We start from the raw sequence: 114814 nt of genomic DNA, 5'->3' as shown, positions 1-114814 counted from the left end.
TATATATATATATATATATATATATATATATATATATATATATAGGGACTCTGCCCCACCTGCCCTTATGGATGAGTCGCCAGTGTCTAAGGTACGAGACATTACATCAGTATTTGAAACAACAGTGGTTGCATGAATGCAGATCTGTTTCAAGAGGAAAGAACCAGTTGTTCTCTGATACCTGTTTCCCTTAGCGAGAACATTGGAGGACACAGGCAGAGGCCAAAACAAACAACACAATAAACTCTTGTCCAATTTTCCCACTCAAACCTCTAGGGGTCAGTATGTGTTTGTTCAAATCATAACCATCAGGAAACTGAAAAGTAATTTTCGACATGTTTTAGAGAGGTTCGATATCATGTTCGCACATTTAAGTTTATTATGTATGTTTGTTATACAAAGTAATGTCTAATGTAAAATGTCAATATTCTTGGTTAGTACACTGTAAAACATTTCAGGTGGTTCAACATGGAAATGAAGGTTCACCTCCTGAATTAGAAATGTGAATGAACTCAACTTGAACAAAATCTTTGTTTCAACTCAAAAAGTTCGACACGTCGAGATAATGGATTCGTTTCATTTTTGAAAACTTGAGTTCAATATCCAAAACTTGTCCTGGCAACTGGAGTTGAAGAGAAGAAATAAGTTCACATGACTTCACGGGGCTATGGTGAGTTACAGTGTGCTTTTGCTTTCATTCTGCGCTGTATCTGTTGGAGAGAGAGCCAATCTGCTCCTGAGCTGTACCATGAACTTGGTGAGATTGCACAAGATTACTCAATCTCTAGTAAGCCCTAAACAAAAAGCCGGCTTCAGAGGGCTGATGAAGCCAAAGACTTCATGAGAAATAACCATAACCGCAGAGTAATAGCACAGGAGTCTGATTATTTCTAATCAAAGTGAGGGGTTTCCTGGAGTTTCTCTTTGAGTAAGTGATAAATCTGTTTGCGATTGACTCCAAGGTCAGTTTGTGTGATGTTACTCTAACAATCCTTCTTTCTCAGCCAAAGCCTTCTCGTTTACATTTTTGGCATAGTTAGTGATTTACTGCAGCCTATGGCAGCATCCCATCCCTCTTGGCACAAAATGCTGACAGCTGCATCTATTCTATCATATTCTATCCTTCTTGGATAGTCACACACATTTTTATTCAAAGTGATGATTTCTAATGAAAAGCCATTCATAGCAGGGGTCACATTTTTGTAGCTGATCTGACCCACTGCTGGAGCACTGCATACACACTATACATACTGACTATACAGAGTCGGGTCAGTTTACACCTTGATGAGCCAATTCAGGTGTTTTATACTCACTGAAACTAAATTTTTTTTATTGGACTCTGGATTGTTGGAACCTCAATTACAGCAAGCGTCACAATCTGCACATGTGTATGTGTGTATCCTGTGGACTGAACATGTGCGTTGAGTCCACACAGTGTGTTCATCTGAGCCAACGACAGCTGCAGAATGAATCTTCAGTTCCAACTCACACACACATGTTATTCTGTGGAAATTTTACTGAGTTTGTTTGGGTCCACTAGTCCCCTTAAATCACATGTCCCAAGCCTGGTCCTGGAGAACTATCTGTTCTGCCCAGCTAAGTTTTTCTTTTCCATCCAAGGGAAAGGGGTTCTTCAAGAGACAATGCAAGTTCTTCAGACTGATTACCTTTATCCTGTGATAAAACATGTCTGTCCTGATGGGAGATGACTCTACTCCATCCACAGGACATGTGAGCTCACTGATGAGGATGAATGTCAATCATATGATATGCCTTTCACAGTCACCAAAAGTCAACCCAAGTGGACACCGATGGGAGATTTTGAGACGATGTGCTAGACAGCGCTCTACACCATCATCATCATCATCATCATTATCAAAACAACAACGGAGGGAATATATTTTGCAAGACTGGTGTCCTGTAGAGATCCAGAAACATTCAGAGTCTGTGCCAAGCCTGAGTGAAACTCCTAAGGTGCCTTGTGGTGGCCCAGAATCTTACTAACACACTTTTTAGATATCTCTACGTCCGGTAGAGATAAGGTAATTAGTTTCCCTATGTGTAATCAGATTGTTTTCTTTGATAAAGTAGGAGAGGCTGTTATACTCTGGACAGCTTCCAGTGATCAGTTGTTCTACGCTGGAGAGGAGCTCAGTCTGCAATCCGTTTGATGCCGTGCTTGGAGCTGCACAGCATTGCCTCAGCAAGCTCTCAAACATCTGCCTTAGAGACCAGCGTGACAAACAAACAACGAGGGATGATGGATGGCCCACTGACAAAAGAAGGGAGAAAACATCCATGTTTCCCACACAGTCACAAACGACGAATATCATCATGCCTGGAACCGTATCAGAGCTGGAAACGGCATGGAATTGTTGGCGCAATATTACAAACAAACACTGATCTACTGCCAATCAAATGGAGGTGTTGTGAGGAGCTTCTATACCAGGCAGGGAATTCTATTGGATTCACATGGTGAAAGTTTTCAGCCATATTAACCCTCTTTTATTCTTTATCCTCTCTCATAAACGTACATGTGAAGCTTTTGTTTATGACTCAGACAGGGTGTGGAATATGATGTGCAAAGGCCTTTTTGTGTTGTTATTTCATGAGTAAGGGTTTTACAGTTGCAGTTGTCGCTTTACTGCAGCATCTGTTATGTGTTTATGTCGTAAACATCACCGAGAGTGGAGGAGTGTGCCGTCCATAGATGAAAGTGTGACGATTAGCCTTTCTATTTCCGGTTCAAATGCTAGCTGTGCCATGTGGTTCTTAACATTTTACATTCATGTCATTAGGCAGATGCCCTTCTGCAGAGCGACTAACAGGAGAGCTTTGTTGTCTCGATCAAAAACACATCCTTGTGCTGGGGACGATCAACAAAATGCTTGGTGAAAATGAAGGTCTTTAGTCTTCGTTTGAAGAACAGTCAACACGCTGTTTGGAGCACCAGGGGATATTTATTCCACCACCTGGGTACCAGGACGGAGAAGATTCTCGATTTATGTCTTCCTTGTGCCGTGCGAGATGAGAGATGGTGGGTCCATTCGAGCAGTGCTATAGGCTCAGAGGAAGTGTGGTAAGTGCTTTACGTTAGGTTGGTGCCGGGAAGTTTTTGGATTTATAGGCAAGCATCAAAACAACTGTTTTATTTCGGATGTGGACAGCTACATGAATCCACTTCAGGGAGTGTGTGAATTGCTGGAGTGGGAGAACTTGGGGTTGAAAACAATGCAGTCTTGTGGCTGCATTCTGGATATGTTGCAGGGATCAAATTGTGCACAGACTTGCAGGAGTTGGTTGCTGTACAAATGACTGAACAAGTGTCTGAACAAGCACCTGAGTGACTCTGGTGGATAGAAATGCTCAAATCCTTTTGATTTTGTGAAGGAGAAACCTTCATGACCAAGCCAGGTTATTTGTTCAGGACTACCTCCAGACTGTGGGACGTGACAGATGGTGAGATCTGAGACTAGGAGATCATGAGCTCAGTTTTGTTGAAATGTAGTTTCCGCTGATGAGCTGCCATCCATGACGAGATGTCTGTTACGCATGCTGAGATGTGTGCAGAAATATGAGTCCGAGGGAAGAAAGGAGAAGGGGACTTGATGGTCATCTTGGTGTTGCAATGGGCCACATTCTATGTGAAGAGATAAGTATGGTAGCTGTTTTGTCTTGTCATGGTTTTAAAAAAAAAATGCAGAAACCACCTGTGTGATAGTGTGGTAGTCATGTGATCATCATTCTCTTAAAGTGGTTACTCCCTGACTTCACACTCCTGAAAGAAAGTCCACATGTACACATTTTGCTGGCCAAGCACTCATCTGCTACGTCCTCAAGATAAGCCGTGTCGCCAAGTAAGATGCTGTCTCCACTCATGTCCTCTATGTGGAAAAACACTTTTTTGTGTATTTAATATTGCCCTTGAATGGCATTCCATATTTTATCTGAGTGTATTTACAACACAAAACATAAACATAAGTGCAGGGCCGCCGGAGCAATGTGGGCGAGGAGGCATTTGACCCGGCACTTTTCAAATTTCTTGGGCGGTGACCCTGCACTTCAGGCAATAACAGGCAGGTCTTCGTTGAAAAACCAATCAAAACTTCTAGTTCAGTGGGACATCTGTCCTAAAGGGGATCTCCTATGAGCGATAAACCGCGGGTTAAACGTGCTTTGGTGCTCACTGGCGCTTAATAATTGTGTGTTGAATCAGTATCGCTAGCGTTTTAAGATTTTAAGTGACACATGCGCATATCAATTCTGACTCAATTTATAGGAAGATTCTAAAAATAAAGTATACTAGCTGGAAAAGGTCAGAATTGCATTTATTTATTTATTTATTTATTTATTCAGAATTTGTTTTAAGCAAACTCCATCCTGTGCACAGCTGTCTGAGTAGCTATGTATTTACATAATAGCAATGGGTGCTATAAAAGCGCACCTATTATGGATTTGAAACGTGCCTGATTTTGTTTTAAAGGTCTCATGCGATGGATTTACCCGCACTCTTTAACGTGCTCATAATTTAAACTGCAGAATTACCTTTCATCCCCCCAGTGTCGACTCGTTAAATGATTCGTTCGAAACGATTCATTCTACACGCCTCCTTTCAGAGAGCATACTCTGTTCTGATTGGTCAGACGTCCCAGTCTGTCATGATCGGTCTACCGCTGTCAGCGAGTGGCCGATGAAGACCAGAGGTGAGGTTTATTGTTACAAACCTACGTAGGTTAGTACAGGAAGTAAAGTCTGGAATCACTGAAGACTCGTTTCAGCTGTTCAGAATCGGTTCCTTCTTTCGACAACTCCGTTTGTCGTGCGCTTCGATTTTTGAAACTTCGCAGACGTTTTACATTCACAAACAGCTACGTATACAACACACTACATTAAAAGATAATATTTGAAAAAACATAATAGGTGCACTTCAACGGCCCCATATGACTGGGCTCCTCCAACCCAGACTGATGAAGCTGATGTAGAGAGATCATTTAATCCATCCAGCAGACTTTGTTTTTTTTTTTTTAAATAAACACTGAAATCTGGCATCCTGCATAAGTATTGCTTTAGCATGAGGTAATGCATGAACCCTACCTCCTGAAGGCCACATGCAAAATATTCCGCTACCTTGCAGCTTCTCTCATATAAGTGAGTCCAGGACCCTGGATTCCTCATATATTTTAGCGTGACCGGGCTTTTAATGAAACTTTTTGTTTTTTAGATTGTGCAGGAATTCAAATTACTTAAACACAATGTGTTGGTTCATCACTCAGAGAGAGCGAGAGAGAGAGAGAGAGAGAGAGAGAGAGAGAGAGAGAGAGAGAGAGAGAGAGAGAGAGAGAAAGCTCCCAGGGGCAGTATTATTAAAGCATCTGTAAGTGCAGCTGGTCCACAGGTGTCTCTGGTGGGATTTTCAAACATCCGTGGATATCGTATGTGTAGGTGAGGTCTGTTTCGGTTAAATTAATAGTGACTGCTCTGATGAGTGGCTTTGTTTTTGTAGATCCTTTCATTGGTCCGTCTGCCACGTTGCCTGCCTCTCTCTCTCTCTCTCTCTTTCATACTCACACTCACACTCAAACACACACATGCACACACATACATGCACACCCTGCCTGATGAGTGGAAGTTATTAAAAAATTGGGACCAAGATGAAATGCTTGAACAGCTGATAAAATATGATCTGGAAAGATGGAAGGAGAAAGAACAGTGGAAAATCTTCACTTCATGCTGAACATAAGAGTGCTTTAATTAGTCAAAATGATGGCAAAAAAAATCATGGCACAACAGATTAAAATCAAACTGTGTGTAGAATTCAGTTTGAAGACATCCTTGATTTAGTCGGTCTTGGTGTTAGCTTTTACGTATATAAGCGTTGGGTGGTGATAAACGGTGCTTGACGGAGCTGGCTGCGAGGCCCGTAGCCTGTAGTGCGTTGCAGTAGTTCAGTTTTGAGATCATAAGAGTAAATTATTTGTGTTCTGATAGAGTGCTGTGAAAAAGTATTTGCCCCCAATCCTGATTTCTTCTGTTTTTGTGTATATCTCGTACTAAATCGTCTCAGAAATTAAAACAAAATCGAAGATAAAAACAAAGGCACCTGAGTAAACACAATAGAGTTTTTAACTGATAATGTTATTTATTGAAGCAAAAAAGTTATCCAAAACCAACTGGGCCTGTGTGAAAATGTATTTGCCCCCATAGTTACTAATTCCCCAAATCTATGTAACTGCATTCATTCATAATTGTGTTCAGCTGGACTAGACGCAACCAGGCCTGATTACGGCAAACCCTGTTCAATCACATCAACACTTACATAGAACTTTTTCAACAGCATGAAGTTGGTTAAAAGGTCTTACACAGTGACACACTATGCTCCGAAGTTGAAAGAAATTCCAGAAATGATGATGAAGAAGGTGATTGAAATACATCAGTCTGGGAAGTCTTATAAAGCTATTTCAAAGACTCTGGGACTCCAAAGGACCACAGCAAGAGCCATTATCTCCAAATGGAAAAACGCGGCACAGTAGTGAACCTTCCCAGAAGTGGCCGACCTTCCAAAATTCCTCCAAGAGCACAGCAACGACTCATCCAGCAAGTCACAAAAGAGCCAAGGACAACATCAAAGGACCTACAGTCCTCTCTTGCATCAATAAATGTCACCGTTCATGACTCCACTATCAGACAGACACTGAGCAGTAATGGCATCCATGGAAAAGTGGTGAGGTGAAGACCACTGCTAACCCAGAAGAACATTAACGCTCGTCTGAATTTTGGCAAAACACACCTTGATGATTCTCAAACCTTTTGGGAGAATATTCTTTGGACTTATGAGTGGAAAGTGGAACTGTTTGGAAGACAGGAGTCCCGTTACATCTGGCGTAAACCAAACACAGAATTCCACAAAAAGATCATCATACTTACGGTCAAGCATGGTGGTGAAAGTGTGATGGTGTGGGGATGCTTTACTGCTTCAGGGCCTGGACAACTTGCAGTAATTGAGGGAAACATGAATTCTGCTCTCTACCTGAAAATCCTAAAGGAGAATGTCCGGTCTTCAGGCAGGTTGCTTTTGCTTTATGTTGTATTTTGTTTAAAGAGAGACAAAATGTGGGTGAGTAAAGTATGTTAAACTGCCATTTTCCATGTTGTTTAATAGCAGCTGTCATTAGACACCCCACTGAAACATTCACCCAAATATGAATCTGAATATAATCTCACATTTAAACATATTTTTGTGATCTGTAATCATGACACTGGAGTGATCAAAGGTGGGCTTGATTAACCAAAAACAAAAAGTAGTAACATGCATTTGAATAGAGTTGAAGAAGACTTCGTTCACCAGTCAAGATTCCACCAGCTCAAATGGCAGAACTGCTTTTCTTTTGAATAAAACTGCAGTGCTTCATTTGTTTCTTTGTCTAATTTGGTCTTGTTGTTTTCCTTCTAGTTAACAATACAGTCTTTCTGTGTGCATCCATCACCCACATGGAAAAATGATTACATTTGTTGGAAATAAATGCCTTAAGAGAAAGGTGCGACTTCGTACCCAATCACAAGCTTGTAAACAAGTGTTTGAAAATAATGAGTGGATATGAGGTTTTAATAATAATGATCTGTAAAACAAATTAATTTGCGCTAATAAACACTTCATATTCCTGGCTACTAGTTGTTCTCTAAAAAAATCCTCTTTGCACATTTATTCATTTGCCAACATTTTTATTCAAATAATAATAATAATAAAAAACCCCTGAATAATTGGGTGTAAGTGTGTGTCATGGAGTTCATAAACATGGACTCACCAATTCAGTCACATGATGCCTTCCAAACAAAGCTTGGGCAGATGAAGTACAAAGCTCCACAGATAGTTCCACCACTGAGATCGTTCAACCACTGAGCTCAAAAGTAAATTAATAAACAAATAGTTCACTGAAGTGGTTTCATCACTAAATGAACCAAACAATCTGTTCAACTGGTAGGTAATTATTCAACTAATGTATGAGGTAACTGATGAGATAAACGTTGGGTTAATTGGCACCACTACTAACTAACTAACTAGCTAATTTGCTAACATATGCAATGACTAATCAGTGTCTTAATTGTGAGATTTTATGCGAGTTAGTCAGTTGGTGAGCCAATCAGTGAACCAACATTGGGGCGATGAATGATCTAAACCAGGGGTGTCCAATCTTATCCGGAAAGGGCCGGTGTGAGCGCAGGTTTTCATTCCAACCAAGCAAGAGCCACACCTGATTCCACTTGTTTAATCAGTTGATCTTGGCTTTCAGTAGACTCAGGTGTGGCTTCTGCTTGCTTGGAATGAAAACCTGCACCCACACCGGAACTTTCTGGATAAACTTGGACACACCTGATTTAAGTTATGTGTTAACTAATGTTGTTTAGCTAATTGAAAAGCTAATCAATGAGCTAATATTACAGTGTTAACCAGTTAGTAAAGTGACACACTTGCCATCCCTGCCTGATCTTCCTTGGAAGTGATTTTCATTATTCTACTCATATTTCTCTAGATTTAAAGCAGATTTTTCAATGTGTTTTCTTTTCGTTATGAAAATCATGACATGTATGTCGCTTCATGAACACGTCACTTGATAATTTAAATATATAAGTTGTCAGATGTTCCCCGCCTTGTGCCCTGAGTTCCCTGGGATAGGCTCCATGCTCCCTGTGACCCTGTGTAGGATAAGTGATACACAAAATGGATGGATGGATGGAAGAATGGATGGAAGGAAGGATGGATGGATGGATGGATGGATGGAAGGAAGGAAGGATGGATAGCTGGATGGATGGAAAGAAAGATGGAAGGAAGGATGGATGGAAGGAAGGATGGATGGATGGATGGATGGATGGAAGGAAGGAAGGAAGGAAGGAAGGAAGGATGGAAGGAAGGAAGGATGGATGGATGGAAGGAAGGAAGGAAGGATGGATGCATGGATGGATGGAAAGAAGGATGGAAGGAAGGAAGGATGGATGGATGGAAGGAAGGAAGGAAGGATGGATGTATGGAAGGAAGGAAAGATTGATGGAAGGAAGGAAGGAAGGATGGAAAGAAGGATGGATGGATGGAAGGATGGATGGATGGATGGAAAGAAGGATGGATGGATGGATGGAAAGAAGAATGGAAGGAAGGAAGGATAGATGGATGGAAGGAAGGAAGGATGGATGGATGGAAGGAAGGAAGGATGGATGGATGGAAGGATGGATGGATGGATGATGGAGGGGGGAAGGATGGAAGGATGGATGGAGGGAAGGATGGATGGATGGATGGATGATGGATGGAGGGAAGGATGGAAGGAAGGATGGATGGAAGGAAGGAAGGATGGAGGGATGGATGGATGGATGGATGATGGATGGAGGGAAGGATGGAAGGAAGGATGGATGGATGGAGGGATGGATGGATGGATGATGGATGGAGGGAAGGATGGAAGGAAGGATGGATGGATGGATGGATGGTAGGAAAGAAGGATGGAAGTAAGGATGGATGGACGGACGGAAGGAAGGAAGGAAAGAAGTTGTCAGTTATCAGGGTGACTTGGTGGAACAGCGAGTACTGTTGCTGCTTCACAGTTCCTGGGTCCCTGGTTTGATCCTGACCTCAGGATACTCTCTGTGCAGACTATGACATGTTCTTGCTGTGTTCGCATGCTCTTCCTCATGTATGTTCTCTGGGATCTCCAGTTTCCGTCAACATCCAAAATACATGGCCAGTAGGTGAATTAGTTACTATAAATTGCCCCAAAATGTTAATGATTTTATAAATGTGTGTGTTCCCTGACATGGACTGGCATCTCATCCGGGGTATATTCCCTATTACTCCCAGTGTTCCCAGTGTGTGCGTCGCATGCACTGCTACCCTGACTAGAATAAAATGGTTACCGACGATGAGTAAGTGTGGTGTATGTAGTCAGCCTACTGTCTGGGACAGAGCCAAAACAGCAATGTCCATTTAAATCAAATACTTAGAATAAGTGTTGCTAGACGTGAGAGACTGCGAGACAGTCAATAATTCTAGTGTTTATTTTCCAGTATCTGAAAAATCTATTGAACCCTTACTGTATGTTTCAAATGTAATGTTCTTCATAGTAAATAAATCCTCAAGGCTTGAAGAATGGTTCCATATGGGATGGAAAAGAAATAATAGCTGTCTATGGGGAGAAAACAGAATGTTGATAGAGAGAGAAATGATAGAGAGAGAGGGGATGTGGGTGTGTGTGTGTGTGTGAGAGAGAGAGAGAGAGAGAGAAGTCATGTCAAACTTTGACAACATGCATGACATCAGAGGTTACCTCCCCCAAGCTTGTCCACTATGAGATGGTCTGGTCACAAGCAAAACCTCTCAAAATCCTGCCATAATATGCACAGCCTTTTCCAACACACACACACACACACACACACACACACTTGTATACGCGCACTCTCAGGCACATGTGTGAACACTGAATTATAGTAAAGTGAAAGAGGGTGTGAGACACGCCTCAGAGCTGGGCAGACCTTTCCTGGAGAGGAATCCGAGCAGACGACGGTGGACAGCACTGAGCTCTACTGACCCACTGAATGAAAGGAACAGCATGTCAGTCTTCCTGCTCCTCCTCATCCTCGGTGAGGTCCTGCTCCCTAACCTCACCTGCGCATCCAGAGGTATGGAACACTCTGCTATTTACTGTTGCTCACAACTGTACTCGACTTCACAAAACAGACTAGGATTTGCAATAGCTTGAACGAACTACAGCTGAGATCAGTTTAGGATTTCTTGATCATACCCAGGACCACAGGTTAGAGGCGTAAGACTACATTCTTAGTATGCTTACGAGTAATTATAATCCATCTGCCAAAATGGATTTCAAGGTAAATCTAATCTTGCGTGTATCAGTGTGACTGCATTCAAGAATACGACTCATCGTAGCAATGTTATTTATGACTTTGTATAGATTTGAATCCAATACCTCAGATTTTGTCCATGAACTCATGTACTCTGTTCTTTTATTTGCTTTATTTGGCCCAGTTTTAGTCTCTGGTGCTCGAGTGGACTCGGCATGCTGCAGAAATATGCATGCCATTGAATAAAATGAATTTGGCTTATCAGAATGTTAATGAGCCGCTTGTTCTAAATAAAAGAGTTATGAACATTACATGTGGTTATTGTTAGCCTCCATGTGGTTATTAGTTTCTGCAAAATGGAAGTGATTTTTTTTGGATGTCACTTCAGTTCTTACCAGTGATCAATAATGGAAATAGCTATGTATTTGGAGGGAAAGTCTGTGTGTTTCTTGGGAAGAGACGTGGAGGTGTTGAAGTGTGGGGAGACTCTGGTCATCAGCTGAAAGCAAATCGGTCTGGTCTAAAACTTACACAGACAGTTTATTGTTTTGTTGGCGTTTCTGGTCGTGTAGACAAACATCTTTCTTCTGCCCTTGGAAGAACCTTGTAGACAGTGCAATTTTATATCATCCTGGTGCAATTTTGTCTGGAGTACTCCATTACCTAATCATTGTTGGATCCTGACTTTGTCGATGATACTGGCCCGAGCTTGATGGGCGAATTTCCAACCACAGATTAAGACTAGGCCTTGGCTAAATGGCACAGTTTTAGGAAATCTGAGAGACTTTAATTTATGGTCTCCTAAATAAGAAATTGTGTGTGTGTCTTAACACATAAGACGATAGGTTTCAAAATGAGTGTGATTCTTAATGAAAATCATGTGCTGATGGGAGGGGTCTTTTCCAGGATGGGAACCACAGAAGTGAAATTAATTCTGCATGATTTCTTAAGATTTGAAATAATTGAAAACACGTTGCTATTCCCCCCTCACATACACCAAATCTTAATCCAAATGATGACAACATGGATAATTCATGGAGAACTTCCATTACTTGTGTCATTGAATCTACAAGCACTGAAAATGCAGGAGGACATGCACCACAGAGCTCACCTTTCTAACCTAAGATCTTGTTTAAAGATAACATGGGCGTGGCAGAGCAAATGTTTTCCTACTAAACGTCCCAAAATGTCATTATAGCAAACGGAAGGCGATTGTGAACATGTAGCATGTCTTAGGCATGATTGGAGGTCACTGCCTGTCGTGATGTAGTGCTGAGTACGACACTGGGCCAGAAGAGCAGCTAATTTACTGTTTGTGACTCACACTCATGCCTATACACACTAAAAATGCATCCCCGCATCCCTTTGCCTGTTCGTCTATTTGAGACCACTGAGCCTTAAAGAGTTTGGTCCAGTTTGCCCACCTGATTGTAAGCGTAGTCCAGTGATCCTGAGCTCTAGCTGTCATGGAGATTTATATTCTATATGTGTGTGATGTGATCCTCACACACTTCATCTAGCTACAATTACTATAAATGTTTTATAAATTGACCTCCATTTTCGTTTTGTTTTATTGTGATAAAGCCAGCGGTCATAATTTTACAGTTGAACAGTTTATTGGTTTTCATATAATGATTTAGAAAAATTATATCCACATGTAGAGCGCATTCACACTTCCAGGGCCGGGGATTCGATTCCCGCCGCTGCACTGTGTGTGTGTGTGTGTGTGTGTGTGCGCGGAGTGTGCGTGTTCTCCCCGTGCTGCGGGGGTTTCCTCCGGGTACTCCGGTTTCCTCCCCCAGTCCAAAGACATGCATGGTAGGCTGATTGGCATGTCCAAAGTGTCCGTAGTGTATGAATGGGTGTGTGAGTGTGTATGTGATTGTGCCCTGCGATGGATTGGCACCCCATCCAGGGTGTACCCCGCCTCGTACCCCATGCTCCCTGGGATAGGCTCCAGGTTCCCCGCGACCCTGTTGGATAAACGATATAGAAGATGGATAGATATCCCTATGTCAAGGTCTTTAGGAAGTACGTACCAGTGTGTGAAATTATGTAAAGGAACCTTCTTCAAAAGGATTAGACTGAGAAAACACATGATACAAATAATATCAGTAATGATCAGAACCACTTAATATTTCATGCTCAAATTATTATACAATTTATGGAAATGACTATACAGGCATTCCATAACATTATCTTTTATGTGTAGTTAAAGGTATAAATGTGTGCAGATATCTAAAATATATTTTTAAAAAATGGACAGTTAAAAATAAGATTGTTATTTTGGCCTGTGGTGCTTGGCCTTACAAATTTCCATGGCACGTAATAAAATCCTGATCACCGTGTGTTTCACTTCACACACACAGACCCAGTCTGACTTTTCCGATTCGGCATCTCTCCAATGCACCTGCTGACAGGCTAATCCAGCCCTGACTAATACCTTATAGGAGATGCCCGGAGATGGGCAGAGCCAGCTCTGAAGTAACGAAAAGCCAATTTGCTTGTTTTGGAGCTGCCAGGAGTTTCCTTCTCTCCAACACACACAGCAACCTTTTATCCTGCAGTAACACCCACCGTTTCATCAACCGAGTAATAAAAGTTGACCACAAGGCTACGCTTCAAATCCGTTTCTAAGATGTTTGACCTTTATTTATTATTTCTGTCTTTACTGGTGTCTGTTTTATGTTTAAGAGTTGTGTTTTATAATTGTAAGTGTCTGTGGCCCAGATTCACGTGTCTGACTTATTAATGGTTGTTTTGGTGGTATCGACCGTGTGGTTGTTGGATAGAACTAAATCTGGCATTAAACTGTGGAACCGTTGATCCACAGCCGCGCTGAAAAATCTAGCAAACGGTAAAGCATTAAAATATCCAATTAAAATGACCAAATGTACTCTTGTGGGGACAATCAACTTGCTGGAATATTAGAATATTTCACTCTGTGGCAATAGCATAAAAACACATTGTTCTGTGATACTGTAAATGCCCTGCCAGAACCAAAATCAGTTAATGCTCTGTAGGTTTTTGGCTATTAAAAATCTTGATGTCATATTGAGGCGTATTCTTCCACTGAGACGGCCAATAGCTCAGTCAACAGCATAGGTCCCTTCTTTATAACTGTTATTCCTGTCCTTTTTGGTTTATATTCCATCCCCAGTGCGCAGGCAGACTACAAAGGTTCGGATCAGTGCTATAGGAGACACCATCATGCTGAAGTTCCTTCAGCCACACATGGACACTAAGCTGGAGGGCTACATCCTGGGCTACGGCAGCAACATGTTCTCCAAGCAGTTCATCCAACTCCCTGATGATGGGGAACCTTATGAAACTGAAATTGGTAAACCCGCCAAATTCTCTCTTTGGTAATCTCTCTCCGTCTCTCTCTCTCTCTCTCGCGCGTGCATGCTGTCTGACTTTCTGTTTCACTTTTTCAGACGCTGAGCCAAAATATCTAGTTGCAGTACAACCAGTCAAAGAAGAAGAGGTGAAAAAACAGTGCGCAGGTAAACTATACAACTGTGGATGCATGGAAAGCACTGGTTTCATTACGTCCATATAAATACAATGCATGTCCTGATTAATCTTTAATCTGTAGGGAAGGAGACTCTGGAGAGGCCTCTGCATCTGGTGATTGGCTCTGTGACCCCGACCTCAGTTATGCTGTCCTGGGGCACACTGCTAAATACCCTTTCCAGTGAAACCAACCTGGACGACTGCATCGAGGACGGGTAAGACCGTGTGTTTGTATTCGTGCACGTCTGCTTTCTCGATGTTAGACGAGAACATTGACACTCTGCCAGATGTTTGGTCATTCTTTTGACAGAAGACATGGAGCAATACCAGTAATAAGAAGAGCCAAAACGATCACAATAGTCTCACAGAGTCCCAGACTCTCATACTGAACAGACAGGAATACAGACATCAAAAACTTTGGAATGTGATATGTCTCTATTTTAGATATTGCAGGTGCAGAGCTTTAAAGACACATATAACACGCACACATATTCTTGTGTGCTCTTTGGTCAAACTGGTGGAAAGGTTGACGTCAGTCTGCTCTGTTTAACCAATCTAATCCTTTTGCTGCCCAGTATAACCCAGAGAGAAAGACTGTGAGTCAGTAAAAGCAGAACTTCATCCAGCTGCTTAAGCCATTTCGAATCATTGTGAATGTCAGATTTTGCACTACATCTTTATCTTTTTCGACATTTTTGCTCTACATCACAATCACAATATAAAGTACAATAAGCCCTTCACATCCAGGCGAATCATCGCCATATCAGTAGCGTGACTGAACAACAGACTAACTTTGTCTTCTCTGAATCTCTAGTCACTTCACCGTGCGCTACAGGGAGAAGGAGCCCAAGAAGAAGTGGAACTATCAGACATGCCCCACCACAGAAACAATCATTGACCGACTCAAACCAGACACGCCATATGAGTTTGGGGTCCGAGCAGAGTCTGGAAATATCAATGGAGCCTGGAGCCCTCCAATAATCCACAACACAGCTGGTACCTCACAATAACAAAGCACTAAAGTTTTAACATGCAAATCGCTTCATGAGCCTCACGTACAAATCTAACTGAGGGCAAAAGCATGGTTTTTGAACTTAACAAGAAAAATGTGTCTCTATTTTTCATCTATTCTTATCTACAAAGTAGGGATCTGACGCAATGGCTGTATCTATATCTGCATCTGTATTTGTTTAGTGCTCCAAAGATTTATTCATATATATATATATCAGCATTCAGATTTTAAACCCAAAGCCGGCATGGCCGAAGGTAGGAACGCGAGTACTGTCAGCATGCTGGGTGAATCCTGACTCTGACAGTTCCTCGACCTCAGCTACATCGTTCTAGTTCATAATCGGTCTGTGTTATTGGTGCGTTTATCATTTTTGCTTGTACCTGCCCACAATCTTTTTGACCAAATTTCCTCCAATATAAATAAAGTAGCTTAATTGAAACCATCGGCTTTCAACGTCATACCTGACCGATCTTTCATGCTCATATTAAAGTAAAAAACCTCCCACAGTGTTTGTGTTGTGCTCCATGGGATCCCAGCTGGGTCTCTAATGAGATGCCTTGTGAACCTTTCTGGGAAAAAAAACAATAATAACAACTCCTATTTGTATTTCTATGCATTTAGATTAGATTAATGTATTTTTATTTGGTTACTGTGGGTATACCTTGCACCAAAAGCCCAATCCAAAACAAAAATCATCAGAAAAACATTTTGAAATTGAATTTAGCCAGGACCAAATCAATCGCCAGACCTGATTCAGGAAAAAGTCAGTGCATGACATCTGGCAGGGTTATAACAGATATGTCCAGAAATATGGGCACACACTGTATCAGAAAGAATGTGTAGAGTGGTGGTTATTAAAAAATATACACGTTTTTATATTCATTTTTACTAGTAAAATATTTCAGTATTTTCGTTACATGTGGTAATGAATGAACAGCTATGGAACCCGAAGAACTAAAATGCCTTTAAACTCAACTTTCGCCGACCGCATTGATTCATAAAGTCAGATGAGAAAGAGTACGATTGAAATAAGATTCAGCTAATATTGTCTCATTAAAAAATTGAAACTGCCTAATGACACATTGTTCTCTTCTCTCGCTAGACGATATCGACATTCATGAACCAGTGAAGCCTGAGAACTTTCCCAGACCTACGGTAAGACTATAATATATAATAAGTTATTTTCCATCTGTCTCTATGTGTCTTTCCTTTGTTTTTTTTTCTTTTATGCTTGTCTTTATAAGTCTAGACGTCTCTCTCTTACAGAAACCCGTCACCGAAAGCCCTCAAACTTTCTCCCCCTCGATGCCTCGTAAGATGTTTTCTCCATTCGTAAAAAAGTATTAAGAGGAGCGTTTATATCTATGAAATATCTGATTCAGTGTGATCCGCTCCACTCTGCAGTTCTGTCCAGCGTGACTCAGAACAGACCAGCGTCCATCCTCAGACCCCCGTCTCCTACACAGAGGGTAACTCAAGGTAATAAAACTTACAGTGGCTGTTTTTACATCTGTGAATTTCTCATTCCTGATTTAAAAATATTTTTTATTGGTTTTTCAACAAGAACGTACAGTCCATACAGTTCATAGAACATATGGGATGTTCCCACTCATGACCCGTGAGGTGCAAATATACAATACATACCGTGGATATAGAGAGGTCTACACACAGGTTTTGGGTATGTAAAAAATAAAATCATGTCAGATCTTTTCCACCTTGAATGTGATATAGCAAACAACAAAATCCAAGTGAAAAACAAATAGGGAAGTTTTAATCAATCACATTCAAACTTATCACCGAAGTGATTCTGATTAACCCCCAAATAAAGATCAGCGGTTTCTGTAGGATTTCCTTCTTGACATCTTCTTGGTTTATTCTAACTGCTGAAGCCATGGTCCTCAAAAAGAACTTACACAGCATGTACGGGAGCTCACTGTCGAAAGGTATCGATAAGGACAGGGTTGGAACATTGTGAAGGCCATCATCAACAAGTGGAGAAAATGGTGCATCGTAGTGACATTACCAAGAACAGGATGTCCCTCCAAAACTGATGAAAGGACAGGAAGAAATCTTATCATGGAGGCTGCCTGAGTCCTACAACAACATTAAAAGAGCTGCAGGAATACTTGGCAAGTACTGTTTACTCGCTGCATGTGACAACAATGTCTCATTTTCTTCACATGTCTGGGCTGTTAGGTTGCGTGACCCGATTTTGCCAAAACCATGTGGCATAATGTGATGGTCTGATGAGATCAAGGCCGAACGTTTTGGGGATAATTCCAAAATATAGTTTGCACAAAAGCGAGACAGTTCTTCACCCAAGGAACACCATACCCATGGTGAAGCATGGTGGTGGCAGCATGATGCTATGGGGCTGCTGCTCTTCAGCTGGAACTGGGACCCTATTCAAGATAGAGCGAACCATGGATCGCTCCAAATTCCAATCTATTTTGGCATAAAAACCTACAGGCTCCACTTTAAAAAGCTGAAAATTTCATCTTCCAGCATGATAATGACCTGCATTTTATTGGTTGCAATATCACAAGATCTGACATCACCAAAAAAAAATGTTTCCACATGGGTGTGCAGATATTTTATATCCGCTGTACGTCTTCCTAAGTAGACGTAACAAATATCAAAGTCATATTACCATTCCGACAACTAGGTATGCCAACGTGAAGCAGATGTTGAGATCATCCAGCCTCTTTCTGGAGGCAGTGAACAATTTTAATTTCCGCAACAGCCTTCATCATGTTGAGAAAAAGGAAGAGTTTGGAGCCCTGGTTCCTCGTCTCTCCCATACCTTCACTCTCACTGCAGCCATGATGCGATCTTTCTCTATAGTTCTGTGTAAGCATATGATGACTGGTCATGGTGGGCAAATACTGTATAGTAGAAAGAATCTTTGACATAACAGTGACACTGATGTAGTAATAGGAAGGCATTGTGTATGTAGTGCTTGGGTGGTGTGATGCAGCTTCCTCTTTTCCACTATTGATCCAACAGAGATAATACTGGGATGTTCAATCTCTTAGGTATCATTTTTCCCCCTATTCCTAAATTCTGAAATTCTATTACCTTATTTTTCCTTAGAAATGCTCACTAGTCTTCATTTTCACTCCTTTACTTCTGACTGACAGTCTCTTCGATGATGGTTCAATTGAGGTGGTTTTGGTTTGGAAAATGGAAAATCCTCTTTCACCTGGACCTTCTGGCATACCTGGGGGTTGAATACTTTATTCAAGAAGCATTGTTCAGAACTTCTGGATCTTTCCCTTCTTTAAACGGATCCAAGATTACCCCCCCCCCCCCCCCCCCCCCGATCCAGATTGATTTCTGATGGTAAACAGATGGAGCAGGGAGACAGATTTCCCTTTTACTGGTTTCTAATTTCATAGTTTTCGACGTTAATTACTAGAAAGACAACATACTGTATGTATGTATACTGTGCAAATGTTTTAGGCACGTGCAAAGAAATGCTGTAGAGCGATGATGCCTTCAAAAATAACGAAATTAAACGTTATACATTTTATAAAATACCATAAAGAGCAGTAAACTGTAGTAAATGAAACAAAGCCAGTATTTGGTGTGATAAATTTTTTAAAATGATAATAGTAGTCTCAATTTGTGCAGGTTTATAAGGAAATGAGCTGTAAGTGTTATCGAGCATCTTACAGAACCAGACAGGGTTCTTCTTGAGATTTTGACTGTCGCGCTCGCGTCTTATTTTTGCAGCGTCAACCTTTATTGTGTTTTTTTCCCCCCGAAAAGTCTCTCTTACCACTTAATATACTGCTTTCTTTACTGACATACAAACTTTTTTCTGTAACATTTCACTTTGTGCTGGAAAACTAATGTTTGGGAATCTAAAATGTTTTTTTGTACTGACTTGACAATGTAGAAGTCATAAAATAAAAATCTATAACAAAGATTGTACTAGAAAAAAATGATGCCTAAGACTTTTGTACAGTATTGTATGTATATATATATATAGCTTGGACAGCTTGCATTCATTGACTCAACTTTCAAATCATATCAAAGAGCGCTTGAAGATAATGTGAAGCCATCTGTCCGAAAGCTGCACCCGAACCGAAAGTGGACCTTTCAACAAGATAATGATCTAAAAAAAGCAGACTAGCAAATCCAGTAAGGAACGGCGGGTTATGGAACGGCCAAGTCAAAGCCAGGATTTGATTCCCATTGAAATGTTGTGGGGGATTTGAAACAGGCAGTACATGCAAGAAAACCCTCAAACATCTTGCAACTGAAAGAATATCGCATGGACGAGTAGTCAAAAAATCTGCCTGGTGGACAATTATGCAAACCGCCTACAAGAAGTTAAGGGGGCAATGCTAGCTTCTGATGCCAAGGGTGTACTTACTTTTGATCTATTGATATTTCTGTTGAATAACTGTTTGAACAAGCTATTTTTCCATGTGGTTTTGTTCTTTACTTATTTTTTCACATGACTGTATATGTGTGTGTGTGTGTGTGTGTTGATTCATGAATTCAAATGAGCATGAATAAGATTGAAATGAGAATCAGCTAATAATAATACCATCGTTTTCTCTTTTCTCAGTAAAAGATATAAGCAATCATAAAACACTAAAGCCTGAGAACTTTCTGGGTTCTAAGGTAAGTCTGTCACACGCAGTAAGTTACTTTCCACCTCTCTCTATGTTTCTTTCTCTTGTCTTTTCTCTTTCCCTCTCGTTCCTGTTTTTCTTTATAAGTCTAGACGTCTCTCTCCTACAGAAGCCCATCACCGAAAGCCCTCAAGCTTTCTCCTCCTCGGTGCCTCGTAAGATGTTTTCTCCATTCGTAAAAAAAACATTACGAGAAACAATCATATCAATAATAAATATCCGATTCACTGCGATATGCTTCACTCTGCAGTTCTGCCCAGGGTGACTCAGAGCAGACCAGCTTCCCTCCTCAGACCCCCAGCACCCTCTCCTATACCGACGGTAACTCTGGGTAATGAAAATTACAATGCCTATTTTCATTATTGATTTCTGCATTTCTCATCGAGCACCTCATTTTAAAAACAACATGCTTTCTTGTTTATTTTAACACACCTAATCTTTTTTTTCTCCGCCTGTCTTACTTTCACATAAAAGTATGTGAGTATGTGAAATTTTTTTCTATAGTCGAGAGTCAGTCTGCCAACCACGCCCACACTGGAAGGGAGTTACACCTACAGTTAAAAGCACACAGTGTGTAATCCAGTTCCTTTAATATCCCAACAAAGCCTCTGTGCCTGATACACTAATGACCAGGGTTGAGAGGGTTAATTAAAAAAATTATTCCGTTACAGTTAGAAATGACTTCATAAAAAATGTCATCAGTAACGTAATCCAAGTATCACAATACGAAAGTTATGTGATCTGATTACTTTGGGACTGCTTCGACGTCATGTGCGTAAATAAAGTCGAGAGAAACGCAATAAGATCTAAAATACTTTATGTTTACCAATATGTTTGGATTTGTTTGAAGAGAATAAAGGAATAAATAAATGAAAACATCACTGTCCCTGACGCAGGTAACGTTACATCACAATAGTTAGGGTGACCGTATTCTGGTGTTCCAAAAAGAGGACCACTTTTTTTTTTCTTCTTCTGGGGTCTTAATAGCGTTTAAAACAGTGTTACTATGAATGCAGACTTCGATACACTGAAAAAGACACACTATTAATTAGCGTCACATATACAATATATATATAAATAAAATGGGTTTCACTCTGCCCACGTTCTTTTGCACGTCCATGGAATAAAATAAAATATCAGATGCCATCAGATGAGACTGGAGAAATCATTAGAAGTCGCATTTTCAGTTGAATTTGGCGAAACCACTCGAAGCGTTCGTCGTGTCGAACCATTTCGATCGCTTTTGTTTGATTTGTTCAGTACAACCGACTGAAAGTCGGGGTTTGCGACGGGGGTCGGATCATTTCGATTGCGACTGTAGATTCGCGAACAAGGAAGCTCTGGTTGTTGAAAATAAAATCCACACATTATCTATCGTTCTAACTGCGTTACTCTTCTAATCTTCTAATTATACCAACTTTAAAAGCCACTCTACGGGAATAACTGCACATGAAGTAGTGGCTTTGTCAACGTTTTCCAATGCGTTCCTAAGTTCTGCATCCGAACTGTCAATATCAAACGCCGAGCCGACTTTATGGAGGTCAGCCCACGTCCTGCATCTGCACCAAAATGCTAGTTTGATGCTCATCTAACCTCACGATTATTTCACATAGTCCTAGATTCAAATTTCTAACATGAACTGTTTCCTTACAGCACTGCTTTATTGCACCAGGACTCCATCGTGACTCAAACACACATATAGAAACTCCCTAATGACACAACTTATCAGCTTATTCTCTTTTCTCACCTATAGACATTCATAAACCACTGAAGCCTGAGATCTTTCTGAAGCCTGAGGTAAGTCTATCCTATACAGAAAACAATTTTCCATCTCTGTCTCTTTGTTTCTTTCTCTTGTCTTTTCTCTTTCTCTCGCCTTGCTGTTTTTCTTTGTAAGTCTAGACTTCTTTCTCCCACAGAAGCCCATCACCGAAAGCCCATCTGCTTTCTCCGCCTCGGTGCCTTGTAAGATTTTTTCTCCATTCATAAATATATATATAAGGAAACCTTAATATTTAGCAAATATCTGATTCACTGTGATACACTCCACTCTCCAGTTCTGTCCAGTGAGACTCAGAGCAGTCTGATCTCTGACCTCAGAAACCCAGCACCCCGTCCTACACAGAGGGTAGTTCAAGGTAATGAGATTTAAAAGACTGTTTGTATTACTGATTTCTTGAACATCTGTGAATTTCTCATAGACCACCTGCTTTTAAGAGAAACATGGGTCTTTTAAACCTGGAGCCTATCCCAGGAAGCATGAGGCACAAGGTGGGGTACACCCTGGACAGGATGCCAGTCCATCACAGGGCACAATCACATACACACACCCATTCATATACTACAGACACTTTGGACATTCCAATCAGCCTACCATGCATGTCTTTGGACTGGAGGAAACCGGAGTACCCGGAGGAAACCCCCGCAGCACGGGGAGAACATGCACACACACACAGGGCCACGGGGGAATCGAACCCCCGACCCTGGAGGTGTGAGGCGAACGTACTAACCACTAAGCCACCGTGCGCCCAAGTAAGGATACCGTGCTTTAAAAATCACAACAACACTGGTGTACCTGATATACTAATGGTCCACTATTTCCATATCCTGCTCTTCTGTAGCCCTATGGTAGTTCCTTTCCATTTTGATGGGTGGGGTGGATGAGAGCTGATAAATGCATATTGTGCTCTTACTTTATTACTGTGTCATTGTTTTCGTAGTGACCTGGGTGAACCTTTCACATGGTGAAACTTTGATATTTTCTGCTATATATAGTTCTGAAAACTACTCAATATTCTACTCAAAATTTCTGCTATATATAGTTCTGAAAACTACAAGTTTTCAGAAATCCTAGGCAAGAATATAAATTGAATAAAAATATTTCCATGTTCAAATTTTTTATTTTTTTTTAAAAGTAGGTGTCAAAGTATGTTCTATTTTTTTTAAAAAACCCAACAATTTAGGTCAAAACCCGATTTTTCATCTTCCCACCCAACATCCAATGGGTTTTTCTCAGACTACGTCACGATTGTATGCTTACAAAGTACTCTTACAGTGTACGGTAGGTGTTCCTGAGAAAATACCCAATAAGGGTGGCTAATATACTAATCAATCCCTCCATGGAGTTTGCAATTTTGCGATGGCAGAAATGAACGCCAAATCACACAACCTCCACAATGTTCGGAGGAGCTTGCAATTTTTTTTTTTTAAATTACTGTAGATTTTCCACAGATTTGGGTAAAGATACGTCATGCGACAGCATCACAACGCGCATGCAGCAAAAGCCCTCTTCAGTTCACGTGTGTCGAACGTGAGTACGGCTAAAAAGGTCTCATTTACCAAACAAACATCACTGCGAAATACCGTGCCAAACAATTTAAAAAAAATTAAAAATGCATAAAAAAAAACACAAATTGCATGACAGTTTTTGAAAAACGATGCAGAAAAATCAAGCATTTTTGGCCGTGACAATGAGAAAAAAACTCCTGTAGGGACTGTCTAATAAATTATCCATGGAGTATATCCAGTACTCCTTACTATACAGGAGAAATACCCCAGACTTGCCGGAGCTTTCTCTCTTTCTCCAAATGTTTTCTCAGATCCATACTCCATTCACTGTAAACACATGGAACAAGGAGACAAATTCCCCTTTTACTAGTTTACAGTGCACAGTTTTCCGGTCTGTTTAGTACTAAATTGCATAATATTAAGGACAAATGTATATATTCATGACAGAACAAAAACAGAAAATACAAATGCGGTAGTATTTTGACACTGGCTCCACACCAGAAGACATATTGAACGCATCATATGAGTGCCCTGTCACAGCAGGGGCGTAGGAATTCATTTTGAGGATGGGGTCGTGTACTTTGAGTACATGCCAGACAGTTGTAGGAACAATAATGGCATGAGCTTGGTATGCAGTAATTTATCTTGTCATATTTATAACTTTGTCATGAAATACTGTTTGAACGGTTTATGAAAATGTCCTTATGCATGACAAAAAAAAACATCCAGAACCCAACGCACTAAATGTCTTGTTATAAATTACATTTTGTTTGTCTTATTAGGTCTGTTCGAAGAGTACAAAAAAAAAACAAAAACGTTTGCACTTGATTGTAGCTGGCTGCATTGCTTCTTTAAATGAGAACGTTCTCCTTTTTCAGTTACAGACATTCATAAACCACTGAAGCCTGAGAGCGTTTTGAGACCAAAGGTAAGTCTATCATATCCAGTGTTATTTTCCACTTCTCTCAATATTTCTTTCCCTTTCTTTCTCGTTCCTGTTTTTCTTTATAAGTCTAGACGTCTCTCTCCTACAGAAACCCGTCACCGAAAGCCCTCAAACTTTCTCCCCTTCGGTGCCTCGTAAGATGTTTTCTCCATTCGTAAAAAACCTTAAGAGAAGCGTTTATATCTATGAAATATCTGATTCAGTGTGATACGCTCCACTCTGCAGTTCTGCCCAGGGTGACTCAGAGCAGACCAGCTTCCCTCCTCAGACCCCCAGCACCCTCTCCTATACCAAGGGTAACTCTGGGTAATGAAAATTACAATGCCTGTTTCTATTATTGATTTCTTGAATTTCTCACAGCCCAAATGATTAAAAATACTCTACTGTATTCTTACACTTGTCTTAATTTTTCTCCACCTATCTTACTTTCACACAAAAAGAAATCCAGGAATACTTTTTCCAATGTGATTTTTTTTTTAATGATTTGCAATGGAACACTTTCTAAAACACTCCTTTGCATGCTATTATGTTTATCAATGTATTGTAGAAGTATGTACTCTTGGTTTTGCTTGTCAAAAGAGCTCGGCGTTCTATTGACCAGTTAAATGATCAGTCTACAGTTGTTGATCATGTAACTGCAAAGGAAATCTCTGTTACTTTTTATAACCAAGACGATACTAATGAAATACTGCACATTTTATGAGTATGTGGGAGTATGTATAATAGTATACACTCGGTGGCCATGTTATTAGGTATACATGCCTTGTGCCTACAGTCACTGATCATTTTGCCAGGTGTGACTACCAAATAGTTTACTCACTGGATCTCATGTGCTGATAGGAACATTTATCAGAACCTCTCCATAACTGGAAAGAGACCACCAATGGTGGCCAGATATTATTTAGGTAATGGACCATTCTCAGCATAGCAGTGACACTGGTGCTGTAGTGTGTGTTGTACAAGTGTAAGAAGCAAGCAGTAATGAAGGGTTTTTTAAATACCTTAATATGACAGCTGGGTTGAGAGTCGGTCTGCCAACCAAGCTCACAATGGAAGAGTGATCTATTGTGAATTATTGTCTTTAACTTTACACCTACAGTTAAGATCAGAGTGTGTATTCCTAACTGTACCAGTATAGATTCAGTGCTTAAAATCCCAGCAATGCCACTGTGTCTGATATACTAATCATCCACAGTTCTCAGAGGTAAAATTCTTGAGAAAATAGCCAATAAGGGTAGCTAAAAGGTATGTGCACCTAATAAAGTGTCCACTGTGTATATTTAATACTCCTTACTATACATCTAAAATTCACAAGCCATGCTGGATCTTTTTCTGCTTGATCTTGATCCAAGAATTTTTTTCCTCAGGTCCACGTTCCTTCTCAGCTCTCACTCCTGTGGAACCGGGAGACAAAGTTCCACTTTACTAGTGGAGTTTTAGTGCATAGTTTTCTAGTCAGTTTAGCTCTGAATTGCATAATGCAAATTTAAAGACTAATGATAGAACAGAAACCAAAAACACCAGACCAATATATATATATATATATATATATATATATATATATATATATATATATATATATATATATATATATATATATATATATATATAGTGGGCTCTGCACCCAGTTCCCCAGTTCCATATCAGAAGATATTGATTGTGTTAAATGCATTGTCAAAGAAAGTCGTCTACGTGATGTAGTAAGAGTGCTTTGAAGTATAAAAGGCAACTTCAGCTCCCTTAAGAAGTGGGAATTTGTCTCCCAACTACAGACTCAAAGCGGAACATTCCCAAAGCCATTACAAGCATACTGTCTATCAAGATCTGCAAACAAACACACACACACGCACACACACACACTCTCTATAAGGCACTGTCATATCTTTTCTTTGAACAGGAACAGCAAGCGATGGCATAAGAACTCCACGTCCTTCTGAAGATTCAGTGTCCTTGCCCCAGACCCTCAACTCAACTCACACAACAAAGAGCAATTTAAAAACCAATAATATTCTTCAAACTCACAATTCTACTATATCATCTCTTTCGAGTACCTCCCAACAACCACTTCACGCAACCCATTCCCAACTGACCACAAGTAAACCTCTATTCAACACACCCAAAACACAGACCAACACAACCACAACGGTATCTAGCACAGTCAAAGCTCAACTCAATTTAACCCAAAAGAAAAGGACCCAACTCCACAACGCAATTCATCCCCAACTCGAATCCAGCACATCCACATTCCAACTTAGAATGACCCAGTTCCAACAACATACAACCAAATACCCTCTTAAAACACCCCAACTCTATACAGTTCACCCTCAAACTAGTATAAACCAGTCCCAACACAGCACAGCCAAAGGCCTATACAAAACAACCCAAAACATGTTTACAACACTTGAACCCATCACAACTCAATCCCAACCCCACGCAACTCAACCCCAGTCTGTTACAAGCCAATCCCAGCCGCACACAGTTTATCCCCAATCCAACAAAAAACAGTCTCATACTCATGCAACTCAACCCAAACCCAGTGCAACCCAATCTTCACCCCACACAACCCAACCCCAATCCATTGCAACCCAATCTCAACCCCACACAACTCAATTCCAAACTAGCACAGTAAAATACTACCCAAGAACAGCCCAACCCCAACCCTCCACAACCCAATCTCAACCCCACACATCCCAACCCATTACAATACAATCTCAACCCCACACAGCTCAATTCCAAACTAGCACAGTAATACATCACCCAAGAACAGCCCAACCCCAACCCTCCACAACCCAGTCTCATCCCCACACAGCCCAACCCCAACCCATGACAATACAATCTCAACCCCACACATCCCAACCCCAACCCATTACAATACAATCTCAACCCCACACAACTCAATTACAAACTAGCACAATAAAATACCACCCAAGAACAGCCCAACCCCAACCCTCCACAACCCAGTCTCAACCCCACACATCCCAACCCCAACACATTACAATACAATCTCAACCCCACACAACTCAATTCCAAGCTAGCACAGTAAAATACCACCCAAGAACAGCCCAACCCCAACCCTCCACAACAAGATCTCCTCCCCACACATCCCAAACCATTACAATACAATCTCAACCCCACACATCCCAACCCCAACCCATTACAATACAATCTCAACCCCACACATCCCAACCCCAACCCATTACAATACAATCTCAACCCCACACAACTCAATTCCAAAGTAGCACAGTAAAATACCACCCAAGAACAGACCAACCCCAACCCTCCACAACCCAGTCTCAACCCCACACATCCCAACCCATTACAATAGAATCTCAACCCCACAGAACTCAGTTCCAAAATAGCACAGTAAAACATCACCCAGGAACAACCAAAACTCAACCCACCACAACACGATCTCAACCCCAACCCATTAAAACCCAATCCAATCCAAACAAACACACAGAAAAATCCCAACCAAAAACAGTGCAACCCAAATTGACCACAACCAAATCCAAACCCAGAAAAAACAAACAGAAGACCAGAGTACCCCAATCCAGCACAGTACAACCCCAACCAACCACAAACCAATCCAGTACAGCAAAATACCATCCTACCGTCAGGTCTCATAAACAGCCTGTCACAAATCAACATCACAAAAATATAATCAAGCCAAAATTTACACATGAACCCAATACTTACTACCAATTCAGCACAACATTTGAGGGGTTAAGCACTACTGAATTCCAACAAAAACCTGATCATCACCCATCACGTGCTACAATAAAACATTCTAACACCAACACACGGCAAAATGGTAAAACTGAACATACCGTCACGAGTAAGCCAAAGCAACCTGTACAAACACCTTTAGAACAATCGAACACACAAAACTCACCTTGGCGTGAAAAGAAGCTGGTCAACAAGACGCTCCCAGTCAGCAAAATGGGTAAATTCTCCTGTTGCTTACTTATCACTTATGTTAATGTATTAAAAAAAGTACAAGCACAGTGCTTATCATCCATGATATATTACTTCTGAGATTATAGTGCCTGGAATACATTATGCAGAAACTTGCCTGGGCCATGTAGAAAACAAATGTTTCTAGCTGACTAAATATTACCAAAACATCTTATCAAGAATTCCCCTGAAAGTCCCACTAAATTCAGGCCAAACACTTTTATAGACCCATAATCCAAAGGCAGGGATATAACCCAGACTGTAGTAAGACTCATAAGAACAACATATTAGAGTTTTTCGAATTGCAATATAAACATTATCCTTATGAGACAGCTTCTTCATGTCACACAGCTCCGAGCCAATCACTGGATGGACATCTAACAAAGCCTGCTCTTGTCAGTGGGGCAACGAATAGGAACCAGGGTAATGATATCAATATGTGTTGAGGCTCCAGCATTATTGGTCCTAACCACTGTCTTTCACATGCCATGCAATTGTGACTTCACATCGCATAACAGCACAGAAATTGAGCTAAAATGACACTGCTACCAAGCATCACCTATGCCATCAACTGCATTATTTTATTATTTTTCCACAAATGCCTACAATGCCATCACTTCACTTGTGCTATAACTACTGTATTACACCCACTCAGTGTTCTTTAAACCTCATTGTCACCCAGCCACCAAACTCTGCACTATGCTGCCACATCATGCTCATCCCTCATGTAAAGGAATACTTAGAAATCAGTCTACGACATGGACCAGTTAAATGGTACCTGCAGCATTAATTCATTATTAGCAATGTTTAAAAAAACTTTTTTAACAGCACCACCTCTTGAGGAATTCTCGCATCTAATCTGTCATCACCACTGTACTCATTCAGGACTGCACTGTCTGTCTGCGTCAATGCTTTCACTGTCTGTCTCCACAGGACTGTCAGACACTTAATCACATCCTTACTTACAGAGTAAAAGCAGCTTGTTGTCTGTCTTCACTTCGCCAGCACCGTCCTCTTCCTAATCCAACAAGAACTACCATTTCTCACTACCATGAAATTGCTAATTATGTTTATGTCTATCTAGGCCAAGACATGCCTTCACCTTCTGCTTCTGTGGCAAGAACTTCAGCACCTACAGTAACCAAGCGTGTCTCTCCAGTCACAGTTCTTAATCCAATAAGTTTGCCTCCTACCTACTCAAACACCTCTGTCAGGACTGCACCGGGTAACAAAGCATTCCAGTTTTCTAGCGATAAACCATCTGTCTACTGTATGTTTTGATGTTTACTCGTCTGTAATCGGCGGTGTCAGAATAGGCTCCTCGTCTGCTCCATGAAACAGATTTTCAAATATCACACGAGCAAGAGTACTGGTAAACCGAATATATCAACACGACTGTGATTCAGCCATAGGCACAAAGCAGTCGTGGTTCTATAAACAGGAAATTATTATTGAGTAGGTGACATTTTGGACACTATATGGACAAATGTTCTGTTTGGTTTTACTCCACTAGTGGAAATAGATCCCGATGAAGCCACGTTCTCTTCATAGCATGTCGCCTAGCTGGCTAGCTAGCTCACATTGATTTGAATTACATTCGTGTTAAAGGTGCTTCTGGTGAAATTGTCATCCCGTCTTCCTTTCCATCTTCATCTGACGAGCTTTCATATTTTCAAGTGAAACGTTTAAGTAAGAAAGTCCAGGCATGGTTAGGAATGACAAAGAAAAACAAAAAATGAAACAAAAGCCTAAAATAGCGACATCAGATTGAAATGTTGAAATAATCTCGAGAACAGACGTTCCTACATTCAAGCTTAATATGTTTTTGTTTTAAAAATGTTTTTTTTCAATGTTTCTGTCTGTTTTTTTTTTTGTTGTTGTTGTTGTTGTCATGAAGTGTGTTTCGACTTGACTTGTATGGTAGTAACAAGCTTTCTTCTTCCCACAGCATCCCATAATGAGAAGCATAAGGGGAAGTTATGGGACAAACCTATCAAGAGACCTAGAAAAGAGCCTGGTAACTTAAAAACCACTTTAACAGAGTCCTACTAATACTCATAAACTGATAAGGAGATGTTTATCATTATAGATGTCACTGAATGTTAAATGAACGTGGCGTTATACTTTGTGTATAAGAGATGTACTCGTAAAAGTATGAGAGTTTATTGGCTTTACATGAAAGAACAAGTGAGAAAGCTTTCTGCTTTGATTTGAGTTATTTAAAAGTTTAATATGTGAAGTTTTTTCTCTATAACAGCCTCAGACATAATGTTGGAATTCTCTCCCCGGGTGTAATATACATGGTGAAATGTTATATTGACAAGGCTTTGCTCTGTGCTGCTCCAATTCAGTTAACAGTTAGCATACCGCACTAACAAGCATGCCTCCAGTGAGAGACTGCATCTTGCACAACTGACTTTCACGCCAAAGAAAATGTTTATGCGCCAGTCCAGAAAGGATTTCCAGTGTCATAAAACTATGACAGATAGTTCACAGATGAAACATGTCCAATTGCTCATGCAACGCTAAACTCTCGCTTTATCTTACTGTTTCTTTATGCTCTTCTCATTAGAGGAAATACTTTAATTGACTAATGAAGACAGATTTTTAATTCTTACTTATCCTCTGTTAGTGGCATTGATATAATCATGCCCAAAACCCTGAACTAGCCTATATACAGTAGACAGGAAAATCATGAAGAACTGTAACATAGCTGTCCACTCCTCCACAGACCTTTCCATTCCGTAACAAACAAAACAGAAACCAACAAGCCCGCCATGGCCAATGCTTATCAATCACAACCAATCTGATGACAGGATTGTTTTGATTAACCGTTTACTTTGGAAACCGTACTTTCCCATGCTCATGGACTGGTCACTGACCACAAAACCTTGACTTTTGAAGACAGTACCCTGATAGCATGGAGCTAGAAACCTACAGCTACAGACCATCCGCTAATTATTTCCCAGAACACCTCATTTTTGGCAAAAACACACCTTCTGAAATTTTTTCACACATGCTTCTGCAGATACTCTTGGCTATTTCTGTTTCACTGTAAAGGTAATGTGAGGAATTGTAGCCTAAGTAACTTATAATGGTGCAGTTTGTCATTCTTAGACTTGCAATTGCTATGTCTATGTTGAAGTGAACAGAAATAATATTACGATTATTATTGGTCTAGAACCAGCTCTAAATTTTATAAAATTTGCCTGTAGGTTGTGTTTGTTTTAAGCACTCCTTCCTGCTTTGTTTGGTTCTTTTTTTGATTCTTCTGATGTTTTGGACCTGCTGCTGTTCACCTTTATTGCTGTCCAGAGTTTCCACTCTGTAGTTTCTGTAATAAATGCTTAACCACAGATCTTGTTTTTCCAGATTTAAATGAAATCAAGAAGCAGAAAAACAAGGTGCCCAAAAATGGGGGTAAAGGTAAAACTCACGGTGTGTTTAGTTATAAATCTAAACCTTTAAAGGTGACCATATCTCTTAAGTTTGCAGGTGCAAATAATAGCTTTGTGACGTTTGACTGATAACAAATGTTCTTTTTTCTTCTTCCTTCTTTATGATGCATCAGATAAAGTAGTTGATCTGAAGGTGGTGGATGCACTACCGTTTCAGAAACCTTCAGATGCTCCTCCTACCACAGAACTCTATCAAAAGCCAACACCAGCAACCACACCATTTTTTGCGGTTAACGGTATGAAGCGAAAATAGCTCAGTAGTCTTTTCATTCATTTTTAAACTGTCATGGTGATGACGACAGAGTGGAGAGTGCTGGTGTTTGAAAAACACATGAGTGTTTTTTATTTTTTTCCAAAAAAGAAAAAAGCTGAAAAACATACCCTACGATGTACTTAAGAACAGAATCCTGTCACAATCGGACGTTTTGAGTTCTGAGTTTTTCTTCTCGTTATCTTTCTTCTTGTGGCTGATAATTCACAGGTAGCAGGTATTACATGGGGGACAACTCATCTGTATTCAGTTCTGTTCCTGTCTCAGAGGTGGACCCGATGGGAAAGAAACGCTTTGTAGGTGAGACAATGTAGCACGTTTATTACACGTACTTGAATAGTCAAGAAAATAAAATAAACATTTTGAAACATTTTCAAACATAGTCCTTTCCTCTTGATTATGTGTTTTATTTATGTTTATCCTGGAATGGAACTAAGTATACGTTTGCAATGCGTAAAAACTATTACCTGTGTCCTAATCTGAGTGGAGTATATATCTTCAGCCTAACCATACTCTTCAAAGATGTCTGTAGTAGGCGGATCTGATCTCTGACCCTCTGTGTCTACAGCACCTCATGTGATCTATCAGATAGACAAGCCTCCAGAGCAGCCATGTTCCGTCACGCACTCTCTCAGCTTCTTCCCTGATGAGGAGAATGGTGTAGCAAACATCTCAGGCCCACCCAAGACCCCGCCCACCAACGTCACTGTCGTTACTGTGGAGGGATGTCCCTCATTCGTCATAGTCGATTGGGAGAAAACAGACAACGAGACGACAGGTAACCTGGGCATTTATTTAAAACGTGTTTCATTTGTCCTGCATATACAATTAGCTATTAATAGCAAGTTAACAATTTGAACACTTAAGAGCAGTACTGAGGTTTTTAAAAAAAAAAATTATTTGACATTTTATGTTAAGGTATATGAAACTAATATTAATTAATGCACTGCACTGCTTAACGCTAACAAACATAAACCAAGAATAACTTATAATTCATGTTAATAAAGTAACAAAGTAAATTGACTTCTATATTAACTGATGTTTGTTTAAATGGCAAATAAGTGCACAATATGTTTATTTCAATTCGGACTAAAAAGAAGTCACATAAAGTACTGTTGCATCAAATAAATTACGGTTTTATGTTACTAAATGTTGACGAGGTCAGTAGCTGTAAATATAGAAAGACGCATTAATTTGGCCAACTACCCACCAGAAACAGATAAATCATTCAACAAGTCATACAACAATCATGTGGTGTTGTAGACTTTGTATTAGTTTGTTGAGGGAAAGAGTTTGTTAAAAGAATCAAGGAGTTAAGGAATGACTGAAGAGTCAGAAGAGTCAGAAATTAGCCGGGGGGGGGCTTGGATAAGTTAATGAGTTTATTAACAGTAGTATATTTTTTATTTCACTTTATGCTACATAGACCTAGTTACAGGTGTATAAAAAGCTTCATCCGTACATAGCAAACTGTTTTTTTGTTTTTTTTTCACAAATACAGTAACTGCACCATTACACTACTACAAGGGAAAGTCTGGACACAATACTAATTCTTGACATACATGATTTGATTCACAGAATATGAAGTCACTTCCTCTGTTATAAATCCAAATGGACAAGTCGTATCTGTTGTAAAAACCAATCAGACACACGCAGCTGTGGAGAACCTGAAACCCGAGAGCAGGTACACACACTGAACACTCTGAAACTCATAGAGTCTTGCACTATACATCAGAGATTCTTCATCTTCTTCGTGATTTTCATGTTTTGTTTTTTTTTAGTTACGAGTTCACCGTGACGCCTAAGAATGAGCTCGGTTCAGGACCTTCCAGTGAGCCGGTATCCTTCAGCACCGAGTCGGGTACGAAGAGGAGCCTGGAGCCCTCACAACGTCATCTATTATCCATACTCTAGTTTAGTACAGGTCCCGAGGCCAAATCCTCACTCTCCAAGTTGAACCACAAAACCGCACTGAGGTTTATGAAATCGCTACAAATCCTTCAAGGCAAAATATTTGATTGCAAGGTTGATTGCACCAGATGTGTTTCTATTCAACATGCCATACTCCACTGCAATCCAGGTTCAAGTTATGTGTTTATTTTAACACCATCCGGCGCTGGATGTTCTGATTTAGCGGTGACCAATCGACTGTCAGCCAAGACTTCTGTTTAAATCTTATGACAAAACAAAAACCAAGCGGATAGAAAACAAGACGGAAACTCAGAGAAAGACTGTACTTTTCTGAGCTTGTGCCACATCAAAGTATTTATTGTTGCGATGAGTTTTTATACACTTATTCAGTAGGTGAATGATTTCATCCAAAACGATTTGCAAGTGATGCAGAATCTAATCCAGGCACAGACCCAAGCATCTGAGGGTTCCTAAGAATAGCTCTTTGTCTCACAACTTTCTGAACACTACAAGAGAACCTTTGTAGAACAGCTTTCAAGAGCTATGGGACTCTGTAAAGAGGTCTTTCTACACAGTAAATAGACCAGCAATACTCATTTCAAATTAATTTAGCACAGTGGGGAAAAAAACAACAATAATGAGATGTGTAACAACCAACAGGGTGACGTAGCATGTATTTGATATTAGCATGTAATTCTATTAATATTTTTAGTTTGGTCGAACTGTGTCCAGTTTCCTTAGAAAACAATAATAATAATAAAAAAACAACTAAAGAAAACCTATAAACAGTTGCTGTAATACAGGCATGCTCATTAGGGATTAAAATCTATATATGGATTTCTGTAAAGCTTTTGTGACACTGTCTATTGTTAAAAGTTCTAGATAAACAAAACTAAATTGAAAAGAGTTAAACCGAGTTGTCAGTGATACTCACTTGACACTCTGTTGACACTCCCCTGTAATTAACTTTAATTGGCTTTTTATACAAAAGTAGTGTGCTTGTTTTTGTTAAATTAACCAATTATCTTTGCCCAAGCTGAAACGCATGTAATTAGCCCAGTGTTTTTGGCTCTTTTTATTTACCCTGCTGCTTAGATCCAGAGGATCTGTCCAAGCGCCAGCAGCTAACAGAAAACACATGACTCCACTGATAAATTACGAGGCTATGGCCTTTATTGAAAAACAGAACATGGCTCACAGTACGGAGAGGAAGTCCAGTCTTAGCATACGTGAAGCATTTATGTAGTGAAATGTCATGATAACAAGGCTGTGAGATTTCAAGTGGAAGTGTGAGCAAATGCAGGCAGATTGGACTGCAAACATGATGTAGTTTACTGTAGCTCTATTTATTTAATGAAGGAGAGTGATGATTCTTTGAAGATATGTATCTGTACCTGAAAAAAAACAACCCAACATATTTTGATGAGAAAGGAAAAAAGAAAAGAAGGGGAAAAGACCATGTGTCATGCACAATTCGTTCAAGTGTGGCAGGTTATTTTATCCAGACGGTGATGTAATACCTACGGTATGGAAATAATATTTTATTATGTAACACTTCTGGCATTAATGTTCGTTTTATTCTCTTGCAGCGGACCCTCGGGTGAGAGAAGTCCAAACTGGTAAATACCATAATCATTCTAAACATTCAATCACTGGCCAAAAGAAAGAGGAAGAAATGTATTTATTTATTTATTTTTCTTTTTTTTTGTGGGACAGGATTAATGCACAGTCTTCACAAAGATTAAATAGATTTTTTATTTTTTACAATTGCATTTTACAAACTATATAAACCTATTGCATGACAGTGTTGGACTTTTGGCATATACAGTATCAAACTTAAATTTATAGCTATTTGTTAATAAATTATATACAGTAAATAAATATGTGCCATACTATTTATGTTTATTTACAAATCTAGATATTGATTGCAAAAGAACAACAACCTGGATTACCTGAATTGTGGATCTATTGTAATTCCACCACTACAATGTTGGGTTCCGACTGACATTTTCTCTGGAAATAACAAGCACTGGTGTTTTAATTGTTCAGATTAAAATGAGTTTTTAATGCTTTTAGAGCATGAAATGAATAGTTGTACTGAGCTGTATATACCCTCACTGAGCACTTTATTAGGAACAGTATATTAATACGGGGTAGTCCCGGTCCCTTTGCTCTATAAACAGACTCGATTCTTCATGGCATGGATTTCACAAGATGTTGGAAACCTTCCTTTGAGGTTCTGGTCCATGTCGACATGATTGCATCACGCAATTCTTGCAGGTTTTTCAGATGCACTTTCATGCTCCCGTTCTACCACATCCCAAAGGTGATCTACTGGATTCAGATCCGGTGACTGGGAAGATGACTGAAGATCACTGAACTCATTGTCATGTTCGTGAAACCAGTTTGAGACGAGTTTTGCTTTGTGACATGGTGCAGTATCATACTGGAATGATCATAACCATTAGAAGATGGTAAATTGTGGTGATGAAGGGATGCACATATTCAGGAACAATACTCAGATAGGGCGTGGCATTCAAGCCATGATTAATGGGTATTAATGGGCTCAAAGTGTTTGAAGAAAGCATTCCCCACACCATTACACCACCTCCACCAGCCTGGGCTGTTAACACAAGGCAGGTTGGGTCCATGGATTCATGCTGTTGGTGCCAAATTCTGACTCTAACATCTGTGTTCCTCAGCAGAAATCGAGATCCATCAGACCAGGCTATGTTTCTCCAGTCTTCACCTGTGCAGTTTTGGTGAACCTGTGCTCACTGCAGCCTCAGCTTTCTGTTCTTGGCTGACAGAAGAGGAACCCGACGTGGTTTTCTACTGTTGTAGACTATCCACCTCAAGGATCAACATATTCTCCATTCTGAGATGCTTTTCCACTCACCACAGTTGTATCTGAGTTACTGTAACCTTTCTGTGAGCTCGAACCAGTCTGGCTATTCTCCACTGATCTCTCTCATCAACAAGGAGTTTCTGTCTGCAGAACTGCTACTCACTGGATGTTTTTTCTTTTTTGCACCATTTTAAGTAAACTCTAGAGACGGTTGTGTGAAAATCCCAGGAAATCATCAGTTATAGAAATACTCAAACCAGCATGTCTGGCACCAACAATCATGCCACGGTTAAAATCACTGAGATTTATTCCCCATTCTGATGGCTGATGTGAATATTACCCAAAGCTGCTGTCTTGTATCTGGTTCATATCTGCATGATTTTATGCACTGCACTGCTGCCACATGATTGGCTGATTAGATAAGTGCATGAATGAGTAGGTGTACAGGTGTTCCTAATAATTTGCTCAGTGAGTGTATATTCAGAGTGATGTATGAAGAATTATCTTTCAAACATTCATTCGGTATCTCACTGTCGGATCCTCTCATGGAGCTGCTGCTGAACTGTTCACTCGGTAAGCCATTTTCAGGCTCATCTGTCCATGGGAGTATTCACTGGCGAGTGAATTCTTTCTAGTTTCTTCTTTCCTTTTTATTTTGGGAACCAGTTCTTCAAGGTGGGTTCTCACTTCATATCTTGAGATATCACAGCTCTTTTTTTTAATCTCCTGGTGTTTACATCTATGTCATGGTGACTGCAAGCCCTTCCAGTAACACAGCGAAGGGAAAAAGATCCCTCTTGCCTATGTGTGTGCTGGTCTATGATTTCTTCCAAGTACTCTCACCCCCTGTGTATCGCCTGTCTAGGAGTTAGATATGCACAGGCTATTCTAACTAATCCAGAGTGCTGCAACAATGTTCTCCATTCTTGTTAAGGGTATTAGAGTGCCGAGTGTGAGTCACAGCCGTGACTAAAGGGGCCCTGAGTTTTTCTGGGCCACCCATGGAGAAAGACAAGGCTGTTCAATGGTACAGCTAGGGTCAATGTTTAGGAGTTAATGGGTGAAATCTCTCCTAAAAACACCCCCCCCCCCCCCCCCCCCCCCAACTCTTTGAATCAGACTCTTTGGCAGGGGGAAAATTATATGATATGAGGATGAAGATTATGAGACGATTGCTCGTCTTTTGGAAGAGGATGTGGAGGAAGATGAAGAGAACGCAATCCTCCCTTATAATCTTTCTTCCAGACCCAACTGTGTGATGAGTGATTCCCCTTCCCCCATGGGACTTGGATCTTATAAAAATGTGTATTAGAGCGACTGCTAAACTCTACATTGACTGGCCAGGACAATAGGTAGGCCACTGAGAGAGATTTATATGATGGGAAGAGGCAGCCGTTGCGCACTTCCCCAGTCAAACAGCAGATTCCAGCCCTCCTAGCATGTGTTGCAGAGATGCTGCACTTCTGGGACAAACCTTCCTCCCCTAGAATGCCTGCTAAAGGTTTCTCTAGGCTGGATGTCCATAATATGGAGGAGTTGGGGATGACCGACCCCCATTCCACTGATTGAATTGTCAATGGCAAATCACCTCCACCCCAATTGCCATGCGGTGTTATCCTCCACCTCTCTTTCTCTGCTAGGATGGACAGAGTGGCTTTCCGAGTCTCAGTTCCAGAAAATTTATCACTCCTCTGCTTTGGCTGTCAGGGCCTTGAATGCCACTTCAAAGTGTATCAAGCTGAGCTCATAGAGGAGATGGTGGCAGATTGGTGCTGGGTTGCCTGATTTGGCATTGTAGAAGAGATCTGTGTCATTGCAGACCTCAGATTTGTTCATACAGTGGAGCAGTGCAGAGCTGTGGCCACAGCATGGGCTTGGCTGTGGTGGGGGAAAGAGCCCTGTGGTTGGGATTGTCAGGCCTGTCTGAAAAGAAAGCCTTGTTTGCAGCAGCAGTAGCTAAGCATTGCCCAGCCAACCCTCAAGGGGGCAGGAAGAGGTGGGCAACCTAACCAGTGGTCTGTTTTGGAACCTAACAAGGGTCTACAGCACTCACAGAGTCTCTGTAGCACCCCTCTCCACAACCCAGGAGTCTTGTCCCCCTCCCCCCTCGCAAAGAAGTGTTGGGGTTTGATTCAGGCGAGATGTTCAAAGAGTTCTCATGTTGGAGTGTTGGCACCAGTTCAACCAGTGCCCCTCTTGTTGTATCTTCCCTCTCCACCAACGGGGTTATGCAAAGGGAGGAGAGGAGTTTGCACAAAAATTTGTGTGTGAAAGAAATAAAAATGATAACGGATGTGTCGCTCACAGGGTGGGGTGCCATGTGCGAGGGCAGAATAGCGAAAGGTAAATGGCCCGTCTTGCTACAGAACACATACATAAACTTCCTAGGACAGTTAACAGTGTTTCTGGCATTGAAACATTTTGTGCAGTTTCTGCAGAACCACCCCATTTTGATCAGATCAGACAACACAATGGCATATATAAATTGCCAGGGAGGCACATACTCTCGTCAGCTTCACAGTCTAGCACTGAAACTGATTGTGTGGAGCATGCAGCACTTTCATTCATTATGGGCAATTCATGTCCCGGAAATAATGAATGTGGGGGCGGATTTCGTGTCCAGATGGAATCCTCTGTATGGAGAATGGACTCTCCACTCCCAGGTAGTGAGCCAGTTGTGGAAGAGGTTCGGCCAAGCTGCCATAGATCTCTTCGCATCACACGGAAATTGAGTTATAATAGCATGGGATTTAGTCCTACAGACGGGCCGAGGGCTCATTCTACCAGAAGGCGTTTGAATTCAGGACATATGTGCAGTGGTGAGTTTTGCTTCGCCTCACTCTTTTATCTGATTATATAGGTTGGATGTTACAGAGATATCATTTACTTCTTCCATCCTGAGAGTGTAAAAAACTAAATAAAACAATCAAACAAACAAAAAAAAAAACAGCTCTCACAAACTAGGTGTTTTTTGTTTTTTCCCCACAAATGCTCCTGTTTTATTCATGGAATAATTTGAGTTTTTGTGTTTAAGTTACATACATCACTAAGTTGGTTATCATGCATGCTTCGGACAGCATGCAATACAGGAGTTGTCTTTATCCTATAGTGAGATACTGAACAAATATTTGAAAGAGAACTTTAGGTTACTTGTATAACCCTGGTTCTTTGATAACAGGAGTGAGGTATCTCACCAATCTTCCTTCCTTGCAGTTGCACGAAGATATATGCGGGGAATGAGGTAGGGACCGTCAGCAGTCATACAGTTGCAATCAAAATTATTCAACCCCCACTGCAAATCAAGTTTATTGTCAAAATTTACAGACTTACAGCCGTTTGCAACGAACAAATGCGACTGAAAAAGTTTAACAAAATGAATGCTTTAAGTGGTTTCCCCAAATTCAACAGAAAATGCAACTTATAATGATTTCCCCAGTCTCAAAATTATTCAACCCCTTCATGGCAAGCATCTTTAGTACTTACTAGAGCACCCTTTGCTGTTATGACCTGCTGCAAACAAGATGCATACCTTCTGGTAGCATTCCTGAGGAATCTTATTCCATTCCTCATGAACAACAGCCTCCAGTTCAGTAATAGTCTTGGGTTTGCGTGCTGCAGCCGCCTTCTTCAAATCCCACCAGAGATTTTCTATGGGGTTCAAGTCAGGTGACTGAAGAATCTTCCAGGACTTCTTGTAACCAAGCCTTGGTGGAATTTGAGGTATGCTTGGGATAATTGTCCTGTTGGGAGGTCCAATGACGTCAAAGCTTCAGCTTCCTCACAGACAGAATGACGTTTTCTCCTAGGATTTCCTGATACGTCAATGAATCCATCTCGTCTTCCACGCACTGCAGGTTTCCAGTGCCAGAGGATGCAAAGCAGCTGCAGGGCATCACCGAGCCACCACCATGCTCGACTGTGGACAGAGTGTTCTTTCTTCATTCTTCTTCCTCCAGACATACCGCCGATCCATCGAGCCGAAAAGTTCCAGTTTTGTTTCATCGCTCCACAGAACAGAATCCCAAAACTTCTGTGGATTATTTATATGATTTTTAGCGACTTTTCTTGTGCTTTTGCGTCAGTAGTGGTGAACGTCTTGGAGTTCTGGCATGGAAACCTTCTGTGTTTAATATGTGCCTTACTGTGCTCACTGAAACCTCAGTGCCTGTTACCACCAATCTTGCTGCAGGTCTTTTGCAGTCACTCGAGGGTTTTTCACAACCTGCCTTCTCAGAAATCTGCTTACAGCCATCGATAGCTTCCTTTTTCTGCCCCGTTCAGGTATTTCATATATTTTGTTTGCCCCTAACCAGTTCAGGTATTTCATATGTTCCAGCTCAAGCACACCTGGTGCCACTAACAAAGCCCTTGATGCTTGTACATCACCTGTTTTGCATATTTCTGCTGTTGTAAGATATTCTATTCAGGGGGTTAAATAATTTTGAAACTGGAGAAATCATTATAAGTTGCATTTTCAGTTGAATTTGGTGAAACCACTTGAAGCATTCGCCGTGTTGGACTATTTCAACTGCTTTTGTTTGATTTGTTCATCACAAACAGCTGACAGTCTGTAAATTTTGACCATAAGCCTGATTTGCAATGGCAGTTGAATAATTTTGATTGCAACTGTTTATATTAGGAAGGCGGGACTCCCTGACGTGTTTGGTCTGTCAACCGACAGACGTGGTGTTATTGGTGCCTCCAGGATCGGTCACGCCTGAGGCGTTTCCCATAGTGAGATACTTCACTCCTGTTATCAGAGACCGGGGGTTACCCAAGTACCCTAAAGTTTTGTAAAAGTTAACTTGGTTTTTTTAAAAGTTGCAATAGAAAAAAAAAAGTGACAAAATGTTTCCAGTTGCTAAGAAGCTAAATTTCTTAGCCATGCAGTTGTCTGTATTATCTCTCTCCTACAGGTAAAAATGCCATCTGGTCTTCATTCTCATTCGACGCAGACTCCTATTCTGAGTGCACTGGAACCCAATATGTGAAACGTACATGGTATCGCAAGTTTGTGGGAATTCAGCTGTGCAACTCACTCAGATACAAGATCTACCTAAGTGATTCACTAAAAGGTCAGAACCTTGTTTGTCTCCCTGGGCATTAGGGCAGAATTTTGTCTAGCCATGAACAAAACCTTGCACTGATGCTGTTACCATTCTGAGTCATTAAACATAGAGCAGTACTTCAAATGAATAGACCAATGTATAGTTTTGAAGACTTTAAACTAATGATGGAGTTCATTAGTTGTTCATGACTGCTATCAAAGTTATCTTTTCTGTTTCTTTCTGCGCTTCAAGTACAACCAACTACCATTTTAACCTTCAAGTGCAACCAACCATAATTCTCTTCTCACACTGTTAACCTGACTCTATCATGCAGGTTTTTCCTTTACACTATCAGGGTGATCCAGTCATTTCTCTCAACAGAGGCCATCCAGGTGCTGGTTCAGTCTCTTGTCATCTAGGAAATTAACTACTGCAACTCTCTTCTGTCAGGTCTGCCCCTTCATACCAACTTCACCATTGATGTGTTTTCACTACTGGCCTCCTGTAACTGTCAAATTTAAATTCTGACACTCACCTACAAAGCCAAAAATGGACCCCACCCTACCTGAAGGAACATATCAAACTCCACTCTGCACCACCTTCCCTTTATGACTCAACTCGACTCCCTTCCCTTCAAGATAGAAGAAAGACACACATTAAGACTCTTCTTAATGTGTGTGGAATGAACTTCCCCTGGCTGTGCAAACAGCTTAGTCACTGGCTATCTTCAAAATAGACTGAAAGTCTAAGACAAATGTCATCTTTTCTATTTTATGTTGTAACAGTTTACAGACTCCTCTCTCACAGTCTTTTAGCTCGATAGTAAGTACAAGGAAGTTTTGACCACTAATGGAGATTCTGAGGAAGGAGCACTTTGTGGAACTCCTTTACCCAGTGGACATGCCATCCTTTGGCAGAGTCAGAAATCCCTGGCATTTTGGAGTTCCGTCTCTGTGGCTGAGGTTACAATAATGGTTGGGGTGATTGACATACAACTATAAATGTTGAAGTCTTTGGACAGGGTTGGGGTGGTGTGGTTAACACACCTCTTCAATGTTGCATGGAGATCGGGGGGGGGGGGGGGGTGCTAGGTTTCCTCCCCCTTTCCAGGTGACGTTCTCTTGGCACTAGTAATACATTTTGTTGCTGTGTGACACAGCTGGGATGAAAATCAGTACCCCCAAGTCCAAGGCCATGGTTCTCTACTAGAAAAGAGTGGGATGCTCACTTCACATGAGCGGAGAGACCTTGCCTGTGGTGTAGAATTTCAGTATCTTGGGATCTTATTCATGAGTAACACAAGATGAGAGCATAAATTTAGATTAAGTGTAGCTGCTGCTCCTCCAAAATTTAGAGGAGCCAGTTGTGGTTGTTTGAGTACCTTATGAAGGAATGCCACTCAATGTTGGCTCCTAGAGCTCTATCTAGCATGTCCCACTGGACAGTGAACCAAGGTCAGACCTAGAACCAACTGGAGTGTTTATATCTCGGTTGGTTTAGGAGGATCTGGGGATCCCCCAGGAGGAACTAGAATATAAGTCTGGGATGACCTTCTCTGCCTTCCATCACAAAAGGAAAAGTGAAAGAAATATGTATGAATGGATGTATGTATAAATAAAAGTATTTTTAAGACCCTGACCTGTTTGTACTAGCAAAAGAATATGTTCTTGATGGAGACTATTAAGCACTTGGAGACTATCTTGCAATGGGTGAGGACATCTAACAAATGATGTAAATGTCCATGTGTATCTGTAGGGAAGTTTTATAACATTGGGGATGAGACTGGATACGGAGAGGATCATTGTCAGTTTGTTGATTCCTTCCTGGATGGACGGACAGGAAGCCTGCTGCCACCACACCAACTACCACTCAAACAAGGTGCAGCATTTTGTGCAGTCATTCTCTCACATACTTGACCCAGGCCCATCTGGCAACTATTAGTTTTACAATGCTAGGTAGTAATGTGAGTAATTTCTGTTATAATTTCCAGCACTTGTATTTATTTTATTTTATTTTTTCTTTTAACCCTGCACAAATGTCTCGACGCTATCTTTTTTTTCCAGGTTATTTCCGGTCCATACGCCAGGAACCTGTGAAGTTTGGAAAGATTGGTGGTAGAACCCAGATTAACTATGTATCCTGGTACGAGTGTGGAGTCCCCATTCCCGGGTCATGGTAGGACCCCTGAAGCTGTCCGAGGACGTGCCCGATTAGAATATATACTGTGCGAGAGATGACCAAGCAGACAGTGTATAAAGATGTACAGAAAGGTAGGGGAAAAAGTGAAAGAAAAAGGTTCTATCGAGTGCTATCTGCAGTATCTAACGGCACATATAATGCTTCATACTATTTATATGCAAAAAAAATTATCAGACATTTAGTGAAATCGCAGAGTTTATGAAAGTACGGGGTAGCAGGCTCCCTGAATGTTTAAAACGTGTATATTATTTATCAAGAGGCTGGGGATAACATGCAGTAACTTCCTGGCGATTGGCAAAACAGATGGCATAAGCATCGAGAGGAAATGGGTCATACTGTGCAGCTGTTTAATATACAAACTAAAGCATGGGCACCTGAGATGGAATTTTACACATTAGGTCTAATACATGTAATTTTCCAGAATCAAGCGAGTTAGAAAATAGTTTCAATAAAGTTTTGCACAATGCAAGTGTAGCTCATTTGGCAAATACAGGTATATATGTGTATATATGGCAACGGTGACTTAAGCACTCATTAGTATTGTGTTTTGTAGCTTTTGAGATGAATTATTACAAGGTGTTAACACAAAGATAATGTATGTTGATTTATATCTGATCAGTTGGAGATTTACAATCCAAGTTTATTGCAACGTTAACGCGATATTTTTTTTTTTAGCGAACGCTACGAAATGTATTACTTTTATTGCAGAATATTTTGCAGTTTCTATGTGAAGATGCACAAGGAAATAAATATTTTTCTCTGGATCTTTAAACCAGTTGCATTAATCACACAGAGTGCACCCTCGCGAACGCAACCCATTTAAGAGAGGGTTTGAATTGCGTCGCTTCACCTTTTAAGCATGCGGAATCTAACAGACGTTGCAGGAAATGTGTGGAACATCCCCGTTGCTATTTCACCCAAACAGAAAAAAAAAAATCTAAACGTTTGATCTTTAGTTTTAAAGTCTTTATTCACCTCCAGAAAACAAATGTTACAGTTTATACAGAATGACTTGGGCCACCGTACAGGGCCAGTCAGGTATTAGTAAAAACTAGGAGAGGGGGAATGATGAAAAGGAGAGAATGAAGGGGGGGTGGGGGGGAAAGAGAATTAAACTATGTAATTTCCTTCAGCTGTGATTATATCTAGTGTTTCAACAGAAAGCAGACGTATGATTTAACACACAATAACACCAACGAGTAGACAAGTGTTAAAATAAAACTCGTACGCACTCCAAAACAAACCAAAACACACATGCACAGGTTGTTCTCACTCCAAAAACACACACAGCTCTCAACTCCTACGCCGTTTGGTCTCATCTGTGCAACCACACACAAATTCAATTTATCACATTCACTCACACACACACACACACACACACACACACACACACACACACAACGCGTTGGGGTTTGATCTGTTGTACTCTAGTGCTGCAGCTGGTTTTTACCGGTAGCCGGGGCCGGGCTGAGTGTAGCCCTGGCCGTAAGGGGGCCGGTTGCGGGCATAGGGATTGGAGCCCCCAGGGGGCGGGGTCACACCTGGGGGCGGGGTGTATGCAGGACGAGTCTGATACCCCGGGGCTGGCTGGGAGGTGGGCGGCAGGCTGTAGTTGGCTGGCTGCTGAGAGGCCTGGGAAGTGTAGGTCTGAGAAGGAAACTGAGGTGGTGGATACTGGCTTGTACCCTGAGCCTGGGGAGGGGGCTGAGCCTGTGACTGGGCACTAAATCCAGGAGCGGAGCCAGGAGCAGCAGCCTGAGATGTAGGGGTGGGGTAATTCTGGAACTGTTGCTGAGATGGAGGGGCTTGAGGGCCACCAGGCTGAGTAGTATAACCCGCTGAAGATGAGAAACACAGACATAAAACTCATATCTTACACTCTAGCTAAACGTCATTTATTTATAATAAATAAATAAACCCTAACATCATTAAAATAAATAAAAGACTGCGGGAGGTATGTTACGACTAGCTAGCTGTCCAAAGAGCCACTCGGAGGTCTTACAGCACAGAACTCAACACGCTGCATCTGAACATTAGAACCCGAGTTATAACAGGTCAATGCAGTGCTGAGGAAGAGGAACTTTACCAGGGTACTGCATGCCATACTGCTGCTGAGGAGCGGCCGCCTGCTGAGGAGGATAGCCACCTGGAGCTTGATACTGCTGATACATCTGACCTGAGAAACAGATCAGGGCAATATGAGCTTTCGAACAAAACCTGGGCTTGGAATAACACTAAATATACACATTTTACTCAGAAGATAAACCGGTCCACAAAAAGAAATCAAAACACACACACACACACACACACACATATTGTGCAGCTGTGACTGTGTCCCCTGTTGTGTTGACCAGATGCTCAACACACAGGAAAGAAAACATCGACCCCCGTCCAAAAAACATGTCCTGTTAGCAGGACATCAAAAAAAATAATACAAAATAAATAAATAAAAAGACACAAAAACGTGTCCACACACGAGAAATTGACCGTTTGGAATATAACAATTTTTAAAGATAAGTCATGGAGGGTTCATGGTGTGTTTGTGTGCACAGCACTAAGTAACAAATGAGAAACGTGTGCGTTTCAAAATAATGGCACATTACTGGACTGATATCAATAAAGCGAAAGCAGAAAGACCAAGAGTTATAACTCTGTGAAACCATGAGTAACACCACGGTTTCCTTACTTGGACACGAGAGCTCTGTGGGAACGAAGCGGAACCGAATCCAACATGACCGAGGAAAACATTACGCTCCTCACTCAGTCGACAGGGTTTTTTTTTCTTCTTCTATCTACATGCCTGTGTCCTCTCTCTTTACTGAGAAATGAAGTAACTATAGGAGAATGTGAGTTACAGTCCGAATCTATACACACTGGGGATTTCCCTGAACAGGAGACACAGACCTGCTTACGGGTGCATACACTTGTGCAGGGGTGACATTATGACTAAAATATACACAGTATTTGGTCGTATTAAACACTCAAGTCTCCCCAGAATTCCTCTCTCGGACTTTCAGCTCGAGATTCCCTTCAAAAGCGTTCTCCACACTTGTCTGAACGCTCGAGTCCGTACCCAGGACTGAATTGGGACTTGTTATTGTTGCAGGTTTGTATCTAAACACACACGTTCCTTCCTAAACATGGATGGATTAGGTCATTGTATATATCACTTCAACTTGCGTGGAAACAAGGCACATTGTTTATTGTCCTTTTAATGCTTATTTATATGCATTAATTGCTTAACTGTTGTTTGTCTATTTTTCCTAGCCACTGATAAGTGGTCCAGATGGAGCCTTTAAGCTGAAGATGCTTACTTATTTAGAAACCTTTTTTGGCTCTGGAAAAAGAGTGAAAACATAATCAGAGTCTTTATTCCAGTGTGTGTGTATTTACCATCGATTGTGGTGGTAGAAGACTGCTGAACCCCTGAGTAAGGCGGGGCACCCTGGGCCCCTGCAGGAGGATGAGCTGCAGAGGAGGATGAGTTAATACTGTCTGGAGTGCCAGAGCGCTCTTCCACTGCAGCTACTGCTGGGGCTGAGAGAGAGAGAGAGAGAGAGAGAGAGAGAGAGAGAGAGAGGGAGAGAGAGGGAGAGAAAGAGAGGGGAAGAGAGAGAGGAAGAGTGAGAGAGGGGAAGAGAGAGAGGAAGAGTGAGAGGGAGAGTAAGAGAGGGGGAGAGAGAGGGAGAGTAAGAGAGGGGGAGAGAGAGGGAGAGAGAGAGGGAGGGGGAGAGAGAGGGAGAGTAAGAGAGGGGGAGAGAGAGGGAGAGTAAGAGAGGGGGAGAAAGAGAGGGGGAGAAAGAGGGAGAGTGAGAGAGGGGGAGAGAGGGAGAGTGAGAGAGGGGGAGAGAGGGAGAGAGTGGGAGAAGGGTAGAAATAGAGAGAGAGAGAGAGAAGTGGAGAAATAAAGAGAGGGAGAGAGAAGGGGAGAGAAAAGGGGAGAGAGAGAGAAGGGGATAGAGAGACAGAGAGAAGGGGGGGGGAGAGAAGGGGGGGAGAAGGGGAGAAGGAGAGAGAGAAGGAGGGAGAAGGAGAGTGAGAAGGGGGGAGAGAGATAAAGAGAAGGGGAGAAGGAGAGAGGGTGGAGGAGAGAGAGAAGGAGAGAGGGTGGAGAGAGAGAGGTCAGGAGTGGTGGGACGTGGTCCAGATGCAGTCCCAACAAGGTATTTTATTTAACCAAAGCGAACACTTTAAAGAGAGTCAGTAGCAGAGTCAGTAGCAGAGTCGGTACCTGTCTGTTGGCCGCGACTCTAGTTTTCAAAACTTAAATAATTGCAGCTTCTGCAGATTCTCTGGTGTGTCTTGTTCTCGCCAATCTCAGGCATTCATGTAAATTATTTCGCTGATATCAGCTCATCGGACCAGATTCCTCGAAGCGAGAGACCTTACCTCAGAAACGAGCGTTTTCAGACTGTACTTTAGACCTACCCTCTCGTACGATTAGCGAACTCACGATAGGACTCGTTAAAAACAAAAACCGAAACCAGAAAGGACAGAAGTATGCTTTCATTCTCCCCGCGTCAGACTGAAAACATCTGTCGCACGTGTCAAATGCGGTCACGTGAAGCGCCACTACCAAGTTAAACAGAACGAGTCCCAAATGCCTGATTGTTACTGGTTAAAAACATGACAATAAATAACTGTCGCGCGGTCACGAGAGCTGCTTTCTGCGGCTGGATCTTGCATGGCGTCTACAACATGCAATCAGGGGCCTGGATATCCAGAGTTATACCCCCATGTAGAACTCAAAATTAACTGAGGATTGACTTCGCTTCACTAAAACTATGCACGTAAAATTCTGCTAAGATGATATTACAAACAAACAAACAAACAAAGAAATAAATGTTAATAATGCCTCAAAGTAGCCTAAGCGACTTTTACTTAAACGATGGGAAATCTAATTTAATCTTAATTAAGCACTGTTTTTAATATCTACTCCTGAGGCATACTACTCCAGTAAACCTCTATAAGTGCGTGTACCTGGAGCAGGCTCTTCAGACAGGCCAAACGCTGAGATAACGTTCTTGCTGACCTCTTCTTGGTTCTTCAAGGGGTCAAAGGCAGACATGCTAGCAGCGCTGACTGGAGGAGCCTGCTTCACTGCTGTGTATACAGCATCCACACATTCTGTAAGACACACACACACACACACACACACACACACACACACACACACAGAGAGAGCAACAAGGCTTCAGGCTTTCATTCAACAGCGCACGGTTTACTCAAAGCAGCTTAACGCATTCATTTCAAAACATCATGACGGACTATTGGACGAAACCTCTCACTCCATCGGCTTCTCGAAAAAGGTCTGGTTATCTTCACCGTGTGAGCTTTTTGTTATTCAGTGCTTATAATGAACTGGGAAGATAAACTAGTTTAGACTAAACTTAGCTAGGATGCAATGCTGTACTATATATTGTTATAGTTTCATGACGGTTTACATTAAGGATACTGGCCTTGATAAGGGATCTGTTCAATATGATGGCTTCTAGCATAACTGTATTCTCTTGAAGTGTGTCTAGACACTGGTTTCTGACTTATTCTGACAAGGGCAGGTAAGGAAGACAGGTTTTATGGTGGTATACCCGTTTCAGGGTGGTTGCTCTCCAGTGCAGGCTCTGAGGGCGGCTCCAGGCTGTCCAGCAGGCTGTTGATTCGGTTCCTCAGCTGGATCAGCTCCTTGCGCAGGTGTTTAACCTGAGACGACTCCAGCGGCCGCGGCTGCCCGTTCACTGCGGAAACACGATCAATCATTTCTCTCGACTGGAGACGTGCGAGTATGCGGAGCACAATGAAAAGAGCAGACTACCCCGGCGAATTGTTGAACGAATTGTTTCAGGCTCCACGACACACCCGCTCATTAACTCACTGACTCACTGTAGAATCGACCCGTCTTTTACACGAGTCACACGTTTGGGACACACACATGCACGTGAGGTTGAGAAGCCACAGACCAGCAATCGACCTCTACAAGCTTGGCCTGGAAAAATACACCTCCCTCCATATCTTTCCTCCCCTCCCATTGTTCTCCATTGCTTCGCTTTACGACCCTTTTGGCAGAAAGAGGCAGGGCTGCAACCAAAAACATCGGACAGGAAATCACATTATCTATTTCACACTCATATACTGCACCACTCGATGACGCCCGGATATTTTTTTCAAGTCAGGAGTTCATGAAATTACCACACAAACGAAGTGTAAACACTCAATTCCCAATTTGTATCTCTGTACAATGTGTGTTATGGCTCCCCCTGGTGGACGTCTATATGTTATGGTAAAATGAAGCACTTCTAGGATTACGTCGATGCAGATCAGATGTAAAGTCAAGGTTATGAACTCTCTACACTCACTAGACTGCAAACACGCACGATTTTACATAATAGGTGCCAACTGTAGTCTGCATCACACCGGCCCACTGTTGATTATTTTCCTATAACACCATGTCCTAAATTGTTCGATTACTTACATAGTTTAGGGGTACATCATTTTATTTAGGATTCAGCCTTGCAATACAAAAAGAAGTATTACTGGAACCACTTGCTGGTCGTAAAAGAGTAAACACTTCAGCATCGTCATGTAGTAAATGTTCTTTTCCCTGATTTTCTTTCTGAACACGTCTGTCTTCTCATTTTACATAATTAGATCTCTCCTTTAACAACCCGACAGCTGGTCAGTGTTATACAGATGTGTCTCAGGCGTGCAATTGTGGCGTTAAGTTGTGTATTAATGACTGTCTCCTTCCCCTTAAAATCTGACAAACGATTCACTACATCTGCCAAGTTTGACTGCCTTTTTTAACTTTTTGGGAAGAAAAAACATTTCGTTCGAACTAATAATTATTTCAGGAAGCGATAACATAGACGAGGAGGTGGGCCAAGTGCTAAATTAACGTTTTACGCTCAATTTATAACACTTGACCTCAAGATGGCTGTGTAACACGGACTGAAATCAAGAGAATATCTTGGCCTTTGTTGACTAAATAAAATTGTTACGGTTGGCCGTACTATATAACAAAAACACTCACTGAGAACTTTATTAGGAACACCTTATTCATGCAATTCTCTAAGCCAACCGTGTGGCAACTGTGCAATCATAAAATCATGCAGATATGGGCCAACAGCTTCTGGTAATGCTCACATCAACCATCAGAATGAGGGGAAAATGTGATCTCAGTGATTTTAACGGTGGTATGATTGTCGGTGCCAGACGTAATGGATTGAGTATTTCTATAACTGATGATCTCCTGGAATTTTCACAGACAGCAGTGTGTAGAGTTTACTCAGAATGGTGCAATAAAGAACATCCAGAGAGGGCAGTTCTGATGACGGAGACGCCTTGTTGAGAGAGATCAGTGGAGAATGGATAGACTGGTTCGAGCTGACAGAAAGGCTACAGTGAGTCAGATAAACACTCTGTATAATTGTGGTGAGCAGAAAAGCATCTCAGAATGCACAACATGTCGGACCTCGAGGAGGATGGGCCACAACAGTAGAAGACCACGTCGGGTTCCTCTTCTCTCAGACAAGAACAGAAAGCTGAGGCTGCAGTGAGTACAGGTTCACCAAAACTGCACAGGTGAAGACTGGAGAAACGCAGCCTGGTCTGATGGATTTCGATTTCTGCTGAGGAACACAGATGTTAGGGTCAGAATTTGGCACCAACAGCATGAATCCATGGACCCAACCTGCCTTGTGTTAACAGTCCAGGCTGGTGGAGGTGGTGTAATGGTGTGGGGAAGGTTTTCTTCAAACACTTTAATACCAAATCAATCATGGCTTGAATGCCACGACCTATTTGAGTATTGCTCCTGAACATGTGCATCTCTTCATCACCACAATTTACCATCTTCTAATGACTGATCATTCCAGTGTTCTTCAGTGATCTTCCCAGTCACCGGATCTGAATCCAGTAGATCACCTTTGGGATGTGGTAGAACGGGAGATTCAAAACATGAAAATGCATCTGAAAAACCTGCAGGAATTGCGTGACGCAATCATGTCGACATGGACCAGAATCTCAAAGGAAGGTTTCCAACATCTTGTGGAATCCATGCCATGAAGAATTGAGGCCGTTTTGGGAGCAAAAAGGAGGTCCTACCTGGCATTAATATAGTGTTCCTAATAAAGTGAGTATGTTTTATGCTTATAGTTAAGAGAGGAATAGATTTCTCTTAGGATAGAGGTTTGGCTGGAGTGTTACAGAAGATGGCAGTGTTTTGCAGTCTCCGAGTCTACAATCAGACACCACCACCATGCCTGCAATAATTTTTTCATCCAACAACAAATGTAAGTGCCTGGAGTTGTCTAGTGGAACATTGACAGGAATTGGGTGCTGTGGTCAAACACAAAAATGCAGCATTTTAGTAACGAACACTGAAGGTGGGTTTGGAGTTCAAAGAAAGATGGTTACTCAGACAAGAAATTAATCCTCACTGTTAAGTATAGTGGAAGATCTGTGATGTTGGAATGTTTTTCCTCCAAAGGTCCAATGAACCTTGTTAGGATACAAGGTTAATCATGGATGCCATGGATACCAGGACATCCTGAGGTACTGGGTCAAGGTTGGATCTTTCAACAGGACAATGATCCGGAATGCGTTTCCAAATCCACAGAAGCATAGTTCAATGACCACAGAATCATGGTCATCACAGACACGACCTAAATCTCACTGAAAACCCGTGGTGAACTGAAAAAGAGTCCAAAAGACAGGACCCTGGAGGATCTGCAGTGATTCTGTATTGAGGACTGGCCACAGATTCTTAGCTCTCCAATCTTAGAAAGCATTAGAGGTTGCACAAAATACTAAAAGCAGAGTGACAATTATGTCATATGGTTTTGTAGTGAAAAAACAAAACAATTAAAAGCTGCTCATATTTTCAGTGGGATTAACCTTATAAACCAGAAAAAAAAGATAAAAATTCACCCATCTATACTAAAGGTGCCAGTAATTCTGGAGCTGACTGCTGAACTTGTCAACAACTAATCGACAAAATTGATAAAAATCGATTAAGAAAATCGTTGTTAAAGAATCTCATTATCGATTAGTCGGTCGGCGCGTGGTACATTTACTCGTTACGTTAATTCTGTTACGAAATCACGCTTCAGAGAGTAAATACTAAAGTTGTGTCCCAAACGATGTACGATACACTTACACTATGCACTATATACTCTACCATCCACGGCCCTCTAGTGGCCAGTGGTGTAATTGCAGAGAGTCTGTAGGAAAGTTTAAAAAATGTTATATATATATATATATATATTTTGTGGTCAGTATACCATTTTTGTGTTGATTTTGATGGATGTTTTGGATCATTGTCCTGCTGGAAGGTCCAACCACGGCCCATTTGAATCTTTCTGGCAGAGGCAGTCAGGATTTCATTTAATATCTGTTGATATTTGATAGAGTCCATGATGCCATGTATCCTAACAAAATGTCCAGGTCCTCTGGCAGAAAAACAGCCCCAAAACATTAAAGATCCTCCTCCATATTTAACCGTGGACATGAGGGACTTTTCCATACGGCTACCTCTCTGTGTGCACCAAAACCACCTCTGGTGTTTATTACCAAAAAGCTCTATTTTGGTTTCATCTGACCATAGAACCCGATCCCATTTGAAGTTCCAGTAGTGTCGGCACACTGAAGACGCTCAAGTTTGTTTTTGGATGAGAGTAGAGGCTTTTTTCTTGAACCCCTTCCAAACAACTTGTAGGAGACTTCAGATTGTAGTTTTGGAGACTTTCTGACCCCAAGACACAACTAACTTCTGCGATTCTCCAGCTGTGATCCTTGGAGATGTTTTATCCACCCGAACCATCCTCTTCACAGTGTGTTGAGACGATATAGACACACATCCAATTTCAGGTTGATTCATAACATTTCCAGTTGACTGGAACTTCCTAATTATTGCCCTGATGGTGGAAATGAGCATTTTCAATGCTTCTGCTATTTTCTTATAGCCACATCCCATTTCGTGAAGCTCAACAACCTTTTGCTGCACATCACAACTATATTCCTTGTTCTTACCCATTGTTATGAATGACTAAGGAAATTTGGCCTGTGTGTTACCTCATATTTATACCCCTGTGAAACAGAAAGTCACGGTTGAACAATTTCCTGTTCCTAGTCACCCAGGTGTGCTAACCAAAAAAAAAAAAGGTAGCGTATCAATGGGAATATACTTCAAATATATTTCTCTCATATGAATTCATACTGTATGGGTTCCAATAACTGTTGCACACCTATATTTAACAAAGATTTTTTTGGATAAACCTGTGTTTTGTTTGAAATTGTTTGATATCCATGAGAGCCGATAATTTGTGTGAATTCTTTTAAACAAAAGATCAAAAGATTAAACAAAGACAAATTCTCACAGCCTCCTTTGCTCATATTTATCAAGGGTGCCAATATTAGTGGAGGGCGCTGTATGTGCTTACATCAAAATATTAACTGTATAATGAGATTATCATGAATCATATATTACCCAGCACTTTTGCTGTTCTGTTCACATTTTGTTGTTTGTCATAATTAATATTAATGAACTTCGTGACATTCATTCATAAACATGCCTCGAATGGTTTTTATCTTTAAAAATAAATAAATAAAAAGCCAGAGTTTTCCAGAAGGGATTACTGTGGGGTCATTTATTCGTCACAGCTGGACAGGGATTATCTGCTGTATTCAAGCCCTTAAATCTCAACACAACATGTGGTGGTGTGGTCTGTTTAAAGAAAGTCAGGACTGTATTCAAGTCTGTACTGTTATAAAATAAAAACATAAAATAAAACTGTGCTGTTTGGGAAAAGGGAGCAGTCTGGGAAAGGTACATATCACCAAAAGGAAATCACTCACCGAATAGAGTGAGCTTTAATATTCTGCTGCACTGGATGGCGAAAGACAGATCAGAGCTGTCAAAGATGGTGATAAGGTCATCATCTGCGAACAGAAGAAAAGGGAACGATCCAGAGAGGATAAAAACAATAATCTTCTGATCTAGATCTGCTTGTGGATAACAATCAGCTTCACTCGTCAGTAATGTTAGATAGCTCTTACAAAGTTCTTATGAAATGATTGATTGCAGGAGCGAGCACAGAAGTTCATGACATGGTGGAAATAAAGCTCAACACCTAATGAGAAGCTTTACTGGCATAGGTTTAGTCTGAATCTGCAAGATGAATGGAAAAGCACCTTCGTCCTTGTATTTGATGGCGACTTCGTCGCTGCTCTGGAGCTGGCCGCGAAAAACGCGCTGCATCATGAGCAAGAGCTCGTCGTAGGTGATGTCTTCATTGTGGATGGGGATACGGCGGATGTCATCGCCTAGCTGAGCCTTGATGATCAGCTTCCCACTCAGGTCCAGCTGGCCATTCATACTGCTGAAACACACACACACACACGATTACTGAAACACAGCTTGCACAATGACTGCATGGTTGAACAACCAGTACAGGATTTCGCCCAAATCTGTGAAAAATCCGCTGTAATTTTGAAACACCGAAAGCTCCGAGGAATACCGAATTTCGTGTTCCTTTCTGCCATCGCAAATTCCTAGAAAGACTGGTTTAACTGCTTGAGAAATCCTAACACTTTCAACAACCTGTTATTAACCAACAGCCAGGAAACTGGTGCCACCTTTGAGCTCGGTCACCTGATCTAATCCGGTTCTTTAAAACACAGTACAAACCTTATCTACTTCTGAATTAGAGTGGACATTTACCCATGACTAAACTTTGCAGAATAAGATTAGTATTAACCTACGTTATTACTTCAGATGATAAACCCAGATGGCTTTTCACATAGGCTTTTGGATTTTCGGGGAAAAAAAAAAAAAAAAAAAGCGCTGTGATGATACTAACCTGTCGATATAATTTCCACCAACGAATACAAACAGGAACTCCAACGAACACAAACCGGAACGTTTCTGGGTTTTGGCGCTACAAAACGGAGGTTTTTTTACTGGCCGTTGAACCTGCTGGTCTGCTCGACAACTATGACACTTCAGGTCCGGGCATGAAATCTGCTTTCCCCAGCACAAACACTAAATATATGAAAACATCTCTATATATGTATATACTAGAGATACTCCGATCAGGATTTTTGAGCCGATACTGATTACCGATTTCTTGTCATCATGATCGACAGATCCAGATCCCGATCGTTCAAGCTTTATATAAGTCATACGTAAGCTTTCTGTTGACGGTAACTGTTAACCTTCCTCGTCATCGAATTGCGATCGGTCCCTGAGATCGGGACAAATTTCGAGACAACCGATCGAGTCGTAGGACGTGATTATCGTCCGATACCGACTGGCGGACGATCGATCCATAGTTTTAACACCGTATAAGCCTTAAGAGTCAAAAACAGACTATTTTAGTTTTCGACTTGTGGCGGCAACACCAAATTTTACGCTTCGCAAAACAACCTCTCTCTTCCAAGGGTTAATCCTGCACGTACTCAACCTGTTCGTCTCTGATGACCGTGGCAAGGCGCCCGGTGACCCTAATTGAAAGGAATATGATATGCAGAAGAGTCCGGTGAAATAGCAGAAAGGAAAACAAGACCTTTAATAATTACGACCCTGGTAATCTGAGCCGAGGCGGGCCTGGCTTCAGGAGCACTACAGACTGACTGTAATGCCACAGAAGAGTCTAAGGGTCAGAACAGGAACAATGATTTGGCTTTCTCAGTACAGACTTTGGCCGGAGAAAGGAAGCCTGAGGACGTGAAGACAGAAGTACTGATGAAAAGGGGGTGCATTTGAGAAGAATAAAATACAGCTCAATCAGCTACCAATAGAAGCTTTAGCTCATACTGATATTCAGTACTCAGTACTATTGGACTGACTCGGGTATTATCGACTTAACCACAGGTCTGCATACAGGAAAAACTACCCAGCCCTGTTTACTAACCTATAACCAAGTCACACGTAAACTAAAACGTCATTTATAAATTTCGCAGACTTTCTGACAGACATGGGCGAGGCTCGAGCGCTCTACTTTATTAGCTAAACAGCTAACGGAGCTATATTGCTAGCTAAGTAGTACAGCAGTTTAACATTTCTTTCGACAATAAAAAATACTCAATTAAAAATAACGGAAAGCTTTGAGGGTAGGGGAACCCCTTTATAAAAAGGTTCTCGAAAATATTTCCAGTTGTATAAGTAGTCACTCTGGCTAAATGAATAAAGTATGTGCTAGGAAAGCTATCGCAATCCGTCAGGCCATTTTAGCTGCGTTGCTGGCAGGACATTTTAACCCTGCCAAATAGTGTTCCGCGTTTAGCACGGCGTTATGCTTCTCTCCACACCCATATTCTGGTCATTTCTACCCGGCTGCCCAATCAGCGCTGTAGTTTAAAATCGACGGGCGGTGGTTAGCCAATCACAGTGCAGGAGCATTCATAGAAAACGGGTGTAAAAGTTAACGCCGCAGGAGCTGTCGGATCAACTTCCTGCAAAATAAAACAACCGCACTCTTTAACTTGAAGCATCTCTGCCGGCGTCAACGTAAAGACCAGAGAATTTTAAAACACTGCTTTCTCAAAATATTAACATAAAGAATAGAACTTATACACTATTTAGACGTTTTTGAAACGATAATGTAATACACGTACTTCGTCCCAAACGTTGTTTTTTTTGTTTTTGTTTGCCCCACTTTCCAGAGGCTAAACTGACGCTAGCGGTGCCGGAGCCCGAAACACGTAGGTTACATACTAATATTTAATGTGTGACACGGGACACAAACATACGTTTTTCTATCTAATAGTGTTGTTGTACCTGGTGTTTAGGCTGTTGATCCCGCAGCGGCACACAGTGTTTTAGCAGGACCAGTATCCACTGGACTAGATCCGAGAAGCGCTACACATCCGGAAGTGACTCGACCTGTACGTGGCAAACACAAAGTCGCGCATGCGCAGTAGATTCAGTCACACTACTATTGAGTTTGATGGTTGGATTACAGAACAAAATAGTGGGCCATATCAGCCAACATGTCACGATCCACAAGAATCAGGATAACCTTTAAAAATAAATAAATAACAACAAGAACCCAGATAAGAAAACACTCAGTGTTTCTAAGGTGAATAAGAAAGGTGATGGTGTCATTTGGTTATATTATATATCTCAAATATGGCTGTTCCCTGTAGTGTTCATTTTGACAGCATTTTTTTTTTATTTAGTCTTCGTCCTGTGTAAAATGTCCTTGAAGAAAAATCACATTTAGTCAACCTTATCCTGGATTTTTTAAAGTCACGTTTTAGTTGACTAAAAATCTGGCCATTTTTAGTCTTATTTTAGTCAAAGAAAACCCTAAGTATTTTAGTCTAGTTTTAGTCAATGAAAACTGTAGACATTTTTAGCTACAAGATTCCATCCATCCATCTTATATACCGCTTATGCTTCAGGGTCGTGGGGAACCTGGAGCCTATCCCAGGGAGCATGGGGCACAAGGCTGGGTACACCCTGGACAGGGTGCCAATCCATCACAGGGCACAATCACATACACATTCACACACCCATTCATACACTACGGACACTTTGGATATGCCAATCAGCCTACCATGCATGTCTTTGGACTGGGGGAGGAAAGCGGAGTACCCGGAGGAAACCCCCGCAGCACGGGGAGAACATGCAAACTCCGAACACACAGGGCCACGGTGGGAATCGAACCACCGACCCTGGAGGTGTGAGGCCACTGTGCGCCCTAGCCATAAGATTACTACTGATTTCAGTCAATCTGATCTAGCCAGTGGTGGAAGGTGTGTGGGGGGTGTAAATATGTGTCAATATAATATAAACATATAAATATAAATACCTCTTTAATATATAACATTACACTTATTTCATGTCTCCTGCAAACAATATGTTTTCTTGAGTATCAAGACAGGAACATTCATGAATTATTGTATGTGTGGCACAAAACACACCTTCCATATCACGACCCTCTCACTTCTATCTTTTCACCAGGTGGTCCACAGTAATTTAATATAGTCTTTTTTTAATTCTGCCCAACTGATCGTCTCTCTCCCCTTCAAACTCTTCTCTCTCTCTTGCTTGCCTTTTTTTGGGACTATCAACAGAAATAAGAGTGGCTGCCTGTGTCAGTGCGATTATTTAAAAAAAAAAAAAAAAAGTGGTACAGTAAAATCCCATAGTGTCTTGAGAATCTATATAAATGGCAGCTAAAACACTTTAGAAACATTGCATGTCTCTATGTGTAAGTGCTGACCATATTGCGCAACTACAAGCAGGATAGCCCTACTATGATTTCGGAAAGGGAAAAAAAACCCCGTCTAATATTTTGTCTCCTTTTTTCAGTCGACGAAAATGAAAAGAGTTTTTGGCAAAGTTTTTATTTTTTTAAACTACATTTTAATCTCGTGTTTTTCCGTCAACAATATTGCATGTTGATATAATCACAGTTAGTGTTTAATGACGTCGGTGCCGTCTCGTCATCGTCCCGTCTTCGTCATGGAAATAAGGGTCGTGGACGAAAACTTCTCGTCGTACTTTTCATTAACGAAATTAACATTAGTTCTCAGGATGATCACGGTTTGGGAGAATTCCTTTCTGGGAATGTTCATTTTGACCACGTCTGAATTTTTTATGTATTAATAACGTGTCCCAAAATTCTCCATACATAGGGGACTATGTTCGCCAGGACCACGTCGGTCGTGTCTTCGTCAGCGGATGTTCGCGGGCGTCCGCTTCTTCTCGGTTGTTCCGCAACACTTGCGGTCTTTTTGAATTTATTAATGAGTTTGGCAGCAGTGTCTGTGCTCGCCATGTTTCCGGTTAAAGTCCATCTCAACCTTGCGACAGATTGATTTCAATGCGTTCTTCTTTTGTCAAAGGCGTTCTTAAAGTCTATCTAAAAAAAAAAAGAAAATATAATATAAACTACGTATGAAAATATTTGGAAGACATTTTGCTACACAGTGTTCATTTCCCCTATGTATGGAGACTTTTGGGACACCAGGAATTCGTGTTCTCACAGTGTTTGTGCATGATAAATGATAAACCTGACCCTAGGGTTAATTGTTACCGTGGCCGAATGAATGAATTTTATGTATGTGCCTTGATTGTACGCGTCTGTATGCATGCAGTACACGCACAGAATAAAGATACTCAGCTCTACTTTTCCTTGTCAGTGCGGTGATAACTTCAGTAAGTGTCTTTGACGTGAAAATATGAACATAGTGTATGTTTACAACTATTTTAAAGGTACATCATTGGATCTTAAGGACCACTGTTGAACATGTAATGATCATAATAATAAAGATTTAAAGGTGCACTACATGTACGTTCCCATGTAAAAGATCTACACCCTGAGGGTGGGTCAGGTGTTCTTAGGCATCAAAGTCTCATTAATAGTAAAAGCAACCATTTCTGACCTATACTGTGCCTGTATCAGTCTGATAACCGTGATAAGAGGACTATCGTAAAGTGCTATCTTACTGCTGACTCTTTCGTAACCTTTATCTATCCTATGCGCTCCGCTTCCTTCTCTCAGACCAATTTCTAATGAATTATTGTTCTGCCTTTACCTGCTGCCACTCTGAATTTTCTAGGAGCCCTCTTAATTGTTTACCTAGTAACTTCTAAAACAATTTTTTTGCAAGTATTATCAGGTGACACCCTGTAGATCCTGAATACAGCATGAAAAAGAAATGTTTGACCCCTCTAGATCTTCTGACTGTACAGATAGAGTACCTCTATAGATCTCAACTCTCAACAGTTGAGAAGTATATATATATATATATATATATATATATATATATATATATATATATATATATATATATATATATGTCTCTAGAGTTTACACAGAACGTTGAAACCCCCCAAAAAACATCCATTGAGGGGGAGTTCGGTGGGTGGAAGCGTGTTGATGAGAGGTCAGAGGAGAATGGCCAGACTGGCTCAAGCTAAGAGGAAGTCTAGAGTAACTCAAATAACTTTACAACCGCGGTGAGTAGAAAAGCATCCCATGAAGTACATGTCAAACCTTGATGCAGATGGGCGACAACAGCAGAAGACCATGTTGGATTCTACTCCTTTCAACCAAGAACAGGAATCTGAGGCAACCCCCCCCCTCGCCCAATGGAAACCCTCATGGAATTTGCAATGGTTTTAATGGAAACTGTAAAGGTCCCTGTGAGTCTCTACTGGTAATTTCTATTGGTGGAATGTAATGTCTAGTGGATACCATTAAGGATCTATAACGGTTAGATTACGGTCTGTAATGGTATTTGTATTTGGAAACCGTTCGTATTTCTGTAATGTCTGTATTGTTTTTTTGTTGTTGTTGTTTTTTTTCCCCCAGGCTCACTGAAACAGCTGGATGGTTAAAGATTGGAACGATCCAATCTTAAACTGTCCAACTGACTCATTAGATAATGACCTGAACGGTCAGGTGCATAGGTATTCTTATTAAAGTGGCCAGTGTGTGTATATAACATAATCTAATCCAACAGCCTGAACTGATGAAGTGCATGGATTACAGAAGCAGCCCAGCTGTTAGAGAAGAGCAAACCAGGTCAACCGTCTGTGGTCCATATCAGGTGTAGGCCCAGGTACCGACAAGTTTAATAGCAATTCATTTCCAGGGTCATTAAAAGCAATGAACTTTAATTATGTTTAAATGTTAAATGATCTACATATACACACGATCTGATCGTATCAGTAGTTTGAAACACAATACAGTGACTATTTTAAACATTTTAATGCCAGAGCATTAAAAGACCAGTTAATTAAAAAGCAGTTAAAACGGTATAATAAAACAATGTGTGCCTATACAGTAGATAAATTACAGTACACACCTCAGCAGACTCTCAGAGGTCTTTCATGCGATAGAAACATCATTTGTAACGTCCTGTCAGATGTAAATCTGTCTAAATATATTGTGATGGTAGCCACGGCATAAAGACTAAAGTGTAAATAAACAGAGCCCAGTTGCATGTATGTCCATTTGATCTGAGATGTGCATTTATTGCTTTTTGGATAATTCCATGCATGTTGAAAATAAACGGTGAGTCATGCACAACAGCATGACCTGTAACCAGTTCTTCATTAACTGCGTCTTTATTTTTTCTTTTTTTCCTGTGTGGAGTCAAACCAGGCATCCAGTAGCTTCTTGCTGTAGTAAATTTGCCCCGCATGCACCTGAATGGCGATCACCATCAGCAGGTACATCACTGACACCGCCGAGAAACCAAAGATAAATCGGTAAGCCTTGCCGTGTCGGTACAGCTGCTGTGCTACAGGGAACATCTCCATGGCACCGAAGATTAGTGGAGCCACGGAAAATAGGCCAGCGCTGATCATGGAGATAACCAGGTAGCTGATGTTGTTCCTGGGCATAGCCAAGCTAGATAGCAGCGAGGGCAGCAGGCTGAGGAGGTATGGGTACTCCCACTGATAGGGCATGGCCACCACATCATGGGAGTACAGCTTGAAATGGGCGATTGTCACCTGGGAGGCTATTAGTAACCATATTACGAGATGCACAACGGTCAGCTTCTTGATCTCAGACTTTAATGAAGCACTGCAACACAAAGAGGTCAAGTTTGGATCAAGTGAGAGGACAGATGGAAAAGATAGGCTGGGTAATTTTCAATGCTAAGTTAATGAATAGAAACAACGGAACGCACACAAAGGAGTTCACGTTCACTGTATTAAAGGTGTAATATCAGAGGACGTATTGTACAGCGGTGCTTGAAAGTTTGTGAAGTCCAATATTACATATCTGTGAGGGGTAAAAATATGTGAACGTCCAGGATTAGCAGTTTCATATGAAGGTGAAACTAGGGTCAGGTGTTTTCAATCAGTGGGATGATGATCAGGTGTGAGTGAGTGAGTGAGTGAGCGCCCTGTTTTATTTAAAGAACAGGGCTCTATCAGAGTCTGATCTTCACAACACGTGGTAGTGTATCATGGCACAAACAAAGGCGATTTCTGAGGACCTCAGAAAAAGAGTTGTTGATGCTCATCAGACTGGAAAAGGTCACAAAACCATCTCTAAAGAGTTTGGATCCACAGTCCACACTCCACCAATCTACAGTCAGACAGATTGTGTAGAAATGGAGGAAATTCAAGACCGTTGTTCCCCTCCCCAGGAGTGGACACCAACAAAGATCACTCCAAGAACAAGACGTGTAATAGTTCATGAGGTCACAAAGGAACCCAGGGTAGCTTCTAAGCGACTAAAGGCCTCTCTCACATTGGCCAATGTTAATGTTCATGAGTCCACCATCAGGAGAACACTGAACAACAATGGTGTGCATGGCAGGGCTGCAAGGGGAAAACCACTGCTCTCCAAAAACAACATTGCTGCCCGTCTGCAGTTTGCTAAAGATCATATGGACAAGGCAGAAGGCTACTGGAACGATATTTTGTGGACGGATGAGACCAAAATTAAATTTTTGGTTTAAATGAGAAGGGATATATTTGGAGAAAAGAAAACACTGCATTCCAGCTTGAGAACCGTATCTCATGTGTGAAACATGGTGGTGGTAGTATCATGGTTTGGGCCTGTTTTGTTGCATCTGGGCAGGACGACTTGCCATTCATTGAACAATGAATTCTGAATTATACCAGTGAATTCATGTTCATGAACTGAATCTGAAGAGAATGTGAGTCATGGAGCAAGACAACGAGCCTAAACACACAAGTTGTTCTACCAAAGAACGGTTAAAGAAGAATAAAATTAATGTTCTGGAATCCAATGTTCTGGAATGGCCGAATCAAAGTCCTGACCTTAATCCAATAGAAATGTTGTGGAAGGACCTGAAGCAAGCAGTTCATGTGAGGAAACCCACCAACATCCCAGAGTCGAAGCTGTTCTGTACTGAGGAACGGGCTAAAACTCCTCCTAGACGATGTGCAGGACCGATCAACACTTACCACAAACGTTTAGTTGCAGAAGGAGCTCACACCAGATACCGAACGCAAAGGTTCAAATACTTTTCTACTCACAGATATGTAATATTGGATCGTTCTCCTCAATAAACAAATGACCGAGTATACTATTCTTGTCTCATTTGCTTAATGGTGTTCTCTCCATCATCTTTTAGGACTCGTGTGAAAATCTCATGATGTTTTAGGTCGTATTTGCGCAGAAATATAGAAAATTCACAAACTTTCAAGCCCCAATGTACATTTCCCTTTTAACACAGATTTTCTTAGATACTCAGACGTCATTTAACACACTGCACCACACACTGTCCGTACAGCGTTTCCTGGTTTGCTTAATAGGAAAACACGTACAGCGGGGGGGGTTACTCTTTACCACATTACCTCATCTGATACTGAGGAGCCACTTTCTCTCGTTGCTTGAAGTCACTCCCATCAGTTCCAGCAGCTCTCGGGCCTGCACGTGATGTCATGACTGACTCCTGTCTGAGAAACACATTTAGCCATTTAGCCATGTACTGTCAGCCCTAACATGATCAAATACCTGATCGGTCTGCAGTGATATCCAATCGTGCAAAGATATGCACGAGCAGCGTAAAGTGCTTCACACTGGACAATATAAATGCAAGAAGTATACAAGAATAATGACTGTACAGGTAAATGGATAAAAAAAAACAAAAAACAATCTATCTATAAAAAGGAAGTCTATGCAACTATGTCGCATGGGGATGAGGGTATCTAACCTGAAGATTAAAGAACAGTACATTAGGCTATTTAATCCCAAAGAGATTTTATACGCCTAATGAATTGCAGATATCCCCAAAACACAAATATCACCTGCATCAACAAATCACCTGTCATCAATAAGGCCTAGATTGATGGTTAAAGGCCTGTCTGAGATTTTAAATGACACTGCAGGTTTTCATCGGTCGTCTATGTACTTTATTTTTCCACAGTGATTGAAAAGAGTTTATAACGAGACTCTTATTAATCTTATTCCAGATTGCATCCGGACTGTATCTCAGCTGTATAGAGAATAGCTCGCGCGTGCTTCAGATGAGTGATAGCCTATGAGGCTTCACCTGCTGAGGTGTTTACACAGCTGTTCTCTCTTTCTCTGGGTTTTTGTTCTTATATATATATATTTCTTTAATGAGCGCTCACATGAATAATAAAAAAAGTGAATACAATACTTACTTTCGCCTGGTTGAAATGCTGGCGCAGACGCGAAAGAGGTTTTATTTAATAAGGGAAAAATCCGACAAGGCGCTACACAATAGCTTTCCAGTCTGTGGCGGCGCATGCGCAGTACGACTCTCTCTCTCTCTCTCTCTCTCTCTCTCTCTCTCTCTCTCTCTCTCTCTCTCTCTCCGCCCTTAAAGTGATGCGTAGCAGCATCCGTGCATTATCATCAGCATCACCATCACCCTATAACGGGGTGAAGGGACGGGTCTCATCTTCAGGCTTGCTGAAGAATAATTTGTCAATGTTGAACGACAAAATGAAAGCATGTGCATTGTTTCTATTTATTTATTTGTTTGTTTGTTTATTTATTTATACGGTTATACAATTGTCGTGACTAGTATATTACACACGTCTGTTATGCAAATACAGTATGTGGACTATAAAATGTACTACTCTGACAACATGAAGTTATTTCAAATCGCACCAAGACTGTGTTACTCTCAGTCTTAATCTTAATAAGCAGGGGACGAATATAAACTAGGAAAATATAGGATGTTAGCTTGGTCTACTACTTGTACTGTCTTCATTCCAAATTCGAAAAAAAAAAAAAAAAAAAAAAGGTGGGACGATGTGTAAAATTAACCCGTAAATTATTGTTTAATTATAAATTAAACGATAAACCCGTATGTGATTTACAATAGAACATTGAAAACATGGCAAAATAATTCTCTGCTCATCAGTAGCACCATCCATGCATCTAACCATTGCTTATCCTTTTCAGGGTCACGGGGAACCTGGAGCCTATCCCAGGGAGCATGGGGCACAAGGCGGGGTACACCCTGGACAGGGTGCCAATCCATCGCAGAGCACACTCACATACACACTCACACACTACGGACACTTTGGACACGCCAATCGGCCTACCATGCATGTCTTTGGACTGGGGGAGGAAACCGGAGTACCCGGAGGAAACCCCTGCAGCACGGGGAGAACATGCACACTCCGCACACACACGGCGGGAATCGAACCACCGACCCTGGAGTTGTGAGGCAAACGTGCTAACCACTAAGCCTCATCAGTATCAATGAGGTGCTTAAAGATTCCACAAACATTGAGCAGGTGACTATGTATATAATGATATAGATCTATTTATTTAATTCAAAGCCTGTTTATTTAGGCAATTTATTTCAGCAATTTATTTATTTAGTTCTCCCCTATGTCACGTTATGAATTACATGACATCATGAATGACATATGTATTATACTTTTCATTTATATTAATCAATTATATTTCATTTATATTCATTTCATTTAAATATCATTTATATTCTATGTTCTTGTGCATGTGTGCAAGTGCAGCTCTTAAATGAAAACACACTTTTTAATGGATATAAATCCTTTATTTACAAAAAAGACAAAATTATTTTTTAAAAAGAAAACAGCTCAGACTTTGCTTCTTGTTGGCTTATGTCTTTTTTTTTTTTTTTTTTTTTTTACCAGTTATTTAAAGGGACAAAGTAAACAATTAAAACATTTTTTTCCCTCCAAGCCCTTTGAACTTTTAATCAATCAGTAATTAGCAAGCACAAATGAAAAAAAGCCTTTCGTAAAACATTTATGGTGAGAAAATTAAAATGACGCAAAGGAGAAGAATATTAAAAGAGATAGATGGAAGATGTTTTGATATGCTGTTTTAATGTGATATGCACTGAAATGTAATGGCATGTTAAATATGTGAGATCTGAATGAGGGCTTAAATTCCCAAATGTAACTTTAATTTTTAATAGTATTTACTCAGTGGTTATTCAATTAGAACTGGTGTGAAAAGGTTATGACTGTGCAAAAACATTACATTTAGATAAAAATATAGGGGTAAGGCATCTTTATGAAATGGTACTTTTTAAGAATACGTTCACTATACAGTACATTTCAGTAAATATTTAAATATGTCAGAACAATTATTTCATCATTTTAATATTTGTGAAAATAGCCTTGTCTTGTCATCTTTGGGCAGCTGCCACTTTGGTCATCCAACAGTACATATGACACATTGTCATAAAATAGGAAATACTCCCACGTGTCCCAAACACTCTAAAGCTCAGTACACAGATACACATATATTAGCACCATATTAGCTTGACTTCTTCTAGAAATCTCCAATTATAATATTTGAACTGAATGCAGTTGGTTGTTGCTAGAGTCTTTGTACAGGTAGTATAGTGTCTGCATATACACGATACTAGACATATGCGTGATTATTGGCAAGATGTCACATGAGGTCCTTTCATGTAACTCTGATGTTTAAACCATGTAAATGTTTTTAATTTCATGCCTCTTATTTTTTCCTTTTGATTACTTCTTTCTCCTTCTTCTTTATTGATCTACATGGGATAGAGTAGGAAACCAGAGAAAGAAGAGTGGACATATTGCCCTGCATAGAGTCCAGATGCCTCGTCGGATGGTAATTGGATGTGAACAGTGTCTCCCGGCTGTAACGGAACCACAGCACTGCCAGATGCCTGGTCCAAAACGCCCTTCTTGTACTCATCATATGTATACATCACAGGTTCTCCATTCCGGTACAGACCCACCCACACATTGGACCCCTTGCAATGCACATGGTATGAGAAATAATAGATACCAGGAAGGTCACAGGTGAACACACCTGTCTGTGGGTTGTAGTTCTGTCGGCCATTATACAGTAGCTTGTCGAATACCACTGGTGTGCCAACTGGAGGGTAGGGTGTAGTCAGTTGTGCAGTAAAAGCAGGCATTTCAAGACCATTAGAACCCATTATATCGGCCCCACCTCCATATTTTCCTTTCATATACCCACTAGTCTTCACTCCATCCAGGGCTGGCCCCATCTCAGGCAGAACACCCATGAGGTCAGGGTTTAGGGCAGGTGGTCCAGGGGGTCCTGGAGGACCAGGAGGACCTGTTTGACCTGGCTGGCCTGGCAAACCACTTGGACCAGGAGGCCCAGGAGGACCAAAAGGGCCAGCAACACCAGGGCTTCCCTCACCTGGAGGACCAGCCTGGCCAGGAGCCCCAGCTTCTCCCTTAGGCCCAGGGGGTCCAGGTGGTCCAATTGGTCCCCCTGGTCCTGCAAACCCTGGAATGCCATTAGGTCCCTGAGGCCCTTTGGGACCAGGTGCACCCCCTTCTCCTTTAATACCAGGAGGGCCAGGAGGGCCAGGAGGTCCAGTAAGACCCTTCTCTCCTCCATCTCCTTTGGGACCGATGGGTCCTGGTGCTCCTCGTGGCCCAGGCTCACCATCCTCACCTGCTTGACCTGGTTGGCCTGAAATTCCTGGAGGTCCTGGCTCTCCTACAGGCCCATGTTCTCCCTTTGCTCCACCTTCACCTCCCTCTCCTTTAGGTCCTCGTTCACCAATACCACCAGGCAGTCCTACCGGTCCTGGAGGGCCAGGAGGACCACTGGGTCCTTGGGGTCCAATCATACCAGGTGGCCCTACATATCCTTTGTCACCTTTTGGTCCTGGAGGACCAGGTGGTCCCCCCATTCCTTTGTCACCCTTTGGGCCAGGGTATCCTGGTTTTCCAAATCCAGGTAATCCAGCCTTCCCTGGCAAGCCTGGTGGCCCTGGTAGTCCTTTATGACCTGGGACACCTGGTTGTCCTGGCAATCCACCGTCACCTGGTTTCCCAATGCCAGGCAATCCTTGTGGTCCTTGTTTGCCCTCCAAGCCTGGTGGACCTTTTGGACCAAGTGGTCCAGGCGGTCCAGGTTGCCCTTGTTTACCTGGTGCTCCTGGCAAACCAGGTGTTCCAGGCTTGCCCACCCCTGGCAATCCTTTATGCCCAGGTGGACCTGGGGGCCCTGGTAGGCCTTTAGGACCTTGTGGCCCAGGATGTCCAATTCCCTTATCCCCTTTTGGACCAGGCAACCCCGGAAGACCAGGTAGACCTTTGTGCCCTGCTTCTCCTTTGGGTCCTGGCAGTCCTGGTCGCCCTTGGCCACCTGGCTTCCCAATTCCTGGCAAGCCCTGGGATCCAGGGGGACCAGGTGGTCCTGGCATGCCTGGTAGTCCCTTTGCTCCACCAGGTCCCTGTTCACCTTGTTTTCCTGATGGTCCCATATCACCAGGCTTTCCTGGCATGCCTGGCATTCCTTGTTTACCAACACCAGGCAACCCTGGAGGGCCAGGAGAACCTGGATTTCCTGGAGAACCTGCCACACCATTTCCTTGAGGACCAGGAGGTCCTGGTGGTCCTTGTGGTCCTGGGGGTCCTTGTGGTCCAACTTCACCTTGAATACCCTGCTCACCTCTAGGCATGGTCTCACCTGTAAGCAGGGAAATATGGCAGTATTTGCACAAAACATGAATGGCATATGATATAGTGATACAGTGAGATGTCATGGATATATAGTAATATGGGGATGATAAAGTGATCACCTTTTTTGTCCTTGCCTTTATTCATATGCATGGGAAAGTGTGGCATTTCTTTCCTGTAATGTGGGTACTGCATATGAGGCATCTCTTTTCCTATACCTTTGTGAGGTATATGAGGTACAGGCTGGAGCTGCTGATGATGTGGTTTGTGCCCGTAATATGCTCCTCCAAAAACAGATGGTAATAATACCACTTGTACTAAAATCACCAGGAAAGGAACCACAGCCATGACCTGTGGATCAATCAATCAATCAATCAATCAATCAATCAATCAATCAATCAATCAATCAATTGCATACAAAACCATACATTAAAAATAAACAATTCTTAATGATCAATCAACCAATTTTCTGGTCAAAGTGGAACTCAATCAAACAATCAATCAAACAATCAATCATTTAGTCAGTCATGAGCATAATCACTTACCATGAATTGTCATTTGTTTAGCCATAAATATATAGCGAATAAATATATATTTAATACATTACAGTACCTTTCATAAGTATTTGGCCTCTTGGTTGCATCTCTGACTAGCCCTCTATACCCAGTCATTGATTTTTGCTGGATGGCCTCTAATCATGTTTATGCCATATTCTTTCCATGTTTTAATAATGTGTAAAATGATTCCAAATGTTCAACGTTTGGGATTTTTTTTTTTATTATAAGCAAACCATGACTTTTTCCATAACAGATTTGTTTTGATAGCACCTTGGTCCTTCATGACGCAGTTTGTTTAGGTATGTTCTCTAAGAAACTCTGTGGCCTTCCAGAAACATTTCTACTGAGATGGCAATTGGCTGTACTAGAACTAATTTAGGGGTTTCACAGCAACAGGGGTAAATAATTTTGCAAACTATATAAATTTTTCCCTTGCTTCAGTATAATGGACTATTTTGGGTAGGTTGTGTAGATCTCAATTAAATACATTTCAGCTCCAAGTTTTAACACTGCAAAAAGTTCAAGGAGGGTGAATAATTATGCTACTCACTCTATTTACTAAATCTGGATGGTATATTCAAAAAAGCACATATGAGTGTAATGGTCAGGTGTCCACAAACTTTTGGCCATATAGAGTATTTGTTGTACTAGCACCACATCCTCCAACCTTCTCCCTTATCAGTCATAACATATTACAGTACAATTGTGGCCATCTAGTCTCATATGAAAGTGAGGTAAATCCCTGGATACAGTCTAGAGCAAGCAATAATAGGTCTAGGTCTGATCGAGGAACATTAAATAGTGATTTTCTACCCAATGTTGTCGTCCCACTAGCTAGTTCTCCACTATCATACAACATCTACCAATTGAGGAGGGTGAAGGCTAGCACCTGCTTCCTCTGAGACACATGAACCTGGAGAACATGAAATGCTGCTCATGCTGCGTCACAGGGCAGCTGAACACACTCTGAGGAAAGCACTACAGTTCACAGATACACATGATTGTTTCATGTTGCTTGGATTTACAGAGAACATGGCCAATTTTGCTCTCATGGATTCTCAGCCCTGACAATCAAGCAAGCGGTTTTCTCTTGCCGATGTTTTGGCCTCCATACATGCAGTAAGAAAGATAAATAGGGTTATCGTGTATATCTGCAAGACGTTCAGTGCATGAGCTGATGAACGTGGAATGTTGTCTTTTTTCTCCAGCCAAAGCTTTCATCTCAAAGTCAACTTTGTGTAGGAATTATTTGCAGGGCATTTTGGGGTATTTGTGTTTGGTGATAAACTCCGTGCCAATTGTGTGTTATTTCCTCATTTCCTCTCATCCTTGTCCCTGCGAGAACTGGAACAAGACTGTGAAATATGCAGCATTCTCTGAATTGGTGTGTGTGTGTGTGTGTGTGTGTGTGTGTATCTTTGCATGAATGGGATGCCAGAAAGAGAAACGTGGGCCACTTTTGGCACACACCAGTTAAAAACGTGAATGTGTGCCATGATGATCAGGTACAACAAGCAATAAGCACAAATGTCTTTACATCACTGCACAATTGAGGTTAATATTACAAATATGATGAGCATTGTAAAATAATATTATGGGAATTAGGGAGAACCTGGGAGCAGCTTGTACCATGTGACTGAATCAGTATGGCAGAGAAGTTTGTGCGTGCTTGTGCATTTCCTGCTGGTTTGTGAGCTGCAGATGCTTTAATTTGTAGTATAATGGACAAGGGCATTAAGAAAATCACTAACAAATGATGTCTGCCGTTCCTAAAAAACAAACAAACCCAGAACTTTTCTCCAATCTGTCCAGGATACAACAGCAGCTACAGATCTCTCCTCTCCTCGCTTGTCTTCCTCACTGTTCTGTTGAAGTTGTGTTTTTTTCTCTCTCTATGTATCGAACTATTTGGACTTTCTTCAAACTTTTTGACAGCTTTCTGGCCAGGAGCTATAGTTTTGCACTAAGTCGGACTATAGTTTTCTCTTCAGATTACTTTCATGTAGGTCTGTCAGAGGCTGGAAAATAAAAGGCTGAAATCAATGAATTTGTATTTCGGAGGAACAGCAGAGAACTTTAACCTTTCTCAGGCAGTTGGTGATTTTCACACGGACATGCCATGGGGACTCCCAGTCTCTGGTTCTTTAAGATGAAGCTGTAACGTCTGTAGTCCGGGTACAGTTCTTGGAATATGTGATTTGTACATGAGTTTTAAACGTATATTCAGGGCTAATGCTCAGGGCTATTCATTTGCTGAATTTATTCCAAGGCCATAGTTTCACCTTCCAATCTAAATCCAAATGAAGGGTATTTTTTTTTCTAAAGTTTCACAGATGTGACTGTTAAAAAAACATAGAGTTAAATTGCAGTCTGCTCCGGTTTCCTTATTTCCACAGTCTATTGTGCTATTGTCATGGGCCAGGTGTTTCGGAGCATAAAGCCTGAAAACCACCAGGGGGCACTGTAAGAATGCATGAGATTTTTTTTGTTTTATTTTCTGGAGAAATAAAACATATATCAATGTGTATATTTTAAAATAATATCTTTGAGCGATAAGGGACAGTGATCCTGCAGTTGCTCTGCAACTTGAGATGTATGATTGGGGTGGTGAATGTGAGGGCATGAAGCTGGAGGTCACTTAGGGGCCTGAGGTTCAGAAACAGCCCTGTGTGTGAATTAGGAAGTAGGCACATGTCATGAACAACATTCAGGAAAAGATAACCCACCATATCACCTTATTTAGATGCTAGGTTGTGTGATGGGTGCAGTCTAGCCTTACAAACATATTTAGACATTTGTCTGTGAGTTTGTCAGCTACCTTGTTAGTGTAAACAGAAACAGATGTACAATGGCTTCAGAATAATTTCGTTCTAATCTAATATGAAGTTTAAGAAACAGTTCTACAACATATACAGAGATTTAACATCAAACTGAACAACAGATGCCCAGTTTGCTCCTATGTTCTTGATGTTCTTAGTCTTCTAAGAAAAATCAAGACTATGAAAGGTTGATAGGATGATTGTAGGGCAATTCATCCATTTGGAAGTGAGTAAAAAGTCTTAAGTGTTATAAACTCAAGTGCAGTCACTGACAGGGCGTGTAAAGATTGTTAAAAAGGTGCGGGGGGGGGGGAAAGGTGAATATTTCTTTTTATTCTTCAAAGCTCTGTTGAATTTCATGAATACTATGAGCTATAGAAATACATACAACATATATATTGTGTAGTGATGAGATAGATAAGCCTGCTGCGTACATTATGACCAACAGTCATGTCCTACTGTGAACAACACATATCTGTAAACATATCTGAACCATCTGAGCCGCATTCTCACACATACGGTCTTGCATTTCCATGTCTGTTGGTTCTACTAGGAAGTGCTGTTAGTTAACGTATGCATCGTGGGATTAGATTATAAATGAGTGACTGAAATAATCATAATTATAACATCCACGAATAACAAAATTTTTCAGGCTAGAACGGAAAAAAGAGAGAGAGAAAAAACCGATAACATAATGGACTGCGAGCTATTCAATAACAGGCCATTTCTTTCTCTAGCCGGTTTTTCTTTCTGCTCAGACACAAGTTTATTTGCTCTGAAACGCAACATTATTGTTTCATAAATATACACATTATCAGATTTAATCTGAGGAGCACTTTTCTCAGCACACGTTTCTGTCGACCGGGGTATGTTTAAAATCTATCTTAGTAACGTGGTGGGGTTTGGGAATGCTGTTGATGGGCAATTACAGAGAAAATCTGAACCATACATTTAACCACAACAAAGACAGACAAAACTCTCTCTCTCTCTCTCTCTCTCTCTCTCTCTCTCTTCAATTCAATTCAATTCAATTTTTTATTTCTATAGCACATTTAACTATAGACATTGTGTCAAAGCAGCTTTACAGAAACATATAAACACAGGATAGGGATTTTAAGTGTGTAGATTTATCCCTATTGGGCGAGCCAGTGGTGACGGTGGTGAGGAAAAACTCCCCGAGATGATACGAGGAAGAAACCTTGAGAGGAACCAGACTCAGAAGGGAACCCGTCCTCATCTGGGTGACGACGGATAGTGTGAGAGTAAAAGAAAGTTCATTATGGTTCTCTCTCTCTCTCTCTCTCTCACACACACACACACACACACACTTAGACACACATGCCACACCCATTCCAATTACACATTTGCAACGCAAATCTGAAAGCGAGAAAGTTGTCCAATCAAGCCCTCGCAACACTACCGGTGAGGAGAAGGTGCAGAATTTGACAAGACCGTGAGAACATATTCAAAGCAAATATGTTAGTAATATCATTCAATTACAAATGACAACAAATCCATCAGATATTTTAAAAGAAAGCTGGCACTGTATATTAACACACACCTGACCAACACTGTGACAAGGCCAGCCTGAACGCTTGGGAAATTTGTACAAATTCAAATGAACGATTTGGTTAGTTTCCGTCCATGTCACGTGCGTGAAGTTTTTCAGAAAGCCTTAAGCTTTGTATTTTTCCACATATCTCAAGTGAAGTGAGTTGAATATTCACTACTAGAAAGAGTTATATTACAATAAAGAATGTGTGTAATCAATGATATAGTGAAGCTTTCTGTGAGTTCATTCGGCATTTTTGGAAGGAGTCTCCAGTTTCAGTGTAATAATCTGAGGTAAAGCTGTATCGTTAAGTTCTCCATCATAGGTGCAAGTCTTCATGGGGTTTCTCGGTAACGAGCTGCATTTTTTTCGACTTAATCGCTTCAAGAAAAGGACAAAAATGAGGGAATGTCTGTCTATAGCCGATTTAACGAAGTGATAACAGGAACTGAATTGTTTCAGAGATCTTCCACAACATTAAATATACTGTAAATGGACAAAAAAAAAAAAAAAAAAACCCCGATGATGTTGCTTCTTAATGAATAAATAATGACAATCGTTGGCAGATTGCTTTGATGTAAGAAGAATAAAACACTTTGGGACATGCCATTATTGGAAAATGATCAACTTTGGGATAGTAAAGGCCCTCACATCACACGACCCATTGTTGATTATTTTCCAAAAAAGGCATGTTTTATTTTATTTTAAGTAATAAAAACTAGTCAGGGTATTTTAGTATCTAAAGCTCTATGTCATAATTAATGGAATACAAGTTTTCCGACCCTGGTACTCATGCCACTGTGTGATTCCCAGTCACTGTTGACCAACCGCTTGGACAATGGATCATGTGTCAGTATGTCCATCGTACTGCAGGCCTTCTTAAACATGGCTTTTGCCCCCCGGGAAAAGAGAAAGCTCTCATCTACCTTTTGTTCACCCCTGCTGTCGGACTCTCACGTAGCCCATCAGCCAATAAACAAAGCTTGTAAAATTAACACCGCATGGCACGAATAGGGCCAGTTAAGAGAAAACACACACCCACACAATAGGCTTACTAGGATACAGCTGGCCCCTAAAAGCTCAATATTTACAGAGAAATCATCATTTCTCTATTCCTCGACTGGTTTCAGGCACGTTGTCCATTTCCTTGCATTCCTCTCTTGCACTACTGTCACTCCCTCTTCTTGTCTACACAGATCAGTAGACTAACAAAGAGACGGCTAAATCATCAGTTAGAGGCATGGCATTTTGTGACTACAGGACAAAAATGTCGAGAGAGAGAGAGAGAGAGAGAGGGAAGAGAGAGAGAGAGAGAAATGGAAAAAGCTCAAAGATGGACTTAATCAATGCTTGGAACAAATATTCTGCCACTGCATTCTTAATAGTCTGGGATTTATACTATTAACAGATGTGGAAGACTGAAAGTTTGTTTAATTCTTGTTTTGTATTTGCTAATAACTCCCAATTATGGAACATGCCACCATAATGGAAGCTCTTCTTTTTCCTTCCTCCATTAGCATACAGCAATTTCACTGTTTGATTAGGTCTTATTATGCAGCTATGTTCCTAGCTTCCCAGCCAATAATCTAAAATTATTACAATATTTTATCCAACGAGCTACGCACACTAGGGTTAGTGTTCATAAAAAGCACATGGGAAGAAAACAGGCAAAGAGCAATTCTCCAGTTTTGACTAAAGTGGTGCAATCTGACTAACTGTGGCCTAATTGAACCGGGACCAGCATCATTACCTGTGGGTGGGTATGAATCAAGAACGTGATACATAATGATCTAACACAACCTGATTTTGATTTTTGGATTCAGATGACAGAAGAATGACATAGAGTACTATATTCCAGAGTAAGAGTCAGGCCTGTTCAGCGTCCAGTCGCTGCAACAGAGCGCTCATTCTGCTGCTCATCCGCTTACTCAGCTTACAGCTTTTTCACAGCACACTGATAATAAGAGTGAGAATCCCAGAAGGAACCTGTTAGCCTGTGCACGTGTATGCATGCGTTGTCTACTGTAGGCCCTAAAGCAAAACCTTCGCAACAACGACAACAGCAAGTGTGCCGTGGTTGCAGTCTATTCCAGGATGTATTATATAACCAACAGCTAGTTGATCGTATGTATACATAAAGGGAAACTGATATTAAATCAGTAGGCCTACTGTGAGAATTTCAGCCCTAGCACAAAAGGAGGGTGTTCCAGTCTTGGAGAATAACTATCACACCTCTTTCGAGCTAATGGATATTTGTTAACCATCTCTTCTTGGTTAGAATCTAAAACACTAAAACATTTCAAATAGGTAACAGATCAAATCTTTATCTGTTAGTGGAGGAGCGCTAGCATCCAGCCATTCTCTCATCAACTGGAGGCTAGGATCAGCCACTGCTGTACAGCCTGGAGATCGCTGAGGACGGTACCGTTTGAAGTTCCATGGAAATGGTTTTGGACCTCAGTTCCACATGGACGTTCTCGCTGTGGTCGCTGGGACTACGGTTGCAGCGATGGCCTTGGGACTGCGATTACCACATGCAGTTTTACACTCGGGTCTCCTTTAGTGAACAGTGGACTAGTTCAACAAACAGACTTCATATAAACACCATAATGAACTTTCTTTTACTCTCGCACTATCCGTCGTCACCCAGACGAGGACGGGTTCCCTTCTGAGTCCGGTTCCTCTCAAGGTTTCTTCCTCGTATCATCTCGGGGAGTTTTTCCTCACCACCGTCACCACCGTCTCGCCCAATAGGGATAAACTCACACACTTAAAATCTCTATCCCGTGTTTATATATTTCTGTAAAGCTGCTTTGAGACAATGCCCATTGTTGGACACGCTATACGAATAAAATTGAATTGAACTGAATGCTCAGTCTCTATTCGGAGTGCCCTGGAACTGAATATTGAGACACTTCCGGAGACTATTTGTATGATCCAAATGGGCTTATTATTAGCTTTCTATATACAGTCACGTGTGTCGCAGCCATAAAAGAAATAATCTGATGACTGGATGTACTGCAAATGATACTGCTTGATAAATGTTATAAGATCCACAAGCTTTTACACTGAACTGTAGGCAGTTATATACATCTAAGATAGATTGGTGTGTCTAATGAAGGTCGGTACTGTGGACTGTCGTGTCAGTGATAAAGCAACACATTCTGTCATCATTGATATGTCTATTTCATGAATTGTGCACTAAATCACAACCAGATATTATAATTAACAGTGCTAGACAATTAAACATCGATTAAATCGATTCTTAAACATTAAATCGAGCATTTCATACGAGACTGAGAGACATACGAGACTTAAATGGACTTGCTGTGGATATACATGACCAATAGAGGTTTAGTGTATGGTCATACATCTGGATATGAATTAATAACAACAATCCAGTGTACCAGTGCATTTATAATAACCGTTTTAACCATTGTACTAACATGCTGCGATATACAATCTTGATTTATCAGCCACAAAATGAATGAAGCAGTGAAAGAGTTTTAAAGCACACACACACACACAATTTGATCATAACTACAGTACAATAAGGCTTCCAATTAGAAAACAATTATTTAGGAAAAAGACGACGGATACATTGTGTATATGTCTGTGAGAAGACAAAGCAAGAAAGAGAATATAGCTTACCCTTGATCTTTCTGTTTTCAGTCGTACTCGGGGATCTGGGCACTCCTGCACACAAATTCCCACACACACCCCTCACCAGCTGAATGGATGGATGACTGGAGTTAAACAAGCAGCACCCTACACACTCACTCACCTTATATCTCCCATCAGGACAGGAGGGGAGGAGAAAAGAGAGCGAGAGAGTAGGGGGTGGAGGGGAGAGAGATTGTCAGAATGGCGATGTCACAGTCTTGTCTTATTCAGTCTAAATTCTAAACACTGGGGTTTGTTTGCCTTTCCAAAATCCCTGTGTGGGCAGCATCACCCTCATTACTTCTCACAGTGATGTCATGACACTCAGACGGTGAGCTTGATGGATCTTGGATGGGCCTTTTTCCCGCCTTAATGAACACAAGTGTGTGAGTTTGGAGCGTTCCACGCACTGAAAATCATCCTCCTGGGGGAAAAATCAGAATTTATTATTATTATTATTATTATTATTATTATTATTATTATTATTGTTTTGCATCAGGATCTCATGGTTTTATTGGTTTGAATGAACATCCCATTCATTCTTGATTCAGCTCAAGATTCCGGTTGTATTTAGTGTGTAATCACGTATTATAAAATTGAATTTTATGGCATATTCGAGAGTTCTATCTGCATAACCACGACTGTTAGATATCAGCGCTTTCTTAGAGCCCATCAGATCCAAGGACTCAACATTAAACCACAGACTGTTACCACAACCAGAGAACAGCAGATTTTTTTTGGTTGGATCTTTGAATTCATCTACATTCAACACATCTGGATTCGGCTGACCTGTTAAACCGTTACGATAGTTTAAACTGTGAAATATAACCTTCACATACCATACCATACCAAATCTAAAACTGTAATGGTTTCCATGCTGAGCTGGTTGTAGGTTTAATAAAAATCCAACAGATGAACCCTTGTAATTAGCACTGTTAGCAGCCCTAGTCAATTCTGTCTTGAATGAATCTTCCTTTTGACCTCCATTCAAAGTGATCAATGGGTTATCAGCATTTTACGTTCTTATTGTCAGGTGGAAAGAACGTCAGTGGTGCTGCAGATAAGATGCGTCTGGTGTGACCTGAAACTCTTCAGACAGGTCATCGGTTAAAGCCAGAACCCCCAGCCGCTAGGTCCGACCACAGCATCGTGTATCCAAAGCAATGAGACAGATGAGCGGAGATTTCCATGAATCTTAGAACAGGAACGGGGCATTAGCCGCAAATTTGTGACGTTAGCGTTTGTTTACCGGTTTGAGGGAGAAGATTAGTGTTTTTTGTGAAGTGCTGAGTAGGTGGAAGATTCTGCTTCGATTCATGCCAGTGTTGTATGAATGAACAGGCAGAGACAGTGACAGACGGAGACAGGGTGGAGGGCCTTCTGAAAGAACGCGCCTTTCTGGCTTTCCAGGTAGGACTTTCAGCTGCCCATTTCTCTAAATTTATTCATTTACTCTACCAATCATTTGTGTCCAGGAAACACACTCATTACACTACATATTAATGTCCATCCACGTAGACAGAGCTCTCCCTGAAACCAGTTATGAGTACAAAGAAAGTTATTGAACTCCAGTGAAATATTCATTATACATTGGTACAAATAAATTGAATAAGTAAAAAAAAAAAATGTGGACGAAATGCTTTTCCAGAGCATGGACGCTGTCTAGCAGGAGCAAGGACCTTCCCCCAGTAATGCACACACACTTCCCATACTGCCTTGTGCACATGCACATTCTCACACACTCGCACACAACAAACTCAATTAGCCATGCGTGCGTTTACCTACCAAACACACTCGCCTCGGCATCTGTTTCTTTGTTTGACCATAAGGTAGAGAAACAGACGGCTGGGCAAGAAGGAAAGAAAGGTAAGGAAGGAATGAGTAAAGGGCCAAAAGTCTTCATTTTCCAAACGTCCATTATCCGAAAAACGAAAACAACTGGGTTCTGGAAAAAATAGTCAATGCACGTTATTACTAGGACTAGACGCGTTCACTAAAAAACGAACATGAGGAGATAAGATGAACAGGACGGTTCTGCTTGGACTGCGATTACCACATGCAGTTCTGCACTCGGGTCTCCTTTAGTGAACAGTGGACTAGTTCAACAAACAGACTTCATATAAACACCATAATGAACTTTCTTTTACTCTCACACTATCCGTCGTCACCCAGATGAGGACGGGTTCCCTTCCGAGTCCGGTTCCTCTCAAGGTTTCTTCCTCGTATCATCTCGGGGAGTTTTTCCTCACCGCCGTCACCACCGTCTCGCCCAATAGGTATAAACTCACACACTTAAAATCCCCATCCTGTGTTTATATGTTTCTGTAAGGCCGCTTTGAGACAATGCCCGTTGTTAAACAAGCTATACGGATAAAATTGAATTGCAATTGAATTGAAGATACACTCCAGATTTGAACATAAACTCTTTTATACCACAGTGCTGTGGAATACTTGAATCTGATTGGTCACGACTTACGCAATCTCAGGAAAGTGTCTTCACGACAGGAAAGTTCCAGGAAAGTTGGACAATAATTGTAATTGTTGTAGAAAGGAGAGGAATAAAACACGTTGGGCCATGCTGTTATATTAAAATAATCCATTTTGGCGGCGCAGTGCTGGCTCAGTGGTTAAAGGCTCTGGGTTACTGATCAGAAGGTCATGAGTTCAAGCTACCACTATTGGGCCCTTGTTCAAGGCCCTTAACCCGCAACTGCTCAGCTGTATAAATGAGATAAATGTAAGTCGCTCTGGATAAGGCCGTCTGCTAAATGCCGTGCCACATGGCGCTGTAACAGTAACTCTGCAGGACATAATAGTACATGTGATAAAAAGGGTTCTTTAAGGGTAACACGGATATTAAATGTTCTAAACAATTCTACTGTATGTACCCTTTCCCTGATATTCTGGGAAATACTCTGGTGTAGGCTTGACGTGTACGATAATGTGAGGTCTACCGTCTAATAGGGGTCATTCACTGTCCTAGGACAGGTTCCCATGGTGATGGACGGTTGGAAGTTTGTCTGCTGAGTGTATTCCCAGGCCGCTCTATAGGAGCGGAGAGCTGCAGCTGTGGGAAAATGGGCCTGTGCAGAACTTTACAGCCACTATTGAGCATGCAGTCCCTGAACCCTCGCACCCCCCGGCAACCAAACTAACCCCGGCCAGTGTGACATAACCAGCCATAAACTGTTCAAATGTTTACGTACGGACATCGGTCACTTACTTTGGCAGTACACAAGGCTGCACAGCATTATAAAACGGATTCATCTGACGTACAGCTGCTGAGCAAGGCTGTAGAATGTAATCGAGAATATACACGCTTAGAAAATCGGTTGCTTGTCTGTGAGAACCCTTTAACCCTCTCTCTACAGACCAATGTATTCCCACATTGGCACATGGTTCATATGCACTGGTTGTATGCAAGTTGGCCATTTTTCTGAATGAAACATTTATATAAAGTACTTTCTCTTATCTCAAATCACTCAGACATCTGCTTGTGTGTGTGTGTGTGTGTGTGTGTGTGTGTGTGTGTGTGTGTGTGGTCTGTTCAGGGCCCCCCCGTGGTTTTGCTATACTGACACAGCCTATCCTGCTGAGGAAGGCAGGCTGGCGGCTTCACACATCACCAGTAAAAAGAAACACCATGGACATTTAAATCTTCCGTTCTGGAAATTTAGGAATCCCAGTGACCATTTTAAAATGCAGGTTTGTTGTTGTGGCACACACACACACACACACACACACGCACACACACATATATATATATTTGGCAATGTGCAGGACTTTGAATTTGCAATTAAATTTCATTCGATAAATTAAGTCACCTCCAGCATTATTAGAACCTTTCATGAAAATGAACACATGCACTACATGGCCAATAGTATGTAGACATCCCGCCCATATTCAAGTCCCAGGACTGCCAATCTGCCACTGTTGGGCCCTTGAGCAAGGCCCTTAACTCTCTCTGCTCCAGGGGGCGCTGTATCATGTCTGACCCTGCGCTCTGACCCAAACTTCCTGACATGCTGGGGTATGCGAAGAAAAGAATTTCACTGTGCTGTAATGTACACGTGATTAATAAAGCGCACACACATGTTCCGGCATGACGATGCCCCTGTGCACAAAGCGAGCTCCACGAAGACATGGTGTGTGAAGGTTGGAGTAGAAGAACTTGCGTGTCCTGCACAGAGCCCTGACCTCAACCCCATTGAACACCTCTGGGATGAACTGGAACGCTGATTGCCCGACATCACTCTTGAATGCTCTTGAAGCTGAATGGGCAAATCTCCACAACTACGCTCCAAAATCTAGCGGAAAGCCTTCCCTGAAGACTGGAGGTTATTATAACAGCAAACGGGAACTAAATCTGGAACTAAATCGAGAAGCACATATGGGTGTGATGTCTAGGCTTTCACAAAGTGTTGGCTATATACTGTACTTTTTCTTTTTAGACTTATTGGCACTAGGGATGTAACTGGTTACGAATACATACATTATTTGGAATGAACATCGCTCCTTTATTCGTCCTGAGTAACTTCCTGGTCAGAGTTGCAGTGGTTTAAATGACTTTAATAGCGACTTTATATCTTGGGAAAGAGAACCAAATAAATTTGCTCGAAAATATCGCTGACACGGAGAGAGAAAAATAATAACTTATATTCAAGTGACTATAAGAAATACAGTCCCATGGAGCATGAGTAAGGCTGAAGAACTGTCCTAAAGAGGAAACAGGAAACTGTCATAACGCCTTAGGGGGGTTCTTGGAGGTGGAGCAATTTATTTAAAACGTATTTTTCCAGGATGTCAATAATGTTGCCATGTTTTTGAGGGAAAATAGGATGTATGATGATAATAATAATTACACGTCAGTGTGGAGAAGAAAACTAAGTTCGTTTTTTGAGTGAAAAATTTTGTTTTTGTTGTTGTTGTTGTTGTTGACTTATTAGTATCCGTCATTTCAGACTTAGCTGTAGTTCGTATGTGTTCATACATGGGTGAGATTTGGGTGTGGTTTTCAAACCATTGCTTAACATGCCACCTGTATCATCGTAATTTCTGTGTAAATACGTGTAAATCCCTGTCTTTAATATAACACAGAGACAGACTGTGTGACCGTGTGTGTGTGTGTGTGTGTGTGTGTATAACGGTGTGTACTGTACAGTGAGCAGTAGTTCACAATGTAGTGTTACTCCACTCCTCCCTCAGACACCCATACACACCACATCTCGGTTATTTATCTAATTTACGTGGTCAGTGTTACAGGTAAATAAAACCCTGCTCAACAACAGCTATTGTAAACGTACCTGTATATAATTCTTATTGGTCTGAAGATTGAACTGATGTGTGTATGTGTGTGTGTGTGGGGTGGTGTACAGTGTGTGGGTGGGATGTGTGTTTAGCTGTAAGGGCTCAGTCCTCACACCCTCATGCCTGTCCGTGCACACTACCCACAATCCTCTGCCTCAGTCAACAGCCTGTAACATTCCAACGCTGAGGTTTGCCATAGGCGTGATGACGTCGTGACTTTAAAACCGTCCTACCGGTGCAGACAACACAGCCACATTAAACACGTGTCATCTCCAAGGCTGGTACACCAGAACGACTTTCACGACTTAAAATGATCGCATAAAGAACCGAAAATAAACTTGCCAGCTCACTCATCCGAGACCTATCTCCTGTCCTACTGCTGTGGTCTTTGCAGCCTGTCACCTCTGAGTGTCAAAGATCACTGCTCTGTTTAAACGCTTAGGGTGGCGCCTGTGGGTGTGTTTGTGAGTGCATATGTGTGTGTGCATCTGTGTGTACATGTGAAAAGCCCTGTCTACTCAAGACAAGAGACCAATAGATTAATCATACGAGTGAAATCTGACACAGAAATTGAGGAAGGTGACTAGCATAGCCATGTTAGAAGCAACACACGCATCCTAATCTGTGTGTGGGCTCTCGTCTTCCTGTGGCGTGGAGGTCACGGTTGTCAGAAAACCTGCACGTGCACATGGCCGTCAAGCACCATTTGGGTCAGACAGATGAAGCTCTTTCCATTTCCTTCCATACACACCAACATATGCACTCACAAACCCACACGTCAACATAATGGCTGAGCTTAAATTACTGAGACATTTTGTTTGCTAAAAGGGGGGAAAAGACCATTATATGGACATGAAATACACAGAATTTTAATATTCATCTTGTGGGTGGCCATAATATATAAAAACGTACTGTATGTTAGTTTGATAGAAACTTAGTTAAACTTGTATTGTTGTTGTTGTTGTGTATTTGCACTTTATGGAGTCTTACATACTGTTCCGTGTTGCCCCACGGTCCTGGAGAAACGGCATTTAGTTCCAGCGTATACAAGAGGAATACACATCATTCAGTTTATTTATACACGATGCTGCTCCGTTATAAGAAATCTCATGTTAACTGATCGTTTTTGGTGTACAACAAAGCTCAGGTTGTGGAGAAAGCGTCCAGGTAACGTGTTGCATAAAATAATCGTGTCTATATACCATCCATCCATGAATCCATCTTCTATACCGCTTTATCCTTTTCAGGGTCACGGGGGAACCTGGAGACTATCCCAGGGAGCATCGGGCACAAGGCGGGGTACACCCTGGACAGGGTGCCAATCCATCGCAGGGCACAATCACATACACACTCACACACCCATTCATACACTACGGACACTTTGGACACGCCAATCATCCTACCATGCATGTCTTTGGACTGGGGGAGGAAAGCGGAGTACCCGGAGGAAACCCCCGCAGCACGGGGAGAACATGCAAACTCCACACACACAGGACCACGGTGGGAATCGAACCCCCGACCCTGGAGGTGTGAGGCGAACGTGCTAACCACGTGCTAGAGTCTAAAGTATGATCCATAACAAACATATAACATCGAACGTCGATGTTTAATGACCAGCCTCTATGTTCTCTACGTTTAGCTCTTATCATCTAGAAGGTCAACCCAGATATTTAATTTGATTTGATTTTGGAATTTATAAAAACCTCTGTTGTATATGACGTGTGTGGAGTTTATTGTTGCGCAAATCTCGTAACGTGACGTGGGAACATCGGTCGAACTATGGGGTGCATCTGGTCCTGTAAAATGACCTCATATGCCTTGGCCATTACACGGTGCTGTCAAGCAATTATCCGACCTAATGACATCCAGAACGTGGCTGTCTATACTGTAACATCATGGATCCACCGGCATGTTTAAGAGCTGGAGACATACACATAAACAAGCCTAAATGAAAACGGTTGAAAGGCATGTTGTCAGACCATACACTCATTTTCTGCAACGACAAAAAAAAGAGCCAGTTATCTTTTTGCCGCATTAGCACCTACTTTATGTTAATACACCAAACGTGGATTCTTGACAGCCTGTCTATCATGTCTGGGAGGCCATTAAATCTAAGCAGAACAATATTGACGGATCTATGTGTAAAAGGCTGTCTGAAAATGAACCCAAAGTATTTTAATCCAAAGGAAAAGCCATCCTGTATTAACTTACTGTATGTTTCTTCAGTTCTTACTTGTTCATTAACTTTTTATTCACTGTTACATTAAAAATATTATAACAATTCATGCGATTTTTAACATGGTCAGCATGTAGTACTTTTCTCCATTGCTTTCTCTGTTACTTTTCTCATAAAGGGGTCCAGATTTTGTGTTTCTCCCTCCATGTTGTGTCTTTGTGTTAGCTCTAGGGGGCGCTGTCATAAATTCTAGCTTTGCGTTACTGTACAGTTTTTGTTGAGTCTAGTCGCAGAGTTCTGTCGAGGCTGTATTAGGCTTCTTGATCTTTTGTTCTGTAACCCCCCCCCCCCCCCCCCCCACCACCACCACCCATTTATCCGTTTATTTTGTTATTGTTTGTGCACGATTAGCGGATGTTGTCATGAATTTTGTAATTGTTTCACTTAACCCTTTGGCAGGTGTTGTAACTAGTGTTCTGCTTCTTAAACATAAACGATTTGGCCTCTAGAGCTTCTTTAGTTTCCTTCATCGGAGATGTATATTACCGTGATTAAAGTGTTCCTGTTTAAACCTCCGATAGCTGAAATGAACCTAACATGACTCACTCATCGGGTCATTGTGACTTAGATGAAAGAAAGGTAAAACACTGAGCTATTTCTATTATTTTGTTCGCTCCCTTTAATGTATCCTTGCCCTTGCTGCCAAATTAGTAAACTAATATAGAATAAGACAAACATAATAGAAGATAACATGGGTTAGAAGAAAACAGAAATCCCATGAGGTGAGTCACTCTGGCCTTCTCACCTCAGACAGACTGCAAACAGCAGTTTCACGCTCGATATCTATGCGTGATAATATAAACACACTTCCTACACAGGGTTGCAGAGTACACATCAAACTGCAGATTAAGTGCTCTAGTTAGTGTCTGACATTTTGATGCGATGTAGGTAGAGTTTCGACTCTATAAAGTTTTACTGACCTCTTTATTATAGGTGTGTGCAGGTCTCTCTAACTAACACATTACAAGTCCTTAAATATCCAGCTATCCATCCATTTTCCATACCTACACAGGGTCACGGGGAACTCAGGGCACAAGGGACAGGGTGCCAACGCATCGCAGGGCACAATCACATACACGTTCACACACTACGGACAATTTGGAAATGCCAGTCGGCCTATGACGCATGTCTTTGGACTAGAGGAGGAAACCGGAGTACCTGGAGGAAACCTGCAAAGCACAGGGAGAACATGCAAACTCTGTGTATACAGGCCTTCGAACCCCCAACCCTGGAGGTGTGAGGCAAACATGCTAACCACTAGCTCACCATGCCCCCCAAGTCCTTAAATATGCTAGGGTAAAATAAAGTATATTCTGTGTTTAGAGCAAAGACAATAATGGCAGTGTGTGACTTATGCATGGACAGAGAGAGAGAGAGAGAGAGAGAGAGAGAGAGAGAGAGAGAGAATTAATAATGAACAACTGGGCCTTTGATTATGCCTGGATATGCATGCTCACATCAATATGCGTGTGTATCTTTTCTCAGGTGGTAGAGCGGGTCGTCCACTAATCGTAGGGTCGGCGGTTCGATTCCCGGCCCACGTGACTCCACATACCAAAGTGTCCTCGGGCAAGACACTGAACCCCGAGTTGCTCCCGATGGCAAGTCAGCGCCTTGCATGGCAGCTCTGGTACCATTGGTGTGTGTGTGTGTGTGTGTGAATGGGTGAATGAGAACCAGTGCTTTGTAGGTTGAAAAAAAAAGTGCTGTATAAGTGCAGGCAATTTACCATTTACCATGAAGCACTGTCCGTGTGCTGATTGGCTCCCTCGACGTTGCGCAACAGCCATGCTTCTCCGCCCACGTAACCCTTTATAATCCCAACCAACTCACCGGCTACGACCTGAGCGCACTACTACATTTCGCATCCTCCCCTCCTCCTCCCCAGCACCACCATATAGATCTGCTCCCGTACCTTTTGAAGCAGCATGTTGTCTGTCCATGTCTATCAGAGCAAGTATTCGTACTCGCTCAGCAGCAGCAGCAGCAGCATAGCAGATCTAGTCCGCCAAGACCAAATCTATTTGCACGCCGTTCCCATCTATAAAAACTCACAATTTCACACCGAGAGTTGTCATGGCTAAAAAGTAATCATCAATGGGGTGGTGTGTGACGTGTGAGTTACTGCTACCGACCCGAAGTTGAATATTTCCAATAACAGCACATCCTGAAATGTTTTATTACTCTTATACCACAGCAAACCATCCATACATCGTCTATACTGCTTTATCCTTTTCAGGGTCACAGGGAAACCTGGAGCCTATCCCAGGGAGCATCGGGCACAAGGCGGGGTACACCCTGGACAGGGTGCCAATCCATCGCAGGGCACAATCACACACTATGGACACTTTAGACACACCAATCAGCCTACCATGCATGTCTTTGGACTGGAGGAGGAAACCCCCGCAGCACGGGGAGAACATGAAAACTCCACACACACAGGGCCACGGTGGGAATCGAACCCCCGACCCTGGAGGTGTGAGGTGAACGTACTACGTACGAACGTACGACGGTGGCTTAACCACTAAGCCACCGTCCTCCACCGTGCTCCACCGTGCTTTAACTATTTACATTTACTTATAGCAGGTCATTCCCTCAACAGCCTCACTTTCTTTCCCTCTCTCGAAGTTGAAAAGACAACAAATGCATGTTGTCATGTTATTGAGAAACCGGGAGAACCGGAGTCCTCTGTCCTGACATCTCCCCAGTGGTAGAAACCTTACTGACAGTCACAAACTGCTGACACTGGAGACTCCTTCTATAAATGTTAAATAGCAACAATTACAACACAAGTCTGAGGGAATTAGCTGTTATACAAAGGGTAATGTACTACAGCAAGTCCATTAATATAAACCTGTTATTTAAACTGCAGTAGGCATTATTGTCAGAGCCATGCTGTTCAAAGAAATCAACACCTTCGGGGTTGACAACAAAACAAATGAGAACAGAGGAACCGTTCTGTTTAAGAAAAAAAAAAATCAAACACGTATAGCAGATGTGCAAATGTTTTCTCTTGCTATCCTAAAGGCAAATGATATTACTAAATATTACTACAGTACTATTACTACCGTTATAGTATATGCACTGTATATATATTTAAAATTGAAATCGTAGCATATTTTGCTATTATAAATTCAGACTTTTTTTTTTTTTTTTTTTAAATCATGCTTATAAAACAAAATCTTAAACAAATATTACAACTACACATGTATATGGCCCTCACATGCACTCATACTGAAATTTAGACCTGAGGGGGGTTGTGAATAGCACCGAGGTGAAGATACGTCCGGAATGTTCACTACGTTGACAAAGGCACACACGAAAGAAATCTTTGTTGTTGTTGTTGTTGTTGTTTTACGGATCTGTGACAGTATATTCAAAGGGAAGTGTTCTGTACTTACACAATAGTCATTGAGAACAATCTGTGACCGGACGTTCTGAAATTATTCTCACGATTTTTAATCTTTGCCAATTTCCATCCACTAGTTAGTCAGTGAGGTTCGTTAGGGCTAGCAGGTGCGTCCTCCGAGTCACATGAAACCAGCCAGCACTGCATGTTCTCAAGCTGCTGCTCATACAACGTCACAGGGCAGCTGAACACACTTAGAGGAAAGTGCTAATTGCATACATGAGCTCACAGACACCCACGACTCATTAGTGTCAGCATGATTGACAGGGGAGAGAGTTACTGCCATCCTTTCTCTCAGATTGGACACACGATTTTGCTTCACAGTGCCAATCACTAGATCTGTATTTGTTGAATGCGCTGAATATTGCTGGTGTGGTATATACTGGGAGGTGGTGTGTGTGTTTTTTTGTGTTTGTTTTTGTGGTTTTTGAAATATACAGTATCTCACAAAAGTGAGTACACCCCTGACATTTTTGTAAATATTCGATTAGATCTTTTCATGTGACGACACTGAAGAAATGACACTGTGCTACAATGTAAAGTAGTGAGTGTACAGCTTGTGTAACAGTGTAAATTTGCCGTCCCCTCAAAATAAATCAACACACAGACATTAATGTCTAAACCGCTTGCAAGAAAAGTGAGTACACCCCTAAGTGAAAATGTCCAAATTGGGCCCAATTAGCCATTTTCCCTCCCCGGTGTCATGTGACTTGTTAGTGTTACAAGGTCTCAGGTGTGAATGGGGAGCAGGTGTGTTAAATTTGGTGTCATCGCTCTCACACTCCCTCATACTGGTCACTGGAAGTTCAACATGGCACCTCATGGCAAAGAACTCTCTGAGGATCTGAAAAAAAGAATTGTTGCTCTACATAAAGATGGCCTAGGCCATAAAGTTAGAATTAAACATTTACAAAAATGTGAGGGGCGTACTCACTTTTGTGAGACACTGGAAATACTATTCTCCCCGTGCTGCGGGGGTTTCCTCCGGGTACTCCGGTTTCCTCCCCCAGTCCAAAGACATGCATGGTAGGATGATTGGCGTGTCCAAAGTGTCAGTAGTGTATGAATGTGTATGTGATTGTGCCCTGTGATGGATTGGCACCACGCCCAGGGTGTACCCCGCCTCGTACCCGATGCTCCCTGGGATAGACTCCAGGTTCCCTACGACTCTGTAGGACAAGCAGTATAGAAGATGGATGGATGGATGGATGGATGGATGGGATCCTATGAATAACAGGTTGAAATAGCATGCTATTTTTACACTATGGGCATTTCTCATACGGAAAACTAGCTGGCATGAAGACACACACCAGCTTGAACAATTTTCTTCCCCATCCCAACTATTTTAAGGTCTTCGCTTTTCTTACATTAAGATCGTTTTGTTAAAAAGCCAGCTTCGCTGATTTGTAGTGTATTTGTCCGGCTGCTGGTTGGAAAATTAATCTCATTGCTGCACAAACAAACACCCGTATAATTTATATAACTCCTTAATCACACGTCTGTCAAAGTTTTGGACATTGGGCTTATTCTGGGAACAAGGCCCAGATGAAGAGTTGTTCTTCATGTCAAAAGTAATTTCACATTAATCACCATTTTAACCAAACCAAACATCCTCATTTCCCATCACATGACAATGAAGCTGCAGTACGTTGTGTCTTCTTCTTTTGATGAGTGTTCACATGAAGCCATGCCAAAAACTATAAATATTTCTACATTTATGAATCATTTTCTGTTTTTGCATTGTCTACTAAAACACCACGTGTCCAACGCTTTAACATGGAAAGCGGTGTTTTATCATTCCCCGGGTATGTGGGGGTTTTATGCGATGAGGCTCGCACGAGGTTACAATACTAATAAGCGCAATATAAATGAAGTACATATCAAACGTGTACAGTTTTTCATCTTTGTGCAAACACTCACACACACCCATTCATACACTACGGACACTTTGGACACGCCAATCAGCCTACCATGCATGTGTTTGGACTGGGGGAGGAAACCGGAGTACCCGGAGGAAACCCCCGCAGCACGGGGAGAACATGCAAACTCCACACACACAGGGCCACGGTGGGAATCGAACCCCCGAGTGAGGCGAACGTGCTAACCACTAAGCCACCGTGCGCCCTCATCGGTTCGTACTGTATGGAAATGATACCGTATGGTTATTAGTATACACGTGACAAACGTCTCGTCCAGCCAGCGCTGTAGAACATTTGGACGTTCCAAGGCTGCGATCAAAAACAAAACAAACCCCAGCGTGAAACCGTAGCTGTAATCCGTGTGAGATGTTTGCACACTTTTAAAATAGAACCATGACATTGGAGAAACCGTGTGAAACGGTACGCCACTGGACCGACAGGTGAAGAGTCGGCTGCAGTCTGAGGTAAAATTTCACACGTGTGCTTGTATGTGTGCATAACCCGTGTGTCTTCGGAGCACGTCGTCGAACGTGAGAAGCCAGACAGACTGCTAAGGAAAATACACAGCACATGCAGCCCGAAAAAAAGAAGAAGGCCTGTCTACATGTCAAATAGATGCGAATGTTTGCTTGTGTAAGCTAGTGTAAAGCGAAGTGTACTGTTAGAGCCTGGAGACTATACGCAAATCTTATTGTACCCCACTTACAAATACATTTCTCGTTCATAGCCCAATTCATAACCCGGCACCGACATTCAGTCGCACCTTTCTTTTAAAAAAACAACAAAAAAAAAAGGCATAATGATCAGACATATACAGTACATTTCTACATCTCTATGCATGAACGGGATTTTTGCACCTCTAATACTTAAGGGATTAATGCGTTATCACAGTGGACTCATGCGAGTTAAATACTTATTATTATTATTATTATTATTATTATTATTATTATTATTATATCATATCGGAGTGTTGTTTAATTCTTGAATTTGATTGGTTAGAAGCATTTACATGAAATGTAACTGTACATTGATTTTTCTCTCTCTCTCTCTTTTTTTTAATTTTAAAAAAAAAAAGAATGATTTGTCATTCTATAATAAAGGAAATATGTTTAGGACTGGTCAACTGCTGCGGTATAAGAGGAATAAAACACTCCGCGTGTGCTGTCGTCGGAAGATAATCAACGTCAGGATGGTCACGGTAACTCTGCTTTGCTACGCTGAGAAATGATACCGTATCAGAAAGAGCGGAAGAAATATATGTAAATGATATAAACCTTGCAGTTGGAAGTACAGTCAGAACCGTGCCGTTATCTAAGGAATAAAACATGAAGGGAGTGCTAAGGACTAAGTCACCGTGCGCCTTGTATAATATCATATATCATATATCGTGTCATTTTTCAATTCCTATCGTATATATATATATTTTTAGATACTTTATTTCAATTCTAGTCCTATTTAATGTGTATTCTTCCCTATCTGTTTTCTGTGTAATTGAGCTGCTGTAACCAGGGAATGTCCCCAGTGTGGGATCAATAAAGGTTATCTTATCTTATCTTATAAATGATATAACATCATAAGAAATTACAACAGGTACATATAGATTAAAATGTAAATAATGAGCAAGTATACTAGAATACCACTATACGATCCAGTATATAATGTAGTGTTTTAAGAACACAATAGTTTCTTCTGTTTAATTTCCTTTACGGACACATACGGTAAAGGTTTGATATCGCTGCATGAGATGGACAGGGTATGACAGACAGGAGACTAAACTTACACAGTGGAACATTTCCCACACACACACACACACACACTCATCTTCTTGAGCAGAGTGTTTGTTGAGGTCTGTCTTTTAAGCATGTATCTCCCTAATGGTCTTCCTGTGAACACATGTATATATGAATTTCCTCTGTTTGTATATGTATTTATATTAGTGTGGACTCACCCCTATGCGTATGTGTGTTTTCCATATGCGCTGTGAAAGGAAGCTTTGTCTCACTGATTTTCCCAGCAGGTGTGTATCTGTGTGAGTAAGAAAAAAGTATTTAAAAAAAAAAAGAAAAAAAAGAGTGGGGGGGGGGGGGGGAGCATGGGAGAGACAGAAATAGAGAGGAATCTTTCATTAAATCTGCTTCCGAACATTTCAGACTACATTTTTCTTTTATCCAATTTCCCGTAGAAAGACGTCTGAGGTCGGGAGTGAAATTAGGTGTGAGGGGGTCTGGTACGTGAACTCTAGATTATCATTCATGTAATATTCTCTGACCCAGGAACTGTCTGTAATGTTTATTTGAAGGAAAACATTTATTTGACGACTGGCACGCATCTTCGGTATAGTAGAGGCCACACACACACACACACTGAATGGATGCCTGAATGACTTTCCCCCAACTAGGCATGAAATCATATTAAATTTTTATGCCCTGACAATTTGAACATGGTTTAAAATACACAAAACCACACAAACGCATTTTACTTCAGTGGTAAGATTGTAGTAAATCCCATTGGTCCAATATTTATCACATAACAATACCACAAAGACATTGTAAAAGAAATTGTTACACTCTTAAAATATGCAGAGATGCCAGTTTACAAGTTACTAGCTCATCATTTCTATTAAACAGGCAATTCAGTGTATACATATATACATATAGTAGCATATACACTGTATACCAACCCCGACGTTGATTATTTTCTAATAACAGCACATCCCAAAGTGTTCTATCTCTTTATAAGCCACAGCAATTTGCTGACAATTAAAATTTTTGATTTATTAACAAATGAGAAATAATAATAATAATAATAATAATAAAAATTACATTCCAAATTTGCGATGCGATTTACGTGTTTTTTTTTCTTCTGTGGAAAACTACTCGAATCGGCGAGACGGCGATCGTACGAAATAGTTTCGCGCGGTCTTTCGCAGTGATGTTTGTCGGTAAACGAGACCTTTTAGCTGTACTCGTGAAACGAACAGTGCTTTGGCTGGATGCGCGTCGTGACGATGTCGCGTGACGCGTCCCGGCCCGAATTGACAGAAAATCTGCGGCGATTAAAAAAAATTTTAAAAACGCAAGCTCCTCCGAATATTACCGAGTTTGCTTGATTTTGCGTTCATTTCTGCGATCCCAAAATCCCCCCCGGACTCGCTAATGACCTAACGTATGTACGAGCAGTTACACAATACCCAACTAAAGGTTAAAGGTTTCCACACAGACTGCGTCAGAAATACAACAGGAAGTTACAATTTTCCAGAAATACACATATTTATTTATGTTATTAATGTTATTAAAGTAATTATAAACAAAGCTTGAAATATAAAGCCACCATCTCTTACACGTTCGTTATCATGTTTATTTTCTCTCACTCTCGTTCTCTCTCTCTTTTTTTGGCACTAACATCTCTCAATTAGCAGTTACAGTATCTCACAAAAGTGAGTACACCCCCTCCCCCCACACACACACATTTGTGTAAATATTTGATGATATCTTTTCATGTGACAACACTGAAGAAATTACACTTTGCTACAATGTAAAGTAGTGACAACAACTCTTTTTTTTCAGATCCTCAGAGAGTTCTTTGCCACGAGGTGCCATGTTGAACTTCCAGTGACCAGTATGAGGGAGTGTGAGAGCGATGACACCAAATTTAACACACCTGCTCCCCATTCACACCTGAGACCTTGTAACACTAACAAGTCACATGACACCGGGGACAGAAAATGACTAATTGGGCCCAATTTGGACATTTTCACTTAGGGGTGTACTCACTTTTGTTGCCAGCGGTTTAGACATTAATGTCTGTGTGTTGAGTTATTTTGAGGGGACGGCAAATTTACACTGTTACACAAGCTGTACACTCACTACTTTACATTGTAGCACAGTGTCATTTCTTCAGTGTCGTCACATGAAAAGATCTAATCGAATATTTACAAAAATGTCAGGGGTGTACTCACTTTTGTGAGATACTGTATATATTCCTAGACACGACTCTCATGAGAGTCATAGTGTCCACTCTGGCAACCTAGCGCCCAACAAAGCACATCAGAGGCTATACAATGAGACATCCAGTGCTCTCTGTTGCACCAGTCCGTAGCATATGAATAGGTTTGCAAGTTGAGTAACTTGATTCAATTTCCTTTTATTTGTGTAACACGTAACTTATAACAGACATTGTCACGAAGAAGCTTTACAGAGACGCAGATGTAGATTTAAATCCCTAATGAGCAAGTCAGAGGCGAAGAAAGGAGGGGAAAGAAAAAACCTCCCTGAGACAACATGAGGAAGAAAATTTGAGAGGAACCAGACTTAAAAGGAAACCAATTCTCTTCTGTGTGACACAGGATAGTGGGATTAGAAATCATTACAGCATATATAGAAGAGGATAGGAACTCAGTACTAGGTGTGTGGGAAGGAAGTTCAGTAGAAGTATATTGTGAATAGAGTCCTGAAGAGTCCTGGGACCTGCAGCAGTTATTTGATAGAAATCTACAGCATTCTGGGTGAGTATCCACATGGGATCATCCACGGCAGATGAAAGTGAGTCAGAAGTGCAGAAAGCTCCAAGCAGAAGTAAAGAATCAGGATGGATCAGGCAGGGCTGGAGGACAAGTGTCCAGTCGCATGCCATTCGACGGAGCTGTAATGAGTAAATATGCAAAAGCTTATATTTTAATTGACAGCCACTTACAGCATTGCAGTCAGTAGTCGAGAAGCTTCAGTCAAAGTTTTCTGACTGTAGTTCTTGTTTCTTTCCACTCTGAGGTGCTCCTGTGGGGATCAATGCATTAAGTCAGAGAACCACAAGAGGGGGTCAGAGACTGCAATGTCACTACGTATAAGGGTTGGTGTGCTTTGCTTCTCTTTCACACACTCTCTCTCTCTCTCTCTCCCTCCCTCTCTCCATCCCACTCACACACACACACACACTGTGTTTGTGTGGACACTTGAGCAGAACTGATAAGATAGCACTTGTGGCCGAAGGACTCTGAATCACTCCAGAAGCATGCCAAGGACGGGGAACGAGCGAGCTTGCTTTTCAGGGGAAGAGACAGTAATTGGCTGCGGCAGGGATGTTTGATAAAGAATAGTCCTCTAAGCCTGCGCAGCATTTTTTCTCCCACGTAAATATCAGGCTGACATTTTGTCCTCTAGGCCTGCACACTCAGGACGATTTTCCACCAGCGAGCTCTCAGTTAAAGTACATTTGTGCCAGAATGAAAGACAACTGATACGTCCAGATGATGCCTCTGTTACAGAATGGTGTGTTTGTGTTTATGTCTGATTTATGACAATAAGGTGATCTCAGTTTTAATACAACAGGATGCAGAAGAACTGGAGCCTACTTTCTCTGGACAATAATGTCTGTACATAAACAAGCACGGAGCGCGACTGAGTAGGAAAAGACTCATTGTTCATCTCACAGCTGGGATTTCCTCTCTGAAACCAATTCCCACTTGGTCAGGTTGTCATGATTCAGGATTAGATTTGGTTGATTTAAAGAAATAATTATTGTCTCATGTTCAGGTTCATCTATCTGATCATATATATATATATATATATATATATATATATATATATATATATATATATATATATATATATATATATATAATTATAGTCCCATCCACCCATCCAAAACTATTGGAATGGCAAAGCCAGTTCATTTGTTCTCGCTGTAAACCGAAGACGTTTGGGTTTGAGATCAAAAGATGAACATGAGAAGAGCGTGTAGAATTTCAGCTTTTATTTCCTGGTATTTATATGTATGTCGACATGTTAAACAACACAGAACATGGCACATTTTGTATCAGACCACCCTATTAGTAGGTGAGCAAAAATATTGGAACGCGTGACTAATAGGCGTTTCTTGTTACCCGGGTGTGTCCTGTTAGATTGATCGTTTAAACAATAAATAGCTCTGAACATCTACTCTTGGTTTTAAGCTTCAGTTTCACCTGTGAAGACTGCAATTGTTGTTAAAAAGGATAAACCAACATGAAGATCAGAGAGGCGTCTATGGGAGTGAAGCAAGCCGTTTTGAAGCTGAGAAAAGAGGGAAAGTCGATCAGAGGCATCGCAGAAACATCGGGCGTAGCCGATACAACAATTTGGAATGTCCTGAAAAAGAAAGAAACCGCCGGTGTACTGAACGACAGACACCGAACGGGTCGGCCCAGGAAAACGACAACAGATGATGACAGGAATATTGTGAGAGCTGTGAAGAATAACCCGAAAACAACAGTCAGTGACATCACCGAAAACCTCCAGAGGGCAGCGGTGAAGGTATCACAATACACCTTTCGAAGAAGACTTATAGTAGAAATATAGAGGCTGTGCCAGAAGATGCAAACCACTCATCAGCAGTAAGAATCTGAAAAACAGACTGGAACTCACAAAGAAATACAGAGATTTATGGAACCAGGATTAACCTCCACCAGAGTGTGGAGAATGAAAGGATCTGCTCATGATAAAAAAAACACAGAGGCTCATGTGTGGAACATGGTGGAGGTAGTGTCATGGCTTGGGCTTGCATAGCTGCTTCTGGAACGTTCTCACTAATCTTTATTGATGGTGGAACTCATGATGGTAGCAGCAGAATGAACTCAGAAGATTACAGGAACATCCATCCATCTACCCATCCATCTGATTAACTCCAAATAAAGGACAACTGTTTATGTAGGATTTTCTTGAGATCTTCTTGGTTTTATCTGACTGCTGAAGCCATGGTCCACAAAGATCTTACAAACCATGTACAGGATCTCAGTGTTGAAACATGTAATTTAGAAGGATGTTGCAAAAGAATTTCCAAAACATTAGCTGTATCAGGAAACACTGGGAAGACCATCATCAACAAGGGGAAAAACAAGGCACCACAGTGACATTACCAAGAGCAGGACATCCCTCCTATATTGATGAAAGGACAAGAAGAAAACGTATTAGGGAGGCCACCAAATTTAGCCAAAACCAGGTGCCAAAATGTGTTATGGTCTGATGAGACCAAGGTAGGTACCCAATGTTTTGGGCATCGTTCTAAAAGTCATCTTTGGCAAAAAAAAAAATAATAATAATAAAAAAAAATAACACACAAAAACAAATAAAGATAGCTTATCACCCAAAGAACATCATACCCATGGTTAATCTCTCTCTCTCTCTCTCTCTCTCTCTCTCTATCTATCTATCTATCCATCCATCTATCCACCCACCCATCCATCCATCCATCCATCTATCCACCCACCCATGCATCCATCCACCCACCCATCTGTCCATCCATCCATCCATCCACCCACCCATCCATCCATCCATCCATCCATCTATTTATCAATCAATCAATCAATTTATCCATCCATCCATCCATCCATCTATCCATCTATCTATCTATCTATCTATCTATCTATCTATGGTCCTGCAGTGGGTGTACAGTGGTGCTTGAAAGTTTGTGAAGTTTACGGTGATGTTTGTTGGTAAATGAGACCTTTTAGTTGTACTCATGTTGGATGCACGTGAATCGACGGGGGCTTGTGATGACGTCACATGACACGTCTCGGCCCAAATCTCAGTGCCTTCTGCATTCCATTCAGTACCTACTGCATTCGATTCAGTACCTTCTGCATTCCATTCAGTGCCTTCTGCATTCCATTCAGTACCTTCTGCATTCCATTCAGTTCAGTACCTACTGCATTCCATTCAGTACCTTCTGCATTCCATTCAGTTCAGTACCTACTGCATTCCATTCAGTGCCTTCTGCATTCCATTCAGTTCAGTACCTACTGCATTCCATTCAGTACCTTCTGCATTCCATTCAGTACCTTCTGCATTCCATTCAGTACCTACTACATTCCATTCAGTAACTTCTGCATTCAATTCAGTTCAGTACCTTATGCATTCTATTCAGTACCTACTGCATGCGATTCAGTACCTACTGCATGCGATTCAGTACCTACTGCATGCGATTCAGTACCTACTGCATGCGATTCAGTACCTACTGCATGCGATTCAGTACCTACTACATTCCATTCAGTAACTTATGCATTCGATTCAGTACCTACTGCATTCCATTCAGTGCCTTCTGCATTCCATTCAGTGCCTTCTGCATTCCATTCAGTACCTTATGCATTCTATTCAGTACCTACTGCATTCGATTCAGTACCTACTGCATTCGATTCAGTACCTTCTGCATTCCATTCAGTGCCTTCTGCATTCTATTCAGTTCAGTACATACTGCATTCGATTCAGTACCTTCTGCATTCCATTCAGTACCTTATGCATTCGATTCAGTTCAGTACCTTATGCATTTGATTCAGTAGCTACTGCATTCCATTCAGTGCCTTCTGCATTACATTCAGTACCTCCTGCATTATATTCATTGCCTTCTGCATTCTATTCAGTTCAGTACCTACTGCATTCGATTCAGTAACTTCTGTATTCCATTCAGTAACTTCTGCATTCCATTCAGTACCTTCTGCATTCCATTCAGTACCTTCTGCATTCCATTCAGTACCTTCTGCAGTCCATTCAGTAACTTCTGCATTCCATTCAGTACCTTCTGCAGTCCATTCAGTACCTTCTGCAGTCCATTCAGTTCAGTACCTACTGCATTCCATTCAGTGCCTTCTGCATTCCATTCAGTACCTTCTGCATTATATTCATTGCCTTCTGCATTCTATTCAGTTCAGTACCTACTGCATTCTATTCACTACCTACTGCATTCCATTCAGTACCTACTGCATTCCATTCAGTACCTACTGCATTCTATTCACTACCTACTGCATTCCATTCAGTACCTACTGCATTCCATTCAGTACCTACTGCATTCTATTCACTACCTACTACATTCCATTCAGTACATACTGCATTCCATTCAGTACCCACTGCCCGGCCGTACTGATCAGCACAAGTGTGTAGCATGAACACAGTGTACATCCGCCATGTGACCTACGGCTTAAAACGATCCGATGTGCTGCCTTCCGCACATTTTTGATTCCGACAGCTCTTCCGCACCAACCCCGTTGCATTATGGGATAGAGCAGTGTCCATACTGCAGAATCTCAGCGGAAGCAGAAGGTCATCCGGGTATTTCTCGCCTACTCTTTAATAAATACTGAGAATTCGGACTCCTGCTTTAGGCCTACTGGATAGTAGGGATATTAAAACGCAGCCAAAATGTACAATTGTGTACTTTCGACTTTGGGGAAGGTCGACATATGGGAGTGATGCTCAGGTGTGTGTACCTTTGGCCAGGTAGTGTAGACTGTATGGACTTCCAGAGAGTGGACCGGTTCCTGCCACCAGTGGCCGCTGTGGCGTGCACCAGGCCGGGAGGAGCGGAAGCAGAGGAAGTGGTATAGCGGATCAGATCAGGGGGATGTGTGTGTGTGTGTATCCGACCTGAAGAGGCGCTGCGAGAGATCACAGGCGAATACAGATACATAGGACAGAGAGCAGGACCGGGCGCTTCAGCGGAGTTTAGTAGATGATCCGCGGCGTGTGAAGGCCATTATGCGTTCGCTGCGTGATCTGGGATGGAGGTGCCGCTAATGGTGGGGAGGGGAGCCGGAGGAACCGCGAGCTTCGCCCTCATCATCGTCGTCGTCCTCCTCTTCTCGAGCAGGGGCTCCCGGGCTCAGAAAGGTAATCAGAGACAGTTATCAGACAGGCTTTTTTATATTTGAGTTTTACTGTAACTTTTCAGGAGAGGAACCGGAACCAGAACCCGGTATTTGGACGGGTCGATGGTTCCGACTGTGTGCTGGGTTTCACACCGAGACTGCTGATCCAGAGACCTGCTGAATACCTTACATGGGCCGATCTCTCTCTCTCTCTCTCTCTCTCTCTCTCTCTCTCTCTCTCTCTCTCTCTCCACACACACACACACGCATCCCAAATATGTAGCTGTATCAGAAGTTTTTGCCCCAGAGCTCGTGGTTGTTTTTGTGGGGGGGGGGGTGTTTCAGGTGGTCACCAATAGGTGGGTTGCACCATCTGAGCTCAGCTGTAGTGGGGGGAGGGGCTGAGGGGCAATCACAGTAAACACTGCAACTGTAACAGGTTCTGTAACAACACACACAGATGTTTGTGTGATGTGAGCACGCTGACCGAGGTCGCCCTCTTCAGAGGTTTCTGTGGGTGTTTCGGTGAATCATGGCATTCACATGATCCCAAAAACCCAACGGAAATACTTTCAGGATAATATAATAGCTGACCGACGCTTTAATAGCCTCTCTGTGTGCTGTATATTCTTCCTTATGCATTCATATTCATATCCGTGTGACTGTAGGATATATTTACGTTACAGTCCTGTGGGAAACGGTGATGTAATATCATCGCTGGTATAAATTAAGACGTCAGGGTTATATGTAAAGTCGTTGCGGTTATAAACGACCGGCTCTGTGACTCGGAAACTAGGAGGCGTTTTGGTATTATTTATATATATATATATATATATATATTCTCGTACCCGGGACGACTCGGGCCGAATTCAAAACCCCAAATAGTGCGCTGTGTGGTGGATCGCGTGTAGACGTACAGCATGTCGTGAGTAGGGTTTACTCATGTGACAAATTTTGTGCATAAAAACAGCAAAGTGTGTGTGTGTGTCAGAGAGAGTTAGTTTTTGACGTTTTTACAGTCCTTTATTTCGCAGAAGTCACATTATACACAATAAAATCAGAGTGACTCAATTAATAAATATTTAAAGTACGTACGCGGGAGAGAGAGAGAGAGAGAGAGAGACACTGCGAGAGAGAGACAGTGAGACAGCGAGAGAAAGAGAGAGAGACACAGCGAGAGAGATGGCGCGAGAAAGAGAGAGGGAGAGAGCGACACAGCGAGAGCGCACGCGACACAGCGAGACATAGAGAGAGAGAGAGAGAGAGAGCAACAAGAAGAGAGGGAGCGAGACAGAGAGAGAGGGAGAGCGCGAGACCGAGAGAGAGAGAGAGAGAGAGAGCGAGAGAGAGAGAGAGAGAGAGAGAGCAATAAGAAGAGAGGGAGCGAGAAATACACAGCGAGAGAGGGAGAGAGAGCAACAAGAAGAGAGGGAGCGAGAGAGGGAGCGAGACAGAGAGAGAGGGAGAGCGCGAGACCGAGAGAGAGCGAGAGAGGGGGTGTATAGTGTGTGTTGTAATATGTAGAGAGGTTGGAGGGGAGGTGAGGATGTTTTTGGAGGTCTGGAGGTTGTCCAGTGCGGGTTACGCAACAGCGAGAGAAGATTCTTTCGGTGTGCAAACGTCTGACAGGCTGTGCAATCAGCAGCCGTGTGTGTGTGTGTGTGTGTGTGTTATAGCACACAACACGTCCTCCTGTCTCACCGGACGTCCCACGTGGATCCGAGTGCCGCAGTGCAGACGAGACGTCTAGCAGTAGAAGGACATTACCTGTTAATACGAGACTCTGTCGAGCGTAACGCCTCATGATACGATAAACCGCTGCTGTAATCCGTTTAATCGGCACCTCCGCTGGTCATTCACTGCCTTCGCGTTGCTGTTACTCCGCCCCCTTCTCCTCTGTTGTGTTTCTGGAGTTTCAGAAGTCAGAGGGAAGCGATGACCGTTCCGTTCCTCCAGACATTCCACCAACACTTTATTGAAAGGCTGTCTCTCTAAAAGCGCAATACCACTAGAACACACTAGTTGATTGATCTCATGTGGTCTCTGATGTGAATGTAAAGACCTACACGTTAAAATTTACTGCAGTCGATTCGGCACCTACTGCGCGGCAACAGGTACAAGGAACGGGGTTTAATACCTGGCACTCACACTTAAAAAAGAGCTGACACGTTACCTTCAGCCTTTTTTTATCCTGACAGCTCTTCCACGCCAGTCCTGTTGCATTATGGGATAGCGCAGTGTCCATACCGCAGAGTCTCGGCAGAAGCAGACGGTCACGGATTTACCACGGACGTTCTTTTCGAGACGTCTAGGGGCCGTTGTTGCCGATGTCAGTAGCCATTTGTGTAAAATAGGATTTTATAATCGTAAACACTTTCTCAAACTCTCAAACAAGTGCGTCTGTTAATCTCTAAACCCGTGTCACGTGTCAGTCCGTCCGGGATTCCGCGATTTTGGAAAAAAAAATACAAGCAAACTCGGGGAATATTCGGGGGAGCTTGCCATTTTTCGAAAACCACGACGTGTCACGTGACACGTTCACAGAGTCCTCTTCCGTTCGCCGGTCTGGGACGTGAGGACGGCGGAAAGGTCTCGTTTACCCACAGACATCACTGCGAAAGACCGTGCGGAGCCATTTCTTTCACACACGTTTTCCTCAAAGTGAAAAGCACAAAAAACTCCGAGACGCAAAGAAAAATCGAGCGTTTTCGGCCGCGACAATCACACACACACACACACACACACACACACACACACACACACACACACACACACACACACAAAAACGCCACAAAATACTGTATGGACTGATACGAGTACAAGCATACTACTGCGTTCTGAGTTTATATTGTTTATATAATATGTTATATATATATATCTTAAACAAGCATCACGCTCATACATGTGGTGTTCCTATAGAAAATCTAAAGACAGGGTTGTTTATCTACAGAAAAGGTTGTTTATCTAAAGAAAAAGGTTGTTTATCTAAAGGAAAAGGTTGTTTATCTACAGGAAAAGGTTGTTTATCTAAAGAAAGGGTTGTTTATCTACAGAAAAAGGTTGTTTATTTAAAGAAAAGGCTGTTTATCTAAAGAAAAAGAAAGATAAAGGTTGTTTATCTAAAGAAAAATGTTATTTATCTAAAGGAAAAGGTTGTTTATCTACAGGAAAAAAGGTTGTTTATCTAAAGGAAAAGGTTGTTTATCTAAAGAAAAGGTTGTTTATCTAAAGAAAAGGCTGTTTATCTAAAGAAAAAGAAAGATAAAGGTTGTTTATCTAAAGAAAAATGTTATTTATCTAAAGGAAAAGGTTGTTTATCTAAAGAAAAGGTTGTTTATCTAAAGAAAAAGAAAGATAAAGGTTGTTTATCTAAAGAAAAGGTTGTTTATCTAAAGAAAAAGAAAGATAAAGGTTGTTTATCTAAAGAAAAATGTTATTTATCTAAAGGAAAAGGTTGTTTATCTAAAGAAAAGGTTGTTTATCTAAAGAAAAAGAAAGATAAAGGTTGTTTATCTAAAGAAAAGGTTGTTTATCTAAAGAAAAGGTTGTTTATCTAAAGGAAAAGGTTGTTTATCTAAAGAAAAGGTTGTTTATCTAAAGAAAAGGCTGTTTATCTAAAGAAAAAGAAAGATAAAGGTTGTTTATCTAAAGAAAAATGTTATTTATCTAAAGGAAAAGGTTGTTTATCTAAAGAAAAGGTTGTTTATCTAAAGAAAAAGAAAGATAAAGGTTGTTTATCTAAAGAAAAGGTTGTTTATCTAAAGAAAAGGTTGTTTATCTAAAGAAAAGGTTGTTTATCTAAAGGAAAAGTTGTTTATCTAAAGAAAGGGTTGTTTATCTACAGGAAAAAGGTTGTTTATCTAAAGAAAAGGCTGTTTATCTAAAGAAAAAGAAAGATAAAGGTTGTTTATCGAAAGAAAAAGGTTGTTTATTTACAGAAAAGGTTGTTTATCTAAAGGAAAAGATTGTTTATCTAAAGAAAAAGGTTGTTTGTTTAAAGAAAAAGGCTGTTTATCTAAAGAAAAAGAAAGATAAAGGTTGTTTATCTAAAGAAAAATGTTGTTTATCTAAAGGAAAAGGTTGTTTATCTACAGGAAAAGGTTGTTTATCTAAAGGAAAAGGTTGTTTATCTACAGGAAAAGGTTGTTTATCTACAGGAAAAGGATTGTTTATCTAAAGAAAAATGTTGTTTATCTAAAGAAAAGGCTGTTATCTAAAGAAAAAGAAAAGTAAAGGTTATTTATCGAAAGAAAAAGGTTGTTTATCTAAACCAAAAGGTTGTTTATCTACAGGAAAAGGATTGTTTATCTAAAGAAAAATGCTTTAAACACGGCTTTATTTGCGCTTGTTGTTTTTTTCACGCTGTGGATCGATCCGCGCAGCGTACGCGCTCGTCAAAAGCGTTAAAAACCCTCGACCTCGATTTACTTCCGCTAGCAAAGCCATTCTCTCACGTCAGATGCACGTTTAAACGCCAGTTTAAACCAGTTGCTCCTTAATATTTATCGGTGACACGGGTTGTACGCTCTACTTGTTCCCGAACGCCGCCGCCGCCTGCGGCACGCCACGTGTCGAGCGAGGACGCAGTCTTGCCGTGGGTAGGACTATTTTTACCGGGAGGACTAATCAGCCTTCACGGATGACGGGCAGTGACGGAGAGACACACGGAGATGTGGAGACGCCGTGGCTCATTATTAATATATTAACCGAAGACTCGAAGGCACGAGTGTGACATGCTAGCTCAGAGACACGATCCGGAGAGGATTGTGGAGTCGTTCCCCCCTCTCTCTCTCTCTCTCACTCTCTCTCTCTGTCAATTCCCCCTCTCTCTCTCTCTCTCTCTCTCTCTCTCACTCTCTCTCTCTCTCTCTCTCTCACTCTCTCTCTCTCTCTCTCACTCTCACTCTCTCTCTCTCTCTCTCTCTCTCTGTCAATTCCCCCTCTCTCTCTCTCTCTCTCCCTCTCTCTCTCACTCTCACTCTCTCTCTCTCTCTCTCTCTCTCTCTCTCTCTCTCTCTCTCTCTGTCAATTCCCCCTCTCTCTCTCTCTCTCTCTCTCTCTCTCTCTCTCTCTCTCTCTCTCTCTCTCTGTGTCAATTCCTCTCTCTCTCTCTCTCTCTCTGTGTCAATTCCCCCCTCTCTCTCTCTCTCTCTCTCTCTCTCTCTCTCTCTCACTCTCTCTCTGTCAATTCCCCTCTCTCTCTCTCTCTCTCTCTCTGTGTCAATTCCCCTCTCTCTCTCTCTCTCTCTCTCTCTCTCTCTCTCTCTCTCTCTCTCTCTCTCTGTCAATTCCCCTCTCTCTCTCTCTCTCTGTGTCAATTCCCCTCTCTCTCTCTCTCTCTCACTCTCTCTCTCTCTCTCTCTCTCTCTCTCTCTCTCTCTCTCTCTCTCTGTGTCAATTCCCCTCTCTCTCTCTCTCTCTCTCTCTCTCTCTCTCTCTCTCTCTCTCTCTGTCAATTCCCCTCTCTCTCTCTCTCTCTGTGTCAATTCCCCTCTCTCTCTCTCTCTCTCTCTCTCTCACTCTCTCTCTCTCTCTCTCTCTCTCTCTCTCTCTCTCTCTCTCTGTGTCAATTCCCCTCTCTCTCTCTCTCTCTCTCTCTCTCTCTCTCTCTCTCTTTCTGTGTCAATTCCCCTCTCTCTCTCTCTCTCACTCTCTCTCTGTGTCAATTCCCCTCTCTCTCTCTCTCTCTCTCTCTCTCTGTGTCAATTCCCCCCTCTCTCTCTCTCTCTCTCTCTGTGTCAATTCCCCCCTCTCTCTCTCTCTCTCTCTCTGTGTCAATTCCCCCCTCTCTCTCTCTCTCTCTCTCTGTGTCAATTCCCCCCTCTCTCTCTCTCTCTCTCTCTCTGTGTCAATTCCCCTCTCTCTCTCTCTCTCTCTCTCTCTCTCTCTCTCTCTCTCTCTCTCTCTCTCTCATACTGAAAGTCGTATCGGCTTTCTAATATTTCTTTACAGATATACAAAGAATGATTGAAATGCACATTGCGCAACAATGACACAACTAAACAGTGTGGATTTGGTCTGTGTGATCTCATTAGTGTGTGTGTGTGTGTGTGTGTGTGTGTGTTGCAGGCGATGGCTGTGGGCACACGGTGCTCGGCGCAGGAAGCGGCAGCCTGGCGTCTCTGGGCTATCCTCTCTTTTACCCCGGACACTCCGTGTGTGAGTGGGAGATTAGCGGGAGCACCGGACACACACTCCTCCTGCGCGTGGCAGACCTCGACATCGATACACACAACTGCCAGGTGTCCTACCTCCGGCTGTTCGATGGTATCGGAGCGGGCAGGACAGAGATAGGTGAGACGAGGCTGTGTGGCGTTCGGCGACATTCCTGACATCGGACCGATGAGATCGGTCGTAGAAGAGCGTCTGAGTCTGACGTAACGGATTCGAGCTCAACCATTAGTGGGAGGGAAAAGAAATGAAGATCGTGGGCTCTTTTGGCATTGCACTGCAGAAATCAATCAATCAATCAATCAATCAATCAATAAATAAATCAATAAAACGGCATCTTAGCGAGTGGAAATAGAAAACTGCGTCCACGATGACGGATCTAAACGAGCCGACTCAAACGACACCACCTCTGTATTTCTCTTCAGCTCTCACTTCCTGTCCCTTTTCCTCTCTGTGTGTGTGTGTGTGCAGTGAAGTTCTGTCATGGAGATGTGAGCGGTCCGAAGGAGGTGACGTCATCTGGCCATCAGGTCACGGTGCAGTTTATGAGCGGCCCACACAGCCTCGGGCGCGGCTTCTTCCTCTCCTACGCCAGCAGCCGGCAGCCAGGTGAACACACACACTTTCGGCTCTGACTCACACCCGCGCTCCGGCTGCACCACGCACGGGGTTCTGTGAAGGATATAACCCACCTAGTCTGCCTCGATAGACGGTTTTATATACGCCTTTTGTGCTAGCACGGAGCCGGGTATGATTCAGGCGACGAGCAGACGGCTTTAACAAGCGCCCTACGTTTCTGGCGGTTCGAGGGCGAGCTGTTAAGTAATCAGATGTATGACTAACGGCACCGAAGTAATAAAAGAAAACCACACGGACACCACTCTTTCCGTTTGAGAAGCGGATGTATTTAACCACCCAAAGTTAAATCCGTCGGTATCGCGACGTACACGGTACGTCATAGACGAGGTTCGTTTTACACGCTTAAATAAACGTGTGTATTATATTTAGTCGTAGTGTCGTGCGGGGGGGAGGGGGATGGTGGAGGGGCTACTCGGGGGGGGGGGGGGGGGGGGGGGGGGGGGGGCGCTTGAACGGCGGGTTTGTTTTTATTCTCAACGGAAAAACGCAACAAGGACAAAACGGCACCAAAAAAAACCCCCGCGCGTATTAAACAGAACTTCCGAACGCAAATCTTCCGCCGTCGTCTCGTCGGTCCGCTCGCCTCGCCCTCGTCACGCGATCCTATCTGTGCTGCGACTCGGACTCGTCCGGCTCACGCCGGGTATTTGGGTTTTTAAACTGCAGCGTCCGTTCTCTAACAGAACTAAACGATTTTTATTACGATTTAAAATAAATAAATAAATAAAGCTAAACGACAGCGTGGGCGGAGCCGCGGTGGGTGGGTGAGTGATGTAATCGGGGTGCGACCCGAACACCGCGTAACACCGGTAACGCCGACTATCGCCGCAAACCGACAGGTTCGCGAATTCCTTAGTTGTAAAATAAAAAAACTCCATACAATACATAGTTATTCCATCTCTTCTCTATCTGCGATCGCCAGTCTTAACGTCCGCAAGAATTACTCCCTAATTCTCCATTCACTCTTCCTTTATCGGCGGTTTAACCGCCATCCAGAGTCGCCGTTACAGAGACGTATCCAATCAGCTGTTTGATTAGCATCGTCCAGACACCGATTGCTTGTTGATTGGCGGGTCCGTCCTGTTCCCTGCTTACCTTTCTTTATTTCTATTCCGTGCCTAGAACTTTCACCGCCGTCTCTAATGACTGTGGGGAATATTTTCAGCAGCAGGAAGTGTTGAACCGGTCAGTGTTCCAGTCTGTAAGATACTTCAGACTGGTGCAGACGATCCTTTCTCCGGCAGGACGACGACCCTAAACGTACGCCCGTTCCGATACGTCGTGATTGGTTTTTAAAATTTTTTTTTAAACGTTCGGTAGGAGGGACTCTGACCGGCTCTGACCGGCACGTGAAGAACACGTGAACTCTGATGTAGTTTTGGCGCGGTACACAGAATTGGGTCGGTGTATTCCCGGGAACTGTCCACCAACCGAAAGGAAAGAGGAACGCGGTGGGCGTTATTAACGGACGTGTGAAAGAGTGTGATCACAACTGCCTTTCTGTTGATATTACAATGAACTGGCAACAAAAGCTGTTGGCAGGGTATCACAGGGGGTGGGGTGTGTGCGTGCGCATGCACGTGTGTGTGTGTGTGTGTGTGTGTATCCGCTTGAGACTGCACCTCTCACGAGGTTGGCGTAGGAGTTGCCATGGCGACGGCTCTGTGTGTTTGGACAGATGAGAGGGAGGGGCCTCATGTGCAACTGATTAAGGGGAGAGCAAAAGGGAGAGTGGATTTCTTCCTGTTTCTAACAGAAGTCATGATTGCATTAGTGCAGACACGGGCAGTAAAATCTCTGCTGTCCTGTGTGTGTGTGTGTGTGTGTGTGTGTGTGTGTGTGTGTGAGAGAGAGAGCGAGAGTGAAGAAGAAGAAGGGAGGGAGATTCTGGAAGAACGAGAGGAATAAAATCTCGTGTTCTGCCTCTCCGTCTCCAGAGACAGGGTGTGCCGGCGATGATATATCGCTTTGCTAACAGAATTAATAGGTGCGCTCTCCGACTGAAAGGAAGTGATGTCATATCTGGAGGTTGCGGCGTAGGAACCTGAGGTCGAGAAGCGGACGCGGAACAGAGCAGCGTGAGCGTCTGTGCGTCGTCACCGTGCCTGTACATCGTCAGTACCCGTCCAAATAGTCTAGTCTAGAGTTAAGTGGAATGGCCGCGTCTCAAATCACATATTTACGTATGGATCTTCCTATCTGTCTGTCTTATATGAACGAATATACAGTGAAAGGACCCAGAGCGTGGATCGTGGAACGATCGTGCGCCTACAATCCGTCGCAAAGGGTACCCGAGTCTGTCGAGACGAGTGTCCCGGAGGTACCGGCACGGGCCACGATTCCCGGGAGAATTTTCTGTAGGCGTGTGGGAAGTCGCCCGCAGCGCCGTGCGCGAAAGAGGCGGAGTTTTCTGACTTGAACGAAACGAAAAAGAAAAAAAAAAAACACTAGAAACCAGTGCAGAAATTCTAATGGTTTCCACTACAAATACCATTACCAATTATCAGCTGTTAACCATTAAAACCATCCCCATTGTATAGTAGGATGTATGTAGGGTTTTAATTTTAATGGTATCCACTAGACATGGCATGCCACCAAATCGAAGGCAACGAATTACCAGTAGAGACCCATTACAGTTTCCATTAAAACCAATACAAACGATTCCCATTAAAAAAAAAAAAAAAAAAGACATGAAATGAAGTTGTGTGTAATAAAGTGGAATGACACGGGGGGAAAAAGTATCGAACACACTAAGGAAAAGCAGTTCTCCAAGGAACCGGCTGAAATCCGTAAGTAATTACGCCCCCTATCTGTGCAAAGTAATATCAGATGGGTTTCTCAGTACCACGATAAGTTGCATTTGTTTGTCTTAATGTAAATCTTTAATGTAAGCGCTCGCGCCGATATTTAGTATAAAGACGCGATTACGGGTGCGATATTGCTTTTATACAACAGCTCTATAAACAAGAAATGAATATCGAGTGACAAGTGGCCAGATGTTCCGTTCGGAAATAGATCCCTTAATGTGAAGAGTGCGGTTAGATGGATGGAAAGCCAATCGGATTAGTAGACTAGAGTGTTGTGTAAGTAAGGTTAGAATCCACGGCTAGTTGTGCGTTACGTGATTGCCTCTCGGGCGCAGAGCACATTAAAATGGTGTAACGCACACCTAGCCGTGGATGATCCCGCTTATACCGTGGTCACATGACCGCGTTGGCAAGTTCAAGCTGGCGTTGATGCTCGCGGCGCAAGATTTGATTGAAACGATAAAAACGACGGTTCATTCTCGTTGGTTATTTTATACACGGGTCGTTAGATCTAGAATTCCGCCCACTCTAAATCGGACACGGAGATGAAGTAGTGCGGTAGGATTAAGATTCATTTGAATGGATTAAAATAAATAGGTCTGGTTGTGAGAGAGAGAGAGAGAGAGAGAGAGAGAGAGAGAGAGAGATTGATTAACTACTGTGTGTTACTATGGTAGCAGTTGTTTATAGACAGCGCATTCATTTAGAACGGTGATTAAACTGACTGGAGCTACCTGTGGTGTATATGGTTTTAGCACACACCTTCCAGCCAATCAGAATCGAGTATTCAGACAGACCATGGTCTAATAATGAATATGCAGAGAATTAAACACTGGGGCATGCTGGTATTGGACACATCAATCCTAAACATAGGATTATTTTCTTCTTTACACTGCCCCAAAGTGTTTATGTCCTTACTTACAATGTGTGTGTGTGTGTGTATCTGTCTTGCTTTCTAATTATGATAAAGCTTCTTGCCTTGTGGGGTAGTTTATTTACCAGCAAACAAAAGGAGATACAGAGAGCCTGCTCACAAGTGAGGGAGTAGCAGACAAAAGAGCAGAGAGAGCTGTGTGTGTGTGTGTGTGTGTGTGTGTGTGTGTGTGTGTGTGTGTGAGAGAGAGAGAGAGAGAGAGAGAGAGAGAGAGAGAGAGAGAGAGAGAGAGAGAGAGAGAGAGAGAGAGAGAGAGAGAGGAAGAGATCCTCTTTCAGATGAGTCAGGATGACAGGAGCAGACAGTGCCAGGCTGTGCGTTTGAGTAATGTACTATATTACACCACACACTACCACAAGATACATCTTGCCTTCCTGTCACACACACACACACACACACACACACACACACACACACACTTCCTGCCTTTTTGTGGCTTTTATTATTGATTGATGAAACCCAACACACAGTTGGGCCACATTACTCCATTACAGTGAAAGGGGAAGACGTATAGAATACATTAGTAACATTCAAAGTTTAAAAACCACACACACACTCGCACACACACACACTTACTGCGCACACACACCGCACACACATACTGCACACACACGCACACACATGCAAACATACACACATACTGCACACACACACACACACGACACACACGTCACACACATACACACACACACACACACATACTGCGCACACACGCGCACACACACCTCACACACATACACACACACACACATACTGCACACACACGCACACACACCTCACACACATACACACACACACACACATACTGCGCACACACGCGCACACACACCTCACACACATACACACACACACACCTCACACACACACCTCACACACATACACACACACGCACACTGCGCACACACACCTCACACACATACACACACACGCACACTGCGCACACACACCTCACACACATACACACACACACATACTGTGCACACACGCACACCGCACACGCATACACACTACAGAAGGATCAATAATATCACCACAGCAACATCCCCAACGCTGTTCAGTCTGTAGGAGAAAGAATTACTGAGCAGCACGGAGACATCAGATGGATGGATGGAGAGATAGTTGGGGGGGTGGATGGATGGATGGGTGGATGGAGAGATAGTTGGGTGGGTGGATGGATGGATGGATGGAGAGATAGTTGGGTGGGTGGATGGATGGATGGATGGAGAGATAGTTGGGTGGGTGGATGGATGGATGGATGGATGGATGGAGAGATAGTTGGGTGGGTGGATGGATGGATGGATGGAGAGATAGTTGGGTGGGTGGATGGATGGATGGATGGATGGATGGAGAGATAGTTGGGTGGGTGGATGGATGGATGGGTGGATGGAGAGATAGTTGGGTGGGTGGATGGATGGATGGATGGAGAGATAGTTGGGGGGGTGGATGGATGGATGGATGGATGGATGGACGGAGAGATAGATGGGGGGTGGATGGATGGATGGATGGATGGAGAGATAGATGGATGGATGGATGGATGGATGGAGAGATAGTTGGGGGGGTGGATGGATGGATGGATGGAGAGATAGATGGATGGATGGATGGATGGATGGACGGAGAGATAGATTGGTGGATGGATGGATGGATGGATGGAGAGATAGATGGGGGGTGGATGGATGGATGGATGGATGGAGAGATAGATGGATGGATGGATGGATGGATGGAGAGATAGTTGGGGGGGTGGATGGATGGATGGATGGAGAGATAGATGGATGGATGGATGGATGGATGGACGGAGAGATAGATTGGTGGGTGGATGGATGGATGGATGGATGGATGGAGAGATAGATGGATGGATGGATGGATGGATGGATGGATGGATGGATGGACGGACGGACAACCCAAGCGTTATTCTACCAAATTGCACGTTTTTTAGTTCAGCATTATTTTGTATAGATTGTCTAATATAAACTGTATCCCTGAACGGATGTGCACAGCCGATCGTCACCCGGATCTGGTTCCTCCTCGACCCCAAACCCCAACAAAGCTGGAGGCACACAACTGTCTAGAATCTGTGTACTGGAAAACCTTCAAAATAACCATGTATTATCTAGTGGTGCTTAAAAAGTGCTTGAATTATAAAAGGACAATTAATATCAAATGCGGAGTCCTTTCACTTACTAATTCACACCCCGCTGCAGCCCCTCCCTCTCCCTCTCCCTGAACCCCCCCGACCCCCCCCCACAGGTACACCTCTCTCTCTGCATCTGTCCAGAGAGGAGCAGCACATTCATTCGCTTCTGTGATTGTTTTACACGGAAATACAGCCGGAGTCACAGCGCAGCCGGCGTATTTAACGTTCGCGTGTGTTGTGGTTTTGTCAGGCGACGTCGTGGTTATAAATCAGGATTTTAGCAGTGCAGAGCGGCAGCTTGGAAGTGAGTGCTGATTAACACGTGGTCTGTCAACGGGCCGCGGTTCAGTCAGTATTTCATACTCGCTCCGGTGTCTGACTACAGAAACGGAACAAATATGTAAATGAGAACAGCTTTATGGGAAATCCGGCTGTACCGAAATACAGCGTGAGGGCACAGAGAGTAGGCGAGAAGCAAACGGACACTAGGCAGAATGCCAATACAACGTGATGAATATGCTAATTAGCGCATGACGTCATTTAGCAACTTTCCGTTGAGCGTTGTTGGTGACAGTGCTCCTGTCTCTCACCTGGAGTATACTGATGTTATGATGAAGATGAAGCGATGTCTGGGAAATGCTCATTTGGTCCAGCATGGCTGAAAAAGGTGCTATATAAAATCTGGGTGTGTTTTACTGTTGTTATTATTATTATTATTATTATTATTATTATTTAAAAAGAAGCATTAGAGAATATGTTTGAATGACATCTCCCGCGCAGTCCTTGGAAACAAAGAAATTGTGCTGGAAAAGTCCTTGTAAGTCCTGGAGTTTCATTATGAAGCATCTGTACGAACCCTGATGAAGACATGCCCTACACATGCCCTGAGTCCTGACCTCAATCCCGCCGAACACCCTGATGAACTGGCACTCAGACTGCACCCCAGACATCACGGCCTGGCCTCACTAACGCTCGTGGGGCTGAATGAACACTTGAATTGAAGAAAAAATAACAAATACAAAAAGCAGACATGCAATCTGCTCGTTACGGTCACCCAGGCTACTGATTTATCCACGCTGGAATATTTACACAGCCAGTGTCAGCTGAGTAAACCAATCTTTTCTTTAGATAAACAACCTTTTTTCTTTAGATAAACAACCTTTTTCTTTAGATAAACAACCTTTTTTCTTTAAATAAACAACCCTTTTCTTTAGATAAACAACCTTTTTCTTTAGATAAACAACCCTTTTCTTTAGATAAACAACCTTTTTCTTTAGATAAACAACCCTTTTCTTTAGATAAACAGCCTTTTGTTTAGATAAACAGCCTTTTTTCTTTAGATAAACAGCCTTTTTTCTTTAAATAAACAACCCTTTTCTTTAGATAAACAACCTTTTTCTTTAGATAAATAACCCTTTTCTTTAGATAAACAGCCTTTTGTTTAGATAAACAGCCTTTTGTTTAGATAAACAGCCTTTTTTCTTTAGATAAACAGCCTTTTTTCTTTAAATAAACAACCCTTTTCTTTAGATAAATAACCCTTTTCTTTAGATAAACAGCCTTTTGTTTAGATAAACAACCTTTTTTCTTTAGATAAACAGCCTTTTTTCTTTAAATAAACAACCCTTTTCTTTAGATAAATAACCCTTTTCTTTAGATAAACAGCCTTTTGTTTAGATAAACAACCTTTTTCTTTAGATAAACAACCTTTTTTTCTTTAGATGAACAACCTAT

The 114814-nt window shown here is 41.9% G+C and overlaps 6 protein-coding genes across 10 annotated transcripts in view; 3 read left to right on the top strand and 3 right to left on the bottom strand.

The window, feature by feature from the left end:
- Window positions 1–10189: 10189 nt before the first annotated feature.
- LOC108266607 (target of Nesh-SH3) lies at window positions 10190–44705 on the top strand. 4 transcript variants are annotated; one of them, XM_017470147.3, is made up of 31 exons: window positions 10190–10656; window positions 13997–14176; window positions 14274–14342; window positions 14435–14567; window positions 15167–15348; window positions 16467–16519; window positions 16631–16676; window positions 16769–16843; window positions 19944–19999; window positions 20120–20165; window positions 20261–20341; window positions 21764–21807; window positions 21930–21975; window positions 22068–22148; window positions 24177–24226; window positions 24333–24378; window positions 24470–24550; window positions 26142–28187; window positions 28550–28621; window positions 29283–29423; window positions 30147–30215; window positions 31571–31624; window positions 31770–31892; window positions 32138–32227; window positions 32496–32705; window positions 33506–33611; window positions 33709–33788; window positions 35428–35457; window positions 41603–41761; window positions 43490–43612; window positions 43798–44705. In XM_017470147.3, exons 1-31 carry the CDS (start codon window positions 10587–10589, stop codon window positions 43911–43913), a joined length of 4758 nt encoding a protein of 1585 aa, XP_017325636.2. In that variant the 5' UTR covers window positions 10190–10586; the 3' UTR covers window positions 43914–44705. The 4 variants fall into 4 exon arrangements, with proteins under 4 accessions (XP_017325636.2, XP_017325635.2, XP_017325638.2 ...); XM_017470146.3 differs by having other exon boundaries at window positions 10192–10656; window positions 31571–31636; XM_017470150.3 differs by lacking the exons at window positions 26142–28187; window positions 28550–28621 and having other exon boundaries at window positions 10226–10656; window positions 31571–31636.
- Window positions 44706–44884: 179 nt separating this feature from the next.
- tfg (trafficking from ER to golgi regulator) lies at window positions 44885–57856 on the bottom strand. 2 transcript variants are annotated; one of them, XM_053680712.1, is made up of 8 exons: window positions 57708–57856; window positions 55121–55308; window positions 54785–54868; window positions 49522–49668; window positions 48914–49060; window positions 47327–47470; window positions 46020–46109; window positions 44885–45771 (listed from the first exon to the last, which is right to left on the bottom strand). In XM_053680712.1, the coding sequence occupies exons 2-8, from the start codon at window positions 55302–55304 to the stop codon at window positions 45380–45382; spliced, it is 1188 nt and encodes a 395-aa protein (XP_053536687.1). In that variant the 5' UTR covers window positions 55305–55308; window positions 57708–57856; the 3' UTR covers window positions 44885–45379. The 2 variants fall into 2 exon arrangements, with proteins under 2 accessions (XP_053536687.1, XP_053536688.1); XM_053680713.1 differs by having other exon boundaries at window positions 55121–55305; window positions 57708–57837.
- Window positions 57857–61894: 4038 nt separating this feature from the next.
- jagn1a (jagunal homolog 1a) lies at window positions 61895–65179 on the bottom strand. Its single transcript, XM_017469218.3, has 3 exons — window positions 65040–65179; window positions 64227–64328; window positions 61895–62475 (listed from the first exon to the last, which is right to left on the bottom strand). Exons 2-3 carry the CDS (start codon window positions 64313–64315, stop codon window positions 62013–62015), a joined length of 552 nt encoding a protein of 183 aa, XP_017324707.1. The 5' UTR covers window positions 64316–64328; window positions 65040–65179; the 3' UTR covers window positions 61895–62012.
- Window positions 65180–66411: 1232 nt separating this feature from the next.
- On the bottom strand, window positions 66412–78319 carry col8a1a (collagen, type VIII, alpha 1a). Its single transcript, XM_017469212.3, has 3 exons — window positions 77906–78319; window positions 69449–69677; window positions 66412–69336 (listed from the first exon to the last, which is right to left on the bottom strand). The coding sequence occupies exons 2-3, from the start codon at window positions 69672–69674 to the stop codon at window positions 67409–67411; spliced, it is 2154 nt and encodes a 717-aa protein (XP_017324701.1). The 5' UTR covers window positions 69675–69677; window positions 77906–78319; the 3' UTR covers window positions 66412–67408.
- A 19728-nt stretch (window positions 78320–98047) lies between these two features.
- Window positions 98048–100137, top strand: LOC124628224 (dynein heavy chain). The gene is given in 7 exon segments (XM_053680710.1): window positions 98048–98664; window positions 98667–99005; window positions 99008–99113; window positions 99178–99353; window positions 99356–99466; window positions 99469–99670; window positions 100031–100137. Coding segments are annotated over 7 exon segments (1419 nt in total). The 5' UTR covers window positions 98048–98286.
- The window catches only part of dcbld2 (discoidin, CUB and LCCL domain containing 2), a 25339-nt gene continuing 10660 nt past the window's right edge, over window positions 100136–114814 (top strand). The window contains exons 1-3 of the mRNA XM_017470338.3: window positions 100136–100420; window positions 106468–106692; window positions 107041–107178. Of these exons, the coding sequence (XP_017325827.1) occupies window positions 100312–100420; window positions 106468–106692; window positions 107041–107178 (472 nt within the window). The 5' untranslated portion in view covers window positions 100136–100311. The remainder of the gene's footprint in view (window positions 100421–106467; window positions 106693–107040; window positions 107179–114814) is intronic.

The sequence above is a fragment of the Ictalurus punctatus genome, chromosome 6 (genome assembly GCF_001660625.3).
Source record: "Ictalurus punctatus breed USDA103 chromosome 6, Coco_2.0, whole genome shotgun sequence".
Taxonomy (NCBI): Eukaryota; Metazoa; Chordata; class Actinopteri; order Siluriformes; family Ictaluridae; genus Ictalurus; species Ictalurus punctatus.
Note: the sequence above shows the minus strand (reverse complement) of the source record. Positions and strands in the feature narration are given on the sequence as shown.

Bases quoted from the DNA above. Each gene is read 5' to 3' on its own strand.
- LOC108266607 (XM_017470146.3), top strand. From the start codon at position 10,587: ATGTCAGTCTTCCTGCTCCTCCTCATCCTCGGTGAGGTCCTGCTCCCT. The intron at 21,976-22,067 runs GTAAGATTTTTT...TCCACTCTCCAG, and splicing joins TTTCTCCGCCTCGGTGCCTT to TTCTGTCCAGTGAGACTCAG. The intron at 30,216-31,570 runs GTAACTTAAAAA...TTGTTTTTCCAG, and splicing joins GAGACCTAGAAAAGAGCCTG to ATTTAAATGAAATCAAGAAG.
- col8a1a (XM_017469212.3), bottom strand. From the start codon at position 69,674: ATGGCTGTGGTTCCTTTCCTGGTGATTTTAGTACAAGTGGTATTATTA. The intron at 69,337-69,448 runs GTGATCACTTTA...CCCTGCTTACAG, and splicing joins TAAAGGCAAGGACAAAAAAG to GTGAGACCATGCCTAGAGGT.
- tfg (XM_053680712.1), bottom strand. From the start codon at position 55,304: ATGAATGGCCAGCTGGACCTGAGTGGGAAGCTGATCATCAAGGCTCAG. The intron at 49,061-49,521 runs GTATACCACCAT...TGTGTCTTACAG, and splicing joins GAGCAACCACCCTGAAACGG to AATGTGTGGATGCTGTATAC. The intron at 45,772-46,019 runs GTAAAGTTCCTC...TCTCATCTTCAG, and splicing joins GTATGGCATGCAGTACCCTG to CGGGTTATACTACTCAGCCT.
- jagn1a (XM_017469218.3), bottom strand. From the start codon at position 64,315: ATGACATCACGTGCAGGCCCGAGAGCTGCTGGAACTGATGGGAGTGAC. The intron at 62,476-64,226 runs GTAATGTGGTAA...TTTGTGTTGCAG, and splicing joins GCTCCTCAGTATCAGATGAG to TGCTTCATTAAAGTCTGAGA.